We start from the raw sequence: 132,695 nt of genomic DNA, 5'->3' as shown, positions 1-132,695 counted from the left end.
GTCTGCAAGTCACGGGGGAATGTCCGGCAGCCCTCGTTCGTGGAGCAGGACACGAACAACAAGGGGTAGAGACAGGAAAGGAGCCGCGAGAGGCAGAGAGGCTGGAGGTCCGAGAGGATGCTGGGCGCCCAGGAAGGGAGAACCGCAGATTACAAGTGCACCGCAACACGGTTTGTCCCTGTCGGACGAGCTGCCTCCCCGCGTTTGACGGCCCCCCCGCCCCCCCCCCCGTGGGGAAACGCCTGGACGTCATCCGTGGGTGTTCAGCAAGGTACGAGCCCCAGTGGCGGGGCCCTGCCGTCCTGCAACGTCAGAGATGCCTCGCCCCCTGCCCCGGACTCCTGCTTCCGGGAGCCTGTGCCGGACAGACCAGCGAGCGGAGCCTGGAGAGGCCGTCCCTCGTCCCCGTCCCTCGTCCCCGTCCCTCGTCCCTGTCCCTCGTCCCTCGCGGCGCGGGGCCAGCACAGCCCGGAACCCGCTCAGGGGGCGCCCGAGGGCCCTGCGTGCGAGATGCCTGCCGTCCACACCGCAGGGCACCAGGAAGTCGCACAAAGGAAGGCGGGATAAGCCCTGACGCTCAGGCTTTGCTCGGGCAGATGGTCACCCGACAGGGAGCGCGGGTGCCTCCAGGCTGCACGGCTCCCAGCAGCTGTTCTTCGCAAATGGAAGGAAGAGCGTTAAAGTGGCCTTAAGGTAAAGGATTAGCCACAGGGAGCAGGTGGGGGGCCTGCGGAGACTGGACTAGAGGTCGGACTTCTACATACAGGGATGAACCTTGCTTTGCAGATCGGGCTTTAGAGCCACATGAACACGTGGCTCGGGGGTGGCAGAGCGCTGTCCTGCGCGTGTGTTTGTTTTCTCAACCTTTATCTTTCATTCACGCTGACATTTTGATGATGATGTGATGTCTGGCACTTGCCCCGAGATATTCCAAGCTGGTAGAGGGAGCGCAGGGGAATCGGTGCCGGTCATCGTGGGCACGTGGGGGTCATCCCCGTCCTATTTCTGTTTGAAAATGCCCCAAATAAAAAGGGTTTAAAAAGGGATGGCCACACGCCCCATAAAAAGTAAGGAAAGGCCATCTGGGGCTTTTCTTTCAAGCCCACGGTAGTGGAGGAGCAGGGCGTCCTCGGGTCCTGGGGCAGGAGAAATCCCTGAGAGACGGGCGGGCGGCGGGGAAGCCCAGCAGGGGCCCCCAGGAGAGGCTCCCGATGGAGGGTGGCCCCGACACGCACACGTTCACGCACGATGCCGCGGACCTGCATTAAGGACGGCCCTTTCAGAACGGGGCTGGCATCGGGCAGGGACCCCACGGCCGTAGGCAGACCCCACGGGTGGGGAGAAGGGTCCCGGCCCACAGCCCGGCAGCGAGAGGCGGCCCAGCCGTGGGTCGCGTTGGCGGTTTCCTTCTAGACGCGGACGTTCTTTTTTTTTTTTTTTTTTTTTAATTTATGATAGTCACACAGAGAGAGAGAGAGAGAGGCAGAGACACAGGCAGAGGGAGAAGCAGGCTCCATGCACTGGGAGCCCGACGTGGGACTCGATCCCGGGTCTCCAGGATCGCGCCCTGGGCCAAAGGCAGGCGCTAAACCACTGCGCCACCCAGGGATCCCCTAGACGCGGACGTTCTTGTGGTTTGCACCACAGCTGGTCTGCGGCCCACGGCGCCCACGTTGTAGCCCTGCGTGTGGAGGGGGCGCCCGAGGGAAGACGCCCGGCCCGTGGGGTGCCCATCGGCGCCCCTACCCCTGCACCCCCGCCTGTGTGCCGGCCCGGAATCCTTTCAGCTTCCACAAGGTGTAAGACGCAGGACCGTGCATGCACTGGGCGTTCTCCTCCCTGTTTCCCGTCCTAACCTGGGCCCAACTAAAATTCTTCTAGAAGCTCCGAAGTTCATCTTGCATTTCCCCCCACGTGCTCCGCGGCCCTGCCCTCCTCTCCGAGCTCTGCAGCCTGTCTCTCCGCCACCCACACAGCCCGTGCCCCCCAGCCCCCCAGCCGTCCTGCGGGGGCGCCCCACTGCACCCCAACCCCGGCAGCCGGGCCGCACCGCACCCCCGCCAGGCCCGGCCTCCTCTGGGGGTCAGGGCTGCACCTCACGGGGTCGCACTACAGGGTCGTGGAGACCCCCACGGCCTGGCAGCCAGAGGCACGGCCCGAGTGGGGGACGCCCCTCCCCCGTGGTCCCCGCCGTGTGCGGAGCCTGCTGGAGTCCGCGAAGGCTCAGGCCTCAGATCCTCCTGAAGGAGGGGTCTTCGCGGAGTCCAGTTCCTCAAGCCCCCCTAGTGCTCAGCCACTGAGGGCTGGGTCCCCCCACGGTCAGACCACAGACCCCAGCAGGCACCTAACGGGCAGCATTTTACTGGACCCCCAGCGGCATTCGGGACAGTTCTTCATTTTTAAGTGTTTTAATAAAATATTAGATCAAAATGTACAGCCATGGACACATCCACAAGTAAGGAGTGGGGCTCCCAGTGGCCCCCGCATCCGCCCAAGTTCTGAAACCCTCTCACAGCGACCTCCCGGTGCTGGCACCCAGCCACGGGCTTTTTGGGCTCCAAGGGGCACACTTGCCCCATCCTCCATGGCCCCTCCCTCCACACCTGTTTCCTCCACTTGGGTCCCTAAATTGGGGTTTGTGGGACTTGGCTCTAGACCCTTTTCTTGCCCCAACACACACTCTCCATAAGCAGGTCCACCCACTCCTGCCTGTTCAACAATCGCCGTTACGCCCACGACCCCACCTGCCAGCTCCAGCCAGGCCTCCGGACCACGCGTGGCGCTGCCTCGGGGCATCCTCTCTTGGCGCCCTCCAAGAGCCCCAAGTGCCGCGCGTCCAAAGCTGACAACATCCCCCTTCGGCCAACACCCCGGTCTAACTCTACTCTTCCTCTGGAGTTCCCCATGTCAGGCAATCATCCTCCTTGCTCCCCGACCGGATACCTGGCTGCCGCTCCTGACGCTCAGTCTCTCCTCCCCTTCTTTCCCCCTCCCCCTTTCCAATCAGGCATCAGTAAGTTAGATACAAATATTGTAAACCCAATAGCAACCACTGGAAAAATGAAAGAGTCACAAAAAATAAGCCAATAGAAGAGACAAATGGAATACAGAACAAGACATGCAGTCCAAAAGAGGGAGAAAAGGGTACAAAGAATAGAGGAGATAAATAGAAGACAAATGCGAGATGGTAGGTTTAACCCAACCATACCCACACTTACATTAAATTGGTCTAATGCTCCTACTAAAAGGCAAAAATTTTTCAAACTGGTTCAAAAAAGCAAAAAGCAACGATCTATTGTCAAATGACACATACTTTAAATATAAAGGTAGGTTAAAAAAAGTAAACAAAATGAAAACATGGAAAAATAAAATGCAAACACTAATCTCAAGGAAGCTGGAATGAGTGCATTAATATCAAACTTTTTTTTTTAAGATTTTACTTATTTATTCATGAGAGAGAGGCAGAGACACAGGCAGAGGGAGAAGCAGGCTCCCTGCAGGAGGCCTGATGTGGGACTCGATCCCTGGACCCGGGGTCACGCCCTGAGCCGAAGGCAGATGCTCAACCGCTGAGCTCCCCGGGTGTCCCCGGGTGTTAACTTCGATATAGGGAATATAAAGGAACATTTCATAACAATAAAAGGATCAAATTGTCAAGAGTGTCTAACAGTTCTAAATGTGTATTACCTCATAACAGAGATTCAAAATATGTGAAGTAAGTTCATAGAACTAGCAGGATAGGGAAACCCACAGCAACGATGGAAAAAAAAAACAACAAAAAACAACGATGGGTTATTTTGACCATCTCTCAGTAACTACGAGAAAACCGATAAGGATAAAACTGACTTGAACATCAATCAACTTATCCAAGCTGATGCTTAGAGACCAGTTGCCCAACAACAGCAGAATACATATTTTTTTCAAGTACATGTGCAAACATTCTCCAAAATAGGCCATATGCTAGGCCACAAAATATGTCTCAAGACAATTAAAGGAATTAAATCATACGGAATATGTTTTCTAAATACAACACAATTAAATTAGAAATAACAAAAATATATCTAAAGAGTGCCCAAATATTTGGAACTTAAACAACATAATTATAATTAACTCAAGGGTCAAATACATAATCAAAGGGAAACTAGCAAATATTTTGAATTAAATGATAATGAGAGCACAACGTATCATTATTTGTGAGATTAAAGCTAATGGAATGTTTCATGGAAATTTTGTAGCTTTGAGTGTTTATATTGGACAGAAAAAAGGCCTAAAATCATTGATCTAAGATTCCACTTGGGGAACCTAGGAGAAAAACAACAACAAATTAAACCCAAGTAGGTAGAAGGAAGAAAATAAGGAAAAGTGGAAATTTAATATAATGCAAAAATAACATAGATAAAACCAATAAAATGAAAGTTCTTTTTTAAAAAAGATTTTATTTATTTATTCATGAGACACAGAGCGAGAGAGAGAGAGAGAGAGAGAGAGAGAGAGAGAGGCAGAGACACAGGCAGAGGGAGAAGCAGGCTCCATGCAGGGAGCCCGAAGCGGGACTCGATCCCGGGTCTCCAGGATCACGCCCTGGGCTGAAGGCGGCGCTAAACCGCTGGGCCACCCAGGCGTCCCCCAAATTTGTTGAATTCTTAATTTAAAACCTTTCCAGGGATCCCTGGGTGGCGCAGCGGTTTGGCGCCCGCCTTTGGCCCAGGGCGCGATCCTGGAGACCCGGGATCGAATCCCACATCGGGCTCCCGGTGCATGGAGCCTGCTTCTCCCTCTGCCTATGTCTCTGCCTCTCTCTCTCTCTCTTTCACTGTGTGCCTATCATAAATAAATAAAATTAAATAAAAAAAAAACTGTTTAAAACCTTTCCAGAAAGAAAATTTATGACCAGATGGTGTCACTGGTGAATCCTATCAAACATTTAAGAATAAAATAATATCAACCCTAAACACTCAGAAAATATAGAAGGAGAACGCTTCTCAACTCCTTTTCAAAGGCAAGCTTTACCTTCACTCCAAAACTAGACAGAGCTTTACAAGAAAGGAAAAATAAAGGTCAGTATGAACATAGATACAGAAATCCTTAATAGGATATTAACCAACAGAATCGAGCGATCTACAAAACAAATAATACATCACAAACAAGTAGCCCAAGAATGTAAGATTTTTAACATTAAAACGTCAGCCAATAGAACTGACTACCTTAATAAAACAAAGGGAGTCTTTATATAATCCTCTCAATAGATGCCAAAAAAATAAATTCATTGATAAAAATTCAGCATCTGTGTATGATAGAAACTCTCAGCAAACTAGGAATAGAAGGAAGTTGCCTCAGTCTGACAAAGGGCATCTACAGAAAAAGATCATACCTGATGGTGAAAGACTGAATGCTTTCCCGCTGTGATCGGGGACAAGGACAGTGGCTCTCACCACTTTTATTCAAAATGGTACTGGAGGTCCTAACCAGCAGAAATAAGGTGAGAAAAAAAATGCATTCTGATGAGGTAGAAACAGAACTTTCTATTTTCACGTATGACATAATTGTGTATGTAGAAAATCCTAAGGAATTTACCAAAAACCCAAACAAAAACAAAAACCCGATCCCAAAACTAATAAACTAATAAGTAGCAAGGTTATAGAACACAAAATTAATATACAAAAAAATGTGTTTCTATATACTGGCAACAAACTGGAAGAATGAAACAAAATATAGTATCATTTTCCAAGTGTCAACAACCAAAGTAGTTAAGAATAAGTGTAGGGGCCAGGTGGGGGGCTCAGCGGTTGAGCGCCTGCCTTTGGCCCAGGGCGTGATCCTGGAGACCTGGGATCGAGTCCTGCGACGGGCTCCCTGCGTGGAGCCTGCTTCTCCCTCTGCCTGTGTCTCTTGTGAATAAATAAATAAAATCTTAAAAAGAAAAAAAAAAGAATAAGTGCAAAATGTCTATGCTCAAAGCTACAAACTATTGCTGGGAGAAATTAAAGACCTCAAAAAAAAAAAAAAAAAAAAAAAAGGACAGGAATACCACCCACGTTCATGGTTCACGGACTGGAGGGCATCCAGTGGATCTACCTGGTCGATCTGATGATGCGTCAAGCATCACGTTCTGCTCGTCGTGCCCGCCAACTATACCTCGACCCTGACCCCGTCTCTCCACCTCTACCACCTTCCGTCTGGCCGGGACGCCGTCATCTCTCCCTTGATGTCTGCATCCGCCTTCTGCGTGGTCCCCTCCGCAACCGGAGACTGACCAGAGAGAGAGGTCACATATGCACACATCGGACTGCTTAAAGCCGTGCCGGGGCTCCCTACCTCCCGGCCCTAATACCCAAGCTCCTCAATGGACCTCAAGGCCCTCACCGACCTGCCCAGCCTCAGCTCCTGCCACACCTTCTGAGCCTACTCCTCACACTGTAGGCGCGGAGAGCTTCTTTCCATTCCCTGAGTGTGCGCGGCTCCTCTGCCAGCCCCTGCCCTGCGCTGCCGACCCCAGGCTGGTCAAGGACCACCCCCACGTGTCATCTATCCGTCACCATCGGGACTATCCAGGTGACCTGTGTGCAGACAGTCCTCCCTAATGGGTCGTGTGTGCTTCGAGGGCAGGGGTGCCGGGCCTCTTGGCCACATCCATCGCACCCCACGCACACTCCCGGAGGAGCTTCAGAACGAACAGGGGGAGCAGGGCAGAGCGCGATGTGTCGATGCTGATGGGTCTTCACAATGGGGCGTGGTGGATGAGGGATGAGAGCACATCAATGGGATCGCAGACACACAGTCACAGCACCCCAACATCACATTTGTCCAGGCCCTAGGAACCCACTGGGGACCAGCGCTGACCCCTAATAGAACAGCCAGCCCAGCCAAAGCCAGGGCTGTCTCCTTGTCCGTCAGCCTCCCCTCCTGGGTGATTTGTGAGGGGACAGGCAGCTGAGGTCCTGTGGGGGGCAGGGAAGGAGAGCATGGGGTGAGAGGGGTAACTGTGCACAGCGTGGTGACAAAACCTCCGTGCCCGGTGTTCCCAGGACCCTGGAGGAGCAGGCTCCCAGCCCAGACTCGACCACACCGTCTGCCGGGATCAGAGGGTCCCAGCGAGGACCCTGCATCTCAGGTCCCCTGGACCGGGACTGGGCCTCAGAGCTGCAGAGCCGAGTACTCCTGGGGGCTGGGACACCCAGCCTCATCCTCAAAACCAGCAAAGACCATCTCCTTGATGGAGGCACCATGTTCAAGGCCTTGCACTGGGGTCCCCCAAACCCCAAAGTGTCCCCAGGAAAAAAAGTGACTCCTGTATTCATTTCAAAAGGCGGCACATCTAGCTTCAATCTATTAAGTATCAGAGAAGAAAAAAAACAAAAAAAAGGCTAGTCAAACCAAAGATGCAGGCATGGGGCGCTGGGCGAGCAATGATTAGCGGAGAGACAGAGAGGAAGCGGCCTGGAGCATCCAAGAACCCACTTGAGGCCCACTGGGCCCTGCCCCGGCCAGGCCCCCTCCCTACCGCGCTCAGGGCTCCAGGATCTTGATACTCACCCCGGAACCCCTGCCACCCCGAGGCTGACCCAGGCCCGGGGGAGGGGGCAGGCGAAGCTGAGAGCAGACCTGGGCCCAGGGCTGGGCAGGACGCGGCTCCCGAGGGGAGGGCACAGGCCACCTGCCTGAGCAGGAAGTGGTAACGAGAAGGAACCTGAACAGTGGCACAGGGCAAAGTCTGCCGGGAAGGCTGGAAAGGTGCTGCTCCCAGCGGCGCACACCCGAGCCTGCCCACGTGGGTCAGCCGGGGCCGGCCGGCACAGGACGGCGGCCCTCCGCCTACAGTCCCCGCCGGCAGGTGCACAGAGCCGGACGCCCCTGGTGTGGCCACCACTGCTGCGGGGGGCCCTGGAGCCTCCAGTCCGTGCGGGTCAGCAGGGGGGAGGGGGGAGGCTGCCGTGGGCCGGCCCAGAGCCCGTGGGCTCCGTGGTCTGCAGCCCCCACTGGGCCCGGCGGATCCTGCACGGGGCTGGGGGGCACCACGCCACACCTGAGAATAGGGGCGGCGGCTGGGGGCCTCTGAGGTGCGGGGGGCCTGCTGCAGGTGGGAGGCGGCACAGGTCGGTTTCCCGTCGCTCCCCCTCCGCAGGGCGAGCCGGGCTGTGCCAGGACAAGGACTCCAGGGCAGAGCCAGCGCCCGGACACTGAGGCCCAGGGAACACGAGCTGCCTGGAGGTCGCTGCGCCCCGAGGTGGTGCTGCCTGCGGGGGGGTGGGGGGGCAGCCTGCCGTGCCTGAGCATGCCCGGGGCAGCATGTGCTTCAGCTGGGCCCCCTCCTGCCGGGGCCCCGGGGGCCTCAGGGGAAGGAACCTCGCCGCTGGGTAGTGGCGTGGACCAGGGGGCTGCGGCCAGGAGGGTGCAGGCGGGGGCCACGGCCTGCGCCCCGCTGCCCCAGCCCAGTCCTGGAAGCCCCGCTGGTGGCCGGCTGCCTCCCCGTCCCCGAGGCCCTCCCCCATCCTCTACTCCACCCCAGAGCAGTCACAGCCAGGCCACTCCTGCAGCAGCTCCAGCTTGTCCCCGCCCTTTGCCCCGGAGGCCACCCTGGCTTCTGGAGTTCCAGGGGAAGGGGGTGGGGCAGCGAGCCAGTGAGCGAGCAATCAGGGCAGTGGCCTGGTGACCCCGAGATGCGGAGGTGGCGGAGATGAGCGCCTAGTGCGTGCATCCAGCTGGTTGGGGGCCCAGAGGCCTGCAGGGATGCGTCCTCCCACGTTAGGAGCAAAGGACTGCACCTGGACCTCCAGGGGTCTCCCGGGCACCCAGGGGGGCGGGGCGCCAGCGTGGCCAGGGAGGGTCATGACCCGCGCCAGCTGGCCCGCCTGGGCCCTTCCTCCTGCTCCTGCACCGGGGCACGCGCCACCCCAAACCTCTCGGCCCCGCTGCCTCCTCCCCACACGGGTCCACCTACCTTGCAGGCCTGGTGGGCCCATCCCAGAGGCCACGGTCACCCTCTGTGCCCAAGCAGCCAGGCGGCCCCCGGGAGAGGCAGGCCCGGGCCTTCCCCTGCGGCTCCCCGCGAGTGGACTCGGCCACCAGCTTCCTGAGACGACACTCATCTGTAAACCTCTCAGTATTCAAGTTTATTTATAAAGTTACTTCCTAAAAACGTTGCACATAAATATCTAAACGAGGTTTGTCCTGCTACACGCTCGTCTGCCGCAGATCGCTCTCGGAGCAGGGGGTGGTGGGGCAGGCGCCCCGGAGGGTCCCAGCCGCGGAGAACACACCCTCCCGCGGCACCTGCTCCCCACGGCCACCTCCTGGCAGGACGGGGCTCTTGGCCTGGACTCGTGAACACGTGCAGCTGTCGCCACGCTGGGGCGGGTGGCACCTCGCAAGGGTGCCCCTGGAACCCCAAGTCGCCAGGGCTGATGCAGAGGCTCATCCAGTTAGGTTTTCATAACTGCCAGGAAGGAAGACTGCAGGAGGAAGGAGGGCGAGGCTGGGCAGCGGCCGTCCTGGGGTGGCAATGCCGGGCCCGCCAGCCCCCCCCGGCCTTCAGGGTGCCTGTGTCCCCGGGCACGGCCTTGCCCGCGGCAGCCGTGGCCCTGGGAGGAGCGGGGGAGGCAGCCCCGGGGGAGCACTGGGCCCTCCCCGACCCAATCCCGCACTCACCTCCTGCAGCAGCTGTCCCAGCCTCTCCCGGCTGTGGATGGAGCGCCTGCAGGACAGAGGACACGGGAGGACACGGTAGGACACGGTAGCGGGGGCTCCCGGGGGGGCAGCGGGGGCCAGGAGGCGGCTCTCCCGGGTGCTCCTCTCCCGCTGCTGCCCCGCCCGGGCAGGGGGACGGGGAGGGGGACACCAAGACCCTGTGGGCGCCCCCGGCCCGGGCCCCACCTGTCTATCCTGGTGGCGATGGTCACGGTGAAGGCCCCCTCTGTGTCTGGCAGGTAGGTGGAGGGCACAATCCTGTAGGTCCCCGCCGACAGGTGGCACAGCCGGCTCACTTCCTGGGCGTAGCAGTGCGGCACGCAGCTCAGCAGAGGCTCCTGGAGCAGCAGGCAGGGCGCGCCCGGGCCACCCCCGTCCACCGGAACCTGGGGGACACACGGGCTGACGGGGAGGCCTGTGCGGGGCTGCTGTGACCACCCGGACCGCTCTCCTCCTCGGTCGGGGGCTTCACTCCCCTCCTGAGGCTGGGATGTTGGGGTCGGGAGGAGCCGCGGCCGTCGGCCCAGATCTCCCAGGGCTCCATGCCTGGGCCGCCCTCGTCACACACCTGACCCTGACCTCCCCAGGGGGACACCTGCCACCCTGCCAAGCCAGGCTCACACGGCCTCCGACTCCTGTCAAGGGCGCAGGAGGCCCCAGAATCACCACTGCCCGGGGCTCCTTCCAGGAGTCCTGACTGGCTCCGGGCAGGTTTATCAAAGCTCCCAGACGCCCCCCAGACGCACGATGAGCCCTCCGCTCGCAGAGCACAGCGGGTCCCCCGCGGGTTCAGAAGCTTCTCGGGGACGTTCCTACCCTTCCCTCTGTCATCTGCACCCCAGCCCTCCTCAGGCGCCCACCAGGTCACGGAGCTCATTGCCCAGGGGCCCCGAGGAGGAGCACAGCGGGGCTGGAGCCACTTCCGTGCGTGCAATCTGAGCGCCTGACCTCTGCCCCCGGCACCGTGCCCGGCCCCCGCCCTGCCCCGGCTATGTGCGTCCTGCATCACCGCCGGGAGAGCAGCCGAGGCAGAGGAAGGCCTGGGGCGCCCGTGTGACGTACTGGCCGCACGTCAGCAGGGACGCACCTCCTCTCCACCCACGACAACTTTCGGTCTGAGGATCCTCGGGGCAGCTGCTCGCCGCTGTGTTGGCGGCTGGGCCCCTCCCCCTTCCTGCTCTTCCGGGGGAGCTGGTGCCGCCGCAGCCTGGTGCCCCCGCTGGTGCCCGCTGCCCGGAGGAGCAGCCCAGGGGTGGGGGGCACGGGGCACGCAGGGGGCACCTTCTGGGGGCAGAACTGACCTCGTGACACTTGTGGGCCGGGGGGGGGGGGTAGGCGGGGGACGTCGCTGACCTAGGACCCCAGCGAGTCACAGACTTCGTGAGACCAAGAACCGGATCCTGCAGGCGACCGGCCAGCCCGGCTGGGCCCCACGACCGAGTCCGCGCCTCTCTGGGGAGCCCGGGCGCCCGTGTGGACGCACCCCCACCGGGAGCGGGAGGAGCTTGCCTGGAAGACGTGGAAGCCGATGGGGCGGCACTGGCTGTCCTGGCAGTGCTGGCGCAGGGTGATCCGGACGCAGCGGGGGCCTGCGCCGTCAGGGACGGCGAGGGGGAAGCAGGGGTTGGTGGGGTAGGAGGCGAAGTTCCTGCTGCCCCCTGCTGTCCGGCCGATCCTCCAGGAGCCGCGCAGCTGCACAGTCTCCCACTCGCCCGCGGGCAGGGCCTCCCCAGGGCCCGGGCTCTTGGCCGCCGGCTTGATGGCGCTGCGGGAAGGACACAGCAGGGGCGCTGGCAGCGCGCTCCCTGCACCGGCCATGGACACACCCCGCCCTCCAGGAAGCCGCCCGGGCCGCGTGCCCCTTCGCTCGGCCTGGAGCCCGGCCCTGCCCCTCACCTGAGGGAGACTCTCCCACTGGAGAAGACCCGCAGCAGAAACTGCCCCGGCACGTCCTTCAGGAAGGTGCTGGGCACGGCCAGGTAGTAGCCGGGACCGAGTTCGCAGCGGACGTGCACCTCCCGGTCGTAGGCGTGGCACACGGTGCCGGCCACGGGGGGCGTGGACAGGACCCGGGGCAGGCTGACCCGCCGCTTCTCCACCTGCACAGAGCAGCACCGTGTGCCGGGCCTCTCCGACGAGTTAACAGAGGCAAGCACCCAGACCTGGGGCCCCCGTGCGGCAGGGGCAGGGGCCGGCTCCGGCTCCAAGTGGCCACCAGCCCAGGGCTCTCCCACCACCCTGGAGGCAGCGGCCGTCCCACATGTGCGCCCGCAAATCCTTCTGCTTTGGGAGAGACGAGACCCCCTAGATGGGGCCGTGTCCTGTGCCTCCGGCCAGTCGGCCAACGGCTGCCTTTGTCCCGTCTCCCTCTGCCCGACAGACCCGGCTGGGCCAGGCGGAGCTGGGTCTGTGGGAGCTGCAGTGGGTCTGTGACCCCAGAGCACCAGATGGGCCGGTGGGAGGCCCGCGAGGCTCCCGGGGGTCGCTGGTGTCCCAGCACCCAGACCCTGAGCAGGGAGCCGGGAGCCGGGGAGGGGTTACCTTCCAGATATGCAGGCCCACGGCCTGGTAGTCCTCGCCAAGGAGGCTGGCCGGGCTCCACACAGCACGCTCGTCCCCCGCCAGAGCCCGGGCCCGGCCTGCACCGGCCGCTGTGCGCACCCGGGGCCTCTGCAGGACAGCAGCAAACACCTCGCTGGGTTCCGACACCCGCAGCCAGAATTTGGGGTTGCTGGGAAAGCCGCTGTTGTTCCGACAGCCTCCTGCCGACTGCCCCCTGACCCAGGCCCCGGGCAGCTCCTGAGTGTGGCACAGCGCCTTGTCTAGGGGACCAGCGGGCATCAGCGTCAGGAAAGGGCCTTCCCGCCACGCTCACCTCCACCGGCCACGGCAGCCTATGGGGGCCACGGTCTCCCGCCACCTCCGGCTGCCTGGGACCGGAGTGCATGAAGCCACCTCTGCACGTGCACAGAAGCCAAGGAGCCCAGGGCCTGGGGGTCGTGCCGGGAGCCCCAGCCCGCGCGGGGCCTCACCTGAGTAGAGACTCTGCAGGTGGCCGGCCTCCGTGATGGGGAAGCCAACGGTGACCTCGTCGAACTCCCGGAGGAACTCCTCCTCCTCCACCCAGAACTCTCCTTCCTGCAGCTGCGACAGCAACTCAGACCCGTCAGTGGGGTCCACCCGGCTCCAGCCTTCGCCCCTGGAAGGCAGCTCGGGTCAGTGGCGGCCCTCGTCCCTGAGCGCGGACCGCGGGGCCCTTCCTCGGGGCGGTCACCCCTCCTTCCCCGAGGCTCCTGCCCGTGGACAGGTCTGCCCAGGCTGTGCCCGTCAGCGGGCCAACAGATGTGCCCGATCGTGTCAGACGGAGCTGCCACCGGCCTCCCGGCTCAGGAGTGACAGTCGGATATGTGGACCTGCTGCGGTCAGCCAAGGGGCGCAGACCCCGTGCCCTCCTTCGAACCTGGTGCCCAGCGTCAGGAAGACCTGAAGGCAGAGCTGAGCACCGTAACCTGGGCACCGCTGGTCACTCGCAGGCTGACCGGGGAGCCACCATTCCGTGGCGCCCTCCAGACGGGAGCCCAGGGCCTGGGGTTGCCTCGGTCCCAGCCCCGAGCACTAGTGCAGCCTCCTCAGGCTCCTGGGGCCGAGCGCAGGCCCAGGGGCTCACCAGCATGTGCCGGGGGCCTTGCGGAGACCAGCCACGCGCTGTCCTGCCAGCCGCAAACCTCCGCGGGCGCTGCAGCCCAGGCACACAGTCCGCTGCACGCGGGCCCCACACCCCCCCTCCCCCCCTCCCCGCCAGCAGCACAGCCCCGGGCCTCGCCCACACTCACCCTTCTCTCCAGGGCCCCTGCCAGCAGCGCCGGCCCCAGGGGTTCTGGATCCGCAGCAGCAGGATGCTCTGGCCGGCCCGCCCGGGCAGCTCCCGCACATCCGAGACCACGAAGGCATGGAACTCCCCCAGCTCCCTGGCCCCTGGGTGAGGAACAGCGTGCTTGTCGGCAGGAGGGTCCCCGAAGCGAGCGCACGCGCAGCTGTGTCTCCTGCCCCGTGGGATGCACTAGCCCCCCGGCTTGGCCATGCCGGCGCCCAGTACCGACGGACCCCTGGGGCCCTCCTCCCGACAGCTGCGCTCAAGTGAGCTCAGAGCCACAGCACGGGACCTGGGTTGGGACCGTGGCTCAGCTGCCACAGGCCCGGTAGCTCATTCCCCAGTCAGGGCCTCGGTCCTCGCCCGGGTGGTGAGAGGCCGGCCGGTGGGCCGACCAGGCGCCAGGGCCCCGGTGCAGGCCAGTTCTCAAACATGCGGCTACAAGCAGCGTCGCCAGCAGCTCCGTGACGGGCTGGCGACCACCGAGAGCATCTCCTGGCGAGGCCGGCCGGAGGGAAGGCTGGAGGCCCCAGAGGAGAATCAACTGCACCTGCCCAGGCCCTGGGACAAACCATGCGGAAGCAGAGGGGCCCCACCTGGGGGAGAGTGCGGTCTAGAAAGGAGAAGAACCCGAGGGACGCTGTAGCCACCACCCTGGGTGACTGCCCGGCTCCCCCGCCCCGGGACACCTCAGTGGGATCCAGCTGAGCGCCAGCAACCTCCTCTTGGCCTGGGCGTCTGCAAAGCCCGGGGTGCTGAGAATCAGCCCTGCCCATCCCAGGGGCCACGGACGCTGACCCTCAGGGGAAGCATCGATGCTGCGTCCGGCACGTCAGCACGGCCCTCTGCGGGCGGCCCTCGCCTCCCAAACGGGGTGGTGGACCCAAGCCGCACAGCCTTAGCTGCACACGTGTCCGTTTATCTCCGTGTCTGTGTTCTTGGGCCCTAAGCTCTGTTACGAACGTCATTCTAAATGTGAGCTGTTACGCGTCAAGACGTTCAGTAACGTGAGGAACCGAAAAGACCTTAACTGTCGGACGTTAAGGGAAAGAGCAAGAAAACACGGCAGCTCCACCAGGAACCAGGTGCCGACGGTGTACAGAGCACCTGACCAAGCGGCACGTCGTGCAAGAGGTGACATGCGCACCTGTTCGTGGAAACCCAGAGGTCCACGGAAAGTCAAAACAGCTGTTTGTGTGGCGTTTTTCTTTCGACAAACTCCAACGAGCATGAACATCCCTGAACTGAAAACCTGAGCATTGACTTCGGCAGATAACAGGTGGGGGAGAGGTGCAGCCACCCCGTCTCCTAGAGTCCGTGGGGACGGCTGCTGTGGCACAGGCTCGGCCTCACCCTACTGGTGAGTTGGGGAGAAAGGACAAAAGGTCAAGGGAAAGAGGGAGCCTCCCTCTGGAGGAGGACGGGTGGCAGGGGAAGGTCGCACGCCAGACACCAGCTGCGCAGGACAAGCGTCTTGTTTCCCCCTGGCTATGGGGGGACCCAGAGAACAAGCCCGTGGCCCCGGCCCCCGCCTTACCTGCTCTGGGGCTGAGCACCGAGCAGCTTATCAGGCAGCGGTCCTTGAGGCTGAGCAGCTGCCGGCAAGTCCTGTGCTCCGAGCCGCCAGGCCCAGCCTGTTGGCCACTGGTTCTCGCCAAGTCCTTCAGGTTCCACCTTTCCGCCAGGCCACCGGTGAGGTCCACCAGGGCATCCGCCACCTGCCCTGCCCACAGGTGCTCATAGGACCCATAGACCCTAGGAAGACAACCACAGGAGTGAGCCTCGGGCACTGGGGCACGGCGCCACCTGTCTTCCAGCCCTGCGTCTGCAACACCCCAAATCAGCTCACCCCCTACTTGAGTCGCTCTTTACTCCTGCCTCGTCCTCACCAGGAAGGGACAACACCTGACCCTCAAAGGCCGTATGGCCCAGCGGCCCAGCAACGCCCTGCGGCCTCCAGCACAGACACAAGCGCGAGGCGGTGTGGGGCGCCGGGCTGTGAACACCCGCTTCTCCACCCTGGCCGTGGACGGAGGCGCACCAACGTCGCTGCAGCCCCGCCATCAGCGAGTGCGGTGCGGCCTCCTCGGGAAGGCTGCGCAATGCACTCGAGGAGGGAAGTGTTGAGATTCAGACCCAGGCTGAGGGTCTCGGTCTCAGGCAGGACAATAAACAAGCACTGAGACCCGCGTGGCTTCGCTCCTCCCACGGTTTGCAGTGGTGAGCGATGCACATCCTCTCTCTGGAGGTGACGGCTCCACGCCCAGCTGTGAAGCGAGGGCAGGGAAAGGGGGAGCGGGCGGGGGGAGACGCAACACAGGCCACGTCTCAGACTTCCTGCCTCGGGACCGGTAGCCCCACCCCAGGCCTGGCTGCCAGGTCCCTGGAACGGACGGGGGCGCCGCAGCCCAGGGAGATGGCAGACGTGCTCCCCAGGCCCCCGCCCCCCCCCAGCCTCCGGCACGCGTACTTGGCGTAGACCTTCTCCAGTAAGGGAAGCCAGAACACATCCTCTCTCTGGCACCGGGAGAAGCAGAGTCTCCCTGCAAGACAAGGCAGACGGTCATCTATGGTCACCTCCACCCAGCGTCCAAATTGCCAAACTCGACAGGTAAAGGAGCCGCGGTACGTTTGGTCACACCAGCTCGGCTGTCCTGGAGGAAAGACCTACCACGCACAGGGAGAGGCAAAAGGAGGGCATGAGAGACAACGCACGCGGTGCTTCCCAAGCATCGTCATCGGAGCCGCTGCGCGGTACCCGCTGTTCCACCGGGGGCCCTACTCTGATGGACACCCGGACGTCAGTGTCTGTGCGCAACCCAACTGTCACGCAGGAAACAGACTTTTCAATACAACACGTTGGGACCACGGGAGGGAGCCAAGTGTGTCCAAAAGCTTAAAGCCAACCATGATGTCCTACGGACCCAATAAGGTCTCGACCCGAATCTGAAACAAATGTGACTTCCATAGGCAGTTCTCCACGGGGCGGGCCACACGCGGCGGTCACAGCGCCCCCCAGCTGCAGGCCGGTGCCTCGGGGACTCCGCCAGCACCTGGGTCCCAGGCGGTCACTGCAGGCTCTGGTGTTCTGGCCCCACAGCAAGCAGCGCTGGCTTTGCACCCAGACAGACTATCTGGTCCCGGCCCTGCAGCTGACTAGCTAGGACCACGGTAACAAGGGCTTTAGGGCCCTCGTTTGTAAGCAAAGGGCAAGGCCAGCGAGGCCTGTGAGAGCGAAGGCCAACAACTGTGGTGCTGAGCAGGGCCTGGGGACTTGGGAGTAGCTGTCAACGCTGCCGCCCTCGTCTACCAAGTAGCAGCCAAATGCAAAGTTGTGACTGCTCCTGGGGAAGCGGCCTGAGCAGGCCTTTATACCTGTGCTGGCTGCCTGGCACCTAGCACGGTTTTAATCACCTTTTGCCAACTTAGACTCAAAACTCTTTAAAAAAAAACCAACTAGCTAAGGAAACTTACTCCAACCCAGGGGCATTGGACTCCTCAGCCAACCCTGCCCTACTCTAGGCTGGCGTGCTCCTCTTTGCCTCCCAAATGCTCCACCTGCACCAGAACCCAGGGCTCAGGAGGGCAGAGCAGAGCAGAAAGCACGGGCACTGGAGCCCTGGGGACCCGCGGACAGTGTCTGCACCTCGGAGGCCCTGCGGCCCCGAGCAGAGCTCCCTCTTCCCAGCAGCCACGCCGGGCAACTGCAGCACAACCCACAGAGCAGGAGCTGCAGCTGCCCTGCCTCTTGCTTCCTTCCTGTGTGGTGCAGACAGGAAGGCCGCCCCGCCAGATACCTGGTCCAGGAGGTACTGGCTCTTCTGCAGGGCGGCGCAGGCACACAGGAGCCAGCAGTCTCCCAGCAGCCCTTGCTTCACCTGTCCCTCCTGCGGGTTATCTGCAAACAGCCGCGGCGTGGCACAAATCTCCTGAAACAAAGCACATCACCCAGTTACATCCCGTCTAAAAATAAGAACACAGGATCTAGGTGACAGGCACTGGGGATGAGCCTTTGTGGCCCACGTAGCCTGAGAGGGGAGGGGGAGCAGCTGGCCTCTGGCAGCCACGATGTCAGCCCTCCTGGGGCAAAAGCCCAGCTCTGGATGAATCCCACCACCCCTTTCTCGAAAGAGCTAGCCGTGGCCCTAGACAACAGTTTTGATTTAAATTCATAACACCAAAGCCCAGATGGGTCCTCTGGAGTGCTGGAGATCGGCTCACTCCCCCCACCCCCAGGGTACTTTGTACCTTCCCCTTTCTCCCTCTTCTGCTCACTTCCATGCCCCGCCCCTGCCTGGTCCACACCCCAGGAGCTAGGGACCTTGCTAAGGACCTTGCTGGAAGCTCGCTCAGAAGCGGCCCCACCTGACCCCCTCTCCTGCCTTCAGAGGTTCCCCGACCCCCTCTGTCTCCCACCCCTGCAGGGAGAATTGCATCAGCAGAAGACAGAGCCAGAGCCCCGCGCTCTGTAAGGGACTATCCCCTGCAGTACTTCCTCTGGAGGCTCCCTTTGCTGACAGACTTCTTGAAAGAACAGCCCTTCCTTCCTCCCTCTGTCCTCCCTCCCTCCTGCTCACTCAGCACAGTCACCTGCCAGCATCAGAACAGCGGGTCCTGGTGCAGCCACTCTGGAAAACTGTGTGGAGGTTCCTCAAAGAGTCAAAAATAGACCTGCCCTACGACCCAGCAATTGCACTGTTGGGGATTTACCCCAAAGATACAGATGCAGTGAAACGCCGGGACACCTGCACCCCGATGTTTCTAGCAGCAATGGCCACGATAGCCAAACTGTGGAAGGATCCTCGGTGTCCATCGAAAGATAAATGGATAGAGAAGCTGTAGTTTATGTATACAATGGAATATTCCTCAGCCATTAGAAACGACAAATACCCACCATTGGCTTCGACGTGGATGGAACTGGAGGGTATTATGCTGAGTGAAGTAAGTCAATCGGAGAAGGACAAACATTATATGGTCTCATTCATTTGGGGAATATAAATAATAGCGAAAAAGAATAAAGCGGAAAGGAGAGAAAATGAGTGAGAAATATCAGAAAGGGAGACAGACCAGGAGAGACTCCTAACTCTGGGAAACGAACTAGGGGTGGTGGACGGGGAGGTGGGCGGGGGGTGGGGGTGCCTGGGTGATGGGCACTGAGGGGGGCACTTGCCGGGATGAGCACTGGGTGTTATGCTATATGTTGCCAAATTGAACTCCAATTAAAAAAAAATTAAAAGTTAAAAAAAAAAAAAAAAAGAACAGCGGGCGCCCGTGCACGCCCCACAGGCCGCGTCTTGGCTCCCATGGCTGCACGTGACCCGGGCTGTCCTTCCACCCCCCTGCCTGCGGCTTCTCGCCACCTGCCGGGGCCCCCCTTGAACCCGCTGGTCCCCTCAAGGCTTGCCTCCAGGCCGTCTCTTCTCCAGACCCACGTTCTCCCGGGATACTCGGGGCCCAGGCCCCAAGGCCCCGTTACGGTCCCGGTGCCCAGATGGAGCCTCCAGCCCTGGGCTTCCCGAGTGCCCGACCCTCCTGCCCACCTGTCTGCTGGCAGCTCTGCCTGCACCTGTGAGAGCAAACCCGAGACGACCACCCCCAGCGCCCCAGCGCCCGCCAGTGTCCCCCCAGCTCTTGCAGGCTCAGCTCTGGAACCGTCCCTGACCCTTGCATCATCCCCTCTGCTTGCAACCGGCCACTGAAGCTCGTCAGCTCCGCTCCAAACGGCTCCTGGAGCCCATCCGCGGCTCGGGGCCTGCGCCTTTCCCCGGGGTCAGCCGGGGTCAGCCCGCTCCCGGCCGGCAGGAACGACGAGCTCCGTGGCCGCAGGCCCGCGCACGCCTCCGCCGCTAAACCCTCCGACCGCCCCACACTGCGCCCCGAATGCACGTTCCACGCCCGCTGCACCGGCTCGGCCCCTGCGGGCCTTGCTCGGCGGAGAACGCGCTTCCGGAGACGCCCACGCGCCCCGGGCCGGGGGACCCCTGCGCCGCCGCCTCCCACGTTCACGCGTGAAAGCGCGGGCGCAGGTCCGCGGCAGCCGGGCCCTCCCGGGGCGGCTCCCAGGGACCCCCCACCTGAGGCCGCCTCCACGTGATGTCCTCGCGGAACTGGGCCAGCGGCGTGGAGAAGCTGGACAAGAGCGAGGAGTCCGAGGCGGGGAAGTCGGCGTCCCGGAACAGCTCCCTGGCCGGCGCCCGCATCCCGCGCCCCGGCTCCCATGGGCGGCCCCGGGAGGAGCGCGCCCGCCCGGTCGCCGCGGTAACCGCCGGGCCACGTGACGCAGCGGCGCGCTCGCGCGAGAGCGGCGGAAACGCGAGCTCCCGGGGGGCGTGGCTCCCCAGCCCGGCTCTCGCGAGACCGCGCCGCCGTCGCCCCGGCTGCGCGAGAATGTCCCCGGGCGGCGTCCGGGAAGGGACCGCGGTCGCAGCTCAGCCCGCGCAGGCCGGCGGGACTCGCGTCCTCGTGTCCTCCAGTCCGGCGTCGGGCCGCCCGGACTGGCGGGCTCCCGGGGCTGAAGAGGCCTCCTGGGCCGAGGTCCGGGCGCGGACTACAGGTCCCAGCATGCCGCGCCGCCTCCCAGAATGCGCCGCTGCTTCCGGCGCGCGGCGGCCGCGCAGCCTGTCGGGGGAGGAGCCGGGGAGGCGGCGGCGGCGGCGGCGGCGGCGGCGGCGGCGGGCGGGGCCGAGGGCTGGGCGGCCGGGGACGCTGTCCCGAGGCCGGCGGAGACCGGACGCACCGGACCCTGCGCGGGGCAGGGGGGAGGCTGCGGCGGACGGCGGGGCAGGCAGCGACGTGCTGGACGTGCTGCGGGGGCGACGGCGCGGCTCTGGCCGCCTGCCTGCGTGCTCCCGGGGCCGCCCGAGCCGCCGCTTCCTGCTTCCCGGGGTCGGACGGCGGCCAGCGGAGGCCGGGTGTCTGTCCGCCCCGCCCCCGCCGCAGCCACGCCCCCGCCGCAGCCACGCCCCGCCGCAGCCACGCCCCCGCCGCAGCCACGCCCCCGCCGCAGCCACGCCCCCGCCGCAGCCACGCCCCCGCCGCAGCCACGCCCCCGCCGCAGCCACGCCCCCGCCGCAGCCACGCCCCCGCCGCTGTGGTCTGTCTGCACGGACACCCCTCCCCCTCCTCCCTCTCTCCTCTTCCCCCCTCCCTCCTCCCCCTGCGTCCCCCTCCCCCTCCCCCTCCCTACTCCCTTCCTCACCTTCAGTCCTCCTCCTTCCTCCTTCTCCCCCTCCCCCCTCCCTCCTCCCTCCCACCTCCCCCCTCCCCCTCCCCCTCCCCCTCCCTCCCTCCCCCCTCCCCCCTCCCCCCTCCTCCCTCCCCCTCCTGAGCCGGCCTGCAGCCGGAAGCTCCAGCTGGAGTCACAGGGTCACCCCCCAGCCGTTTGGGGAGCCTGGGGTTCGCCGCCGCCGAGGTTCTAGGAAGGGCCGCGTAGGTCAGCAGCGGTCTCTGGGAGGCCCGGCTCCGCGCCGCTCCACCTTCCGAGGCGGGGCTGCCCTGGGTGCTCGGCACTGCTGGGCCCCGGGGCTGAAGACAGGCCCGGAGAGGCCCGGGCCCTGCTGCAGGTCGGGGTCCTGAAGGCGAGCGCTGAGGTTCCTCCTGCCCTGGATGCCGGGCGGTCCCCTGCGCAACACGCCCAGGTGCTAGCCGCAGGTCGGGCCCTGCCCAGCCACCCCGGCTCTAGGGGCCCTCGCGGGGCCTGGCGGCGTCGGGGGCTGGCCGGGACCCAGGTGTCCCTTCTGCAGCCGCACATCTCTTCCCCGTTCAGCGGGCAGTAAGCAGGCACCGCCTTCTGGTGGGGACGCGGACACGAGACACTGGTGTCCTGCCCACACGTCCCCCAGGCCCCGGGGAGAGCTCAGGGCACCGGGGCTGCGCCCGAGACTGCCCCCTCCGCTAGGCCCCGCGCGCCCCTGACGCTGCCTGGCCAGCCGGAGCCCGACGCAGGGGAGCAGCAGAAGGCATCTGGGGAGCCAGGCCTCGCCCGCGCAGGGCCAGTGTCCACCAGGAGCGAGGGCCCCGTCCGAGCCGAGGGACGCAGGAACAGCCCTCTGGGGGGCCGTGGGACTTCCCCGCCGCCTGCCCGGGGCACGCCGGGCGCCAGCCCTTGGAGGCGGCCTTGGCTGCCAGCGCGTGGGGACGTGGTCATAGGAACTGCTGTGATCAGCTCATGACCACTGGGGAACATGCCGGAGGCCGCGTACGGAGACCCCAGAGTGCAAAGACGAGGACCCCGATGACGTCCCGAGCCCCTGAGCCCGTCCCTCGGATCGTCCGCCTCGGGATTCTGGGTCCTAGGTCGCAAACACAGCCGTGCAGCCCGAGGAAACTTTGACTCCTTCGTGTAAGGATCGTGCGGAGCCCCGTGACTCCACACTGCCGCGTGTCAGGTTGCCCCAGGCCTGGGCCCTGATCACGTCGCGGTTCCCGTGGGCCGGGGATGTGCCTGCAGCGCCCACGGAGGGTCTCGGGATGGCAAGGTGTCGGCCCGGACCCGCTGCAGGGGGGAGCTTCGTGGAGCTGCTTGGTGGCAGCTGGCGTCTCCCAGAGCGAGGGAGGGGAGTGGCAGCCGCCGTGGTTGGGGGTGCACCTGGGGTGTCCTGCTGTCGTTTCCTCGACGGCCCCTTCACTGGGAGGGAGCCCCGGTGCAGCCCCCGCTCCCAGCAGAGAAGCTGCGAGCGCACACTAAGGACCCTGGGGGGGGGCATGTGCAGGGACTGGAGGAGCCGCTTGGGGGCCTGTGGAGGGTGGGGAGGGGGTGGTGGCCCGGGGCTCCCACTACCAGGGGTCCCGTGCTGTGGGGTGGGCCGGGAGGAGGTCTTCGGGCCCATGGTGGGAGGGCGAACCAGAGACCCAGGTTTTGAACCAGCGAAGGACGAAGATTTAGAATCTTTGGAGGTGCTCGGGCACTGGTCACAGGGTCACGGGTCACAGGAGTCGGGGAGGGGGTGCCGCAGGACGGTGGTGCCAAGCGAGGCCGCCCGGGGGAGCTGCGGAACTGGGAGAAGGACTGGCTTAGGTACCCGCGGTTTCGGGAGGTCACGGGACTCCCAGCAAGAGAACCGGCTTTGTTCAGGGACGTGCCTTGACTTGGGCTGGCGGTTCTCAGTTCCGCCGCGGGCCTCAGTCGCAGGCCAGGTTGTGGCCCACGGAGCCGCGCCGGCCCCGGGTCCCCCCCAGCAGCCAGAGGGGGGCCCAGCGTCCTGGTCCCGCGGGCCGCGGGGCACCTGCTCCTGGGCGAGGCCGTGTCCGGGACTCTCCAGAAGTGGGAAGCTGTGGGGGGAGGTCCCGCGGCGGGCAGGACGGGCAGGAGCAGCCTCCCCCGGGGCCACCCCAGCGCTGACGCTGCCCGGGACTCGGAGGGACGGCGGACAGCCAGGCGGCCACCCAGCGGGTCCCTGAGCCCGCAGCACTCTAAGGTCCCCTGAGCGAGGGTGCTCCCGGCTGCTCTTGGCCTCTGCATCAGCCGCCAAGCCCTGGAATGGGGGACCACGCAAAGTGCGTGGCCGGCCCCGCGGGGTGGGGGGGTGGTCGGTGAGGGCCTGGGCCGCGGGGGGCGGTCAGCAAGACACCGTCAGGGAGCACGGACTGCGTGGAGTGGGCGACGGTGGGAAGTCGGGTCTCCCGTTCCCCCGCTGGAAGGTTCCAGCTGAAGGACCTCCCGGCGGGGCTGGGACGGGGCCACGGTCGGTTCCCCTAGAGAAGCGGGTCGCGCTCCTCTGAGACACGGCGTGGAGTCTGCGTGGTCCTCGCACATCCCAGAGGCACGTGTCACTGTCCTGTGTTAGGACCAGGAGCCTGAGCTTCAAAGGGAGGAGGTGGAGGGCTGGGAGGGCCGCCCCGAGGTGGGGGTGGGGGGCACACGGGGGCGCCCCAGGCCCGGGGGGCCCGGGCACTCTGCTCACTGCGGCACAGGCTCGGATCCTTCCCCGGTGATGTAAGTTGATTTTTTTTTCAAATAAAGATCATACCAGCTCCTAATAGGAACGTGCCCCCCAAGTACTGCTCTGGAGCCTTCCTCGTGCCGCGTTCCAGCCCACGAAGCTTCCCCGCGCTGATCTCTCTCCTGAGTTTTCTTTCCTTTTTGAGGGGCAGGGGGTGCCTCTATCCTCGCGATGGCTCCCTAAAACCACTCCCGAGCCGCCGGGCGGTTCTCCCCCGTAGGCCCCGGCGTGCCGCAGGAGCGGGCCCGTTTCACGGCGGACGTCAGGCCCCGGCGGGGCTAAGATCCACGCTCCACGGGCTGTGACGTCCTCTCCGACCACTCGGCTTGTCCCCTCGGGTGCTGACCCTCCCGTCCCCGTGGTGGCCGGTCCAGCATCGTCGTTAGACCTGAGGTTCTGCCCCGAGCACCTGCCTTAGGAGAGGGACCTACCCCGGGGAGTCCCCGAGAGAGTGGAGAGCACCCGGGGACGGGCTGGCCCGCCCAGGACACGGCCCGAGGTACCCGAGGACCTGGAGGGGCTCCCGGCAGCCTGGGGCACCGCACACAAGCCCACGGCCACCCTCCTGCTGTCCTCAAGTGTCCCCTCTCCTCACGGCCCCACCAGAGCCCACGCTCTAGGCCACTGCCGGCCCCTTTCTGGACGTCACTCCACCTGCCCGACTGCTCCCTTCTCTGTCCCCCAAATGCTGCTGTGTCCCAGCGTCTGCCCTCAGCCCCGCGGTGGGTGCGACTGCCACTCGTCACCCCCTTGCGTGCACGTGGTGGGAGAGGCTGTGCGTCCCCAGCGCGTGTCCTTGGCCTGGCCGGCATGAGCCCCTCCACAGCTCTCGCTTATCTCTGGCCAAGTGCCTGGAATGTTCCAGATGTGCCCTCCTTCGTCAGCACAGGTGGGCCCTGAGGAGCCACGGTGACGGGAGCCCCACCCCGCCGCCCGCCCGCAGCACGAATGAGAAACAGCCCTCGTTCAAAACGCGGATCTCACAGGGGTTGTGGCCGGACCGTGACTTAGCCCGTGGCCCGGAAAGCCGCCCCGGGGAGGGTGCCGTGGCCTGGGGCTGGCGGGGCCGGGACCGGAAGCCGGGATGTGGCCACGGTGTCACGCGGTGGCGAGGCCCGGCGGGGGCGGTGACTCACAGGGCAGCTGGTGCGCGAGAGCCCGGGGCTGGCCGGCGCAGGCAGCGTCGAACAAGACGCGACAAGGGGGAGACGGGTCGGGCGGGATCCCGGTGCCACGCTGCGGGGAACGGGGGTCCGAGGCCAGGGATGCGGGGGCTGCAGGGGGGCCAGGCCAGGCTGCCGCCGGGGCAGTGCTGGGGACGTGGCCGTCGCCCCCTCATGGCAGGGGGTGCACCCAGAGGCCCCCCCGGGAGGCCCGTGGCCGCAGAGCTGCGGGCGAGTCTGAGACCAGGGCCCGGGGCCGGAGAGGCCAGGGCAGCTGGGCCCGGGGATGGCCTCCTGAGGCCCGGTGGACCCGCTCTCGCGGGGGCCGTGCAGGGCGCTAGGGCAGGACTGCGGGGCGCCCCGGGTGCCCCCCTCAGGGTTGCTGCTGCAGTGCCCGGGCCTGCTCCCTGCACGGCGGGGCGTGGCCTCCAGGTCACAAGATCCTGGGCTCCGCGGGCCCCGCTTAGCCCTGGCGCCAGCCCCGCCATCCCGGGGACCCTGGCGTCCTGACCGTGTGGGGCCGGGCCGTCTCCCAGGACGAGGGCTCTGGAGCACAGAGCAGCTGACGGGATGTGGGTGACCTGGCGGCGGGGCGTGGGGGCGGGTTCTCCCCCTACCCTCCCGCCCCGGGTACAGTGGGGCTCTGGGCCTGGGCCCAGCCGGCGGCTGAGCGGGCCTGTCCTCTCCTGGCCCCGCGTGAGGCCATGATCCGACCTGGGCGCTGCCCCGTCGGCTGGGTGGTGCGGGATCGTGAGCCTGGACCCAGCCTTGGTCTCAGAGGCTGCCTCACTCCCACTGCCCGCCACCCGTCACCCAGTCGTCCCCTGGGGACCTCCAAGTGGAGGCCCGGCCTCACTCCCTCCTCCGGGCCCCCCATGCCCGTCACCTCTGCTGCACCTGTTGCTAGTGGTTGTTCTCAGCCCCCTGCCCTTGGTCATCCCAAACTGGCCGCCACCACGCACCCCTGCCTTCGCCCCAGCCTGGGATGGGGGCCGCTGCTGAGGAGGGCCCAGAGCGAGCGTGGTGACAAGTGGCCTCCTCTGCTGTGGTGTTCGAGGGTCAGCGGGGAAGGAGCAGAGGGCCCAGGGCCCAGGGAGGGCGGGGCGGCTGCTGCAGGGAAGGACCTGGGGCCTCTGAGGGCAGAGCTGGGAGTGGCCAGAGCGCAGAGGGACGGCCTTCAGCCCCTCGGCACCGGTCGGAGGACAGGCCCTGCACGCTCCAGACCCCAGTGCCGGGGAGCCCAGTGCACGCGGAAGATGCGGGTGAACAGGCCGGGAGGCTGTTTGCAGAGTGGAGGTTTAATGGGACAATCGCGGTGACCCTATTGCAGCGGTCCCCCGGGGTAGCCCAGCTCGGGCTGCCGGGGCCCCCAGGCCTCTCCCCGCACGGTGGGCCTAAAAAGAGCACCAGCACCACCTGCTCTCTTCCCTTGGGGTGTTACAGCCACGAGGCAGACTGTCCTGTCCCACTTCCCCTGGGGCCCGGGACCCCGTGTTCCCTGAGGGGCTAAGGCTTTCCGGGGACCCCTCCCCAGGGAGGTCCGACCTCTCCTCAGTGTCCCCTGACCCTACACTACGGGCGTGTCTGCGTCCTCGTCCTTCTGCCAGGGGCCAACTGAGGCTGCCGACCCCAGGGGCGGGGTGCGGGGCTCCGCGGGGTGGAGGCGCGCTGTGGGGACGGCGCAGCCTGGGCTTCCCGGCAGGTGTAAGGCACAGTGTGGCGGTCGCCGTGGGACTGCAGGGCTGTCACCCCAAGGGCAGTGCCCGGCGGTCAGTGTCGAGACAGGGAGGCATGGCGTGCGCCGGCCGCTCGGGGCCTGCAGTGCAAGAGAGCCGAGGGGACCAGGTCCACGGGCAGCGCCGGCCACGAGGAGGTCCCTGGAGAGCCCGCGGGAGGGTGCGTGGGCCCCGGCGGAGCTCAGGCCCAGGGCCGAGGCACAGTCACGGCGGGCCCGGGCCGCAGAAGGCACAATCGTGGCGTCTGGGAGGTCAGGCCTAGGCCGACACGTTGACGTCCCTGAGAGAAATGGCGCTGCTGGGGGCCTCGTCCCCGAGCAGCAGGGCCGGCGCGTCCGCGTCCACCCCCGAGTCCGCTGCGGCACTGGCCTGCTCCGCGCTGGGCTCGGCGCCGGGACCCAGGCCCTGGGACAGGATCTGCTGGATGGTCCTGCGCAGGTTGGGGTGCAGCCGGCCCTGCGTCTGGTAAAACACCTCCAGGGCAAAGGACTTGAGCGCGCCGGTGCAGAGGTCCTCGTACAGCGGGATGGTGTACATGCGGGACATCTGGGGACGGGGGCACACTGAGGCCCGGCCCCCTCCCGCGCTGCCCCCAGCCCCACCCTAGGGGACTTCTGCAGGGGCGGAGGGGGCCCCAGACAGCCCCGGGCCAGGCCACACCGTGCTCCCAGCCCTCCCAGCCCTGCAAGGACGGGTGGGGTGCAGGCTCGTCAGTGCTGTGCGCCCCCAGGGGCAGCCCAGGCCCCGCCTCTCCCCCGCCCCGTTCTGCTGGATGCCCAGCCCGTGAGGTAGAAGCCCGGCGGCCGTACCTGGCTCTCGAGGAACCGCCGGACCCGGTGGAGGTCGGGGTAGTAGTCGTTGCGGACCACGATCTGCAGCCAGCGGATGCGGATCTCGGCGTTCATCGAGTCCAGCAGGGAGGAGTAGCACTTGGACAGGCTCATCACCACCTCTGCGGGGCCACGGGCAGGTCAGGGCCGGGCAGACACCCCCCCGCAGCCCCCCCGCCCCCGGCCTCGGGACCCACCCTGGGGCAGCGGGGACCCATCCAGGAGCCGGTCCAGGAAGAGCGCCGTCTGGAAGGTCCTCCACTTGGAGATGTCGATGGCACTGGCCGAGGCGGCCGCCTGGTCCAGAGGCTCCGCGGTCCAGAGCTGGAAGAGGGCCTCCACCGGCCGAGTCAGGCTGGATCCCTGAGACAGGTCCGGCTCGGCCAGCGGCGGGCCCGTGGCGTTGAGCCAGCGCTCGAACTCCAGCCCTGCGGGGGAGAGGCCACCTGCGGTGCCCACGCAAGCCGGCTTGCCCGGGAGCCCGCGGGCTGAGGGCGTCCCTGGGTGGGACCGTCCCAGGGCCGGGGAGCCCCAGGGCAGAGGCGGTCAGGGGAGGCCGGGGTCGGCTCCAGCACCTGCCACCTCGAGCCTCAGGAGCGGCTCCGTGGGAGGCCCGGGGACACACTGGTGACGGGGGTTCCCTGCCCGCCGCGCCTCTCGTGGGTACCCGACAGCCGGGCACTCTGAAGCCGACCCCGGCGCCGGGGTGTGGAGGGGGGCTAATGGAAGGAGGGGTGTGGGGGCTGGCCGGCGGCTCGCCGATGAACCCACAATCCTGCTCTAAAGCCCTGGGCCGCTCGGGGGCAGGCGCTGTCTGCTCCCCACCCCAAAAGCGTTTGGTGCATCTACCAAGCCTTCCAAGACAGTCACCCCGCCCAGACTGTCGCCTGCCCCGGCCCCAGCCACACCTCACTGCTCCCTAGCAGGTCTTGGCCTCTCCCCAGACATCAGACCCTTCCAGGCTCCCCTCTGGCCTCAAGCCCTTGGACCCCCCGAAGCGTCTTTACATGCATCGCATGGTGGGGGGGCAGCCGGCCTCAGGCAGCTCTGAGGCACACCTCCCTCTGCCCAAGCCACCCTGCCCCAGGCCCTTCGGACGTCCCGCCCGGCTCAGCCTGTTTACCACCTGCCCCCTCCTCCGGGAAGCCTCCCGGGCCCCGTCAGGACGGGAAGCACCCTCTCCTCCCTGCGCCGTGGCGTCCCAGCCTGAGGCTCGCAGCATCCAGCTAGGGTTGGCTGGAGGACGGAGGGCTGAGCCAGGGGCCTTTCCCGGGGGCAGAAGCGGCCACAGAGCACCCCTCACCCCAATGCACAGCCGCGGCTCCCCCGGGGGCCGAGGGCCAGAGGTCACGGACACGCGGCCGGCGGCGGGCCTCACCTGCCCGGCAGTCCACGCTCTGCTCCTTCAGCTCTGGGAAGAAGCTCAGGAAGGAGTCCAACAGGTCCTGGGCGACCACGCTGGTGAACTTGTACTTCTCCACGTAGGCCTGCGCGGGTCGGGGCGTCAGCAGGCGCGGGGGCTGGGCACACCGCCCCCCACCAGAGCGGCACCCACGGGGCCACGTGGGCCTTGCCGGGCGGCTGAAACCCCGGGAGGGAGCTAGAGGGAGCAGGCGGTGCTGTGCACTGCTGCTCTCAGGGCGCCCGACTCCCCGCCACGCCACCTCCGGGGTGGGGGCGCTCGGGGTGGGCGGAGGGCAGGGCCTGCCCCGGGGAGAGGGGTGCTCACTCGGAGAAAGTCGTCAAAGCGCTGGGGGTCTCCGCAGAGCTGGGACAGGTAGTACACGAAGCAGTAGCCCTTCTCGTAAGTAAACAGGTTCATCAGGTGGCTGGGATTCACTCCTGCAAGGGGGACACGGCTCTGGGCGGCGCCCCTGCCCTCCCGGGCCCGGGGCGGGGCCCCTCACATATCCCGGAGGCCCGGGGGTGCCCGCACATCGTGGTGGCCGGCGCTCAGAGCCCGTGGGAGGCAGGGGCAGGCTGGGGGAGCCTCAGGGAGGCCTTCCGAGGGCTGGGGGCACCCGGCGCTGCCGCGATCCAGCCAGGGGCAGCGAGGGGCGGAGGGGAGGTCCCGCGGGGCGACGTCTGCAGGGCCCAGGGCGGGGCCCGGCGGGAGTGGGTACCTGGCTCCAGCTTGACCTGCAGCTTGCTCACTGGGCTGTCCTCTCCGAGGAGCTTCATCTGCCTGTGTAGGGCATCCAGGCGGAAGGCCGTCTCCAGACAGGTGAAGGCAGCCCCTGGACAGGGGCGGGGCGACGGGGGCGGGAGGGGGCAGGGGCGGCCTGAGCGCCGGGCAGATTCGAGGCTGCCGGCCCGGCCGCCCCCTGCCTGAGCCCTGCGGCGCTGACCCAAGGCCATCCTGCTGGACACACGCGTGGCAGGGGCCCCACCCCGGGCACAGGCTGGGCTCTCGGCCCCTTGGTGGCGCCGCCCGCCCCGTCCGCCCCAGGCCGGCTGCGGGCAGTACCGTAGGTCTCGGTGGTAATACGGCGCTGGGCGTAGGTGGCCAGGCCCTCGCTCAACCACATCTCCTCCCACGTGGCGTTGGTGACGGCGTTGCCGAACCAGCTGTGGGCCACCTCGTGGATGACGTCGATGACCAGGAACTCGTCGCTCTCCAGGATGGAGGAGATGATGAAGGTGAGGCAGGGGTTCTCCATGGCCACGATGGGGAAGGAGGGGGGCAGGAAGACGATGTCGTACCTGCCCGGGGCGCGAAGGCGGGCAGGTGACCGTGAGAGGCCGCCCCAGGTCCTCGGGAGGCTGGGAGTTGCCCTCCGAGCCCCGTGCGGCCAGCCGGGCTCCCGGTGCCCCAGGACCTACCTGCCCCACATGTAGGGCCCGTACAGCCGCTCCGCCGCGCTCAGCCACTGCTCCACTGCGCCCGCCAGCTTGCTGGTAGCCGTGGGCAGGAGGCACGGCTCGGCCCACACGCGGCTCCTAGCACGGGTGGAGAGGGTGGGCAGAGGCCGACGGGCCCCCGCCCCGCGCACCAGTGGGCCTCCCCTCCGCATCTGCCCCCGACGCCGCCCGCACCTCGGGAAGCGCCCAGCCTGCCGCCCGCTGGCCCACCTCCCTCGAGCGCACACCCTTCCCACGGCCATGGCCAAGCCCCAGGCTGAGGGGTTCCACCTGTCGCCAAGTTAAGAAAATGCACACGAGGGGATCCCTGGGTGGCGCAGCGGTTTGGCGCCTGCCTTTGGCCCAGGGCACGATCCTGGAGACCCGGGATCGAATCCCACATCAGGCTCCCGGTGCATGGAGCCTGCTTCTCCCTCTGCCTGTGTCTCTGCCTCTCTCTCTCTCTCTGTGACTATCATAAATAAATAAAAAAATTAAAAAAAAAAAATAAAAAAGAAAATGCACACGAGCCGGCGGGTGCCTGGGGCTGTGGCATGGCCCCCGCAGGAGGTCAAGGGCCCCAGCTTCTGGTCTGGGGGTGGGTGGGGTGCGAGGAGCCCGGCAGGGCCGGTCCCCGCAGTGTGGGGGTCCCCACAGGCCTCACGCCCAGCCCGTGGCGGGACTTCCCCAGGGCCGGGGCCGCGGGCAGCAGTGGCCACAGGGAGCGAGGGGCAGTGGCCCTACCTAGGCCCGATGTCTGCCGGCTGCAGGTCCCCGGCCACGAGGGCCACGAGGTAGGCGGGCACAGGGTGTTCCATGTGGAAGCGGTAGACGCCCTCCTCCTCCACGTAGCTGCTCTGCGTGGCGCTCATCAGCACCTGCACCCCCGACGGGGCCTGCGTGGCAGGAGGCCCACCCGTTAGGGCGGCCGCGTCCTTGATGGGGAACCCCACTCTCTGACCCCCACAGCTGGGGTCAGGGCACCCCACATCCCCCATCAGGGCACCCCACGTCCGTGACGGGAAATCCCGGCCTGCTGTCGGGGCGACCCCTGTCTCCCGTGGCAACTCCACACGGCGGCTCCGCGGAAGGGAGCCCCACGACCTGGGCCCGGGAGCCACATCCCTGGCAGGCCGCCCCCCGCCCCCGCCCTGCACGGGGCTCCCTTCGGAGGAGGCAGGCCGGCCCGGCGCACGCTGACCTTGACGACGGCAGAGTAGGTGCACTTGACCGCGGGCGTGTCGAAGCAGGGGAAGAAGGAGCGGTTGCACACCGAGTGGCCCTGGGTGAAGACGAAGGGCTTGGCGTTGCCGTAGGTCAGCTCGGGGTCCAGCCACCAGATCTGCGGGGGCGGTGGGCAGGGCCGGTCAGCAGCCAGCGCCGGGGGTCGGGCCTGCCCATCCCCATCGCAGCGGGGCCGCGGCCCCTCTCTCCGGCGCGGCACAGAGAGCGGCACGTGGGGACGCCAGGACCCCCTGCCACCCATGCCTTGCTTCCGGGAAGCTGCGCAGGTCTCCTGGAGAGAGCAGGGCCTTAGCAGCGGCCCCAAACCTGTGGTCCCTGGAGCAAACTGGATTGTTCCTTGTCCACTTCAGCGACCCAGCACACAAGGGTCCTCCCAGGGCCGTGACGGAAGGACGCCCCCGCCCCGGCCAGCCTCCGCCAGGGACCGGTCCGTGGAGTCCACGGCTGCTGGCCACGGGCAGCGGCTCATGCCAAGATCACAGGCGTGGTGGGCGCCACACCCGGGGGGCTCCTTCCCCGCAGACCACAGGCCCCAGACCCCCGTGGATTCCCGGGCCTGGCAGGGCGACCCGTCCGGTTCCGGCCAGACTCCTGCCAGGGTTCACAGGCTTCTTTAAAACTTCCTTCTGGCTGCGAGGTCTCCGTCCCCTCACTATGGGAAGCCTGCAGGGGGATGGTCTTTCTCCGCTGACCTCCCGGCTGCCCCCGATGTGCAGAAGGCCCGCCTGGGGAGCCCGTTCAAAACTGCAGCCTCGTGGGCCCCACCCCAGAGCTTCCCGGGGCACGACCCAGGAGTCTGCATTAAGGAGCCTCTGCAGTGGGTCCTTGGTCCATACTGGGGACAGGCCCCCGCAGTCCCCAGACCCTGTCAACCTCACGTTCCCCTCTCACACCTGCTCCCCGACTCCTCCCTTCTCTGGGGCCCTCCCCAGGCTGCGCCCGGCTCAGGCCTCCTGTTCCCACCATCCTTGTCCACCTCTCAGCCCGGCCAGCACTGGTCTGTCTGCCCTTCGCCTAGCAGAGTCCAATGGGGTCCCCAGTCCTCCCTGGGGCACAGTAGCTGGGGGGCTAGTGGAGGATGCCATGGACTCCAGACGCCGCAGAAGAAATCTGTTCTTGCTGGGGTCGGGTTGGGGCGGGGGGGATTCAGGAATGGGATGCAAGAGACGTCCCAGAGTCTGCAGCACCCCAGACTGCCTGTGGAGGTGTGGGGACCCATGCCCAGGCAGCTGCACCCTCGCCTGGCACACGAGCAGGTTTAGGGATCTAGGCCTGAGTTCTAGACAAGCCAGGAAGAGGACAGGACTCCATGCACCAGCCCTGAGCTCTGTGGTGTTCATGCGTGATGGTGGGTGCTTGGGGTCAGATGCCAAACCGTCTGTCATCTGCAAGTGCTCCAGCTGCACCGTCCGTGGGGACCATGACACCCCTCCCTGCTCCAGCCACCCAGGTCATAGAAGGCCCAGGGACTGTGGCCGCTCTTGCTGGCCTCACCCTCTATTCCCAGCAGCCTGCGGGGGGGGGGGGGGGTGGTGGTGTCCTGACCCCACCCACCATCCCGCCGGTCGTGGACTTGAGTGGACCAGACGCAAGGGCTCCAAGTTCACAGATTGAGGTCAGGGAGAAGCACATCTCTCTGTTCTCACAGCCGTGTTGGGAGGCATATATGCCACCTGTCAGAGCCCCAGGTGACCTGAGCAGGAGGCAGGGGCCAACCCAGCAGGCCGGCAGCCACCACACCCGTGGGAGCTCGGGCTAGGAAGTGAGGCGGCGGGGCCTGCCGAGGGTTCCTGGGGATCGGGCAGGAAGCACGGACATGGGTGCGTGTCTGGTCTGGGCTCTTCCCACACAGATGTCACCTAGGTCGACGACCTGGCCCGATGCCACCTACACCCCCCTGTCCACGTGCATGCTCGGGGCAGTGACAGCTGGAACCTCCCAGGGCCTCCCAGGGCCTCCCAGAGCCTCCTAGAGCCGGGGAGAGTCGTGTCACTTGTGTGTGGTCCCCATGGGAACCCAGGGAAGCCCAGGCTGCAGAGATGAAAGGCCCTGCTGCATCCTCAAGGCCTCACGGCGGCGGACGGGGTGCTGCAGCCACGCTGCCTGACCTGAGCCACCTGGGCTTTCCGGGAGAGCCTGGGGGGCAGCGGGTGCGGGATTCGTGCTGGAATTGGGGGGCACCTGCCAGTCCTCACCCGGGGGGGCCCAAGGCACTGGAGCCAACCCGGCCCTCTCTGGCTCCGGCAGGCCCGAGTCCCCTGAAGAGCTGGGCCACGCGCAGGCCGTCCACACCGGGCACCACCCAGCGGCCTGCCCCAGCGCCAGGTGCAGCCGCGCGTGCACCGTGCACCGGCCTGGCCGCGGGGAAGCCCTGAACGACTGGGGGAGGAGCCTCCGCCCCCCTGGGCCGGCACCAGGACGCGGGCGCGGAGGCTCCCGAGGCTCCCGAGGCTCCCCAGGCAGCGGCCGGGACTCCGGGGCGGGGGGGGGGGGGGGGGGCCTCTCCGCAGGTGCTCCCCCCGCGGCCCCCGGACTCACGGCGGGGGCGTCGGTCGAGGTGTAGCGCAGGATGACCTGGAAGGGCTGGTGCGCCTGCAGCTCGGGCGGCAGCGTGACGGTGAGCGACGAGCCGTAGTCGGTGAACGGGTCCACGCGGAAGGCCAGCGGGCGGCAGGCGGGCTCGGCGCCCGGCGCCTCGGGGAAGGCGGGCAGCGGGGGCGGCGGCGCGGGCCCGGGCCCCGGCCCCGGCCCCGGCCCCGGCCCCGGCCCCGCGGCGGCGAAGGCGAAGGCGCAGGGCGGCTCGGCGGCGGCGGCGGGGGCGCGGCGGAAGGCGGCCGAGTGCAGGCGCAGGGCCGGGTGCGCGTCGAGCACGAGCGCGCGGGGCGCGGGCCGCAGCGCGCACAGCTCGAGCACCAGGCAGCCGGCGAGCTCGCGCGCCTCGGGCCGCAGCTCCAGGCCCAGCTGCAGGTGGCGGAGGCGGAAGAGCTGCGCGCTGGAGGCCGAGGCCACGTCCAGGGCGGGCGGCGGCTCGGGCGGCGGGCGGGCGGGCGCGGCCTCGGCCCCGGGCGCCTTGCAGCAGCAGCACTGCGCCGCCATGGCCCCGCGCTAGGTGAAATCCATGGGCGGCGGCCGCGCCGGGCCGCGGGGGGCGGGCGAGGGGCGCCGGGCGGCGGCGGCGGCGGCGGCGGGGCGCGGGCACAACAGGAAGTCGCGCCGGGAGCCGCCCGGCCCGGCCCCGAGCCGCGCACCGCCCCGCTCGGGCTCCGCTCGGCCGCCGCCGGGGGCGCTGTGCGCGGGGCCGGGCCGGGAGCCGGGACGCCGCGCGCTCGGGAGCGGGGCCGCGGGGCGCGGGGGCGGCGGCGAAGGAGCCGGGGCGGGGCTGCCGGGGTCCGGGCGCTCAGGACGCGCCGGGGGCCGAAGGAGCCGTGCGCGGGGCGCGGGGGGCCGGGGCGCGGGCGCTCCACGAGGGGCAGGAGGAGCTGTGCGCGCGGGAGCGGGGGCGCGGGCGTGGGGGACGGTGGCGAAGGAGCCCGAGCCGGGCAGCCGAGGGGCCGGGCGCTCCACAAGGGGCCGGGGGCCTGGGGGCTGTGCGCACGGGGGCGCGGGGACGGGGGGCGAAGTAGCCGTGCGCGGGGGTCTGAGGGCGCGGGGCGCGCTGAGGAAGGAGCCCGAGCCGGGCAGCCAAAGTCCAGGCGCTCCACGAGGGGCCGGGGGCCGGGGGGGCTGTGCGCACGGGAGCGGGAGGCGGGGGGCGAAGGAACCGTGCGCGGGGGGCGGGGGGCGGTGGCGAAGGAGCCCCAGCCGGGCAGCCGAGGGTCCGGGCGCTCCACGAGGGGCCGGGGGCCTGGGGGCTGTGCGCACGGGAGCGGGTGCGCGAGGTGGCGAAGGAGCCATGCGCGGGGGGGACCGGGGGCGCGGGGCGCTCCATGAGGGGCCGGGGGAGCTGTGCGCACGGGAGCGGGGCGCAGGGCGCGGGGGGCGGTGGCGAAGGAGCCGTGCGCAGGGGACCGGAGGTCCGGGGCGCTCCACGAGGGTGTGGGGAGCCCGGGACGCAGTGCGCACTGGACAGGGGGCGCGGGGCGGGGATTGGCGAAGGAGCAGTGCCCGGGGGAGCCGAGGTCCGGGGAGCTCCACGAGGGGCCGTAGAGCGGGGGACGTAGTGCGCGTGTCCGGGGGCAATGCGAGGGGTGGTTAGGTGGGTTTCCGCGCAGGGGAGCTGTAGGCGGGGCGCCGGGTGCAGAGGGGGCACTGGGTTCTGGGGGCACCTGCAGGCCGAGCAGCCTCCCAAGCCCTGTGCTGTTCTCACCTGGCACCTTGGGGTACTGGGGGCTAGGTTCCTGGGCAGGATGCAGCCTTGGCTTCCCCAAAGCCATGAAGTGTATACACCTGCACCCCCCCCCATGAGACCAGTGGTCTGTGTTGTGGGGGCGGGGCCCTTGGGGGCCTTGGAGCTGCCCTTAGGTGAGGGAGTGCTAGTCAGGTGCGGTTCTTTAGATTTCAGTGAAATACAGTTAGGAGTTTAGTTCCTCGCGGGCGTAGCCATATTCAAGGTCTCCCCGAGCGCGGGGTACTGTGTGCTTAGTGGCAACCGTATGGGACAGGGCGGCTGTTCCATCATCACAGAAAGGGCCGTTGGACAGTAGTGCCTTGAGGGCCGGCCGGGCCCTGGAGGCCACATTGTTCAGGGGGTAAGTGCTGGGACACTTCCAGGGATCTGGCCTGCACCCATCCCACCTTGCAGGGGCCTGTCCAGAGGCCTGGGCCCATGGGACAGGGCTGCCCACCAGTGGGGATGCCTAGTGAGCAAGCATCAGGTGGATCTTGAAGTCATGGAACGAGAGGGGCCCCCAAGATGTTGCCGTTACCCTCGTGTAAGAATTCAGGTCTTTGGGGAGAAGGGGCTCTGGGCCGCGGAGAGCATCCGGGAAGCTCACCCGGCTGCGCTCTGCAGGTCATGGTGTGGGGCAGAAGCGGCTGTGGGGTGAGGCATCATCCCGAGTGGTGTTGAATCCTCCTGGACAGTGTCCCGGTCCGTAACCCATGCGGTGGGGCCCACCTTCCTGGACGGGGTGGGAAGGGTGGTTGGCTCCGAGGACCACGTGCACTGAAGCATTGTTTTAATTCTCCCAGGGGTCCTCTCAGCTGGGGTAATGCAGCCTCCCCGGGGGGGGGGGGGGCAGTGGGCCCAAACTCTCCAGGAACCCCAGGGTTCATGTAGGCACCTGGAGAAGGTCAGTCCTATGTCTAAGACTCAAGAGACGAGACTGGTCCTCGCTCAGGTCAGGGGGCCCGCCCAGGTGGCAGGGTCCCAGGGTGCCAAGGGCAGAGGGCTTTAGATTGTACTGCCCGGTTCAGGAGCTTTTCTGAGCGCCTCCCCCAGGCGTGGTTGGGCTGGAAGAACAGGACTGCACATGCCCACACTCGCCCGCCCTAGTCCCCTGACGCAGGCCGACCAGCCACCGTGCCCTCTTGTCTTCCTGGTACCTGGACTTCGGGGGCAGGGGCTGCATCTCCGTCCCTGCTCTGCGGGAGGGCCCTGGGCATCTCCCTCAGGCCGGTTCTGCACGCAGGGGGGTGGAATGGGGCAGCCCCGCTGGCCGCCCGCTCTTACCACCTCTCCTCTCAGGCTGGGGTGCCTACTACCCCACATTTACGTAGGGAGCCAACACGAGCCAGTGTTCGAGCAAGCAGATCTGTTCTGTAGGACTAAAGCCAGCCCACCAGGGCGCCTCGAGAACTGAGGCCCACAGGTGCAGGGCTCTGGTTGTCCTCACCCCACCCCGTCTTGCCCCTCAGAGCCTGAGCCTGCTCCCTGCAGGCCGCCAGCGTCACCCCAGCCTTCCCCAAGACGCCGCCAGGGGATGGAGGCTGGGGCAGCTGCAATGCACTTCGCCCCTCGCCCCGCCCCGCCCCAGGGGAGGAAGGTGGGAGGGGGCTGTCGGGCTGCGGCTTCTCCCACAGGAGTTTTCACACTCCAGCCTTCTGGTGATCAAACCCCGGCTGGCGTGGGTGGGCTGAGGCAGACGCCACTGCCCACGCTGGGCCCTCCCCTAACGCTCATGGGCTGGCACCACCGTTTGACTGTGCTGTGCCAGAGACCGGAGCAGCTCCCTGGCCTCACCTGCTGCGGGGGGGTGGGGGGGGGCAGGCAGAGGTCCTCAGAGAACCGGGCGTCCCGTGAGAGCCACGGTGGGTGGTTCTCAAACAGAGCCGGTGGGATAAAACACTGATGTGACCTCCGGGTGTCTCTGAACCTGGCCCAGCTGTCGCCCGTGCACCTGTTACCCAGAGCCAGGTCGGCCCGTGGGGGTGTCCCATCACAGCTGCTGTGGCGTGCTGCGCAAACGCGTGGACCCAGGGCCTGAAAATGGCTCAGCTCCAAGCCACCGCAGCCTCGCCTGCCGAGTGCAGACAGCGGCACAGCTTCCACACGGGAAGGGGGTGATGGCAAGGTGACTGAGCCCGAGGGGCGTGGAGAGAGCAGACGGCCCTGCACAAGCATGAAGGTTGGCTTGGCTGCAGCGAGCTGCAGGCGGGTCAGCCAGGGGCACGTGGGCCCGGGAGCTGCGGTCTGGTGACGCTGCGGGGCGCTGGGTGCCCACCTACAAGGTGTGGTACATGCTTGCAGCCAGGGGCAGCGGAGGGTGTCATGCCTGTCACAGAACCCAGGTGCAGGTGTAACGGGTGGGCAAGGGGCCCTTTCACGACCATCCTGGTGCCTCACTCACAAAGTGTGAGCTTCCCATCCCTACAACTTGGGCTCCACTGAATCAGAGTTTTGTTTTGTTTCAAAGGTTTTATTTATTTATTCATGAGAAGCATAGAGAGAGGCAGAGATCCAGGCAGAGGGAGAAGCAGGCCCCATGCAGGGAGCCCGAAGCGGGACTTGATCCCAGGCCCTGGGGTCACGCCCTGGGATGAGGGTGGATGCTCAACCGCTGAGCCACCCAGGGGCCACTGGATCAGAGGTTCGGTTCCCAGGTAAGATGCTTCTACCGGGGACACGCGTGTTCCCCTGGACGGCAGGCTGAGACACCCTGACCATGTTGGGCCCCTCGGGCCGCTAAGGCAACAGGCAAGTCGGGGCTGCTGTGCTGGGTGCAGTGAGTGATCCTGACTTTCAAGGAGCCCCGGGGCGTGGCTGCCGATCAGTGGGGCTGAGAGGAGGTGGAGGAGCTGGAGGCCACAGGGCTGCTCAGGGCCCTTCAGGAGGTGGCTCAGGTCACCTCACCAGGAAAGGCCAGGCTCAGCGAGGTGCTGGCTGGAAAGAACGGGAAATATTAAGCACTAATTATGATATTTTATTAATTGCCCTGTTATGTATAGAGTAGTACCTATTAACCAGGGGCTGTACTACCTGTAATTCACAGTATAACCCAGTTTCTCTTTTTTCCCCTCCTGCTACCTTGTTTAAGGGGTGTTGATGGTGATGAATCTAGTACAGTCTCTAGGCCGTAGGATGCAGGGGAGGGGTGTCTGGACCAGGAGAGGAATCAACACGCTCAGACATACAGGGGCCGGTGCATCTCTGACATGACCGGGGCTGCAGGATGCTAAGCCGGGGTGGGTGCTGTTGTTGAGACTGGGAGGGCAGCAAGGCACAGGCGTGGAGAGCCCCAAGGGCACCCATGCCAGGCTGGCATGAGGCAGCCTCACATCCTGGCCTGTGTGTTGCAGTAGTTACAAGTCTGGGTCCCAGGCCCGACTCTAGAAGGGACCACTGTGAGGTTTGGGGAAAGCCCGATGGCTGGAGCAGGAGGCAGGCAGCCAGGATGGGGCGGGGTGGGTCTCCGGGACATCCCCATCTCCTGGCTCCCTGGCCTTGCTCTCCGGATTGAATACTTTCCTGCCTAAAAGTCCTCAAGTGGTTTTGATTTTCCTGACCAAGGCCTGTCTGGTAAACCTGACCAGGGAAGGGATGCTTCCAGTGCCCTCGGGGGACACACTCCTGCAGTCCGTCCATGGAGACAGAAACACTCGAGCTGCATGTCCGGAAGAAGCAGAAAATGAAAACTGTGCAACAGTAAAGAAGCAGAAAACCCCCTCCAGTCAGCGCTGCAACTACCTCCAGCTCCATGCGCCCTGCTCGGGTGGGGTCCTCCGCGAGGGATGAAGGTCTAGGGCTCACTCTGGGGCTCATCTCCGGTTCGGGAGCCCTGTCCTGAGGGCTCCCCAGTCGGCGACGGCCGGGGCAGGGACTGCAGGGACGCCTCGTACTGCTGCAGCTGAGACCAGAAACCCGGGTTGGGCTCGGCCACCGGACGGGCGCTCTTCACCGCCTGCGTACAGAGGCGGAGGCTGAACGCGGCGCCGCAGGGTGCTCCCTCCGCTCCGCTAACGGCAGCCCACCCGGGAGGCCTGGCCCTCACCCCCACCCTGACCCCGATCCCGCTCTGGAGGCCAGGCCCACCTGGGAGATCCTAACACCCGGAGGCGCCTCCACCTGGGGACCCACCCCTCCTGAGGAGCCCGTACCCCAGCCCTGGGAGGCCAGGCCCACCTGCAGATCCTGACACCTGGAGGCTCCTCCCACCCGGGGACCCGGCCCACCTGGGGAGCCCGTCCCCTGCCCCGCCCCCGGAGGCCAGGCCCACCTGCAGATCCCAACACCCGGAGGCCCCCGACCCGGGCACCCGGCGCACCTGGGGAGCCTGTCCCCTGCCCTGCCCTGGGAGGCCAGGCCCACCTGCAGATCCCAACACCTGGAGGCTCCCCCACCCGGGGACCTGGCGCTCCTGGGAAGCCCGTCCCCTCCCCCTCCGGGAGGCCAGGCCCACCTGCAGCCCCTGACACTCGGAGGCCCCCCACCAGGGCACCCGGCACACCTGGGGAGCCTGTCCCCCCCCCCGGAGGCCAGGCCCACCTGCAGCCCCTGACACCCAGAGGCCCCCCACCCAGGCACCCGGCGCACCTGGGGAGCCTGTCCCCCCAACCCGGAGGCCAGGCCCACCTGCAGCCCTTGACACCCGGAGGCCCCCCACCCGGGCACCCAGCGTACCTGTGGAGCCCCTCCCTGCCCCCCCAGGCCAGGCCCACCTGCAGCCCCCAACACCCGGAGGCCCCCCACCCGGGGACCCGGTGTACCTGCGAAGCCCCTCCCCGCCCCCCCCCAGGCCAGGCCTACCTGCAGCCCCTGACACCCGGAGGCCCCCCACCGGGGCACCCGGCGCACCTGGGGAGCCTGCCCCCCACCCTGGAGGCCAGGCCCACCTGCAGCCCCCGACACCCGGAGGCCCCCCGCCCGGGCACCGGCGCACCTGGGGAGCCTGTCCCCCCACCCCGGAGGCCAGGCCCACCTGCAGCCCCCGACACCCGGAGGCCCCCCGCCCGGGCACCGGCGCACCTGGAAGGCCCGCGCCAGGCTGAGGCCGCGGTGCCGCATGAGGTAGGCGGTGCAGACGGCGGCCGAGCGGCTGCGGCCGTTCTTGCAGTAGACCAGGCAGGCGCCGCCCGCGCGCACCGCGGCCTCCATGGCGGCGCAGGTGGGCTCCAGGTGCGCCAGCAGGTCCTCGGCCGGGTCGTCGAGCACGGGCACGCGCAGCTCGGCCACACCGGGCGCGGCCGGGCCGGGCTGCAGGCGCGAGACGTTGACGCACAGGGTGACCCCCGCGCGCGCCAGCAGGGCCGGGGAGGCGGCGGCGCGCGCGCTCCCCAGGAAGAGGGACGGGGCGACGCGCGCGAACGGCGGCGGCGCGGGCGAGGCGGCCCCGGGGAGGTCGCGGCCGGCGGGTCCCGGGCGCATGCTGGGCGGCCGGCCGGGCACCGGGTCCTAAGGGCCGAGGGGCCCTCCGATTGGCCGGGGCGGGCGGCGGCCCGGGGCACGCGGAGGTCGCGGAGCTGCCCGGGCGCGCGGGGGGGGCGGGGGGTGCTGCCGGCTGCGGTGCGCGGCCCTGCGCCTGCGTCTGCGCCTGCGCCCGAGGGCGGGAGGGGGCGCGCGGGGTGCCCCGCGGCACCTGCTTCCTAATACGCTGCCCCACAGTCCCCCCCCTTTTACTGCAAGACACGGTTCATATGAAATAAAGCCATTGGCTGTTGCGTTTTCATCATTTCCTCATAGGCCAGTATTTTTGTTATTCTTCTTAAGTTCTGGTTCATCACTGTAACTTACAAAAACTCACATCCTTTAGGGGTTCCCCGGGTGGCTCAGGTCATGGTCTGGGGTCCTGGGGTCAAGCCCCGAGTTGGAATCCGTGCTCAGCAGGGAGTCTGTTTCTCCCTCCCCTCCTCGCTGGTGCTTTCTTTCTCTCGAAGATAAAATCTTAAAAAACAACAACAACAACAACCCACAAAACACCATTATTATTTAATGTGCATATAGTTGCCACGTATGACTTTAGGAGGTTTTTCTGACGACCGGCGTCATTCAAGGATGTCTTTCCGGGATGCGTTTCGGTGAAAAGTAGCTATCTTGCAGTCCCCTCTACAATGATGCTGCAGTTTCAGTTTTCTTCTAATAATATTCTAATAAAACTTTTTTTTTCTGATTCATCTATAACAAAGCATTACAAACTGGCTTAACACGACAGGGCTTTATTTTTCCCTGTGTGTTTGGGGTCTCCAAATCTCCCTCTTCTTATAAAGACACTAATCATTTAGTTTAAGGCACATCCTAATCCATGACCTCTTGATTATTTGCAAAGACTTTATTTCCATATAAGGTCATTCACAGGTACCAGGGATTAGGATTTAATGTTTTTGGAGGATGCCATTCAACCTACCACAGATGGTATGGTTTACTAAGTTTGTAGGACATTTTGAAGTTGACCATTTTACTTTCTCTTTTCATAGGAAAGGAATTCTATTTCTTTTTTTTTAAAGATTTATTTATTTATGATAGACATAAAGAGAGAGAGAGGCAGAGACACAGGCAGAGGGAGAAGCAGGCCTTATGCCGGGAGCCTGATGCAGGACTCAATCCCGGGACCCCAGGATCGCGCCCTGGGCCAAAGGTAGGCACCAAACCACTGAGCCACCCAGGGATCCCCGATTTTTAAAGATTTTATTTATTTGTTTTAGAGACAGAAGGGAGGGGCAGAGAGAGAAGGAGAAGCCGACGGTGCGCAGAGCCCCATGTAGGGCTGGATCCCATGATCCTGAGACCTTGACCTGAGCCTGAGCCCAAATCAAGACCCAGACCCTTCACCGGTTGAGCCACCCAGGCCCCCCTCAAAGGAATTTTAAAGACAATTTAGGGGATCCCTGGGTGGCGCAGCGGTTTGGAGCCTGCCTTTGGCCCAGGGCGCGATCCTGGAGACCCGGGATCGAATCCCACGTCGGGCTCCCGGTGCATGGAGCCTGTTTCTCCCTCTGCCTGTGTCTCTGCCTCTCTCTCTCTCTCTCTCTGTGACCATCATAAATAAATAAAAATTAAAAAAAAAAAAAGACAATTTAGTATGTACTTCAGTTCCTAAGCTGCAGGGCAGAGAGATGGGACCTGAGCGGGAAGGTAAGAGGTCGAGAGAGAGGGGGGATCCAGGAACCAAGGTGGGGGTGAAGGGAGACGAGAGGTGAGCTGGGAGGTAGAGGGCTGGAGGGAGCACCCCAGAACCCTAGCCACTGGGGAGGGGCCTGGGCCTGGTTGAGGGGCAGCCCGGGTTGAGAGGCCCAGGCCCTGCGCCTGCACAGAGCCCCCCTCTGCGTTGCAGAACCCGCCAGGCCCCCGCGCGTCCTCGTCCCCTCCCGGCCCCCGCGCTCCTGCTGGAGAGCTCCTGCGCATCCTGCGAAACCCCATCCTCAGGACTCCTCCGCCCAGGCTTCCGTAGCGACGCCTGGGTCCACACGGCCTCTGGGTCGCCTCCAGGAGCTCCCGTCCCGTGCCTCCCACGAACTGGAACGGACCCCGCACACCCCGGCTTTGGAGACCCGCGGGGCTCGGGGATCTCGGTGGACACTTTGGCCCGCTGCGCCTCGGCGGCCCGGGGGCGGGGCCGGGCAGTGGGCGGGGCGCGGGGTGGGCGGGGCGTGGCGGGGCCTTGTGGGCGGGGCGCCGGGAGTGGGCGGGGCGCGGGTGTGGGCGTGTCGGGGGCGGGGCCTTGTGGGCGGGGCGCCGGGAGTGGGCGGGCCGAGCAGTGGGCGGGGCGCGGGTGTGGGCGTGTCGGGGGCGGGGCCTTGTGGGCGGGGCGCCGGGAGTGGGCGGGGCCGGCGTGGGCGGGGCGTGAGCGGGGATTGGCGGAGGCCGAGAGCCGCAGCGGTCACGTGGGCGTGGGCCGGTCTCCAGGGAAACCCGACGCTCTGGGCCCCCGAGCTGCGGCCCCCGAGCTGCGCGGGGCTGCTCCGCGCTGGCCGCCGCCCGGGCCGACCGGGAGCGCTGGCTGCGAGCTCTCCGAGCGTCGGTGCGGCCCCGCGGCGGGGGTGCGGTGGGGACCCCGGCGGGAGCGCGGGGAGCCGGGCGGGGGCGCGCCCCGGTGGAGGGTCCTGACGCCCCCCGGGCCGGGGCCAGGCAGGAAGTTTGGGGGCCGGCGGCTCGAGGTGGCGGGGGCGGGCCGCGTGCACCCTGGCGCTGGCTTCAGAGCCCGGGGGCGGAGGGGGCGCCTGCAGCCTGGGGCCCTCCCCGCCGTCAGCAGGCCCGAGAGGCCCTGGGAGGGTGGCTCCAGCCCTACGGGGGGACCGGGACGCCCTCGGGGCGCTGGCGGAGGAGCTTCCAGCAGGAGGGGGCCGTGGGCAGGGTTGGGGGCGTGGGTTTCGGTTCTCTGGGGCGAAGGGGGCTGTGGTTCCCCCCCCCCCGTGCCCGCCCGGAGCTCCCAGGGCGAATGTGGGTCCCTGGCTTTGCTTCCAGGTTCAAAGACGACAAGCATGGAAAATGGTAATTCTTCAGGCTTTTATTACGAAATCCCAAATGTGGGCATCTCCCAAAACCAGCCGGTGGCGAGCAGCTGCACCCCTGCTGCCAGCGAGGACTTGATCCTGGAGAGCTCCAGGACGATGGAGATGTTCTTCAGCAAGAGGTGCGGGCTGGGGGTGGGGGGCTCCCGCAGGGGCTCCCAGGCCCACCCTGGGACCACTCCGCTGCCATCCTGCATTGGGTCCCGGGTTTAAAAACCGCTCAGAGTTATTTTGTGCCTCGAAAACTCGTGTCTGGAGAGAGAGGAGGACTTCCCCTGAGGAACTTACAGCACCGGGGACTGGAGCCCCCCCCAATCCTGCACACTCCCTTCAGCCACCCCAAGCTGCCTTTCTGGGTGGGGAACATTTGCTTTATACCGTGGGCTTCCCCGAGCTCCTTCACCCCGCGATGTTAATTGTCGGCAAGAACTGACACATGAGGCCTCCTCTGGGCCCGGGCTGCCCTCAGCGCCTTTTCTGGGCCTCTTGTGAACTCCACCCCATAACGCTATTGTCTGTGTCCCTGTTAGGGACTGAATTGTGTCCCCCCTGGTCTCTCCCACCCCCAGGATTCATGTGAAAGCCCTAACCCGCAACGTCATGGTGACTTGAGTTCTTTTGTCAGTGGAAGCTCAGCGTGGGCTTCAGCCCCAGCCACCCTGGCCTCTGTGCTGGTGGCAGTAGGTCTGGGGGCCCCTCTGAGCTCCGGCGCATTCCAGGTGGAGGACTGGGCTGGGGACCCCCACCTGCAGCTGCTCCTGGCCGGCTGCCCCCTGCCATCCCCCCACGCTGCGGCCCGAGCCCCTGGTTGGGAGGCTGCCCTGCTGTCCTCAGGCGAGCACAGCACTCCCGTGGCTCAGCCATCCTCCACGCACCCCCCGCTACACCCGGCCCTGGAGATGGGGCTTTTGGGGAGTACTTAGGTATAGATGAGGTTGTGGGGCCCCACGGTAAGATTAGTGCCCATATAAGAAGAGGAAGAAGCTAAAGCTTTCTCTGTCCACCACATGAAGACGCAGCGAGAAGGTGCCATCTGTGAACCGGGAAGGCGGCCGTCAGCAGGAACAGAGTCCGCAGGCCCCCTCATCTCAGGCTCGTCCAGGCTGGCAGAAATAAATGTGTGCAGTGTGTGGGGGCTCTGTCTGTAATAGTCTGAGAGCACCGACATAGTCCCCCCTTTCTAAAAAAAATTTTTTTTTAGGATTTTATTCAGTTATTCATGAGACACACACACACAGAGAGGCAGAGACACAGGCAGAGGGAGAAGCAGGCTCCATGCAGGGAGCCCGATGTGGGACTCGATCCCAGGACCTGGGGTCATGCCCTGAGCCAGAGGCAGGTGCTCAACTGCTGAGCCACCCAGGCGCCCCTAATCCCCCTTTACAGATGAGGAGAGCCACTGGGTCACAAGAAGATAAGGAACCTGTCTGGTGGCAGAACCAGGTGGCCAGGCCCTTGCTCACCTGGCCAGCTGGCCATTCCCACCCTGCCGTGGGCCTTTCAGCTGATTGGTTGTGTTCATGATTTTCTTGCTTGATCTTAGCATCATTTCCATTTATTTTTTTAAGGAAAGTCTCCATTTGTTCCTTTTTTTTTTTTTTTTTTTTTAAGATTAAGCAGGTAAGATCTTTGCCACGTAGCCAAGTGGGAAAATAGGTGGTGTACGAGTTTGTTGGGGCTGCGACAGGATAGCACAGACTGAGTGGCCCGAGATGGACGTGTGTCATCTTCGGTCTGGAGGCTGCAAGTCGGGGGTGGTTTCTTGTGCGGGTGTGAGGGAGAATCTGCTCCAGGCCGCCCTCCCTGGCTTGTAAGGGGCCGTCTTCCCTCCCTGTGTCTGCGCGTCGCCTTCTCTTTGCATGTTTCTCCGTGTCCAAGCTTCCCCTTGGCAGAAGGACAGCAGTCCCCTCAGAGCAGGCCCACCCTAATGACCTCCCCGTAACTGGGTCTCCCGTGTGAAGATCTGTGTCCAAGTGCAGCCTCGCCGTGCGGCGCTGGTATTCAGGCTCCCGTACGGGGCCCTGTGTACGTGTGTGTGTGTGTGTGTGTGCGCGCAGAGGTGGGGCGTGGGGACACAATCAGCCCGTAACCACAGGTGAGCCAAGGAAAAAACGAACCAAATCGGAGCCCCCGGGTTTTTTATCCTCGTGTCTGCTTTTCCTGGCGTCTTTCTACAGACACATAACAGGGCAAACGGAGGTTCCTGTGTTCACAGATTTTGTGTCCCTCCTCCTCTGGGCGGTGCTTCGTGAGGCCTCGGTGGCTCAGGGCTGGCACCAGAGGGCTGGCTGGTGGAGGGGGCTCAAGGTCTGGGGTTTCCGTGCGTTGAGCGGCCAGCTGGGCCATCCGCCTACACTGACACCGGTCGGTAGACCATAGACGCCCCCGAGACGCAGCGGGACCAAGAGCGCTGACGCCTCGAGAGGGGGCAGAGGGAGGGGTCGAGCGATGGGGAGTCAGAGTAGGTCCCCTCTTAGGTCAGGGTTTGTACGTTTAGATGGTGTGAGCAGCAGAGAAGCACACGGACCTTGGCGCACGTCCCCTGCCCCTCGCCGTGCACCCCCTGCAGCCTTCCGCCCACCCGCCCGCTCGGTGCGGCTCCGGGCCCAAGCTCCCTCCCCTTCTTTAGACCCGTCGCTGGTCCACGCGTGTCTGCCCCGTGTCCGCCTCCTGCCCAGCTGTGGGCCGGGCACTCTGGGCGCGTGGGGGACACAAAGCTCACCAGTCAACAGCTGGAGCGGGGCAGCCCTCCGCTTCCGGGCATTAGAGCTGGTGCTGCCTCCCGGGCACCGGCTGCCTCTCAGCCACGTCAGACAGACACGGGCTTGCCCGCCTCCTGTGCGACCTTGGGCCATCGCTGCACCCTTGTGCCTCAGTTTCTCTCTGCAGAATGGGGGTAGCAACACCCTCCAGCTCAGGGGCTTGCTGGGAGGAGGAACTGAGATGGCGTGTGGTTCCCTGCGCCGTCACCCCTCGGGCCTGTGCCGATGTTGGCCTTCTGTCTCCCGCTCTTCGCCCCTCTAGGGACGTCCCAGATGCCCCAGAGGAGGAGGAGGAGGAGTCCCAGGGTCCCCCCAGGGAGCAAGACCTGAAGGAGGCCTACATCCAGCTGGTGCAGGGCATGCAGGAGTGGCCGGACGGCTGTGTGTACCGAGGGGACTTCGGGCTGGACACGAAGCTGGGGCACGGAGAATTCTCTTGGCCCACGGGCGAGGTCAGTGGCTTCCAGGGCTCCCTCCCTCCTGTCTGGGCTCAGCCAGCTGACGCTGGCTCTCTTCCTCCCGCTCCTCCTCCTCCTCTTTTAAGTGAGGGGGGGTCGGTGCAGGGGCAGAGGGAGAGGGGGAGAGGGAATCTTAAGCAGACGCCGAGCCCGACTGGGGGCCGCACCTCGCGACCCCGAGATCCTGAGCCGAGCTGGGCGTCGGATGCGTAACGGACGGAGCCCCCCAGGCGCCCCGGTCTCCCCCTTCTAAGAGGGCCCTGCGGCGGACTTGCAGGCCGCGGCAGGAGGGTGCTGGGCCAGGGTCTTCCCGACCTGGGAAACGTCCGCGGAGAAGCATCCTCAGACTTCCAGGGCCCTGGCCGCGGTTGGCCGGGTGTCCAGGGGGAGGCCTGGGAGCTGTGACCGAAGATACACCCTCGTCCGGGCGACTGTTTTGAAATCTCGAATGACTGTGTCCAAGTTGTATTTCTGTGGGTGAGCGGGCCCTGGAGCCTCAGGGTAAACAGAAGGAAGGGATCTTTTTAGCAATCAAATGACAGCGGTTCTGGAGGCTGCGCAGGGGGCCGGTCCAGGACCCCGGGGGGACGCCGGGAGACGGGCTCTGCAAGCTGCTTCCTGCGGGGCTCCGGGCGGGTGGAGCAGCGGGGCCTGGGGCAGGACCGTGCCAGGCGCCCCGGGCTCCGGCTGCCTCCCCTTCCAGCTGGAGGTTTTCAGAGCGGCTCCTCCTCGTGTGAGGCGGGGCGAGGTCCTCTTAGGGGGCTTTCGCTCAGTAGCTGCAGGGGCAGTGGGCTGGGGGGCCCCGGCTCGGGCCCGTCCCCCACCTGGAACGCACCCCGAGCTCAAGGAGCCCCCAGACCTCCCACGGCCGGGACGGGGCCAGGCTGGCTGGGGCCGAGGCCGGGGCCGAGCTTCCATCAGCAGGTGCACGTCGCCGTGGCGTTGACGGTCAAGCCCCGATCCCTGCGGGGTGTCTGCGGCTTTAGTCCTCCGCTACTTTCTCTCTCTTACCCAACACTGTGGTGTCCCGGGCCCGCTCAGCCCCCGTTCACGGCCTTGGGGTTCGGGTGTGCTGACCTGTCCGGCGGAGCCCCGGGAGGCCACGGCCAGCCTGGTCCCTGCCTGGCGGGGACCTCCAGGTCCACCGAGCAGGTGCTCGTCCAGCAGGACCTGGAGCGGCCGGGGGACCGGAGGGCGTGCCGCTGCAAGCAGTGGCCTTAAAGGCGTTAACTGTGTTCAGAGGACCGGACCGAGCACGTCAGCTCTGGGGGTCAGATGGGGCTCCCGGGCTGGGCGGAGGGCCAGGGAGAGATGCGGCGAGCAAGGGCCAAGTCCCTGTGGTGCTGCCTTATCCTGGGGACTGGACGGAAGGGTTAAATGTCCCCCCTGCAGTCCTACACAATCTGCAAGTTCAGATTTTTTTTAAAGAGGTGGGTGGACTCTGATGTGCCCCGCAAACCACGCAGATTAGGTGGGTGTTGGCGGAAGGCGCAGAGTGTCCTGGGGCTGCACGGGCTCTTCAGAACCGGAACTGAGTCCGCACTCATCCCAGGTGGGACCCAGAAGGGCCTTTGCTGGCTCTTGTACCTGGAGAGTCCATCAGCAGGGGCCATGGGGCCCCAGGTGTGGCCAGGTCCAGGGGCTCCAGTGACCCTGCCGGGCACCTCCTCCCCATCTCCACGTGGGGGGTCGTGACTGACCCTCCACCATCTGGTGAGCCCACAGGAGCCGCATCACACCCGCCTGGAGGAGAGGAAAGGCCGTGGCATGCCCGGTCTGGCTTGGGCATGGGTCCTGTGGCCAAACCCAGGTCAGGGCCGGGGCGGGGGGCCGGGAGCCCTCGGGTTGGCCAGGCTTGGTCCCCTGTGGCTGGGCGCTGCGGTCAGTCCACCACCGACCCTGTGGGGAGTCCTGTCCGCTGCCAGAGGGCAGGGGGGTCGCCAAGCAGGCAGCGGCTGCCATCCCGTTCGTCCTGGGTGGCGTGTAGGCATTGCCCGGCCAGGCTGCTCCTGCCGTGGAAGGAGGCGTGAGCGGTGCCCGAGGCCAGCGCGGTGGTTGGGAAGGGCTCGGCGTGGGCAGCACACTCTTTCTCCACCGTGAGGCCCCAGTAGAGGGGCCAGGCTCAGACGGATGCGCCCCTCACATCCGTGGGCTTGGGAAAGGGCCCGCGGGCCCACATCTGTGGCTCAGTGTAGACGAGTTTTAAATCAAAGCCATGCCGGTGTTCCCAGCCAGGGCCATGGCCTGCTCCTGGGGCCCCACGGGGGGGCCCGAGCTGATGCTCCCCCCACCGCCCGCCCCCCCGCCTGGGCCAGCCTGCCCCCTGTGAGCCCGGGCAGGATGGGGGCTGAGCCTGGGCCAGAGCTCTGAGTGGGGTCGGCCCCCACCCAAACCTGAGCTGGGGGGCGGGCGGGACGGATCTGGCCCCCGGGGGGCTGACCGCCTGGCACCTGCTCCTTGGGATGCACGTGACCATCTCTACAAACTCGGAGGGGGCCTGCGGCCAGGTACCCCGTGCTGCCCTCACTGCCTGCCTGGCGTGCTGCCCCCCCCAGGGGAGGGGGTTCCCGGAGCCGCCTCCCCAGCACCGCCTGGCACCGGCTCTCTCCGCAGTCTTACCGGGGGCAGTTTTACCGGGACCACCGCCACGGGCTGGGCACGTACCTGTGGCCCGACGGCTCCAGTTTCACGGGCATGTTCTACCTGAGCTCCCGAGAAGGCTACGGCACCATGTACCTGAAGACGAGGCTCTTCCAGGTGAGGGGCGGGGCGCCCGCGTGCGGGCGTGCAGGGCTGGGCCGGGCGGACCCTGGGGTTCAGGCCACGGGATAGAAAGACCCCATTTTCCCGAGCAGGGCCGGGGGTCAGCGCGCTGCGTGTCTTCAGGGCCAGCTGTAAACGCACAGAGATGTCGAGGTTTCAGTACGTGGATCGCCCCACATGTATCACCTTGAAACCTGCCTTTTTCCCCCGGAGCTGGCACGCCCTTGTCCCTCGTCCGTCATCTCAGGCCACCCTGCAGCAGGGTTTCCTCTGGGGCAGGACAAGGTTTTTGGAGACTCAGACATGCTCGCGGACGTCGGCAATCTGTCCCTTTTGCTGCGAAGCGGGATTCCATCGTGCGGACGGGATACGGTTTTTACCGGTTCCCCGAAGGCTGCACGTTTGAGTTCTTTCAAGTTTCTGGTTCCTACGACCGAAGCTGCCCAGAGCGTTTGAGCGCCGGTCTTCGTGTGCCCGCGTGTCTGTCTTCTCCTTTGGATGAACACCTGGGCGCGGGGCTGCGGGCCATGGGGCGGGCGTACGGTCAGTCTCACACGACGCCTCCGAGTGGCCTTCCCAGTGGCCCTGCCGTCCGCCGGGTCGGCCCGTCACATGGGAAGGTTCTCGCCGCTCCGTGTCTCCGTCAACATTTGCTGCTTTCATTCTAGTCACTCTGAGGCGGACCAATTTTTCTTTCCTAGTTCTTGCTTAAAAAAAAAATTATTTATTTGTTTATGAGTCAGAGAGAGAGAGAGGCAGAGACCCAGGCAGAGGGAGAAGCAGGCTCCATGCAGGGAGCCCGACGCGGGACTCGATCCCGGGACCCCGGGGTCACGCCCTGGGCCGAAGGCAGACGCTCAACCACTGAGCCCCCCGGGCGCCCCAGTTCTTGCCTGTTTATATCCCAGCTACAAAATCGTAGGTTAACCCGAGGCTACTGGGATTTTCGTCTTCGTTCTGTCCTCCGCGTTAGGGTTTTAGCTCTGACATCGGGGTCCGTGGCGGATTTCGCGTTAGCTTCGGGATTCCACGGGAAGCGAGGCCAGGCCTTCCCCTCCGCCGCCCCCGCCGAGGCTGCCCAGGTGTTGCGTGCCCTTGGCTGAGGAGGCTCTTGCTTCTCCACGGCCGGGCTGCGCATCTCTGTCAGGAGCCACATCCGGAGACACATGTCCGGGGGTCTTTCTTCCTGCGGCATCGGGATTGGTCCGTGGGGGCAGGGTCTGTCCCGATAGTGGTCTCGCCTCCGTTCCCGTGACCTTGGAGAAGATCGAGGACCGTTATTTCGTTAGAGGGCGCGAGACAGCGACTTTCTAAATCTACGACTCCTCCTTCATGTATTAACTTTCATCTACATCGTCCAACCGTCTGGTTACCTGGAGGGAGTTTTACGGGAAAGGCAGCGTGACCCTTGACGCTGCGCCAGTTGTCAGCCAGTGAGGTGACTGCCACTCACGTTCCTCGGGGCTCATCAGGGGGGCCTAGTGGGGTTCTTAAGGATCTTGATAAACTCATGGATTCTTCATATATTTGGCTTATCTCAGCACATCGTTAAGCTTCTCGATGCCCAGTTGTCACTCTTCGGTCGGGGGAGCCTCTGTGGCTCGGGTCTCGCAGTTGACGCCACTCCAGGAGGCTTTGGTGGTTTTCTTGCCTTTTGCCGTGAGGAGGAGACGCCGGCTCGTCCATATGCTTCCTGCCCTGGCCCCAGAACTGGCCGCTTACCCGGCAGGCCTGGTTCCAACAGTGGGACATGGTGTTTAGACACCACAGTTTGGGTGCTTATTACTACTGTGTTGATCTGGTTTTCATTTTTAGGTATTTTTCAGTAGCAGATCTAGAAATTCTTTTTTTTCCCCCCTAAATGAGGAAAGACACCACCAGTTCATACAGACGTCTCCAAATCCAGTTTAGGAGCGTGCAGGGTTTTTACTCAGCAGCCGTGATGCTGTATTTGCATATCTTTTCTCTTGGTCCTAAAAATCATTTCTAAGTATTAACAAAATTTCTTGTTTTATCTCATAAAAGAGTTTCAGAATAATAATACAGCACGAGCACCGCTGTGGCTCCTTCCATCCCGGGCTTGCCCCGCGAGAATGTTGAATCCAATCACGGGACACAAGTCCTCTCTGTGCGTGACCTTCCACCGAGGCTAGAGCTGCGCTCCCTTGTTTTGCTTTCGTTTTTTGGGATTTGACATTTTAAATCTTGCTTTGATTTTGTTTTATGATTGCGTAAGCAGCTGATGTTTTTCTGAAGGCAAATCTAGCAACCAGGGTCAGCCCAGAGTCCGGCGTCCCTCCTTCCTCTCCTGTCACAGGCGATGGTTTCTGGGGCTTTGTCCTCGGGCCTGCACGCAGCAGGGCGTGCTCTCTGCGCCCCTCTGTCGGTCGCCTGACGTCCAGACGTCTCGTGTCCTCGTGGCCGCCTGGGAAGGACTGACCACACGGGCTTTTCTCCGGTCTCTGTTGTGCCATCGGGCGCGGCGGTGACGGCCTGGCTCAGTAGTCACTCTGTGCTGTTGTGGGTGATCTCTGGGACTCGTTCCTAGGAGGGCGTTGTCTGGTCACAAAGTGAGTGTGCAGCGAAGACGATTTCTTGAGCCTGTGGCCTGTTGCACCCTGTTGCACGGCCTCCTTTATTTAGCCACTGTTAGGGTTGTCGTCTGTTAACAGCGTTGTAACAGTGCAACCACGGTATTCCTGGTAAACTGTTGTGAACGTGCGTGTGAGCGTAGCTTTGGTGACGTTGGGATCATCTCATTAGGAGATTCCTAGCAGGGGAGCTCCCAGGTCAGCTCCAGGGGCACGAGCACCCTTGGGCTCCTCATTGATCTGCAGCGGCTGCTTTTCCGACTGCCTGCCTCCCTGCACCCCCTTTTCCTGCTGTGTCCCCAGCTCTCTTTCGGGCCCCTCCGCCTTGTAGTGAACACGGACCCCCGAGCAAGCCACTCTCGCAGACTGCGGTGGCACTTGGTGCCCCCTTGCCACTCGGAGATCCTTCCGGAAGCACCTCTGCCGCCCCCACCCCACTCCTGCACCACGGGGCCATCCTCCCGCGTTTGACTCACCCTTTTCATTCCTTTGGCTGCTCCAGCCAAGCTGCCTGAGGGCGGGCCGGGGTCGGGGCCTTCCCCCCGAGGCGCCCAGCCAGGGCCTGCCCTCGAGCGCCCCGCCCGGCCCACAGACGAGGGCGCAGCTGCACACAGTGTCCGTGCGTGTCAGCCCCCGCACCTTTGTCCGGGCTGTCCCCGGCCCTCCCGGGGACCCCCAGGTGGCTTCGTCGCCAGCGCATGCAGCAGGGGGTTCTCCTGGGAAGCGGGGCCTCTCTCGGAGCTCCCTGTGCACATGCTTCTTTCCAAGTTTCCTGGGGGTGGGGGGCAGATTCGCCTTTCAGTCAAGGCTCTCGCCCTTTCCTCTCCACGCGTCCTCCACCCAGCAGACGCCAGCCTGCCCGGTGGGAGCACCCGGGGAGGCCCAGACATCCCTGCACTCTGCCGGGCTCGCTGCAAGCCAGGATTAGCTCCCCCTCCATCCCCCGCTCCTCCTGCCTTCTCAGTCTGCACCTGCTGGGGTCTCTGTGACCCAGGGCCCGGGTCTGCGAGTGCTGCGAGGGGTCCCCTGAAATGAGCCCACACGTGGTATCCCCGACACGCTTCCACTGGAGACCCTGGGGCATTCCCCACTTTCCCAGGGAGGCCAGCCCGACCACCCCGGGCCTTAAGTCCTGTCTCCGCCACCGTGTTCCCTCTTGACACGTTTGCTTTTGAGCCCCGTCCCTGGTGCGTCCTGAGCCTCCGTAAATATTTGCTAAGTGAGCAAATACATTTCTTAGGGATGTTTTCTTTTCTTGATTTCGAGAACCCGCTGCAGAGCACAGGGCCCTGCTGAACCGTCCCCTCTGCCCCCTGAACTCTGTCTCGCAGGGACTGTACAAAGCAGACCAGCGGTTTGGGCCGGGCGTCGAGACCTACCCCGACGGCAGCCAGGACGTCGGGCTGTGGTTTCGGGAGCACCTCATTAAGCTGTGCACGGAGGTCCCCGGTGGCTTCTCCATACACAGCTACCCAGAGTACTCGGCCTTCCTCACGCGCTCTCCCGCTAGCATCAGTCTCTCCGACGAGGAGCGCGTAGAGCGGGAGCCGCACGAGGGAGAGGACCCCTTTTACTACGACTACAAGCGCTTCCTCCTGGATGATGACCTAACTCTGCCTCCAGAAATGTACATTTACTCCACCGACAACAGCCACCTGCCTGTGACCTGCTCTTTCCGCAAAGAACTAGATGCCCGGGTCTTCCTTAACGACATCCCCCCGTTTGTTGAGGACGGAGAACCCTGGTTCATAAAAAATGAGACCCCTTTGATGGTCAGAATCCAGAAGCAAGCTTACAAGTACAGGTAAGGGTCCCGTCTTTCTTCCCACCTCCGCGTCTGGGAGCCCTGCCCCCCCCCCACCCCAGCACACGGGCTGTGCTGCTTGGCCCCGGCGGCCTCGGCACCAGCGGAGTCACCTGCAGGGCTGTCGGTCAGGTTAATGTAAATGTGCTTCTCCCGTTCGACTGAGGTGAGGCAGCCGCGCGGGGCCGTGAGCTGGGCCGTGCTCCCCACGTTGTGAGGACGGGGGTGGGGCAGGCAGGTACCGGGCCATCGGCGCCTGGAAGGAGTGGTCAGGGGGTGGCTTGGTGTGCGTGGGGCCAGGGCAGTCCCTGGAAGAGCCTAGAGCCTTGGAAGGGGACGTGGGGCAGGGCCAGCTCCTGAGTGGTGGCGCTGGGTTCAAATCCTGGCTCTGGGACCCCGTGTGTGTCTCCAGGTGGGAGCTCGGGCCCAGCCTCTGTAGGTCGTGTGTGTGACCAGGTGTTCGCGGGCATCTGCACAAGGTCCGCGCAGAGAGGAGGGACTGCTATTACCAGACCCCACCCGAGAGCCAAGGGTGGGAGGCCCGGGTAGGCGTAGGCTGGGGGCTGGCTGGCTCCTCCGAAGTGCCTGGGAGACGTGGAGCTGCTCCGCGGGTCTCCCAAGACCGCCTGCCCCCACCCCAGCCCTGGAAAAGTTAGTAGCTACCTGAGGAAACCTGATTTTTTTTAAGTTAAAATTTTATGTTTTTTTTAATCTAAGATTTTATTTATTTATTCATAGAGACAGAGAGAGAGGCAGAGGGAGAAGCAGGCTCCATGCAGGGAGCCTGATGCGGGACTTGATCCCAGGTCCCCAGGATCACACCCCAGGCTACAGGCGGCGCCAAACCGCTGAGCCACCAGGGCTGCCCTAAAGTTAAAATTTTAAAAAAGATATTATTTATTTATTCATGAGGGACACAGAGAGAGAGAGAGGCAGGGACACAGGCGGAGGGAGAAGCAGGCCCCATGCAGACTTGATCCCGGGTCTCCAGGACCACACCCTGGGCTGAAGGCAGATGCTCAACCACTGAGCCGCCCAGACGTCCCTAAAGTTAAAATTTTCAAGAGTATTTTCATTGGTTCACTAAACTTTGTTCTCTGGTATCACTAAACTGTTTTAGAATCCATGCTTTGTGAGCACAGGTGGCTACTTCTGCACTCACGCATCCACCCTCCCATCTACCCACCCATCCCTCCACCCACCCGCCTATCCACCCTCCCCGCCACCTATCCACCTAACCGTCCATCTGTCCATCCATCATACAGACAGCTGAGACAGCCGTTGTTGATAACTGTTGGGTACAGAAGCCTCTCTGAATCCATGATTCTTTTTCTTTTTTAAAAGATTTTATTTATTCATGAGAGACACACATGCACGCACAGAGGCAGAGGCAGAGACACAGGCCGAGGGAGAAGCAGGCTCCATGCGGGGAGCCCGACGTGGGACTCGATCCCGGGTCCCCAGGATCACGCCCCGGGCAGAAGGCGGCGCTGAGCTGCTGAGCCCCCGGGCCGCCCTGAATCCACGATTCTTGGCTGTGTAGGAGGTTATGTGGACACAAGAGGCCTCAGTGTGTGGCGGTGGAGGGGCCATGGGGCTTGCACGATCTCTCCTCAAATAGAAGAGCGAATGGGCAGAGGCGGGATGTGAGTGCTCGGTGCCGAGTGCCAGATCCGCGTGTGTGCCCGGCCGCCTGTGAGAGCCCCTCGCCCGGCCCGCACGGAGGGGCCGCTGAGTCAGGGGCGCGCAGGGTCCCCTCGCAGCCGTTCCTGCCCAGGGCACACGAGCAGCTTGAGCGTCTTCCCCCGTGGGCAGCGCATCGCACCACGGTGCTGCGTCCTCGCTACTGCGACCCGCCGGTGGGCGGCCCCGGGGCTCAGGGTGCCTGGAGAGTGGGCTGTAAGGGAGGAAGAGGCCGGGGCGGGCAGGGTGAGGAACGCAGAGGGGGTGCGGGGGGCCCCGAGTGGGGCCCGGAGCTGGCCCGGCCACCGAAGCCCCCGTTGCCAGGAACAAGAGGGCTCACGGCAGCTGGGGCATGGGCGCCGTGCTGGAAGGGGACCGGAGCGGCTTTGCGCGCTGCGGGCCCAAGGAGCGCTTGGCCGAGGACATGATCCTGAGGGCCCGGGAAGGGAGCTACGACTGGGTCTATGGGATCCTCCGGGACGGGCTCGCCAGCGCCGACGTGGCCGATGCCAAGGGCTACACCGCGCTTGCCGCGGCTGCCGTGAGTCCCCCGCCGGGCGCCCCGGGAGGGCGGAGCGGGCCGGCCTGGGCTCCTCGGCGTCAGGGGCCGCGTCCTCCCAGCCCAGAAGCGGGGGGCGCGGGGTCAGGTGACAGCGAGCGGCCCGGGGCACCTCCACCTTCCCACGCCGCGGCCTCGAGTCGGCGCCCGCGTGGGCCTTGCTCAGGCGCCTGCCGTCCTCACGAGGCCGGCCTCCCGCCTCCAGCTCCACTGTCACAACGACATTGTCAACCTTCTGCTGGACAACGGGGCCGACGTGAACAAGTTCACGGATGAGGGGCTCACGGTGCTCAGCATGTGCTTCCTTCTCTACTACCCGTCCCGGTCCTTCAAACCCAACATCGCCGAGCGCACGGCGCCCAAGCCCCAGGTCAGCCCCGCAGCCCCGCAGCCCGGCCTGGCGTCTGCACCACCCTGTCCCCCGTCCCCCGCCCACCTACCCCACGTCCCCGTCCCTTGTCCCCCATCCCCTGTCCCCTGTGCCCATCCACCTGTCTGTCTCTTCTCGCAACGCCCACCAGTCTCGCCCTGTGTGGATCAGCTTCAGGTGGGGCGAGGGGACATTAAGGCCTGCGGGGCGGGGAGCGGGAGGCAGGGCCGTTGCTGGCACACTCGCTCGGTGTCCCGAGCTCTTGCCTCAACGCCAAGGGGTACGTGTCCCAGAGGAGCCACGTGCACAGTGGTGGGGGCCCCGAGACCCCTCCTGTGGGCCGCAGGGAAGGAGACAGGGAGGGAGGGCGGAGGGGGGCGGAGGGGGGAGGAGGGAGGGAGGAGGGAGGGAGGAGGGGGGGAGGAGGGAGAGAGGAGGGGGGGAGGAGGGAGGGCGGGCTGGCGTCCAGGAGGGAGGCCCACCTTTGCCCACTGTGAATAGTGCTGCCCGGATGGCGCTGAGCAAGCGTTGGCGTGCGCTCCTGCTTCCGTGTGTTTCCCGTGGGATCTGGGGGTCACACGGTGTCCTGTGGTTCATCCAGGCGCCTCTGAGCCCCTGGGCGCTGCAGGGGCACCGCCATCCGCTGGGTTCCTGTGCCCGGTGGGGCCGCCAGCCAGGCGGGCAGTGCCCGAGGTCCTGCTCCCCACAGTCCAGGGCCGCCTCGGTGGCCTGTCCCCTGAGCACCGGCCGGGGGGGGCACGTCTATAGGGGCTGCTCCCATCCCTTGGGGACCCTGGCGCCTGTCAGGGCTGTGAGGCCACCCAGTCTGGGACTCGCGTCCACCCAGCAGGCCTTCGGGGTAAGGGGGCTGCCGCTTTCCCCGCAGTCGGGGCCTCTCCTGGGCCGCTGAGGGAATGGCGCACGGTGGGCCCCTTCTCTCACCTCATCCCTTCTCCTGAACTCCTTCCTTGAGGAGACCACCCTATGAGCCTCGGCCTGTGCCCCACGGCGGGCAGAGCGCCTGTTACCCCAACATGACCCCTCTGCGTCTCCAGCCCCCAGCTTCTGCCTTCAGTTCTCTGAGGTGGGAGCACACCAGCAACCGGGGACCTCAGGGTGGCAGGGCCCACGGGCCTCAGGGCCTGACCGCGTGGGGAGCAGGTGCACGCGGGGAGGAGGCCGGGCCCACAGGGTCCCGCTGCCCCGGGTGGGTGGGGGGAGCAGGTGCACGCGGGGAGGAGGCCTCCCAGGGAGGCAGGCGCTGAGCACCCCACAGGGAGACGGAGGTGGAGGGTTTGTGCGTCCGCGCTCCTTCTTGGCTGGAAGTTGTTCACGTACAGTAACGAAGTTCAAAGGTGATCGTGTGGACACGGTGGGGAGATCATTTCCACCCCTGTCGTCCCCCCTTCGTTGCGAGCTTCCAGGGGCAGGGCCTTCTCCGGGCCCGCGGCGTCCCCCTGGCCGTCGGGGAAGCCTCATCAACTATGGGTGAAGGCAGCCGGAGTCCCCGAGAGCATTTTCTTTGTATACTTAAGGTTCTGGTAAAAATCACTCCTCTACCTTTTAAATTTCTTATTCTGAAAAAACACTGCCCGTACACAAAATAAGAGGAGGCGGCGGCACGTGCAGGAGCACGCGTGGACCGTCGCGCAGACCGAGGCGTCGCCAGCTCGCGGCGCACCCGCCGCGTCCACTCGCCCGCCGGGCCCCAGCCGTGCTCACCTTCAGGCAAGTTCCACGTGTGCGCGCTCGGGCCGCGGGGCCGGCGGCGGAGGACCCGGTCGTCCCTCTGCCTCTCAGCACCCGCAGTGTTGCCAGCGCCCCGGGAGCCCGTGGGGGCAGGTTCCCTGGGTTCCCACAGCGGCACCTCTTTAGAACGGAGGCCCCGCGTCCAGCCGCAGCTGGGCTCACGCACCGCACCGGGAGCCTTCCTTCCCGGCGGCCTCCGCGTGGGCGCGCCCCTGTGACCCCTGCACCCCGCGGAGGCCCTGGGCCCGGGAAGCCTCCCCATCTACGGGGGGCACGGAGAGCTGGCCGCACCCCAGCATCTCTGCCTCAGGGGTCTGGGCTGGGGCCCAAGAGCCTGCCCTCCTGGCCACAGGGACGCTGCTGTCCCGGGACCACCCGGGGGGACAGAGCCTCTGAACGGGGCCCCGGGCGGCCTCCCATGGATGTGGCGCAGCCACGTGGCCATCCTGCCCTGTAAGTGTGTAGGGTTGGGGTGCGGGCGGGGTCCTGGATCGAGCCCCTGCTCATCGGGAGCTGCCTCCCCCTCTGCCCTCCCCCCTGCTCACGCTCTCTCGCTTTCTCTCGAATACACTAAATCTTAAAAGTCTCTAGGAGCCACAGTAAAAAAAGTGGTAAATCAGGGGGAATTGATTCTGAGAAGGTATTTTGTTCAACCCGAGCGTATCCACGGGCGAGCGTCTGTGTGAGGAGCGCGAGGACCGAGGCCATCGGCTGTCTGGGCCCACGCTCGCCGGATGTGGCCGGGCTCGTGCCGCGTGGCTCAGGTTTCGGGGCGCTGCCCCGGAGACGTGCGCTTCCCTCCCCTGGTGTCCGCAAAGTGCTTCGGCGTCGTCGGCCCGGGAGCCCGGAGGCGCCGTGTGCGCCTTGCGCGCCGCTTCTTGCTAAAGAAGTTGGTTTAAGTTGTTTAGGTTCAGGGTTGGCGCTCTGACCTCTCGTTCCTTCTAATGGGACGCGTGCCTCCCCTCCTCCCCCAGGAAGCCCCGAGTGTGCCGGTGAACCCCAGCCGCTCCTCCTCACTCCCCGAAGCCGCCAAGGAGCCCAGTTTGGAGGAGTGGGTGCCCACGCCCGGCAGCCAGGAGCAGAGGTCCGTGGTGTCGGGCAGCGAGGAGGACGGCCTCTCCGCGGGCACGCAGCCGTCTCGAGAGTCCCCCGACCCGGGGGGCAACCCTCAGAAGTGGGAGCCTGTGTCGCCGCGGGGCAGCGTCAGCGACCTGGAGAAGGGGATGGTTGGCGTGGCGGGGAGTCCGGACAGGTGCACGCCGGGCAGCCAGGAGATGGACTTCGAGTCCGACGTCTGCGTGCACAACTACACCATCGAGCTGTCCCAGGACCTGCTGGAGAAGAGCGCCCAGGCCCACAGCACGCTGAAGAGCCAGTCCCTCGGCGCCACCGGCTCGGTGAAGGGCACCATGAGGAGGATGGCCCTGGCCATGATTGAGTAGGTCGCTGGAGCGTGAGCGCGGGGGCCGAGGGCCACGCTCGGGCCGGCGAGCCTGCAGGGACGCGGGGGGCCCGTGCCGGGCGCCGCCACCCGGGGTGTCAGGGTGGCCACTGCCTGTGTGGCCCAGGGCTGGGGGCCCAGCTACGACACCGGGGGACAGCGGCAGTGAGAATCCAGGAGCACCGGGGCCCCCGAGGGGGCGCACACGCACGCCTACCCCACGTGCACCCAGAGCCCGCACACATTCGCTGGCTCGCCCTCCCTAGTCCTGCACATTCATACACGCGCTGGCACACGCTCATCTGCACACGCTCGCCCCCTCACCCCCACTCCCCACACGCTGCCCTGCACGCGGTCCTACACACACGCTCACCCGCCCCCCGCTCCCCTGCAGACCCTCAGCCCCCCGCCTCTCCAAGCGCCCGCGGGGGTCCCAGACTGTCGGGGAGTCTAGGGGGGGAACGATCCTCCTAACGCTCCTCAGACGTCACCTGCCCTTTTGCCCTGTGACACCTGCCCCGCGTCTCCCATGTGTGGGAACGCACGCGATGCAGCAGTGGGGGCTTCTCAGCCATTAAACCTTGACCCCGAGGCCGGGCCTTTCCGCTGCTGTGCAACAAGCTGGGGGTCCCGAGGCTCGCCTGCTCCCACCCGGCGGGACGGTTCTCCCGAGGGAAGAGCGTCTCCAGCGCGGGCGTCGCGGGGGGCGCTGTCGCCGTCCCCCGAGGGACACCCCCTTACTTGCAAGAATGACCGACTGGCACGCAAGGGTCCCTCGTCCTTGTGCACACGCTGAGCCTCGGGCTCTAGGAGACCCCCGAAGGGTGTGTGGCCAGTGGTGACGTCTCGGCTCTCGAGAGGAGACTTGGATTTTGGACGCTGTGCACCTGTCACCGTGTGCACCCCCCGCAGCGTCCGGTGACACCTGTCAGCCTCGGGGAGAGCTCAGTTCTTTCCACACGACCAGGTCCTGATGTCACAGACTCACCCGGGCTTGGGACCCCTCGCAGTGCTGGATTCTGATGCAGCCAAGTGCACGTTTTTTATAAAAGCTTATTTATGGGTTTATAATTTTTTTTAAAGTGTATTAGTATTTAGGCATTTTTCTCATCTCACCTGTACTGCGGTAGACACGGGTGGGTAGAACCTGCACATACAAAGCTCTTTGGGGTCCTCGAGGGACCTTAGGAGTAGAGAGGGTCCCAAGGGCAGGGCGTTTGAGCGCTGCTGCTCTGGGCTGACCCGGCCTGCCCACCGCGCTCTTGCCTGCCCACCTGCGGCTGCGCTGGCGGCGGGGTCAGCGGGCCGGGCCGGACCCCCTCTGGTCCTGCTCCCCTCCCGCCGTACAGCCCGCTTAGCTGCTCAGCACGTGCTCCTCCGTCCCCAGTGGGGCTGTCGTCCCCGCCGGGTCTGGGCAAGGCTGCCCTGCTGCTGCTGGCCCCGCGCTGCTCGTAAGGGAGGTGCAGTGCACGGACGCACGTGTGTGTGGCGTGTGTAGGTGTAGGTGTGTGTGTTGTACACGCGTGTGTGGGACATCACGGTGTGCAGGCTGTGCTGTATATGCACATGCATGTGTGATGTGCACGTGTGTTTGTACCTGTCGTGTGTGTCCGTGTGTGCACGTGGTGTACGTGTGTGAGTGTAGGTATGTCCCATGTGTATGTGTGTGTGGTGTGTGGTGCGTGCATGTATGCACGTCTGGGTGCAGGGTCGTGCCCCACGTGTACTAGGTGCCCATGGCCACCGGGGAGGGAGGGCTGGCCCCCAGCTTGTGCCCCATGTCACAGGTGACGGGAAGGCTGAGCGGCCACCCAGGGCTGACGCAGGCAGGGCCGCGGGGCCTGGAGCCTGGCGGGGGTGGCCAGCTCAGGGTGGCGACAGGGGGCCGCCCTGGGGCAGGGCAGGGGCCAGAGGTCTCGGGAAGGCGGGGCCGCGGGTGTCCTCGGGCCAGGCTGTGCCCGCCGGGGCTCCGAGCACCTCTCGTGACCTGGGCGGGGTGCTGTCCTGTGCCTGTCCTCCGGGCCATGACCGTGTCACACCGATCCTTGCAGACGCCGAAGCCGGTGGCAGACCATCAAGCTCCTCCTGCGCTGGGGCGCGGACCCCAACCTGTGCTGCGTGCCCATGCACGTCCTGTTCCTCGCTGTGAAGGCCGGGGACGTGGCCGGGGTGAGGCTGCTGCTGGAGAACGGCGCTGGGACGGACATCCGGCTCCCCACCGAGGTGGGACCCGCGGGGGGCTGGGGGGCCCGGGGGGAGCGGGGCAGGCTGACGGGGCCCCGGTAGAGAGCTCAGAGCCCTGGTTCTGCAGTGTCCTGGCGGAGCTGGGCTCGGGGGTGCGCTCGGGGGTGTGCTCAGGGGGCTGGCTGGGGGCTGCGGATGGCCCTGGGCTTCGGGGCAGTCGGCTGCGTGCACCTGGCCGGGCTCTCTCGCCTCCGTGTGGCCGGCACGTCCCGACAGCACCCGCAGGGGGCCAAGGGCTGCCGTGGGTGGTGCCGGGCCCGGGCGGGACTGCAGGGGGCAGCCGGGTGGCCGTCCCCGCGGGGGCATCCGGAGTGGGGGCCGGGCAGGACGGCAGGGCGCCTGTCGGAGGGAGGCGGGGCCGCTGGCTAACGTGCAGACAGGCCCCGGGGCTGCGGGCCTGGAGGTGGGGGCCCGCGGGAGCCGACGTGGGAGCGCCTCGTTGTCCCACACGTCGCAATGAGGCCGGGAGCACGTGGCCGTGGGGTGTCTGAGAGGTGGGGCCAGGGGCCGTGTCCTGGGAGCCGGCCTCACCCGTGCCCGTGTCGCCTCTGCAGCTGGGGGCCCTTACCCCGCTGCACATCGCAGCCGCCCTGCCGGGGGAGGAGGGCGTCAAGGTCACGGAGCTGCTGCTGCACGCTGTCACGGACGTGGACGCCAGGGCGGCCGACCAGGACGACGTGTACCAGCCGGGCAAGGTGCGCTGGCCTGGCTGCGGGGCGGGGGTGCTGCGGCCCCAGGGCCCTCCCGTCCGAAGTTCGGTCTCACGCCACTGTCCCCAACGAGCTTGACTAGTGCCCCGTGTGCCCTGCGCGGCCGGGGTCTTGTGCGCGGCTCCCTGGGCAGGAGCCCGGGTGGGCAGGGGACCGGCTCTGAGCCCCTCCGCGTTTCACTCCGGGGACCCGCAGCCGCCGTCTGGGGACGGAGGCCACTGGCTCGTGCTCCGCGCCGAGCTCGCACCTGCCGGCGTCTCCCGGGCCAGCCTCCCGCCGGGGACGGGCGCGGGGCCAGCACGTGTCCCCTCTGCACGCAGCTAGACCTGCTGCCCTCGAGCCTGAAGCTCAGCAACGAGGCAGGCCCCGCCAGCGTCTACCACAGCCAGCGCGCCTCGGCGCCCGACGAGGGGGGCAGGACGGCTCTGCACGTGGCCTGTGAGCGCGAGGACAGCTACAAGGTGCGCGGGGCCCCTGCAGGCGGGCGGCGGCGGGCGGCGGGTGGGGGCCCGTGCGCGCGTGCATGTGTGTTCCGCGGGCGCCTGCCTGTGAGCGTACGGGCACGTCTGTGTGCGCGCCTGTGGGTCGGCGTGGGGGCGTCTGTGCGTCCTGCGTGCGTGGGGTGGTCACTGCAGCCTCGCCGGTCACCGTCACCGACCGTCCCAGGCCGGGACTCCCTGGGCCGTGGCCGGTGCCTCCTGTCAGCCTCGGGGATTTATTGTCAGCAAGCGGGTGCGGGGACCTGTCGGAGGAGGGCCGGGCGGTTGGGGAGGGTGTGGGGGTAACCGGGAACCAAATCTGGGCGTGGTGCGGCCAGCCAGCGCAGCGCGGGCCAGTAAGCCTGGGTGCACTCAGTAGACCGAGCCTCAGTTTACCCCAAATGAAAATGGTAGCCAGCCGCTCGGGTCTGGGGTGTGGGTGGTTTGCCCCCGCACAGGGTGATGATTGTGGGGGTGTGAGGGGGCTGCTTGGGCAGCCTGGAGGTGGCCCAAGCAGCCCCCTGGGTCTGCCCCTGCAGGGGGAGCGGCAGCCTGGAGGAGTCCTTGTGGCGGGGGACCCGCAGCACCCGCGGGAGAGGGGGAGGGAGAGAAGGGCAGGGACGGCAGGGATGGGCCCTTCCCACGGGGTGCACCCCCTTTGCTGGGGCCGGGCTGCTCCTGCGCTCGGTGCCCTACACGACCCCTGAGCCCCGGGGCGAGGCACGTTCCTCTGGCCGGATGGACCCGCGCCAGCCTTGCTTCCAGGGTCACGCGGTCCCGACAAGCTTTCCAGACGTTCGTGCGTCATGTGTCCCTTCCTGTCTTGTGCTGGAGACTCTGTATGTTTAGGAAACATCTTCCCAGTGTGAGGATCCGGGCAGCCTCGCACCCACCGGGCCGCGCGTCCATCCAAAATCCAGGGCGCTCCCTGTGCGCCGGGCAGGGGCCCGTCTGGAGGAAATGGCAATTAAGCGGCAAACTTGATCTTACGGCGTTTGAGTTAATGGTCAGCGTGAGGAGCCCCTGGGAGTCGGGGCCCCTCTAACCTGTGGTCCTGCCTTTCTCCCCACCCAGTGTGCCAGGGACGTAGTCCGGCTCCTCCTCTCCCACAAAGCGAACCCCAACATGCTGTGGAGCGGCCACTCCCCACTCTCCCTGTCCATCGCCAGCGGGAATGACCTGGTGAGCACCTTGCACACCCCCTGATGGCGCTCCTGCAGTCTCTGCCTCACCGTGACCCCCTCCCTAGTCAGTCTTTGGGATTTGCTGCTGTTGGCGGCAGCGGGGCCGCGTGGATCCCTCCCCGGGGGATGGAGCGCCTCAGAGAGAGGAGGGTGTGGAGAGGGAGGGGGGCAGTGAGGATGAGGGTTCAGCTGGGGGACGCTCCTCAGGGTGGGTCACCCCGCCTACCCCAGGCATGGACCCCTCGGGGCCCTGGGAAAGGCACCCTGGCCAACGCCCACCTCTGCCGCTGGCAAGGATGTGTGTTCACCGTCCACCCGTCTGCCTGTCCGTCCACTCATCCACCCGCCCACCCGCATCCACCCACCCACTCACCTAGCCGTCCACTCACCTACCGACCCACACTCACCCCCCAGTGTGTCCTTCATCCCTCCCTCCATCCGTCCATCCGTCCATCCTCTGTCCATCTATCCACCATCCTTCCATCCATCCATCCTTCCATCCCTCCAATCATCTGTCCTTCTGTCCTCCATCCATCCATCCTTCCTTCCATCATGCCACCCGTTCATTCCTCATCCATCATCCATCGTTCTTTGTTCCTCCTTTCCTTTTTCCTGCCATCCATCCGTCTGCGATACGTGCCCCCATTCATCCTTACATTTAACTGTTGTTTTGTGAGACCCACTGTGTGCCAGGGAGGCACCATTGCAGGCATTAGGTGCCAAATAAAGCAAGGTCCCTGCTCTCAAGGATCCTACATTCTTTTTTTAAAGATTTATTTATTTATTTATTTATTTGAGAGAGAGAGGGAGGCAGAGACATAGGCAGAGGGGGAAGCAGGCTCCATGCACTGGGAGCCCGATGTGGGATTCGATCCTGGGTCTCCAGGATCGCGCCCTGGGCCAAAGGCGGTGCTAAACCGCTGCGCCACCCAGGGATCCCCGGATCCTACATTTCTAGTGTGGGGGACACACCATAATCGAGTGTGTCACAAAATTTCCGGCGGTGATAGGTGCTGTGAAGAAGTGACAGCTGGATAAGGAGTAGAGAATGACAGGGACAGGCTGTTTTAGCGGGTGGCCGGGGCTGCTCAGTGAGGTGACATATGGGCGGAGGTCTGAGGAAGATGAAGGCGTGGGGGCTCCTGTGGTCCTTCTGTCCCTCCTCCCTTCCTCTGTACCCAGAGTCATTCACTGAGCACGTCATAGGGGCACCTGCTCTGTGCCCGCTCGGGTGCGGGGGGGGCGAGGCAGGGTCGGGAGCTCCTCGGGGAGAAGGAAGCTCTTGAGAGCCACACGCCAGTGCGTCTCACGTCCAGCCAAGCAGCGGTCACTCCTGGCTTCCTGGTGGCACCGGGGCCGGTGGCTGGGGACACAGCAGGGAACAAGCGAGATGTGCCCCACTCGGCGTCCGGGCAGGTGGTCGCAGCGACTCAGGTGCCTAAGCGGCAAGGGCAGGCTGGTCCCAGGGAGGAGGGCTGAAGGGACCCACCAGGCCGTGTGCTGCCCCCGGGCTGGAAAGCACGACCCGAGCCAGGAGCTCTCTGCAGCCAGCGGACAGCGCGCAGAGGAAGTGCCAGACCTGGGCTGCCGGGGTGCGCGGACCCCGTGCCCCAGCATCGTCCTCTGGGCCGGGCGGCAGTGGCACCTGTGGGTGGCAGGCACGCGAGCCCCGGGTTTGGCGGTCACTGTGCTCGGTGCCGCACAGCCTTGGTCCGGGGGCTCCCTCCGCCGGCGAGGAGGGGGGACCTGGCGGGCGGTGACGAGCCCGTGTGTGTCCAGATTATGAAGGAGCTGCTGTCCCACGGAGCCGACCCCAACCTGCTGCTGACCAAAGGCTTGGGCAGCGCCTTGTGTGTCGCCTGTGACCTCACCTATGAGCACCAGAGGAGCACGGACAGCAAGCTGGCCCTGGTGAGGGGTGAGGCTGGAGGGGGCGGGCGTGCAGGGCAGCGGGCCTGGCGTGTCGGGTCTCGGGGGGGAGCTTGTTGGACCCCCGGCTCCACCCTCACCCTAGCAGGTAGGGCTTCAAGTGACCTTGCTCCATGATGTTCAAACACCTGAGAAAGAACACCAAGTTCTGGCCCTCAGTATTACATGGGCCTAAAACTGCGAAGTTCAAACCCATTCAGGGGGCGGAGGGGCCCATGCGCGGCGCGGGCGGTGCAGCCTGGGTTTCCCCTGCTGGGCCGGGGCTGCGCCGGGCCGGGGTCTGCGGTTGTGCGGAGGCTGCCAGCTAGCTGTGAGGCCGCGGAGCCCCCGGGGAGCCCGGCCTCCCTCCTTGGGGCGGAGGGCGCCTCCCTTGGGTGCCATTTGCCGCGGAATCCGTAATAAGCCACTCGTGCCGCCTCTGAGCACACTCGTGTGTCATCGAGCCTCCGGGACGTGGTGGGGCCGTGGGGCCTGCGAGCGGCCCAGCCTCGACCTACCCCATGTCCACCTAACTTCTCCTCTGTGGGGTCAGCCCGTCTGTCCTGTCTGTCCGACCGCGGACTCCCCGGGTGGCCTCCCTGGGCCGGATGGGCGACTGTGGCCCTTGGGGGCAGTACCTGTCGTCCTGCTGGGCCGCTGTCCTTGGGCTGCCGTCCTGCCTCAGGTGACGTGGGGCACAGCTTCCGAGTCCTGCATCCTGGCGGGGGGGAGTCCACGCGTGTGACACAGGCTCTGCTCTGCTCAGATCGACCAGCTGATTAAGTACGGGGCCGACATCCTGAGGCCGGTGAGGCTGACGCAGGGGGACAAGGTGGCTGTGGGCACGGCCGTCGACTACGGGTATTTCAAGTTCTATCAGGTACGGCTTTGTGCGTCCTGTGGGGGGCGGGCTCGAGGGCCGGGGCCTCGGGGTCTCTCGGCGAGGCTCGGCCACAGGCCCCCCCCGCCCCCGACCGAAGCCCCCCGCCCCCGGGCCTCCTGGGAGGGAAGGCCAGGCCACCCTCTGAGCGTCCTGCCTGCGTCCTGACTGCGGCTCCGCAGGGTCCGCCCCCCAGGGTCCCCCTACGGTGGTGGCCGGGCCCCGCGGTCCCTGGCGGTGACCGGTGCTGTGCTGCAGGACCGGAAGATCGCCCACTGCCCCTTCCACATGCTGACGCCGGCAGAGCGGGAGGTGTTCGTGGCGCGGAAGAGGCTCCTGGAATACATGGGCTTCCAGCTGCGCCGCGCCGTCTTCGCCAAGGAGAGCCAGTGGGACCCGAAGGTGCTGAACCTGAGCAAGAGAGGTGGGTGGCAGCGGGCTCGGGGGCACGTCGTGCGATCCCCGCCTCCTGGGGCAGCATGGGCGTCGGGGCTGTTTGCTGAGGCCGTGGGGGACGCGCCAGGGTGGGACCGGAGAGGCCAGCTGCGGCCCCCTCCCCGGAGGTCAGCAAGAGTCATGGAGGGAGGTGGGGACACGAGCTGGGAACAGAAGCCCAGGGCTCCCTCCCCAGGGGGCACGTTTGCCTGGTGCCAGGGGACACCCGCTCTGACTTGGCACCAACTACCTACCGCCTGTCCTGCTGCCACAGGTGGAGGGCATGACACCTGGGGGACAGGGTCCTGGCTGAGCTGCTCAGGCTGCCGTGGGGCCTCGTGTGGGAAGGAGCAGGGGTGCACGACAGCCCGGCAGCCCCAGGACTTGTGGGGGGCAGGCCCCGCTGCTCCGGAAGGCGGGCAGCTGAGTGTGACTTCAGGACACTCTGGGCCCGGTGGGCTGGTCAGCTCTGGGACCGGAGGAGCAGGGACCTGCCCCGCCCTTTCCTCAGGGAGCCACGTCCTGGGGGCTGGGATGGCGACCGTGCCCCTGCCTGGCGCTGCTGGCTTGGCTTAGGGGGCAGCCCTGGTCCTGAGGGCCCCACGCGGTCTGGCTGGAGGGAAGGGCTGCAGGGTCATTTGACTTGGGAGACAGGCTGACGGATGCGGAGAAGGATCTGGAAAGTACCCAAGTGCACACAGGGAGTGTGCTGCTTCCATGTGGCAGTGACGTGGCTCCTGCTCCCACAGAGCACTGCCCTGGCCACCGGGCCTCTGTGCCCCAACACACCTGGACCTCTGCACCTGGCTGCCCCACCCCTGCACCTGGCTGCCCGACCCCTGCACCCTGGCTGCCCGACCCCTGCACCTGGCTGCCCCACTTCTGCACCCTGGCTGCCCGACCCCTGCATCCTGGCTGCCTGCCCCCCACCCCAGCACCCTGGCTGCTGGCAGCCAGACCTTGGAATGAAAGAATGGTTTAACAATAACAACAAAGTCAACATAACACCATATTATTAGACTGAAGAAGAAAGATCACATAATCATTTCAATTGATATAGAAAAAGCATTTGACAAAACCCAACAGCTTTCATGATAAAAGACATACAGCAAACAAGGAATGGAGGGGCCCTTGCCTACCCGATTAGGGGCACCTACGAAGGGGTCCAGCTGACTCAGACTCCACGGTGGCCGTTTGGGGCCCACCGTGTGCTGCTTTCTCCCTAAGTCAGGGAGACGACAGGAATGGGTTCTCTCTCCATTTGTTGGGCGTTGTGCTGGCGTTGCGTTGCTGGCCAGAGTAACTAGGCAAGAAAAAGAAAGTCATTCAGATTGGAAAGGAAAGACTTAAGCCATCTCTCTTTGCAGAAATTATCTTGCAGATTGAAAATCTGGAGAATCCACTTTTTAAACTGAGACTAATATTAAACTAAATATATAAATATTAAAATATCACTATAAATATAAAAGAGGGATCCCTGGGTGGCGCAGCGGTTTGGCGCCTGCCTTTGGCTCAGGGCGCGATCCTGGAGACCCGGGATCGAGTCCCACATCGGGCTCCCGGTGCATGGAGCCTGCTTCTCCCTCTGCCTGTGTCTCTGCCTCTCTCTCTCTCTCTCTGTGACTATCATAAATAAATAAAAAAATAAATAAAAAATAAATATAAAACAATTACGCTATTAAAACTAAGGAGTGCGTTTAGTAAGGTTGCAGAATATAAGATCAATATGCAAAGATCAACTGCATGACTATAGCATTGCAGCAAGCAAACCAAAAAAGGGATTCTAAAAAGTTTCGTTTACAGTAGCGTCAACAGAAATAACATACTGGTGAATATGTTGAACAAAAGCAGTTCAACTTACTCTCTAAAAACTACGACACAGTGCTGAAGTTAAAGGAGGCCTCAGTACATGGGAGGATATTTCCTTATCAGAATCCCACTGCCGCCTTTGTACAAATTGGGAAGCTGATTTTAAAATCCATATGGAGGGATCCCTGGGTGGCTCAGTGGTTGAGCGTCTGCCTTTGGCTCAGGGCGTGATCCCGGGGTCCCGGGATCTAGTCCCACATCGGGCTCCCTGCATGGAGCCTGCTTCTCCCTCCTCCTGTGTCGCTGCCTCTCTCTCTCTGTGTCTCTCATGAATAAATAAATAAAATCTTAAAAAAAATAAAATCCATATGGAATCACAAAGGTCCCAGAGTGGCTAGCTATAGCAAGCTTGAAAGAAAAAAGCAAAGTGGAAGGACTTGTACTTCCTAAATTCAGACTCACTGCCAAGACAACAATAAAAACAGTGTGGCACTGGCGTGAAGACAGACACACAGGCCAGTGGAATAGAATACAGGTCCCAGAAACAAATACGTGTGGATGTCAGTTGATTTTCAACAAGCCAACGCTTTTTAACAAGGGTAAGAACAGGACTTTCAACAAATGGTACTGGGACAAGTGGTTATCCAGACACAGTAGAATGAGGTCTGACCCTACCTCACACCACATACGTTTAATTCAATTTGGACTGAAGACCTAAATGCAAGAGCTTAAGATATAAATCTCTTCAAAGAAAATGAAGGCACAACTCCTCACAGTCTCATAGTTGGCAGTAAACTCCTAGATATGACACCAAAAGCATAAGCAATGAAAGAAAAAAATGGATAGATTGGCTTTCACCAAAATTAAAAATTTATGTACTCCAAAGGACACAATCAAGAAGATGGAAAGACAGGGCAGCCGCCTGTAGCCCAGGGCGTGATCCTGGAGACCCAGGATCCAGTCCCATGTCGGGCTCCCTGCGTGGAGCCTGCTTCTCCCTCTGCCTGTGTCTCTGCCTCTCTCTCACTCTGTGTCTCTCATGAGTAAATAAAATTTAAAAAAATCTTAAAAAAAAAAAAAAGATAGACAACCCACAGTAGGGGAGATACATCGAAACTCATGTATCTCCTAAGGGACTCGTATGTAGGATAGATTAAAAAATCATACAACTCCCTAATAAAGACAAATAACTGAATTTAAAAATGGGCAGAGAGCATGAATAGAAATTTCTCTGAAGAAAGACCTACAAGTGGCGAACAAGTGCATGCGAAGATGCTCCGTGTTGTTAGCTCCCAGTCATGCACAAAGCGAACTGCACCGAGATACCGCTTCACACCCCCCAGCGCGGCTGTCGTCAGGAAGTCGGTAACAAGTGTTACGGCGACGATGTGGGCAACGCAGAAGCCTCCGACACCGCTGCCGGGAAGGGGAAAGGTGCAGCGTCCTCAGAAGGCGGCCTGGCAGTTCCTTAAATGCTCCTCACAGACTTACACTATGGCCCAGCAATTCCGCTCCCACGTTTAGACCCGAGGGACGTGAGAGCACACGTCCACACAAACCCCGCGCTTGGATGTCTATAGCAGCAGCATTTACAAGAGCCACAGAATGGAAACAAGCCAAACGTCCGTGAGCTGACGAATGGAAAAGCAAATGGTGGCACAGCCACACGATGGGGTGTTACTGATCCACCAAAGGGAGTGGAATACCCGTGGGTGACCCTCAAAAACATTTTAAGCAAAAGAATCTAGGCACCGAGGGCCACACACACACTGACTCCACTCATAGGAAACATCCAGAATCAGCAAACACACGGAGATAGAAAGTGGGTCGTGGTTGCCCAGGACTGGAGCGACGGCGGCTACCAGCCTGGGTTCCGATTTGGACCCGCGAGCGTGTCGTGCAGTTGACACGGTGCGACTCGGCCGGACCCTGAACCGTACAGGTCCACAGAGGTGTCCGGGTCCTGCGCTCCCGCTAACGGTGCCCCCTGCCCTGCCCGGGGCGCGAGGCCGTGGCACCGCCACCTGCACCTCCAGTTCTGCCTCGCAGGAGCCTCGCCCAGAAGTTTGCCCTGGTGCCGCGTGGCCCTCACGACCGCGGCTTTGACTCCACGCACCGTGTCACAGAGCTGGCCTCCTGGGCCCACGCTCTAGCCGCTGGCGCCGCTGCGGTGCAGCCCTGGGTGCTGGTGGGTGCAGGGGGGGATGGAGAGGAACGAGGGGCCCCTGGCTTCTCTGCTCTTGTGGCCAGCAGGGCTTTGTGGGGTTCCTGCCAACTTAGAGGTTAGGTGGCCTTCCTGGGGAGGGTGGGCACTGATGTGCTATTTAAGGAGGGGAAGGGGGACAGTAATTGGAGGGGGCCTCACGCCCTTGGTCCCCAGCCCATGTGTACTCTGCTGCCGGCCCCCAAGAGCAGAGCCAGGAGGCTTCACTCTGGAGAGGACTGTGGGCCGGTCAAGGCCAAAGCCTAGTGGCCCTTTATCTGTGTGGTGACGGGTGCACTGAGCCACCCCAGACGGCAAAGACGCAGGGGGGCCAGGAGGTGCAGCTGCGCGGCCGAGGGTGCGGGGCAGAGGGAAGCCTTGGGGCCAAGCCCCGTCCCCAGAGGCTGTGGACTCCCCCGCGGCCCTGGCCCTGCTCAGACTTGCCAAGGGGCTGTGAAAGGCTTGGGGGACCCCCGCGTCCCCACAGTGCCGGGAACGGGCTCACCGCGGGACAGTGGTTGAGGTGGGCAGCTCGGGGCCCCTGTGCCCGCGGGCGTTGCGGCATGGCCAGGGGACCCACGGAGGCTGACGTGCTTCTCTGCTGGCGCAGCGGAGCTGACCCCCTACCAAAGGATGAAGCGGAAAAGCACCAGCGTGTCCAAAGCCCTGCACTTGGAGGAGCAGGAGCTGTAAGTGGCCGACGGTGGCCGTGCCTGGGCCGCCATGGGGGGCAGAGGGGCACAGCTGCACCCGTGGAGTGGCCCAGTGGGCTTGAACCCAGGCTTGCTGTCCCAGGGGGTGTCCTGCCCTGGGCCCCTGCACCCCTACCGCCCCTCCAGCACCGGCCCCTCCCTGGGACCCTGGCTCTGCACCCACCCTGCTGTTCCAGACCTTGTAATCCCCGAGGGCATCCTGGGAGGTGCCCGCGCCATAAACGCTGGAGGGTGGCAGGGGGTGATGAGCGGGCACAGGCCGGGGGTTGTGTCCGCCCTGGGGCCCACCCGCCCCTGAGACAGAATACGGTGTGCCAGGCTCACCCACAGCGCTGCGGTGTGCCTGCTGGGCCTGCCCCCCCGATGCTGTGGCGCGGGAGGGTCCCGGATGCCCTGCGTGGTCACCCAGCCCCGGCGGCTTCCGGGCTCAGTGTTTCCTGTTCACGGCCTTGTGCCAGCCCCCTGGACAGGGACTTCGTGGGGCTGCCCCTCAGCACCCCCTCGGGGGACGGCGGGGCCCAGGTGGCCGGTACCCCCCGACTTCCCTGCTGCTCCCTGGCAGGGTCCCGTTCTTCAAGTTCTGCTACCAGTGTGGCCGCTCCATCGGGGTGCGCCTGGCGCCCTGCACCCGCTGCTACGGGATCCTGACCTGCAGCAAGTACTGCAAGACCAAAGCCTGGAGCGACTTCCACAAGAGGGACTGTGGCACCCTGTCGGCCATCGGTGAGTCCGGGCGTCAGGCGGGACCCCCGCCTTGGGGTGGCCGAGCGAGGTCTCCCTTGTTCCCCGAAGTCTCGCGGGCTCCGGCGACTCTGCAGACCTCCCAGGTGGGCCTGGGGTGCAGACAGGGAGGGCGCAGCGCCCACTGCTCCTCCCCTGGGCGTCCTGTGCCCGTGGCTCCTTGGAGGTGGGCGCGGCCTGGGCCCCACAGAACCGGGACACCCGACCTGGTGGCTCCCCCGGAGGCGTGGCGGCCCTGGGGAGGCGCTGCTTGCCCCGACCACAGGGTACTTGGCCTGGGCGCTGCATCTGGAAGCTTCCACCTAGCCCGCCCTCCCACCTCCCCTCTTTGGGATGACCTGGGAGGAGCTGTGGGCATGTGGGTGGTGACCCGGTCCCAGGGGAGCTAACGGTGAGCAAAGCTGTCCCCTGGGACTGGGCCAGGCGGGGGGAGGCGCAGGGGTTGCTTTGCGCTCTCCCAGAGCCTGTCCTTGGTGTGGACGGACAGACAGGCGGGGCTGACTGGGCCTGGCGCCCGGGCCCCCGAGGCCTTTCCCCTCCGGGCTCTGACTCTCCGTCCTCTCCACTCCCTTTCCGTAAAATGGGGCTTTAATAACAGGCTCCGCCTGCGGGGTGCACGTGGATCTGCACCAGGCTCCCTGGGCTTGGGGGTCCCAGGCTGGGAGTCCCCCTCTTTGGAGACACTGAGTCATTGCCATGTGCAAGCATGAAGCCAAGCAGGGCAGGGGTGGGGCCCTCGTCGCCGCACGTGCAGCGGGGAGCCCAGGGCTCGGAGAGCTGAGGGGGGTGCCAGGTGACGGCCCGAACGGCTGCAAGCTGCGGGGCCCGCAGGGAGTGCATGCCCGCCGGGGGCTGCGCCCCAGCCCCCCGGGGGCACGGCGCAGGCCCCTCACCTCCGTCCTCCCTGCCAGTTCCTTGTCCAGGGCCCCACCTGGAGGACTTGCCGTGGAGGGTGGAAGAGACTCAGTAAGGAGCCGCACCCGGCGCCCACGGCGTGGGGAGGGCCCGGCGGCAGCCTGTGCCTCGCTGCCTCCCCACCGCGGGCACCCACAGCTCGGGTGCCTCCACGCCGCTGGCCCGGCGTCGTCTGCCTACTGGCCGGAGTGTGCCCCGCGGGGCTGTGTGGCACCGTCTCCCTCGGGACCTCACAATAAAGCGCCCTTGGGTGTGAACCCTCTCTGCCTTGCTCCAGCTCTGCCCCACGAGCCCGGGCTTCCCTGGCCACTGGCACCAGGCGTCCGTGGGCCGCGGGAGGGCAGGTGGATGCGGGTCAGCGCACTCGGGAGCTCCTGCTGAGAGGCCACTCGCGCGCCCCGGGGGCCTGGGGGCTCTCCGTCTGCCTTCCTGCGGGTGCCCAGGGCGCCATCCCCTCCACGTGCACTTCCTGGGTGTCGGTGCAGGTCCGGCAGGCTCTGGGGCGGGCGGTGGGTGTGAGGGTCACCCGTGGTTGAGACCTGGGGTCTGGGCGGGACTGAGTCAGGAGCGCTGCACCGGGGTGATGGTGGGCCGCGGGTGGGCGGAAGGGGGCGGCGGGGACTGGGGACTGAGGCCTGAGGTGTGCGCGGGCCAGTCCTGGCCCCCAGGCTGCCCTCCCCTCTCCTGGGGGCCCTCCCGGGAGGCGGCGGCTCCCACCACACCTGCCAGGGAAGGAAGTGCTGCCAATGAGCACCCCTCAATTTTGAACCGATCCGTGTTGACAACGAGAACCTGGAGAGGACGCAGGTACACGCGCCAACGGTTGGTCGGCGATGATGCCGGACCCGGAAATGGCCACTGGCAGCACCTTGGCGTGTCCTTCCGACGGCGTGTGCCCGCGCTCACATTGCACGTACGTCACACGCGCCGCTCCTCGCACTTCCCACGCCGCCCGCCACACCCGTCTGGACGCGGGAGCGTGATCCGTATGTTCTAAGCTCGACCTCGAATCTCTAGGCCGTTACATGTTTTTATGCAACGTAAGGTCCCCCCAGGGAAAGTTGTATTTATTCCCATTACGCGTGCAACACAGTAAGGAAAAGGCAAACCGCGACAATCGTCCCGGTCTTGCCGCTCAGGACGGGTAAGCTGCACACGCTGGGTTCTAGGCTGTGCACGGGCGCGCACGCAGAGTGCACGCGCGTGTTGCATGCGTCCGACTGGTTTTTCACTAAGTGGCTCACTTTGTCACCCTCCCCGGCCTGCCCGAGGCGCTGGGTGCGTCCCACCACTGTCCTCAAGGCCCGCAGGCACCTGCCCCCCCCTTCCACCTGGTTTTCCTTCTAGAAGAATTCAGAGGTTGCACTTTCAGATTTCAGGAGCCTTCGCATCGTCACCCTGGGACGGGTGCTGCAAGCGTGTCTGCCCCGGGACACCTGGCCGGGGTCCTGAGCACTGCCTCAACCTCCCGCCTCCCGGGGATTCACGCGGGACATGAGCGTCCCCCCACGCACCCAGGCGGGGCCGCGGCGTTCAGGCTCCTCCTCGGCTCCGGCTCCCCTTACCATAGAGGCCCGCCGACCCCCGCCGACCCCCACCGACCCCCTCCGGCCTCCGAGCGAGCGCTCCCTCCCGACCCCACGCCCTCCCTGCTGCCTCTTGCGGCGGGTGGCAGGGACCCTCTCTCGGTTTGAACTTTGCTCTGTGGAGTTTCTCACTCTGTTGTCAGGTGCATGTGTCCTGTCCTGCAGGGCCCGGTTCGCTGGCCGATTAGTGCCCAGACCCAGGTCACACAAGGCTCGCCCACACTCAAGAACACTCCGCACGCACCTGCATTTTACTGATTTTATGATCGGCTGGAATTCCTGCGTAAGAGCGAGAGCCAGCCCGCGGGGACGGTCCCCCACGGCTCGCGGCGACGGAGTCCTCCGTCTGCCGGGCGCAGGGGCAGGTGTCGGGCGGTGCCCCCTCCCCGGACACCCCTGCCCACGCTGCGCGCCCCCTCCCGCCGGCGTTGCCCGCGAGCTCAGATGAACCGCGGACTTGGCCCGCCCGGTTCAGGCGTGTGGTGGTGCAACCGTCCTGCTCGTCAGCGTGACAGGGAGGCGTCTGGCATCCTTGGTGGCTTCAGGCTTCCGGGCGAGGCTGTGCCGTCGGGGTCCAGGTGGACAGGTTCCCGAGCAGAGAGCCCCCCGAGGCGGCCCTCGGGGTCCCCGCTCACCCGCAGCCCTGCCTTCAGCGTCTGGCCCAACCAGGCACGTCCAGAACTCCTGCCACCGCCGCTGCGTCCTCTCCGTCCCTGCGGCCCCGGGCACCTGCAGCGGAGGCCAGCCCCTGTTGCTCCTGCACCCACCTGCGTCCTGCCAAGTCCTTTGCGGCGCCGTCTCCCTGCACCCATTGCTCAAGGTCCCCTTCCGACGGCTCTAGACCCCCGTCGCTCCCACCGGGCCGTGCCCGCCTCCCACATGCCTGTGCCCCCTCCTGCTCCCAGGAGGCTGCTGCGGAGTCCTCTCCCGCTTCTGGGTCGTGTGCATCGAGCGCTCCCGGCCCAGCGCTGACCGCCGGGCTCTGGGCGCCTGCGCCCCGTCCACAAGATAACCGGCCCCTTCCCCGCTGGCTGTCCCCGGAGAGCCGCCCTGTGGGGAGATGCCCCCATTGCCAGGCTCCAGCGGTGCTGTTCCCGCCGCACCTCAGCCGCTGGGAGGACCCGGCTAGTGCAGGGCCCTTGGCTGGTCCCGGCAGGACCGTGCGACCCGCCTTCCTGCGCCTCTGGGGGGACAGGCCCTGCCTCCCCGTGCCCTGGGGCGGCTCCCTGATTCCCATAGGGCCTGGCACCGGGGCTCCCGTGCTGGTGGCCGGCGCTGCGGATGCCCACGGGGTGCAGTGAGCCAGAGGCCAGCCCCCCAGGTCCTGAGAGCCACGGGCAGCTGGACGGGTCTTCCGACTGTGGGGGCAGCGCGGGCCTCAGCTGTCCCTGCACTTGGTCCCCTCCGCAGACCAGGTGGTGGTTCCACTTGGCGAGTGGGCCGAGGGGCTCCTGCCTGGCACCTGCAGAGCACAGCCCCCTCCTCAGGAGGTTCGGTGATGCCGGGCCTCGGGGTGCTTCTGCTTCTGCTCTCGGGGTGTGGGGTTCCCGGCTGCTATGGGGGACCCGCCTCCCTTCTCCTTGGCTCCCTGTGAACCTGGGAGCCCTGGTCGCTTAGCCCCTGCTCCACAGTGGGGGTCCCAGCAGTGGGGGTCCCAGCAGGACGAGGAGGCTGTGCCCACCCAGGCCCCACGCCAAGCTGCCACCCGTGTCCCCGCTGGTCTGCGCCCCAGGAGCCTGCAGGCCGCTGCTGTGTGGGCTCCCCCGTCATCGGGTGTGGGAGCAAGGTGGTGGGGGTGTGTGGCCCGGGGCGGAGCGCAGACCCTGGGGGAGGGGAAGGGCCGGCACAGAGGTGGGCAGGGGTGCGGGACGGAGGGGCGCTCGGGGGAGAGCCCGCTGCTGAGAATGCACTCGCGGCCCAAGGAGGACGGACGGAGCCCTGGGGTGGATGCATCCATTGGTGGGGAGGCTGCGCTGGCCGTGCCCTCCCGGTCGGTGGGTCTGTGCGTACGTGTGCGTACGTGCGTGTGCAGAGCGGTAGTTGGTGCGGAGCGGAGGGCTGGGTTGGGCAGGGAGGGGGCTTACCAGGCAGCCTGTGGGGGGCAGCTTGCTGAGGGGGGGCGGAGACCAGCCCACCCACCTCCCTCCCTGCCGCTGCCCCGGCCGCTGGCTCGTGAGCGTGCCCAGACCCTGCTCAGCGTCCCCTGGGCCTCTGGGCTCCGCTCGGCCACCTGCCTGGACTCGGGGTCCTCCTCTCTCGGGCTGGGAAGGGGAGGCCGCCTACCTCCCGATCGGAGAGCGGGGTGCCGCCGGGTGAGCGAGCTCCGACGTGCCACGGCCCTCGAGGGAGCTGCACTCCGGCAGAGTCCGGGTCAGATGAGGGGCAGCGTCAGGTGAGGGGGCCTGGGGACGAAGGAGCAGGCGGCGGGTGAGGGAGGGAGGCTGAGGCCGAGGAGCCAGGCGGCAGGACGGGCGAGGGGCGCTCGGGAGGAGGCCAGGTCTGGGGGTGGGGCGAGGGGAGCCGTCAGAGGGGCTGCCGGGCTTCCCTTAGGTCGGGGAGCCCCCTGGGCCGGCACCGCTGATGCCTTTGAGGGGAAGCCCCGTCCTCAGGGGCAGTGGGGCCGGGTCTCGGGGGACCAGGCTGGCTGCTGCTACCCCTCCCGGGCCCCGCACCTGGGCTCTCGGAGAGTGGGCAGCGGCTCGCGGGCTGGCCAGGGGAGCTCAGGGAGCCGGGGGGGGGGGGGCAGATGCCCGGGGGTGGGGACAGGGCAGCCTCAGGGGCCCGAGGGGACCAGCCAGGTGAGCCGGGACAGAGAGGGGTTGTCAGTCTGGAACGCTGGTGACCACACAGAGGGCCTGGAACCCACGGTTGTCAGGGTTCCCCCGGAATCCAGCCTTCCGCGGCCTCTGGGGAGACGGGCCGTGGGGTGGCTGGGCGGTCCCGGGAAGGCCGCAGAAGGCACAGGCCTGGGGCTGCGGGTCCCCCATCCTGCCCCGTCTCCTTCCTCTGGCCACCGCCCCGCACCGACCACAGGCCAGGGCGTCCAGCTTGGCTTCGTTTGTGGTGTGCGCTCTTTTATTTTAAAGGACCGCCGCCCCCCCCCCCCACCCCAGCCCCAGTTCCCTTTAGCAGCTTCAAGGCCCTCAACCCTGAACATTTAAAAAAGTGAACACGAGACAAGGAGCCCCTGAGGCAGCAGCACTCGGGGGACACGTGTCCTGCGAATCGTGGGACGAGACGCCACGGCCTGCGCGCTTACCCCGCCCCCGGTCTCCCTTTCCGTTCCTGTGTCCCTAAGGGACGCGAGGGACTGTCCCACCGTGGCACCGCCCGCGGCCCCGTGCTTGGGAAAGCCCCTCTCCGCCTTCCCTGACGGCGAGATGAGCACGTTTCCATAAGTAACCAATAACCATCCGGTTTATTAGTTAAAGACCTGTTTATGTATTTGAGAGAGGGCGAGGGCGAGGGCGAGGGCGAGGGCGAGGGCGAGGGCGAGGGCGGCGCGTACCCAGGGGCTGGGGCAGAGGGCGAATCCCGCTGAGCGGAGCCCACTCGGGGCTGGAGCCCACGCCCCTGAGCCCAGGGCCTGAGCAGAAAGCAAGAGCGGACGTTCCCGACCGCGCCACAAGGCGCCCGCTCCTGGCGTTGTTCGCGGGGCACTTGGCCCGCGTGTCTGGGCCCGGCCGCCGCGGGGTGCGATTGCTGCCGTCCTCACCGCAGGAGCCTCCGCTGTGCCCGCCGCCCTGCGTCTGGCCCTTGTCGGGAGGACGCGTATCGGAGCCGGGCTCCGGCGAGCTGGCTGTGCCCTGGGTCCCGGGTCCCCGCGGCCTCCGGGTGGGGAGCGGGCGTGCACACCTGGTTCTCACTCGTCCCCAGCGCACTAGCTGTCGCGAGGGTGCGGCGGCCGCAGGGCCCGGTTGACCCTCCTGCGCGGCTCGGCCAGGGCACAGCGGGTGATGCCGTGTGCTCCCCGGGTGGCTCCCCTCTGCGCCCTTCTCCAGAATGTCCTCCACACGGACTCAAAGGGCCTGGTCGTCTGCAGCCGGGGCCGCACTCAGGCTTTCTGGGGGGGGGGGGGGCTCCAGTCCACCTCCCAACTCCCGGCCGGACCTGCTTCCCCCGCCCACTGGCCTGGGGGCACCGACCTCCTGCCAACCTGCTTCCTGGGGGGTCCTCACCTCCTGTGGGGGATCCCCTCAATCCATGGGGTCCTTGCCTCCCGTGGGGGATCCCCTCCTCCCGGGAGGTCCTCACATCCTGTGGGTGATCCCCTCCTCCCAGGGGGTCCTTGCCTCCCGTGGGGGATCCCCTCTTCCTGGAGGTCCACCCCTCTGTGGGGGGATCTCCTCCTCCTGGGGGGTACCCTCCTCCTGGGGGTCCTCGCCTCCCGTGGGGGTCCCCTCCTCCCGGGGGGCCTCCTCGCCTCAGCTCCAGGTGGTACGGTCCCCAGCCTCCTGTTTTCTCCTAAGCAGCGGGCTTGTTCCAACCCGCGGCCCCCGTGTCCGACCCCACACCACACTCCGCGCTGTCTGCCCAGAGCCTGCGGGGCTCGGCCTCCGGGCAGGGGTGTCTTTGGCCAGTTGTAAGCTGTGAGCTCTCATCCGGGGGTGTCCCTCCCCGTCCCCAAAGGTGTCTCACCCTGGCTGCGGGGAGCCCCCCCGGTACCTGCTGGGGGCCACGGGAACCCCTGCTCCGGGAGCCGCTGTTTCTGGGCTGGGCCCTGGCAGCAAAGCTTTCCCCCCCCACCCCCCGCCGGCAGGGCGAGGTTCCCTTCCTCCCGGAGTCCACGCTGCCCTGGCAGCCCCCCACCCCGGCCTGCAGGGCCCCCCGCCCCGTCCGGTGCCCACAGGCGGCTACTGACTGTCCTGTGTGCGGCTGCGGTGTGGGGCCAATGTCCTCCACACCGGGCGCTGCCTGCGCTTTCCTCCCGCTGGGGGGAGGTGGCTGGACCCCGGGGGCTGCTGCCAACCCCCTTCCCTGCGCCCAGGTGGGGCCCCGGGCTGACCCAACGCCTCCTGCTGGTCTGTCCAGGCCGCGAAGGAGGGAGGGAAGTGTGGGGTGTGTGAGGTTGGCCCTCGCCGGGTCCCGTCACCTGCCCAGACGCCGCCCCTCGAGGCTCGACCCCCAACTTGCCCCCCGTCGTTCCCGGCCAGAGCGCCAGCCCCCGACCCGGGCTCCCCGTGTTCACTAGGGTTTCAGGGCAGGGGTCTGCTCCCCACCCTGAGCGGAGCTGGGGCTTCCATTACCAACGCGATCTCTGGGCAGAGGGTTTATCTCCAGGGAGAGCCCTCGGGGCCTGCCCGCGGCCCCCCGGATGCCCGAGGCCCGGATGGGAGGGAGAGCCAGGGAGGGGCCTCCCCATGACCAGCCCCGGGTCCGCCGTGGGCAGGGTGGGCCCGTCCCCGCCACCCCACCCCGTCCCGCGCTGGCCCACCTCACTGGGGGCCCTTCTCACCCGCAGGGAATATGAACTCGGCTCCGTTTACACAGAACTTCCAGAAGCCCTCCAGGCTCGTGGCCGAGAAGGTGGGCCAGAAGCCCAAGCCCCGGAAGCCGTCGAGCCGGTGAAGCTTCACGTACAACCACGAATGAGCACCCAGCGCCCCACCTGTTCTGTGGACTCCGAGCGGGGCTGCCCAGCACCCCAGGGACAGAGGCCTTCACCCCCACCTGCCTCCCCGGGAGCAGCGGGGCCGCCCAGCCCACCCAGGACCCCCGGCAGGGGAGGCGGGGGAGCCCACAGCCGCCGCTCTTTGGGGGAGGCCACTGCTTGGGCCAGGCCAGGGGCCACCAAGGGGCTGCAGCCCCAGAGGAGCCGCGTCTTCCCTGCCAGGGCGGGCTGCCCGGACCCCTGTGCTGGCCGGGGGCGGGGGGCGTGGGGGGGCTCCTGGCCGCTGCCTCCGAGCACTCCAGGCCCGAGGGGACAGAGAGGCTTTGTCAAATGTCCGCCGGGCAGACCAGCGTGGCTGCAATTCCCAAATAAAGTGACCCTGCAGCAGCTCTTGCTTCCGGGCTGGCCTCTGGGCCCCACCCTGGGGATGTTGCTGAGGCCGGTGCCCTGGAGGGGCTGAAGGGCGCCCGCGGCGGGGGGGAGAGGCTGGCAGCTTGCCCCAGTTATGATGCAGGACTCCAGGCGGCCGGGCAGCCGGTGGGGCAGGAGGTGGCTGCCCTGGCGAGGCAGCAGGGCTCCACGGCCCATCGGGACGTCCAGCCGGGACAATGCCGGTCCCCAGGCGCTGGCCTCCTGGGCACCTGAGGCTGCTTGGCGGGAACCGGAACCTTCCAGGCCATGCATCGGGACGGGAGTGCAGAGCAGGGCAGTGGACAGCGGGCGGGCCTGGCCTTCTGCTTCCCCGGGCAGTGCGTGGGCCCAGGAGGGAAGTGGAGACGCCGACCACAGGTCCCCACCCACCTCCCCGCGAGCCGAGTCGCGTCCTCTGCGCACAGCCCGCCGGCACGTGCTCACCCGAGCTGGGCAGGATGGGTCACGGCGGCCACACAAGCTCTCCAACCTTTTATTCGTACAAGGACTCAAGAGCAAATGACGCCAGTCGACACCGTGCAGCAGGACACAGCAGGCCTGGCTACCGCCCGGCCGGCGACTGTGCCGGGGCCGCCCCCTCAGGCAGGTACAGCGCGGGCCCCCGGGGGGAGGTCCACGTGCGGCCAAATGCTGGCGTCCGGGTGCACGGGCGGCCGCCCCCGAGCCCCTGAGAGTCCAGCAGGCCGTCACCTACGGGGAAGGAGGCCCCAGGCCCGGGCCCTGGTCTGGCATGAGCAGGGTTATGACGGGGTGGGGGTGCCCGTGGGGCTGCGCGGCCTGGTGGGGCACAGCGGGGGGCCCTGAGCAGCGTGAGAGGCAAGGCAAAGCAGTGCTAAGTGGCCTCGTCGGGCCCGGGTGCTGGTTAGGACTGCGTCTCTGGCCACGGGGGCTCAGCACCCCCCGGCCCTCGAGGGTCCCCTTGCCCGAGCCCCTCTCTGGCCGGGTCCAGCAGCAAGGGCCTGGGAGGGAGGGAGCTCCGGGGCCGGGGGGCTCGACAGCCTGAGTGAGCAGGGGCGCCCCAGGTGTGGGGAGCCCCAGCCTTCCCCAGCTCCGGGTGAACAAGTAGAACACGGGTGTGAACGTATGTACGTTTGGAAAAGCCCTTAACTGTCAAAGCGCCGCCCCCCCCCACCCCCCCCGCCCCACTGCAGCCGCCGGCCAGGAGGGACCCAGGCGGGCCTCTGGTCGGCAGGGCCAGGTGTCCCCTCCAGCCCCGCCCGCGTCAGCCCGGGCTGTGGGGACGAGAGGCAGCGGCGTGGGCGGGCGGCACCTGCGCACAGCGGCCGTCACCTAGGGTGCAGGCGTGGGGCCCGCGTTTGAAGGGGGTGCCCACAGCCACACGGGGCCGGCCTGCTCTCCTGGGACGGCCAGGGTGGGCACCCCCATCCTCACACGAAGGTCCGCCAAGTGCCCTGATGCGCCAGGGCGTGACCACCGCGGCCACCTGCGCGCCCCGGGGCCCTGGCGGCTGGTCCTGGGGAGGAACGAGGTCCACCCGCGCTGGTGGGCGAGGCTGCCTTCCTGTTGGCACTCGCCCAGCGCAGAGGCCTCTGGGGCGCGGCGTCGCGGGGCCCTGGTGAGTCTGGAGGCGTCATGCATAATCTCAAGGGCCCTGCTGCACCCCGGAGGCCAGAACCCCGAGGCCCCCCCGGGATGCCGAGGCTCCGAGGGGTGGGCCTTGGTTCCCGACCGTGGAGCCTGGCAGTTCCCGCGGGAGGAGGCAGGAGAGGAAGGCACAGGCTCGCGCTCTCCAGCGGGACGCTGCTCGGGGAGCTGGGGCAGGCGCAGGCGGGCAGGCGGGACGTGGCCCCCGGCAGCCCCCGGGTCCCTGAAATACATGGCTTTTGGGGACATTGTTCCTGGCTGACCTGAGGGCCTCATACAAAATTAAAAGCCAGGGTGGCGGGCGGAGCCAGGCCGGGGCGGGGGTGGGGGGAGCGGCACCCCCGCCCCACCCCCGCGCAGTCACGGGGCTGGGGGGCCCCCGCCCCGCCCTGTCCTGCCCCGGGGCCTCTAGGCCGAGGAGAATTAAATATCATCTGTTCTGCGTTTTGGCAAAGTCAGTTCTTGGCCTCGGTCCCTGGGGCCTGGGGCAGTTACCGCCACGTGGGCCTGGCGGCCGAGAGGACCAGGGACAGGAGCAGCAGCGGCAGGGACGCGCAGGGCTGGGGGCAGCTGGCGGCCGACGTCTTCTGGCCCTCCCGCTCCGACAGGCCAGGGAGGGCGTGCGTCAGGGTCGTCCGCGAGCTGGAGCTCTTCTTGCTGACCCTCCGGTCACAGAGGTCGTCCGGGCAGCTGTCCCCGCTGCCCGAGCCGCTGCTGTCGTCGCCTGGGGAGGAGAGGAGGCTCCAGCAGGCTGGCCCCGCTGTGGACCCCGCGCCCCGCACCCCGCCCCGGGGGCCTCCCGTGCCAGGCGATGCCGGCCCCACCCCGAGCACAGCTGCCCGACCCGCCCGGGGCCTGCCAGGGCCGGATGCACACCCTGGGGACTGGGGTGCGTGTGGAGCGGGGTGCTCGGCGTCCACGCCTGGGCAGCGGCAGCAGCCCAAGGCTGGGGAGGGTCCCTCCTCTGTGCCCGAGCCCGCCCGCCCGCGCCTCCCGGTCCCGGGGGCCCTGCCCGCACTGGCGTCCTGGAAGTCCACGTCATTGCCGCTGTAGGCGCCGCGAAGCCGGTTGGTCATGACCTTCAGCTGCATGATCTGCTGGCGGACGGTCATGTCGGGCTTGGTGATGTCCACCTCCACCTCGGGGTTGTTGATCTGATTGGCCAGGCCGTCGCCCATCACCTCTGGGAGGTACCTGGGGGCCGAGGACAGGCCCTGGGTCACCGCCCGCTCCCTGCAGAGGGGCACTTCCCCGGCATGCCTGAGACCCCCGTGGCCTTTGGGGGCCTGCCAGGAGCCCAGAGTGGGGAGCGGATGCACTGAGCGTGGTGCTTGCTGCAGGGAGCTGGGTCCTGCTGCGTGTCCGGGGTCGGGCATGGCCCTGTGCATGCAGCACCTGGTGCCACGGGCCAGGCTGGGGACCCGGGTGAGGCCACAGGGCCGGCCAGCCTGCGGTCAGCCAGGCGGCACCCACCTGCCTTTGGCCATGCCGTTCCAGCAGCGGTCATCGCTGGCGCTGCTCATGGCCATCTTCTCGCTACACAGCATGCCGGGGAGGCTGATCCAGAAGTCCTGGGCATCGCGGAGCTGCGTCTTGGCCTCCGAGACCTGCAGGGCAGCGGTCAGGCCATGGGGCGCCCCGCTCGGCCCGCCCGCCCCGTCCACCCAGGGCCCGGTGGCTGAGGGCCGCTCACCAGCTTCTCCAGCGTGCCCGTGGGAGGCTTCTCTTGTAGCACCAGCTTGCCCTGGCGCCGCTTCTCCTCGGGTCCGGAGCCCTGAGGGTTCACCTTGGGGTTCCCACAGCCCTGGATGACCTGGGGGCAGAGCACAGGGGTCCTGGAGCGGCACGAGGCCACACGTGGATGCCCCTCCACGCCCACGGTCCCCGCCTGCCCGCACCTTGGCGGTGAGGATGTCCCTGTTGTCCTGGAGGGCGTTGATGGCTTCGGCCAGCCACAAATGCACGCCGCCGATGACGCTCTCTGCTCCGGAAGGGCCCCAGAACTTGTCGGTGATGAGCACCATGGAGTCTGGCACAAATACGAACACGCGCACGCACATTTTGTGAACACACACATTAGCCACCCGCTGTCGACACGTGTGCTCAGGCGGGGGTTGACGTGCACACTCGCGGCCCGCCAGGGGTCCGGGCGTGACGTGTCAGCTCCTACGTGCGTTGGCGTGTATCTATGTTGAACGCACGTGTACGGAAGCTTAGGCGCGTGCTGGCACGTACGGAGTTGGCCCACCGTGGGCGTGTGCGAGCTCACACGTGCTGGCTCGACTCCCATCGTGACGTGTCCACGTTACATGTACATTGATGTGGTCAGGGGCGGCCCACTACGTGCCAGCAGGCGTCCACGCCGGCGGCCCGCACAGGTGCTGCGTGTCCGCGCAGTGGGGCGCCTGCCCCGGGGGGGCCCAGGAGCCACGACCCCACGGGGCTGCATACCAGGCTCTGCTCGCCGCAGCCTCCCCATCCCTCGACCCCGGGCCCACTCCCCTCCCGCGGTCCGGCCTGGCTCTGTCCCCTCCACCCCCCCGTGGGCCCCGGGCCGCTCAGGCGCAGCTCAGTGACGGCTCACCCAGAAGATTCCTCCACTCGGCGTCGAGGTCGGCCTGGTTGGCCAAGCAACCCTTGAGCACGTTGCGGCAGTAGTCGGGGCAGGGCCGGGCGCCGGGGACCCCCAGGCAGTGGGCGCAGTAGGCCAGCTTCATGACGGCCCTGGAGCACTCAGGGCCCAGGGGCACCTGGGGAGGGAGGCAGCCTGAGCCCCGCCTTGCGGGTGTGCGCGCCCCCCACGGAGCCCCGGGGTGGGAGGGGGCAGGGGCTCTGGGCAGAGGTCAGGAGGCCGCAGCTCCGCCCCAAGCACCGTGCGCCCTCCGCCGGGCCCCAGCCCTCCTCGGGGACCCTGTCTGTCCTCAGATGGTCACGCAGGCCTCCCAGTTGTGGGGTCACTCGTCCTCATCACTGCTGCCATCGCGGCACGTGATTCCCCAGGATACGGCTGTGACCGAGCCTCCAGGGTAACGGGAGTACCCCCCTGCCACGCAGATGGGGGGACTGTGGCGGCAGCCGGAGGTGGAGGTGGCTCCCGTGGGCCCCGGCGGGGAGGTCGCCTGCTGGTCCTCAAAGACGCGGGCCCCACCCAGCCTGCTCTGGCCTCTGAGCATGTCACCCTCGGCTCCAGTCCCCCCGCCCCTGCAGTCCTCTGGGCATCTCGCCCCCCGCCCGTCTCCCTCCCCGTCCTGCGTGGGCCCTGCCCGCCGAAGATGGGACGGACGGCTGCCCCCATCAGAGCTCAGCCCTGCGGCGTGCTGTCTGCACCCCGGGGCCGCGGCAGGTTGACGGCCAGAAGGCCCCAGGGCCCAGGGGGCGGCGGGGGCGGGGGCAAGGTCGCGGGGGCATCCCGGGAGCCCGGGCCGCTGCGCGCACCTGGGCCACCTTGCGGACCACGTCGCCGGCCACGCCCAGGCCCTGCACGAAGGCTCGCGCCGCCACGAAGGCGCGGGTGGCCCGCAGGCGCAGCTCCCGCGGAGCCTCCCCGAAGGGCCGCAGCGCGTCGGCCTGCTTGCCCAGGCAGTCCAGGTAGTCGTCGGGGAGCAGCAGCTGCGGGTGCAGCTGCCTGAAGAGGCGCTCCAGCAGGCGGGCCCAGAACTCGGCCAGCGTGTCCTCCAGGTGCAGGTTGGCGCCGCGGTAGTAGAGGCGCAGCTCGGCGTACAGGTCCCGGAAGGCCTTGGCGCCCTGCGTGTACAGCTCCCCGAAGGCGCCGGGGAAGGCGTCCTGCAGCGCCCGCTCCGACTCGTTCAGCAGCTGCTGGAAGTGATCTGGGGCCCGGGGAGGTGGGCGTGAGGCCTCGGGGCCTCCTGCCCCCCCGTGAGGCCACGAGGGGGACTCGGGGCTCTTCCTGGGACCCCTGCTGCTCCGGGAGATTCAGAGCCCAGGCTGCAGAGGCTGCGAGGGCCCCAGGCGCCCCCAGGGCGCTCGAGACCTCCCCCGCCCCCGAGGCCTAAGGTGCAAAAGCCCTCCTGGGTCTCAGGGCCTCCCGCTGACATTTCTGAGCTGGGGACGGACACAGGGCGTCAGTGACCTACTGGGATCACCTGGAAGGGGGCCAGGAGGATCCTCGGAGCCGGGGGGCAGGTGCGGAACCCACCGCCTTCCTGCTCTCTCCTCCTACCCCCGAGTGTCTGGCCCCGTCTGGCCCCCTCTCTCCGTCTTTCTCTTAGATGCTCTCCCTCTGGTTCCGGAAGCCTCAGCTCTCATTGTGTCCCCCAGAAGCTGGGCTGCCTGAGGGCCTGGGGAGGATCCCCTGAGTCTTTGGGATGTGCACAGGGACCACCGGGGCGTGAAGCCTTCCAGCAGGGCAGGAACAGGTGCAGCAGACCTCTGGGGCTTTGGGGACATGCCCCTGTACCCTCTGTGCCCAGCACGGGGCCCCCGAACAGTGCCCACCCCCTCTGGCAGCGAGACTGCAGTCTGTGGCCACACAGGCCCTCCACTCAGACCCGTCCCCAAGAGCTACGGCCACCCTCCCTGCGTAGGCCGCAGGACCCCGGTGGCCAGGGGGTGGGGGCTCCCCTCCATCTACCCCAGCCAAGGCCTGAGGCTGTCGCACTGGCTGGGAGCCCGGTCGTGCAACGGTGAGCCCGAGTCGGGGGCTGAGGTCACGGGCCTGTCGGCTGCAGACGCACCCTCTCCCTCCGGTTAGACTTCCGGCTCCGATCTCAGCTCAGAGGTCACTTCCCGGGGGCCCCACCCCAGCGCCCCCGCCATTCCCTGGACGTGATCGCGGTGGACGTGACTACGCCAACCCACTCTGTGCTGTCCAGGGCACTGGCTGTCTGCCCGGACCTGGTGCGAGAGCGGGTGAGAGTCAGGCACTGAGGGGCGCCCCCGGCAGCTGCCCTGGAGACAGGACGGCCGCCCCCGGGGCCCCAGACTCCTGCTCCCACAGCCGGGTGGGCCCATCCTCAGGCCGCTGCCCCCATGGTGGCCAGGGCAGGGCCCGTCCCTGTCTGCCACTGACAAGGAGGCACCTCTAGAGCAAGAGGGTCCCCTCCGAGGGGCCGATGGAGGGATGGTCCTGATCTCCGCCTACGGGCCCAGCACGGGGGGACGAGGGTGCCCGCAGTCGGCTCCTGGCCCCGTGGGTCCCTACGTGGGCCTCGCCGCGGGCAGCCTCCTGCTCCTGCCTGGCCAGGGGAGGTGTCCCTGCCTGTGGTCCCCAAGCCCGGTGCCTGCTCACCATCGAAGCTCTGCAGCTGGGTGGCGAGGGTGGCCTGCAGGGCGTGGGCGCTGTCCAGGAGGGCCGTCTCCAGCTCGGCCCGGCTGCGGTTGGCCAGGTTCTCCTCCATCTCACTGGTACAGCAGGTATAGCCCTGGGGGCAGATCCGCAGGTGCTCTCCTGTGGGGAGGGGCTGTTGTGAGGAACGGGGGCGCCCCGGAGGCTGGTGGGGCCTGGGCAGGGTGGGGATGGACGGCGACGCTGGGAGGGGGCACGGCTCCGGCAGGGGGCGGGCCTGGGCAGGACACGGGGGTGGGCATAAGGCAGGGGTGTGGAGGGCTGAGCCCCAGCGCAGGGATGTTCCAGGTCAGCCCCCCTTGGCTCCTCCCAGCCCCCCCCCCCACCAGGCAGTGAGGAGGGCCATCGGGGGGCCCTGCCCAGCAGAACTGCCCCAGGGCCCCGGGTGTGCGCAGAGGGCGGCGCTGCCAGACTCTGGGCCCCTGGGGTAAGCTCCCCGGCCTGCAGGGCGCCCCTTGCCGGGGCCCAGGCTGAGAATGGGGAGGGAGGAAGGGCCCCCCGAGGGGCATGCCAGGACACCCAGAGCCTCCTTCCCTCCATGCCAGGCCAGAGCCGCAGCTCCCAGGGAGAACGGCTGGCCCGGGTGGGGCTACCGACGAGGTGCGCCCTGCATGTGGGGGGGCAGCCTAACCCGGTCAGGACGGGGCCTGGACGCACCTCCGCGCCCTAAAGCCCTCCCCAGCCCTCCTGCTGCAGCCCCGGGCACTGGCTCCCGGGCAGCACCGCTCACAGCACCGCACCACCCACGTTTCCACCCGGGGCTGCAGACAGGTGCTGAGGCCACACAGCCCAGCGGACTCGGGGCTGCCCGCGCAGGGGGGCGGGTGCGGGACGGGAGGGAGCTCCTCCAGGAACGCACAGGTGCTGCTTTCACAACTGCGGTTCTGAGGAGGATGCTGGGATCCATTCTACAGACCGGGAAACTGAGGCCCGCAGAGACTGGGTTCCCTGTCCGGCGCACAGGACGCAGGGAGGAGCCGAGCTGCTCCCTCAGGTCCCACACCCAAGGCGCCACCTGCACGGGGGTGCCCCTCCCCCCTTCCCTGCCCCCGGGCCCCACCCCCGGCGACCCCAGTGGGAGTGGAGGCGGGTCTGCTGCGCACAGGGGCGGGTGGAGGGCTCACAGGGCCCAGCGGCCTGGGCGGAGCTCTGAGGCAGGGGAGGGTCAGAGCCTGGAGGGCACGGGCCGCCCGGGTAGACGCTGGGTGGGGGGCACGACAAAGGCCTAATTATCCTGAGGCTGAACTGGCCCAAAGGGCCCGTGGGAACCGGGGGTCAGACGGGGTGGGGTGTCTCTCCGGCCCCCGCAGGTGAGAGAGCGGAAGCCATGTGTGGGCTCCGTGCCCGCCAGTGACCGGGAGGCGCGGGGCGGCCCGCAGGCCACTGCACCGGGTGGCATGTGGCGGGTGAGGGGAGGTGTGGGGGGCACGGGAGGGGGCAGAGGCAAGAAGACCAGCCTCTTCTTCCCCTTCCCAGATGTGCCTGAGGCTCCCCCAGGGCCCCAGGTGCCCGGGGCTCGGACACCTGCGCCCTGCACCTGGCCCGGGCACCACCACCGCTTCTCCCGGCGCCTGGAAGTGATGCTGGCGGGGCCGCCTGAGGGACGCTCTGATCCCCCCACTGTGGGACACGCCCGACCTCGGGGTAGACAGGCCACTGTGCCCATCTCCGGGAGGGCCTGAGGTCCGTGCGGGTGTGACAGCGGGGCTCTGAGACCTGCCCCCTGCGTGAATCGGGACTCCCAGGGCCTGCGGGGGTCGGCTGGGGTCAAGGGTCAGGGCCTGGCTCCCGGGGGCCTCATGCAGAGGAGGCACCTGCCAACATCGCTGTGCCCTTTCTCTTGGGTGGGGGCAGGTGCTTCCAGGCAGGAAGGGCTGGGCCTGAGGACACCTGCCATCCTTCTCTGCCAGGGGCCTCTGCCGACTGACGTGTGGCCCTGAACCAGCAGGAGGCAGGACACCCGCAGGATGAGGGTCCCCTCCACGGGGTCCCTGTGCACCCAACCAGGAGGAACCTGAGCTCCCTCCCCCAACACAGGCCGGGAGGGGAGAGCATCCTCTGCCTGCCGGGCTCCCAGGGGTGCTGGGGGGTGGGGTGGGAGGTGAACCGGGGGGTGTGGCCTGGGGCAGGGGGCAGGTGCCTGCCTGGAGCTTCTGCGGGGCACCCGGGGCTCTGCCGTGATGGGCACCGGGGCCAGGCTGGCCGGGCGGGCACGGGCTGCCAAAGCGTAGGTACTCGGAGGCCACGGGGGACAGCATCTGTGACCTGCTGCCCCCGAACCCTCGGGCCCGGGAGGGGAACACACCCCCGCCCCGAACCTGCCGCTCACGCAGACAGCAGACGGCCGAGCCCCGGAGGTGAGGACGAAACCCGGGGGGACACGGGGGCTCCCTGGCGCTGGCAGCAGGCCGCCACCCCCCAGCGGCCGCCCCGGGGCCCCCCGCCCCGCCCGGCCCCCTCGTCCAGCCGCCCGGAGGCCTGCGCTGTTCCGGCTGCCCCAGCACAGCCCCCGTCCCTCCCTCCCTCCTCGGACACACGGGAGTGAAGACACGGAGCCAGAGCCCGGGCGCCGGCCTGAGGCCCCGGGCGGGCTGGGCCGAGCGGCCCCCAAGGCGGCTGCGGGCAGACGCGGCGCCTCGTGCTCCCTTCCTGCCCGCCCCGGCCCGCTCGGCCTGGGTCCGCACGCCATCCGATGGCCGGGGGCGGGGGGCTGCGCGGGGCACCCCCTGCGCCCCCTGGCCGGAGCCAGCTGGGGTGGGGGCCGCCGGGCGCGACAGCGAGCTCCCAGCCCCCGGCAGCGTGGGATCCACCCCGACGGATCCCGGTACTGGCATCCCAGACCCCCCGGCCCCCAAACGCCCACCTCTCCCCTCTGCTCGGTGCCTGCAGGGGAGCGACGCCTTGCCAGGAGGGGGAATGCTCCCCCGGCACCCCGAGGCCTCCGCGGGTCCCCTCTTCCCACTGAGCCCCCCCCCCAAGCTGGCCAGCGACCACCCCTTCTTTCTCCCTGGTTTTGCCACAGCTGGCCACATCCACATCCTTCCAGAACTCTCCCTTCCTTAGCCGGTGGGACACTTCCTCCCACCGGCAATCCAGGTGTTTTGGGGGGGAAAAGGGAGGACGGCTCACTCCCACCCCAGTCCCTGCAACACCTCTCCCCCAGGCCCTGCGCCCAGAGTCCCAGATGCCCTCTGCCCCTGCTCCTCAGGTTAAATTCCCTGCCCCCACATCCTAACCCCAGCAGCAGCTGCCTCTCCTCCTGGGCGGCAGACCACATGTCTGTCCTCTCCCCTGGGGTCACCTCAGATCCCCGACTTCTCTTCACCAGCCCCAACGGTCCGGGGCTTAACATCTTTGAGGTTCCCGCCCTCCTGCCACCTGCTGAGCCTCTGCCCCCAGCTGTCCGGTCTTAGCAGCCTCCCGACAGCGTCCCCACCCAGCAGCCACCATCACCAGCACTGTCACCCCCGTGCTTTAGCCCAAGACCCCCGCCCCGGCAGTGGTCGCACCTCCAACGCCGGACACAGACCTCAAGTGTCCAGGCCCAGCCTGGCAGCCACCTGTGACTGGTGGCGCTGGAGCCCTCCCAAGGAGACTGCAGAGGGAAGATGGCGCCACGCCAAGCCCATCTCTCCAGAAGCTTCCAGGCTCACACCAGAGGATGCAGACCGTCGGCTCAACCCGTCTCCACAGCCACATCCCCGATGCTCTGCACCGACCGACCCAGCCACCCCCGAGCGCTAACTCGCTGTAGACAATCAGCCCGCGCTGGGCTGCGTGTACAGCTCCAGGCGCCAACGCCACCAGGTGAGAGGCCCAGGTCTGGAAGAGCAGGGGGGGCCGCTTGCCCACCTCCCCTGCCCTCGGTCCTGGACCTTCCGGGTCTTGCTGGTGGACTGGGGGTGGGCAGGCGCGGATGGCTGTCCCCAAGCAATCCTCTTCTCTGGACAACTGCCCCCTCCTGCCCCCGGACCCCGTGCAGCTGCAGTGGCCACAGGATCCCCCTGGCACGTCCAGCAGCTGCCCAGGGTGGGAGGCACGGAGCACAGGAAGGTCCTGGGGTGCTGTCCACACCCGCGCTCCACACCCTCCTGTCACCTCTCCCCACGGAGGCGTCTGCCCCCGACCGGCCCCGTCAGAGGATGGCCCAGGCTCCTTGCAGAGGGCTGGCCGCAGACCCACCTTGCAGAGGACGTTCCAGCCACCATCTCCTACCCGCTCCCTGCGGGCACGTCACCAGCACCCAAACCCCTCCTGCCTCCCACCCAGCCGGCCTCCCTGCCCGGGACTCGCCACCCAGAGCCCCCACCACCACTGCAGGCGAATGACGGTGTCACCAAGGAGCCCCCGCGCGCGCTGGGACCCAAAGCCGAGGGGCACCGCCGGGCGCCTCCTCCGCGGGTGGGTGCACGGGTGGGCCCGGGCCGCGAGGGGCTGCTGGCGGGCGGGGAACAAAGGCCGGGCCGCCGGGCGGGAGCGGAGCCGGAGCAGAGCCGGGGCCGGGGCCGGAGCTCGGTCGGTGCTGCAGGCGCGCGGGCCGGCGCTGGTGCAGTGGGCGCGGCGGGCGCCGGGCGCGGGGGCGCGGGGGCGCGGGGGGGCGCGCGGGCGGGGCGCAGGGGAGGCGGGCGGCGATTGGCGGGGAAGGGGCTGCCGCAGTGGGCGCGGCAGCGCGGGGAGGGGTGGCGGCGGCGGGATCGCGGGGGCTGCGGCAGCCCGAGGGGAGGGGAGGGGAGGGGAGGGGAGGGGGGCTGCGGCGGGGCGGGGAGCGGCGGGCGGCCGCGGGGATGCGGGGATGCGGGGATGCGGGCGGCGCGCGGGGAAGGGCGCGGGCGTGGGCGGTGCGGGGCGCGCGGCGGGGATGGGGAGCGCACGGGCCTGGCGAGGGCGCAGCGGCCGGCGGGGGCTGGGGGCGCCCGGGGCGCGGAGGGCAGGGCCCGGGGTGGGAGGGCTCGAGCGGAAGCCTGGCGGGAGCCGGGGCTGCGGAGGCGGAGGCGAGGCGGAGGCGGGGGGCGGCGCGCACTCGGGCCGGGCGCTGCGGGGCGGGAGCCGGGGAGGAGCTGCGCTGGCGCGCACGGCGAGGGCGCGGCTCCCGGCTCCCGGCTCCGGCTCGCGGCTCTGCTCCTGCGCGCGGACGCGCCTCCCCGGCCCGGGAACCGCGCCCCCAGCCCGGCCCCTCCCGGAGCGGCTCCCCATCTGCGCCCGGGCCCTCCCAGGATGTTGACGGGGTCGGGGTGCGCAGGCCCAGGTTCCCCCCGGGGACCCCTGGACGCAGAGCCACCACCAGGGAGCCCACAGGCCCAAGCCCAGCCTCTGACCTCCGCGACCTGGGCCTCCCCCTGGGGCACAGCGAGCGACCTGACCCCTCAGGCCCTGCGCCCAGCCCGTCCCCCCCCCCCCCCCACGGTCCCACACTGTGCCTCACCCTTCCCTCCCACGGCACCAATAGCCCCTACTCCCTGGAGCCCTGGGCCTGGCCTCGCCTCCAGCTGGCCGCCACCCCACGGGACACCACCACCCTCACCGCTCGGGCCACCCGCCCTCAGCCAGCCTGCACACGGAGAGCCTGGCCTGGCGGGCCGCTGTCCACCCAGACCCCAGAAGCGGCGGCTTCACAGCTAAGCCCTGGTTCCCGCTCGGAACCTCCCAGTGGGCACCAGGCTTGGGGAGGGTTGGTGAGGCAGTGGGGCCCTCGCCCCGGCCTCCCCAGGGCTGCTTCAAGGTTCACAGCTCCTGCCATGGCCTCAGAATGAATCGGGACGAAGGGGTTTGTGCCACCTGTGACCTCAGGTCTTGGCTCTCCTGGGGCCCAGGGCCGAGTGCCCCCTGGAGCCTCACCCCTCCGGCCAAGGCTGGGCCTGAAACGCTGCCATGGGCACGTGCACACGCCAGTCCCCGCTGGGAGCTGGGCGGCGGTGGCTCCGCACAGCCCTGCTATCCCGCCGGAGTGCCCGCCCTCCCCTGGGGCCCGGGGCAGCCGGGGGCGCCCTGTGACAAGTCCGCAGGGAACGACACGGAACAGCAGAGGGGCGGCTGCAGCGCCGAGAGCCTCTCGGATGTGTCCCCCGTGGATACCCTGCAGACGCCTTGAATGCCCCACAGGCGGAGGTGGCACAGACTCCTCTGGGCGGGGACACCGAGCAGACCCTCCAGCGGACGGCCTGTGGGCACACGGCGACCTGGGCCTGCTCTCAGCTCAGGCCCCATAAATACGGGGGCTGCCAAGACGGCCGGGGAGGGGCAGGGGGCTTGGCCGATCCCCTCGGACCCAGCCACTGCCCACGAAGCCTGATAGCCACGTCCACAGGCACGGCCAGCCTCGGCCTGGCATCCCAGCCCGTCGCTCCCGGGCACCTTGTGACCTGCCATTGCCCTAACTCTGGATGTCGGCTCCTCCCCCTGCCCGGCCCTCTCAATGCCCCCCTCAGCCTTCCCTCCAGGAAGCCTCCCCAGGTCCCTCGGGGCCACAGCACCTGCTCAGTACCGGGACCCCCCCCCCCGCCGCCAGGGCCTTCCCCAAGTCCCAACTGGCCACCCTCCCTGGCAGCAGGAGGGCCACTCCACGTGCTGCTGGGAGCCCCCACCTCCCTTCTCTTGCCCCCCTGCCCAGCACCCAGGCCAGACCTGGGTCAATAAACAAATGCGTACGAAGAAACTGCACAGAGACTCTTTGTCCGTGGTGGCATCCAAGGCTGACCACGGCGGCCCCAGCGTGGCAGCTCCAGACCTCCGTGACCTGACCCCTCCCCAGAGGCAGCAGGAGGGCCAGTGGCACGCGGGTGCCACGGGGGGCGGTTCTCGGGGTGCGTTTGCTCCCCACAAGGGCTCCCTTGTTCGTCCGGAGAGCCCGGCACCTCGCAGGAGATGGAGGAGCCGCTGCGTGCTGTGCAGGGTATCAGGATCGGCCCCCTCTTTCCCACCTGGGGCGATGCCCAGCCCTCGGGGGGGGGGCCCCCCACCGTGCCGCTGAGCACTGTTGGCCTCCCCCAGCTCTCCAGCCGCAAGACCTCCCCTGATCCCAGGCCCAGGGGACTCCTCCCAGGCGGGCGGAGCTGAGGCAGGAGCGGGCTCGCTCTGCAGAACGGCCTGTGCCTGGGGGGTCCTGGGGGGTCCGGTCTCCTCCCTGTGACTGGGAGGCTGCCAGCACCTCCGCCCGCCCCTGCCCTCTCACCACCCCAGCGAGGGGCTGCACGTACAGACACAGGTACATTTAGAATTTTAGATAAACTGCCTAATTTTTAAGTGTATAAGGATCTGGCCCCAAAGACCTGAACGCAGGGACTCGAACAGACCCTGCACAGTCCCGTTGAGAGCTGCGTCCCCACGACGGCCAAAGGGTAGAAAAACCCGAGTGTGCGTGTGTGGGGGGCCGGGTGGCGCTCACGACGTGGCGCGTCCATGAGACGGGACCCGGCGTGGCCCTCACGGCGCACACGAACCCCGACCTTGGAAGGTTACGCCGGTGACGGCGGCCGGACCCGGCACAGCAAACCCCGCTCGCCTCTGCTTACGTGGGGTCCCCACAGCGGGCAGGGACGGCAGCGGGGCAGGCGCAGGGGCGGGGGCACGGTTTCAGTTGGGGGACGTGGGACGGCTCCGCTCTGACGGCGCTGGTGGCCGTGGGGTGCACTGACGGCCCTCGGCCCGGAAGGAAGTGGCTAAGGTGAGGACTCTTCACGCATATTTTAGCACCAAAAAAGCAAGCACTCCGCCCCCCCCAAACCTGCAACACCCTCACACTCAATCCGGGGGACACACCTTCCCCAAGATTTATCATTTGCTTCAAATCATTCGGGACAGAACCGCACGGTAAGATCGTAAGTGACCCGGACGCCAGTGTAACCGGAGAACCCACAGTTCCACCTGCGGACCCCGGCAGGCCTTACACGGGGTGGGGCCTCCCTGCACGTCCCCCGCGGGGGTCCTCAGACCCACAACCCCAATGTCCTCAGAGAAGGCAGGACCTAGTATCTCCACCAACAAGAAGGAACGCTGGTCCCCATCTGCCGATGGGGAAACTGAGGCCGGGAGACGTTACGTGACATGCTCGACGTCTCGGACCTGCTGCCGGATGCCGCGGGCCCATGTGCCCCTTGCCCTCACGGAGGTGGAGGAAACGGCAGCTTGGGAGTCCCAGGTAGGTCAGGGGGCCTCTCCCGGGGCACTTGCCAGAGCCAGGCCGGGCCAGCGCTGCTGGGGGGGGGGGGACGCCTGCGAGGACGCTCCTGCCAGGAGCACGAACCCACCACCGGAGACGCCCCATCAGCCCTGCTGAGCACACATGGGGCTCCCGGACCTGGGCCAGGCGGCCTCAGCGTTTGCCCGCCGGCTCGGCTCCCCAGAGGTGCAACCTCGACCTCGTGCGGGTCCTGGGAGCAGGGGGATGTTGGGGGGCGTCCTATGCCCCGGCTCCTCCAGCTCAGTTTCTCAGGGACGCTCCAGCTGCAGGCATCAGCGAAGGGCCAGGCCCCTCTAGACACGGGGACACCTGCTCCCCAGGTGCCCAGTGCCCCGGCCCCTGCCCCTGCCCCAGCCAGTGGGCGGACGGCACTGACCACAGCTCTGCACACGGGCGGGATGGCCCTGCCCAGGGAGTCCCGGAGCGGACGGCCGAGGGGACGGGCCAGCTCCACCTCAGAGGGGGGCCGCAGGGATGCTGGTAAGGGCCCCGCGCCCCCCGTGAGGAGAGGCCCCCCAGTGCAGGCCGCCAGACTGCAGGTGGACGGTGTGCGGGGTCCTGCCCCCACCATCTCCTACCCCCTGCAACCTCTACGCGGGGTCTGTGCTGCTCTCTGCAGCCTCCCCACCCATGGGTCTCTGCACAAAACCAGCTGCCCCCTGCCGAGCCCCCCCAGTCACGGGCTGTCCTCCGGGATGACCCCTCACCGGCTCTCCCCGCAGGGCTCATTACCCACGAGCAGGGCAGGCCAGGCAGGGAGCTGAGCCCCCCTCCCCCCAGGGTGTGAAGGAAGCGGCAGTGGGTCCTGACCAAGGCCAGCGTCCTCCTCTCCGTCCCGGGTCCTCACTCCCCGCCGGGCCTCCTCCCCCATGGCCCCCTCCGGAAGCCTGGACTTGGCGACAGAAGGCCTGTCCCCGTGGTGGGCGCCCGCAGCACGGCCCGGGTGGGCACACGGGTGCACTGACCCCACCAGGCCCCTCGCAGCGGGCCCTGCCTCCAGCCCGTTACAGACAGCGCCCCACGGCGCAGAGGGTGATTCACCGGCTCGGGGTCCCCCCGTAAGTGACTGCGGAGCCGGCCCTCGATCCCCAGCGGGCCGGGTGTTGGGCTTTCCTAACGTGATGGCCACCGAGGATGGGCACTGGGTTCAAGGGACAGCGGCCCTGGGCCGGGGGAGGGGCCTTGCCTGTCAGGCCAGCAGGCCGCCCCTGCAGGGCCCGGGTCCCTGCGCCCCCCTCCTTCCGGCAGCCCCTCCCCTCGCGGCCTTCCTGCCGTCCTCCCCCCACCCCCCCAGGCCGCCAGCACCGAGTGTCCGGGACCTCTGCCGCCAAGTCTCAGTCCCAGAGAAAGTGGGGCCGGGGCACAGCCTGGGGCAGGGGTCCCGGGCGCCCCACGCGGGGAGGGGTCTCGGCTCTGCAGCCCGGGCTCAGGGCCGCGACTGTGAACCTCATGCAGTGTCTGAACTCACACGCCGCCTGACTCCCGACTCACGAAACACCACGCGTGGGTGCGGCCTGCAAAGCCACAGCTCGCACAAGGCTGGGACCCTCGGCCCGCGCCAGCCGTCTCCCCGCAGGGACCCAGACCCTGGCGAGCAGCAGGGGCTCAGCTCCCCGGGCCGCGTGGACGGACCCAGGTCTGGGCAACCCCGTCGCCCGCAGCTGCCCGCCCCCCCGCGCCCAGCCCCTGCAGGCCCTCCTGGGGCACACGCTGCCCATCCTCCTCCCGGCGCCCCGTGCCCGGGCACTGAGCCTGCCGGCCCCTCCTCGGGGTGTCTAGGGAGTCGAGGGTCACGCAGAGGACCACGAAGGATGCCAGGTGAAGCGTGATGGTTCGCAGACAAGGAGAGAAATCTGCGGCGTGGGGACGTCCACCACCCCATTATCTCCAGGTTGCGATGCGCCCCACAGGTATTCGGAGCCGCACCTGCCGCAGGTAACGCGTCCCGGGCGCAGCAGCAGCTCCCACGGGCGCCCGCGTGCCGGACACTGGGAACCCATCGTGGCCGCGTTCGCAGCCCCAGAACATGCCACACGTTGGCAGGAGGTGGGCACGACCACAGGCGTCCTCTCCTCCTCGGCCGCGGTCGCCTTTCCCTGGGCCTCCCCGCACCCGTGGCCAACGCCAGCCGTGGGCAACCTGCCCTCCCGCCGGGGTCCGTGCACCACTAGGCGCTCCTTCCAGAGCCGCCCCCCGCCCCCCACAAGGCTGCGGGGCCGCAGAGCCGACGGTGCGCCCTCCCCTGTGCCCCGCAAGCCCCCCCGCCTCGCCCAGAGCCCGGCATCAAGCGCTTCCCGAGAGGAGCTCCTGGCATTCCCGGAAGCCGCCTCCTAGCTGCCCAGGGCGTCCCGCTCCTCACAGGGTCCCTGGCCACCCCAGCACGCCCCAGGGTAACTGCTCCTGGTTGGAACAGCCCCGATCTAGGCCCGCGGCTCTAGCTGCGCGTGTCTGAGCTGCGGCGGCCCCCCCGGCCCCCCGGATGCACCGTGACAGCAAGGTGCCCGTCCCCGGGTCCTTCGTCTGCAGTGTCGGGAGTGTCGAGGCCCCACGTGGCCCTGCCTGGCGCCGGGCACTGAGGACACGCGCGGACGGCCACACGCAGGCTCAGGAGGCGGGTGCCCAGCGCTGGGGACGTTGCCTACAGGTCGATGCTCAGGCCTCCGACCTGCGCCAATTCGGGTGCTGACGGGGAGGGAGCCCGGGGGGGCGCCCCGCGCAGGGCCCGGCTGCCCACAGGGAGGGAGTCACGCTGGCCCGTCCCCCCGGCGTTGGCAGCACCGCCGCCGTCCCAGGAGGAGCAGCCGGGGTGCAGACGAGGCTCAGTCTCGGCCAGTGGCCTGCCGGGTGTGGGACGGTCTGGAGGCCCCGAGCTTCTCACCAGCCCCTGACCCTCTGGGAGGCTGAGCCCACGGCTCCTCCCCTCCGTGTTCCAGGGAGCGGGAGAGATGAGCACATGGTGGGGACGGATGGAAGGGGGAGGGCCTCGCCCCCCGGGACAGCCTTCTGCATCCCTCACAGGCTCGGCACCACCAGCGCTGACCTCGGGAGGCCCTGCTGCCGTCCGCGCTCACGAGGGCCGTCACGGGGCCTCACGTGGCCTGCGGGCTCCCCGGCCCCTGCCAGCTGGAACCCCTCAGCCTTGGGGCCTCGGCCCCCGGCTCTGTCCTCGGCTGAGCAGAGCCTCGCACCGCGTCCTACGGGACAGCGCCCCGTGCCCCCCATCGAGGCAGGTGCGCATGGCCTGCCCCATCCCCGCTCCGCCCAGGGCACCCCTCTCAGGTACCCAGCACCCACGCCGGACAGCACTTGGGGGACAGGACTCGGGGACCCCTTTCTGGGGTGCAGTTTTCTCACCCACACACGAAGCCCTCCGGCCGCCCTGCAGACACCCCTGGAAGGACGGTGCGTCAGCAGGTGGGAAGGACGGCCCAGCAGGTGGGAAGGACGGCCCAGCCGGGCTCCAGCTCCAGCGCTTCCTCCGGCCTGGTCCTCAGGTCCACTGCGGGTGCCCGGGCGCACTCACAGCACCCCCAGGCCCCCCGGCCCTCGCCCTGCACCACTCCACGGTGCGAGTCTGGTTTGTCCTCCCACCCTCAGCCCCCACCCGGGGGTCCGCAACACCCTGGTGCCTCCTGCGAGATGCAGCGGGGAGGCGGGGTCTGGCAGGCTCTGGGCCCCTGGGGGCGCCGAGGTCGGGGCAGATGGCAAGGGAGCAGCATTGACGGAGCCCCACGGGGCCGCCCTGTCACCCGGCCAAGCCTCCGGAACCCAGGGAGCACCTCGCACAAATGAGCAGCGCCTCCTCAGTGGGGCCTCCGTGCCAGGAGCCAGCTGTGCGTCCTGGGCCTCCTCTCCAAGCCCGGTGCCGCTTCCGGGCTCCCCGACCCCTCCCTCCCCCCGAAATTCCACCCGGGGGCTCGGCGCCTGCCAGGGTGGGGCTTCCGCTTGCAGGGAACCCTGAGCCCGTCCACGGAACAGCGGCGTCGCTGAGTCACGACCACATCAGCCAGGCCCCCTGACCCCACGGGCCCTTCAGGCCGGCCCCCTCAGTGCCCACCGGGCCCCAGGTGCTGGCAGGTCAGCAGCGAGCAGGCGCTGGGCGCTGCAGCCCTGGCCTCCCACCCTGACCAGGAAAAGTCGAGGCTCATGGGGTCCGGAGACGAGAAAGACCCAGCGGCAGCCGGGCCCGGGCCTGCGGTCCCTAAGCCCACCCACACCAGGGATGAGCCCCGAGAAGCCTGCGGGGGGCGGGGCGAGGAGCGGGCCAGGCTGCGGGGCTGTCGTGGGCCGGCTCCGGCTCCTCCCTGCTGGGCCCCTGAGCCTGCGCCAGACGTCGGGGGGCGCCACGGTCACGGAACAGCCAGCGCCCAGGTCGCCGTCGCCAGACGGAGAGCGCCCAAGAGCCCGGAGCAGACGGGCCGGGCCACCTGCTGCCACGGGCCAGACGGCGGCCCTGACCCACGAGCCGCAGGCCTAACCCCCAGGGGACTCTGCGGACGGCACTGGGGAGGCCGGGTCCCACGGAGCTGGGTGGGCCCCTGACGAGGAGGAGAACCCACGCGAAGACGCAGAGACAGAGGACGCCCGGGGCGGGCAGCAGCCGGAGGCGTGGGGAGGCCCGGGGCACACTCTGCTCGGCCCACACCGGGACCCCGAGCTTCCAGATGAGAACCTTCTGGTGTATGCGCGGCCCGGGCCTGCCGTGGGGACGCTGGTGCCCTCCCGACCCCCGGCACCCGGCCAGGCCTGGCCTGCGGGAGGCGCCTGGAGTCACGTACCGCTGAGGCCTGCCCAGGCTTGGGGGGAGCCCCGGAGCGTGGGTGGCTGGGGGATGCCCGGGGACGCGGGGCGGCACGGCCACGGCCCCAGGGAGGCGGGTGACCCACCCCCATGCTGTGGGTGGGCATAGGGAGACCTACTTGGTGGGAGGGGGTGTGTGTGCCAGGAAGGCGAGCCAGCCAGGAGCTAGGGGGTGACCCCGAGGCCAGGGGCAGAGGAGGGGATGGGGCTGAGCTGGCCCCGCAGGGCTCCTAGACCCCCCCACGGGATTCCTGCGGGGAGAGCCCGCGTGCGCCCCACCGCAGCCTCCCCAGCACCACAGCCCAGGCCCTGCGCCCCCTTGCAGAGGACACAGGGGAGGCCGTGCCCGCCCTGGCTCACACCTGCCTGCCGCGGCTTCCCACCTGGGAAGGTGGTGGGGTACGGCCTGGGGCGGGAGGAAGCACCCCCCGCCCCCGCCCCCCGGAGACTTCCGGCAGCTCGGGGCCCCTGCCCAGGCCTGTTCACAAACTCGGCAGGAAAGGCCGCCAGCCGCCGCGGCAGCCAGGAGCGGCTTCTAGGGTGGGTGGCCTCGGGCTGCAGCCCTCCCGCCCTCAGCCTGGCTCTTCTCCCAAACGTGGGCACGGCCTGACCCCCCGGCTGTGCCGACGGCTGGGCGTGAGCCGGGGGGCGCCCGGCGAGGGGGGCTGGACGGGGCCGCGGGGTCCGGTGAAATCACGCAGCGCCGAGCCGGGCCCGGGAGAGGAGCCCGTCCTCCTGATGCCTGGGCATGTCCAGGCCCGGGGAAGGCGGAGGCTCGCCCCACGGCCCTCCCGGCTCGCGGCGGCCTGGGGGAGTCCCTCTCCTGGCTGCAGCCAGGCTCACACCCGTGCCTGTGGGCGTGGATGTCCTCGCACGAGCGTGGGCACCCACACCGCAACCGTGCTCTGCTGCTGGCTCTGAAGCCCAGCCCGCTGCCCGGCCCGTGTGTCCCAGGCCCCTCCCCGGAGGCCCGTGTGACCCCGAAGGCCTGTCAACCTCCGGCGTCCGCGGTTCCTTAACTGGCGCCAGCCCGGAGCCCGATGGACGTCCCCCGCCGCCCAGGCTCACTCGCCCCTGATTTGTCCGTGGGTCCCGGGGGACGGGGCCGGCGTGGCGCTGCCGCGGACCTGCTGGCCAGCGACGCACAGCCGGGCCGTCCCGCGTACGCCCGGGGCCACCTGACCCAGGCCCCGAGGCCCGAGGAGCTGGCCTCCACCGACGGGAATCGGGACGAGGCGGAGGACGAGGCCCAGCTACCGGAGGGCTGATTCACCCAGAGCGCAGCCCCGATGGAGGCCGGGAGGCCGGATCAGAGGCCGCGGGGGGTGCCCGTCAGCACGTGTTCCGAGCGGGGCGCAGAGACGGAGCCGGGCCCCGAGAGGCAGCAGGAGGAGGCAGCGGGGGTCTCCCAGGGCCTGGGCCTCCAGGACACTCAAAGCCCAGGACTGGGCGGCGGCGAACGGCACAGGCTTTGGGGTCAACAGGGGGCTACGTGGCGTCCCGGGGCGTCCTCCTCGTCAGTCAGGTCCACGAAGACCTTCTCTCGTCTGACCCCACAGGCAAATGTGCGGTGAGTGTGGGTCAGAACGAGGCCTGTCAAGAGCCGGACGCCACTGACCGACGGGTCTGCACGGCCTGCAAAGACCTCAGGGCAGGGCCAAGGGGGGTTACCCGTGGGGCCAGCCGCACAGTGCGTGGGGCCAGCGCCCCTCCTGGGGACCTTCGGGGGCTTGTGACTAGTCCCCTTGGGGCGTGCGAGGAAGCAGAGGCACAGAGAGGCCAAGTGCGGCGGGCGGCTTGCACAGCAGGACTGTCACGTGAACCAAGGCCCAGGGAGGAGGCCCCTCATCTCGCAGGAGCGTGGCAACGTGTCCAGCAAGGTGCTCAGACCGTTGCATCATGCAGGTGGCCCCGTCAAATCCTGGCTCCCCTGGGCTTCCCCCCGCCTCAAAGCCGGGGATGATGAAACCACAGGTCCTCGAGCGGCGGGGGGACAGAGCAGCGGTGCGGTTGGGGGCCAAGGACCGCCTGGGGACCCGAGCCGGGCACACGGGGTGCTTCCTGCTTCTGAACAGGACGGGGTACACAGAACTTCGTGGTCTGGGACCAGGCCACGTGCCCGGTGGCTTGTGAGAGCCTCGCAGACCACAGCCCCAGACAGAGTCCAGGTGGGTTCCTTTGGGTGAAGCCAGGATGGCCCTTTCTGGGACCCTCCCCCAGACCCCACCCCACCTGAGGTCAGAGCCAGCGCACCCAGAGGTGGTCCTGCTGTGGGGTCCACGGGACCCTGGGACCCACTCTTGCTGGCAGGTAGGCCTCAGCCCCAGGGCAGAAGGGCAGCCAAGCGGTTCTCACGGCACCAAGCCCCGGGGCTGGACCTCTAGACCCCTCCTCTGTCCAGGCCTTCCTCCTCCCCCCATGCTGACCCTGCGTGGCCCGGCAGAGCGTGGTACCTGCGTGGGTCCCCAGCTGCTCACTGAGACCCTCCCTGGCGCCGGTCACTGCACCAGCCCCCGTGGCTACAGCAGAGAAGCCTGCGGCCAGGGGTGGTCCCCGTCCCCAGCGCCCCCGCGGAGGGTCAGAGCCGTATGAGGCCGGTCACTGAGTGTCGGGAGGCCGGGCTGGGGCTGAGGAGGCGTCTGGAAACCAGGAGCAAGCTGGCGGGCGGGGTGCCAGTGGGCGTGTGATTCAGCAGGGGCCCTGCGCTTGCCCGGCGCCCGGCACAGGGACCCCGGTGACCCTCACTTTCTCTGAAGCACGGGCACCCGAGGGAGGGAGCCCCCCGGCCTTTGGCTGCTGCCCCCCAGGCCTGCTTGCTGCTCCCTCACCTGTACAACGACAGCCGTCAGCACCAAGTGCCAGGCACGGCCGTCCAAGGAAACCACACGGGCTCTCGGACGGGAGCCCCAGGCACCCTGACGCCCCACTCACACGCCCACCGTTGCTTCTGGTCCCCGGACGGACACAGGCTGTAAGCACCGCCCGCAGAGCCAACGCCACCTCCTCGCCTCCCGGCGGCTCCTCGGGGCCTGGGCCAGCTGAGTCAGCGGGGGTTGGCACCAGGGGGGTGACCCCAGGCCCCACGCGGGAGGAGTTGGGGGGGCAGGCCCCTGGGAGAGGAGACCCAGGCGGGGCTCCCCGGAGGCGCGTGCCGCACGGGGCCAGCAGAGGGCGCCTGGCCCACGGACGCGGGGCCCAGTTGCAACAGGAGGGGACTCGGGCTTGCTGCTGCCCCGCGAGGTCACCCTGTATCCTCTGCTCCACGTGGCGCTGGCACTCATCTCGGCGCCTGGGCCCCGGGGGGGCTCTGGAGCTCCAGGCCCACGGGGGCTCTGGCCACAGGAGTCGGGGAGAGTAGCTCCTGGGATGGAGGAGCCCTGGGGCTCGGGGAGAGGGGGCGCAGGCAGGGAGGGCGGTAGCCCTGCGGGGGGCACAGTCCCTGGCCTTCCAGGTCCCGAGGAGGGCGGCAGCCGAGGCCCCGGCCAGTACGATGCTGGGACAGCTGCTGGGTGACCTACTCCCCCAGCTGCACACGCAGCACCCCATCTCTACCCGTCACACTCAGACCACCATGCACTCTGACGGGGCCCCTAATCCACTGCACCCCACCCCAATGTGGACGAGACCCATCTCCCAGCTCAGCCTCCCCCCGCGCCCTGTTTGCCCCACTCTCTCCCAGCCCTTGGCAGCTGCCCAGACGCTGCCACCCTGCTGCCACCCTGCTCTCGGCCTAGCCAGGACAGAGGCCTGTGGACTCGAGTAAGTTCAGGATGGTCGGTAAAGACCCAGCGGCCAAGTGGGAGTGGATACAAGAAGGAGACGCAGGGGGAAGGCTTCCACCCGAGATCCGGGGCTGGGCGGGGGGCAGCTGGGGCAGGGCCCAGCGAGAAGGCCAGGGACACCCAGGAGAAAGTTCCTGTGCCCGTGTGGGAGCGGAGCACACACCAAGCTGTGCACAAGGCCCCGTGCTGGCCCCGGCGCCCAGCATGCCCACCAGGCTGTCCCGGCAGAGAGGCGGTCCTACACAGGAACTCTCAGCGGAGACCAGACACAGAAGGACTGCTTGGGGTCCACCGGAGGGGGCCTCTCCTGAACCCTGAGGGCCCTTGGAGTCAAAGATCTCTCAAGGCAGCCCTCAGGGTGCCCCACCTTCCGGAGCCTGGGCCAGGACCAGGCTGGCTTCCTCCCCCTCCCCAGCAAGGCGTGGTCAGCGACCCCACGGGGTCTGTAGCGGGGTCACCCCCGGCCCCCCTGCACCCCCTGCCCCGGCCGCGGGTCTCCATCCCAGCAGAGCAGAGCAGAGCCCTTCCCTGCAGCTTCCCCCACTTGGGAGCCACCTCTCCTGGAGGAATCTGGCTCTGCTCTTGTCCACCGCGCCCGGGCACCCGCGCCTTCCCACTGCGAGGAGCCGGGGGTCTGGGTGGTCCCTGGGACGCTGCATCCACCCCCCACCCGCACACCCGCACACAGGCTGGCGGCAAAGCTCCTCCGAGGCTGCAGGGAGGGGGCGGGCGGGCCCCGCGGGCAGCTGCAGGGCTGAGGATGCCTGGGAGGGTCGACGCTCGTACAAAGAAAAGACGCGGCCCCTGGGCGGGATCCAAGGCGCGACCACCTGCAGCTCGACTCCCCGCCGGAGGCAGCGCGAGGGCCAGGCCGGCGGCGCGCACAAGTTCCGCGGGCAGGAGCGCGGGGCCGAGGTCGCGGCGCCCCCGCCCCCGCCCCCGCGCGCAGCTCGCGCCGCACCCCGCGGGGGCCCCGCGCCGCCCAGGACCTGGGGGGGGGCCCGGCTGCGCGCACGCGGGGGCCCCGCGGAAAGCCTCGGGCCGGGCCGGGGCGGCTCCCCGAGAGGCCCGAGGGCCGCCTGGGGGGTCCGGGGCGCCGCCTCCCTCCGGGTCCCCGCGGGGCGCGGGGCGCAGGGTGCAGGGCGCAGGGTGCAGGGCGCAGGGCGCGGGGTCCAGGCGCAGGGGGCGCCGCGCCCTCACTCACCCGAGATCTCCGCCTGGGGCACGTCGCTCAGGCTGAAGCCCTTGGCGCCGTAGACCTGGCGGACTTCGCTGCAGCTGCGGCCCTTGCTGGCGGGGTCCCCGCGGGCGCAGGCGGCCAGCGCGGCGGCCGCGCACAGCAGCCACCAGCCTCGGGCCGCGGCTCCATGGCGGGGCCGCCCGCCCGCCCGCCCGCCCGCGCGCCGCCCTCGGATCCCGCCCGGGGCCGCGCAGCCCCCGCCCGCGAAGGGCAGAGCCAAGGTCCCGGCGCGGCCCGCGGCCCAGGAGCCGCCACAACAAAAGCCGGCGGCGGCGCGGGGCGCGGGGCGCGGGGCGCGGGGCGCGGGGCGCGAGGTCCGGCCGCTCGGTCGGCGGCACACGGCGCGGGCGGGGCGAGCGCGCAGTCCCGGCTCGGCGCCTCCCCTGCCGGGGCCCGGCCCCTCGCGGCCGGAGGGGGCGGGGCGGGGCGCGCAGGGGCGGGGCGGGGCGGGGCGGGGCGGGGCGCGCAGGGGCGGGGCGCGGCGGGCGAGCTGCAGCCTGGCCGGGCCGCCCGGGGAGGGGGGGGGGGGGCGGGGCTGCGCGGAGGGGGCGGCGCGGGCCGGGCCGGGGTCCCCGGGGACGCGCCCCCCACGCCCGGGGCCCGGGGCGGCGGCTGCACCTGAGGGGGCGGGGCGGGGGCGGGGAGCCGAGGCAGGGCTTCCCCCGCCGGACGTGACGTCACGCGCGCCGCGCGCCTATCAGGGGCTCCCCCGGCCAGGCCCCGCCCCCGGCCCCGCCCCCGGCCCCGCCCCGGCCCCGCCCCCGGCCTCCCCGCACCCTGGCAGCGCGCCCCGCCCGCCGCTCCCGCAGCGCCGCCTCCCCCGCGCCCCCTCCCCGCGCCCTGGGTGCCCCCCGGGCGCCCCTCCCGCGGCCCCGGCTCGCACCTGACACTCGCAGGCTCACTCTGACGCCGCAGCCGAGCGGGGACCCCGGGCCCCACCTTTCCCGCCCGGGACGAGGCCCCGACCACTTGGTGGTTGCCGCCGGCCCGCGGGCCCGGGTCCCCTCCGCGGGGAGACACAAGTGCGACCGACGTGGGCCGTGTCTGCCCGCTCGGGTCGCGGGGCGGGGCGGGCCGCCCTGGGAGGGGATGAGGCCGGGGCCAGCGACAGGTCAGGGAGCGGGGGAGGCCGGGTGCAGGCCCGAGGGCCGGGGGCCCCGCGGAGGCAGGGGGCAGTGGGGACGCGGTCGGGGCGGGGGTGAGGAGCTGAGGCCGCGTCTTCTCTGCCCCTCTCCTCCCCAGCCTTCCCCAGCCGTGCACCCCCGCCCTGGCCTCCTGCCGCCCCCCCTGCCATGTGGGCAAAGGCCGCAGAGACCGCCAGGCCGCCAGGCCAGATGCCTCGCTGGCACAAACGGAGCAACGCAATAAGTGGGCACCCCCGGTGGAGGACCCAGAGATGCCCGCTGCGTGGCACGGGGCGCCCGGCCTCACGTCCTGCCAGGAGCAGCCCCCCACCCCGGTGCTCCCCACACACATCAGCGGTGTGGGCCGCGTGCAGGGAGGGGGCTCCGGCCCTCCGCAGCCCCAGGAGGGGCCTGGGGTCTCCTGCCTGCCTCCCGCGCAGGCTGCTCCCTTCACCCAGAGACACTGAGTCATTGTATGGAGGCTGTGGGGACCCAACCCAGGGTACAGACCTCCTGCCCTCCCCACGCACCTGCTGCCTCATCGTGTCAGTGACTCACAGACCCCTGTAGAGCGCGTGCGTGTGCGAGCTTACACACACACACACACACACACACACGCGCGCACACGGGCCTGCTCCTTCTTGCCTAGGCCTGGCTCAACCACCTGGACACCTCCCCCCTCCACACCACGTGCCTGCCTGGCTCGGGCCACCCGGGGAGGGGTAGGAACACTGGTCCAGGCCCTGTCCAGGGGCTCACCCCCGGCCACGTGCCTCCCGGTCCCGCGGGGGCCTGGACTGGGGCTTAACCCGCCCCGAGGCGCTCTCTGTCCTGTTGTTATGGTGATCGCTGTTGCCACCGCTTAATCCAGCGAGCCTGGGAAATTCCTCAGGGCGGGGTCGGTGTCCAGCGCATTTCCGGGTCTTCAGACAGCAGCGTGGCCAGAGTGTCCACGGCCACGCTTACATGGCAGGTTGCCAGGACGGCCCCGCCGGGGCACCTCCTCGGTGTAGCGGGGCTCCATCCCCCGGAGAGATCCTCTCACTACCTGCAAGGTCTCCTCCGAGTCACTTCAGTGTGAGTCGGGGGCAAGGAGAGGAGCTGGGACCAGAGCCTCTCCGCGGGGCTGGTACATGGCCAGGGAGCGGGGGGCAGCCAGTGGGGGGATCCCCCAGCTCTGATGGGGCTGCACCTGGCAAAGAGCCTTGTTGACAAGCAGCAAGGAGGCCAAGTGCAGGGGGCAGCTGGCGAGACAGTGGCAGACTCGTGGCCGCTAGGCGGTCACTGCTGCAGGTGGCTCTGCTGAAGGCGGCCAGGTGTGGGGACCCCGCCGCGGGCACACGGGGAGGAAGTGTTGGCTGCAATGCAGAATCCGTGTCCATCCTTTTTGTCCGGTTGCCTGGCCCACAGAGCCTTCCTTGCTCCCCCACCCGAGGGGCGTTCTGCTTTACAGACATGAGCGGTGGTCCCCGAGCAGCTGCCCCAGGTGCCGCAGAGCCCTCCTGCTCCTGGCACCCCGACTCTGTCGGCGCCCTGCCTGCCCCCGCGGGCCTGGACGTTCAGGTTTCGTGCCCGTCTAGGATGGCCCTGGATGAGGGGTGCCTGGTGGCCAGGCCTGGACACAGTGTGGCCCAAGCGGCTGGGGCATCGGGAGCCGGGCTGGGTCACACTGGGGAGGTTAGTTCCCCAACCCCCCATGCTGTCACCCACGACCTCCATCAGCTGCGCAGGAGCAGCTGTGGGAGTGGGGTGGGTTCACCGTGGGGAGCCCTGGGGTGGGATGGGACCACCCCTGCCTGCTTTGGGGTGCCGGCCTGTCCACTGTGCGGACACAAACATATGACAGCTCAGACACAAGGCACGACGGAGCCGGTTGTTTGCACGCTCATAGGAAAGGGAAATTCTCTGGTCCCTGAGCAAGCGGCGTGTGACACACACTGGACTTGCCCTTCTGCTGACACCAAGGGAGAGCTGGGAAGAAAGGGGCCATTTAGAGTCACCGCGGAGGGGGGCGTGTGGGCTCCCCCACATTTCCTCCTCTGGAGGAGCGACCTGAGGGCCAGACGGCATGTGGTCCCGCTGCCCTCCCTTTCTGCCTCCGGCCAGGAGGAGTCCGGGGATGCGGGTCCCGCTGCTCAGGAGAGGGCGGATCTGGGGGCCTGTCCGCCTCCACTTGATCCGCAGAGATGGGAGGTGGGGCTACTGGGGAGCAGCAGCAGGGTTCTTTTCGTGTTGGGCCTCAGGGGGACGTGTGGCAGCCCCAAAAGCAAGTCTCCAAATAGATTGAACAGTTAAGTCACTTCCACCCACGTGTGGCTGCTCAGAGCGACACTGCCGACTGTGTCCCCTGACATGGGCTGGGTCCTGCTGGCAATTAGATGCGCCCCGGGGCGCCACTGGGCGCGGCTGATGGACAGGGGGTCATGCTGGGCCTGGCGGAGGCCCACCAGGCAGGCCTCACGGCGGCACTCAGAGCTGCTCCTGGGCAGACGCTCAGGCTGGCGGCCTCTGGGTCGCTGGGCAGGGCCGTGGGGACAGAGGGCAGCCGCCCCTTGAGGGTGACCCTGCGGAGAAACGCATTCGGTCTCTCACATCAGCGCCATGAACTGCTCTCTTGTCCTTCCGAAGGCTCCGGGCCGAGGATCACCCCCGGGGGCCGCTCCTCGGTCTGGCTCTGCCGGACACTCGGTGGGACTCTGGAATCTCACCCCGTCTACACCGCCCACCCCGCTCGCCACAAGCCTAGGCCTGGTTCCCAATCCAGAGGAGCCTGGCTGAGTCTTCGCAGCACCGGGCCCTTGCTCCCGAGCTCGCCGGCTGCCCTGGGGGCAGGGGCCGGGTGGAGTTGGCAGGACGCAGAAAGTCTGGGTGCCGCTCCTCGGCAAAGCGGGTCCCGCCCGTACCCAAGCCCACCTCTCTCCCAGCCCCCCTGCGGGCAGCGGACCTCAAAGCGAGGCTCCTTGGCGGCGGGCTGGGCGCAGCAGGCCCTTTGATCAGCCGGGAGTCTGGGCATGCCTCTCTCATCCGCGGCCAGGGCGGGGGAGGCCGAGGCAGCGCGAGGCTGGGTCACCCACACGGGGCGGCCGGGCCGCACCCCGAGGCGGAGCTGCTGGGGGCGGTTGCCCGGGTCTGAGCACAGAGCCAGCTGGAGGACGGAGCCCACACACTCAGCTCTGGCCTGGGGCCGGGTGCCGTCTTCCCCGGGCGCCTTCCGCTCCCTGGCTCCTTGGCCTGGCTCCTGGAGGCAGGGGGAGGCCCGGCCACGGGGCACCCAGGCACAGCCTGACGTGTTGGGACGAAGCGCCCATGTGCCCGGCCCCCTCGGGTACCCGCGCCCCGGAATCGAGCTGCTTTCCTGCTGGGCTGCTGCCTCTCCCTGCACGCGTGGCTGCCCCTCCCTGCGCCTCTGCCATCCGTCCGTCTGTCCGTCCGTCCACCCGGGGCCCCTGCAGCTTCTTGTCCGCACGGCCAGGCCGGTGCGCCCAAGCCGGCTTCAGTGGAAAGGCCGCCTGGACTCTGGCCGCGGGGCACAGCAGGAGCGCTCCCAGGGGCTGTGCGTCCGGCCCGCTCCCGGCCTCACGGCTGACCCGACTGGTCCGGGAAACCAAACCGGACGCTTCCCTGCTCCCCAGATGTCTCTGGTTTACTACCAGAACCTTCCCCTGCTCCTAGGGCAGGTTTGGAGCTGAGAGGCTTAGTGTCCAGGAGCTGTGGCTCCGGGGACCTGGCGGGGAAGTCACTCCTGCCCTGGGGGGCCTTCCACTGACCCTGCATCCCCCTGCCCAGGGTCCGACAGGCCTGTCCTTAGGGCTTGCTCAGTCCCTAAGACAAAGAGCAGTTTCCAGGGCGCAGATGAGCTCAAGGTGTCCTCAGAGAGCCCGAGGGGGAACTGACCTTCCTCCAGCCGGCCGAGGACAGGTGTGGCGACCAGGGGAGGCCGGAGGAGAACCTGGCTTCCATTTGTCATTTTGAAAAAGGAACATCGGCATCTAAAACCAGCTGCCACCTTGCCGTTTGGAAGCCGTACTGTTGCTTAAAACTGCGTAGGCTGGTCTGGCCGGATGCCCCCCAGGTGCTGCGCTCGTGGCAGGTGTCTGCGGCAGCCATCCCTCCCTGCCTCTGGCCTGGGTCCCCTGGGAAACCCGCCCCCTTGGCATCTCTACCCCAGCTCTCTCCGCTGCATCCACAGACGTGACCTCACGCACTCACCCCCGTGTGCTTTGTGAGATCCCGTGGGGGTGGGACCTGCGCTCCCCTCGTGGGCCAAGATGCCGAAATACAGGACACGCGGCGACTCCCCCAGACCACACGGCCACGCCACGGAGCTGTCCTCAAGGAACAGACCTCCCTTCCCCACGTTGGCCCGGGAGGAGCCGAGAGCAGTGAGGCTCAGGCCCGTCCGCCCGTCCTGAGCAAGGGCCGGGGTCTGCCCACCTGGCTGAGGAGGACCCAGGCCCATCTCAGGCCCGCATGATGCTCAGACCAGCCTCCCTGCGGGAAGCTGGCCGGCTCAGGGCAGGGCCGGGTGAGGGGAGGAAACCTGGGGGCTCCCCGGGAAGGCCCACGTTCTGAGAGGGGCCCTTCCAGAGCCTGGGGCCAGGGTTTGCCCCCTTCGTGGGCTATGTCCCACGGGGGCCTGTGGAGGGCCCTGACGGGTGAGGCTGAGACGGGTCAGCTGATGGAAAGAGCCGGGTCTGCCTGTGTGATTCTCAGGGCGGAGGGAAAATCCTGCTGGCTGGGAGGGGACATCTGAGGCTGACCCAGCGGCCCTCCCCAGGGAAACAGGGTCCTTTCGGGACAGGAGCAGGCTGCTGGTCCCGGAGGTGGGGAGGGGGCGGGGATGGTCGGGCCGCGTGGCTGCGAGCGGAGGCCAGGGAAGGTTCAGGCTCCCCGTGCGGGTCCCGGGCAGCTGCAGCCCCCAGAGCGCAGCAGGGACACGCCGGGGACGAAGGGGCCGCAGAGCCGGGACCCTGCCGCAGAGGCTGCTGAGCACAGCCCGCCGCTGTGGGGAGGCCCCTGGGTCAGCGCCGTGCGAGCAGGCGGGCCCACGCCGGCCACTGTCGGGACCCACCCGCAGAGAGCGTCCTGGGAGGTGAAGGGGACAGACACGGCCTCGCGGACAGTCCCCCGCCAGGCTGAGCTGGGTTTGCTGGGGAGGAGGGTAAGTGGAGCGCGGAGCTGCGGGTGCTGCCTGTGCCCTCGGCCTTGGCCCGGGAGCTCCCAGGATGCTGGCCTTGCCGGGACACGGGGTGGCGGTCTGGCAGGTGCAGGGCTTCCAGAGCAGGCCCCGGGGGTGTCAGCCAGGTGGGGGTGGAGCCAGGGTGAGGCAGCGCCTCCAGGTGCTCCCGACCCCGCGGACGTGGTGCCCTCAGCCCCCCTGGGAGCCCAGTCCTGCCATGCCCCCCAGCACGCTGGACCCCGCTGAGCCGCCCTACAGCGCTCTGGCTCTGGCTGCAGCTGCCTCCATGTTCTGAGAGGAAGAATGGGCACAAGACAAGGCTGCTCCCTGATTTGCCAAATGGTCTTATAAAAACACCCAACAAGGGACGTCTTGGGACTCAACCGTTGAGCGTCTGCCTTTGGCCCAGAGCGTGACCCCGGGGTTCTGGGATCGAGTCCCACTTCGGGCTCCTTGCAGGGGGGCCTGCTTCTCCCTCTGCCTATGTCTCTGCCTCTCTCTCATGAATAAATAAATAAAATCTTAAAAAAAAGAAAAAGACACCCAACAAGGCCAAGGCGCTCACTCTTTCCCATTTGAAAGCTTCCTGCGGAACCACAAGACGAGCCCCAACAGCATGACACTGGTCCACAGGCAAACCTATAGACCAAGGGGGTAGAACGGGGAGTCGGAAATAAGCCCGGATACATTACGGCCAACTGATTTTTGACGAAGGAGAAGGAGCCACGGCCATTCAACAAAAGCAAGAGAAGAGTAGTCCTTCCAGCCGATGGCGCGGGGCCCTACCTCACACCACACACAAACGTGAACTCGAAACGGATGAAGACCTCAGCGGAAGAGCCCAGACTATAAAACTCGCCGAGGAAAGCCCTGGGCGGAATCTTCGCGGCCTTGGACTCGGTGGCGGGGTCCTACCTACGACACCAGAGCACAGACATCCCCCCCAAAAAACCAAAAAACCCCCCAAAAATACCCAGATCAATTGGACCATGAACATTGAAAACTTCTGGGCGTGGAGAGAATGAAGACAGCCCGCGCGGGAGGAAACGTCCGCAGGCCGCCTCCCCGGGAGGGACCTCGTATTCAGGATGCAGGATGGACTCAGGGCTCGGCCACGGAGGTCAAAGAGCCCTATGGAAAAATGGGCGGAGGACTTGAACAGACTTTTTTCTGAGAGTAAAGTGATTGTGGCCGGAAGCACATGGGAAGCGGCTCCTCCTCGTGCTGGGGCATCAGGGAAGCGCAGGCGAGGCCACCGCGGCTGGAATGCACCGCGACGGTGTGGGGCTTGGGGACAGAGGCCAGACCCGGGAGCCGCCTTGCGTGATTCCACTCACGGGGAGCGTCCGGCGCTGCGCGAGCCGCAGACATGGGGGCGCCGAGGGCGGCCCGGAGCCGGGCCACGCGGAAGCAAGGAGCGGCCGCTAACGGGTCGGGGCTGCTCTCGTGGAGGGTGAAAATGTTTCGCGGCCAGACGGAGGCGGAGATGGCACAGCACCGCGGAGGCGCCGGGTGCCCTGGCGCACGGTTCAGAGTCGTTAGTTGTACGATGCGTGGATTTTAGCTCAAAACCAAGCAAGATGCAACTGGGTTGTCCTGGGTGTGAACTGGATTGGTCCCCGAAGCCGGGCGGGGCGGGGCGGGAGGGGCCTGACATTCTTGCGAGGACGCGAGCCCCGATGGGTGCCTTCCGGAGGGCGGGCAGCCGGGGCCTGGGAGTTCCAGGGGAGAGAGTGAGGGGTCCTCGCTGTACTTTCAGGCCCTGGGCGGACGGCTCTTGTCACTGTGAGGCTGGAGTTTGTCCCTGGGAAGCCTGGGGTCGCGGGCAGGGCCGCAGTGGGTGCGGCTGCACCCCGCCAAGCCCCTTCCCTGTCCCCACCTCTGGCTCCCGAGCCCAGGAACTCCCAGTGGGGGACGGACGGGTGGGGCGGAGGGGGAGTGGGCGACAGTCACCTTTGCCTGGGCTTGACTCAGCACCCGAGTGTCTGCGCCCGGACGTTGCCACCCGCCCTGGTCCAGGCGGACAGACGGGCCCCGGGGCTGGTTCCTACCACGAGGGCCGCTATCGACCGACCCCCAGAGCCCTCCTCTGTGGGTGAGGCGCACAGCCCGGGCTCAGAACGAGGCTCGAACGTGTGCAGCGTCCAGCAGACGGGCGGGTCACCAGCCAGCGCGCTCTCTGCTCCTCTCGTGGCCTCAGGAAGACCCCCAGCGCCCGGCCCCGCCTCCCCCGGCCTCCGGCTCCTTCCCAGCCCGCCTGCAGATTTTCCAGAAGGAGCTTTCCTCCACGAATGCCCAATTCGACAGCTGCACCTTCGAGCCATCTGGAACTGGGCGTTGCGATTTAGACTGTGGTGTGGAAAACACAGAGGCCTCGCCTGCTGGCCGTGACCCCGTCCGGGGCCCAGAAACACCCAGGGGGACGTGCGGTGGCTGCGCTGCGCCGACACCCGGCGCCTTAGCAAGAGGGCCTGCAGCGCTGGGGCTCACGTGTCCACACACCGGATCGGAACCCGCGAAGGGCCGCCCCATCAGGAGGGTCAGCTCGCAGGGCGACGGGGACGGGGAGCTCTGGCCGCCGCCCCCGTCAGAGAGGGCGCAGGTGCGGGGGGAGGGGGAGGCCACGGTGGCCCAACACTGTTGCTCTCGGCCACATCTGGTTTGTGTGTGACCAACAAACTAGAATTTAACGTTTTCAAAAACCTTAAAAAAAAAACAAACCATAACAAAACCCCAAACTCTACTAACGCACGTCTATGTGATCGTTAAAACAAAATTCCAGGGGATCCCCGGGTGGCTCAGCAGTATAGCACCTGCCTTCAGCCCAGGCCGTGATCCTGGGGTCCCAGGATCGAGCCCCGCATCGGGCTCCCTGCAGGGAGCCTGCTTCTTCTGCCTGTGTCTCTGCCTCTCTCTCTGCATCTCTCTGTGCCTCTCATGGATAAATGAATAAAATCTTAGAAAAAAAAAAAACAAAAAAAAAATTCCAAATTCCGAAGTATATGAATAATAAAAACAGAAAGTCCCCTCTCACCCTCTCAGATCACAGGCTCCATCCAGGGTGATTGAGGCAACACTGCGGGCATGCCCTTCCAGAACCTTCTCCCGGCTCTGACGTGGGTACATTTGTTCAGGTTGATCAGGTGTATTGTTGTGCAGCTTTTCTTGTTTTTTGTTTTTAACTAAGCCGAAAGTCCCAGCGGTCTTTCCGCATTTGTGTCTGCAGATATCCTTGGTATTGGCAGTGCGCTGCCCGCACTCTGCTACTCGGCTGCGTCTCCCCGCAGGGAACCCAGGCCTTGCCCCGGAGTGTCGTGATTTCAGGCAGGGTGACATTACGGGTGCACTTTGTGGGAGCACGGCCCCGTGTTTCTGTAGGAGGGTCGCCGAGCTCTGGGACGTGCATCTGGATGTTTTCAAGAGACGCGGCCCAGCGGTCCCCCAAGGGGCGGCACCTGTGCACGTGGGTGCTTGCTGGGTGCCACCCGCAGCCGAGAGGGCCCGTGTGGGGCGGTGCCTGCCCTGAGGGGGGCCGTGGGGAGTGTTTCCTCGAACTTGCGGCCTGTCGGCTCGGCCTGCCGTCCTCTCTCCTTCATCCTTGCTGCTCATCGTCCTGATTTTAGAGGAGCCCTTCGTGGACTCGGGGTCGGGCCCTCGCCGGGCACCTACGCCGCACACGTCCCTCCGCCCGCCTGCCCGGCACTGAAGCCCTGGGCCCCCCGGGCTGCCCCCCAACTAGTTCCTTTATTTTTGTTCTAAATCGGCTCCGTGCCGACCGCGGGGCCCGAACTCGTGGCCCTGAGATCAGGAGGCCCGAGCCCCGCGGACTCAGCCAGCTGGGCGCCCCAATTATCTGGTGAGTTCCGACAGGATTTCGGGTGCCCGTCTCCTGATTTCTTGTAGCACCTACAATTAGCCAAATCGTTTCATTTCCAAATGTTTATGTCCTTTCTTCCTTTTTAAACATGTTATCATCTCGACTGGGATCTCCAGTAAAATATTGGTGGCTGATGAAACGTTTTAAAATATCAGCAATTGTCAAGAACGCTCGTTTTTTGTTTTTTTGTTTTTTTTGTTTGTTTGTTTTTCCCCCCTGCTGACTTCTTTTGAAAGTTTGACCACTCATCATGGTGTTGGCTGAAGGTTTCTAGAAGAAATCTTTATCAAGTTGGGGAAGTTTTCTCCTATTCTTTCCTTGCTGAGAGGTGGTATTTATTTATTTATTTGTTTGTTTATTTATTTACTTACTTGTTTATGTGTTTGTTTATGTGTTTGTTTATGTGTTTATTTATTTATTGATGTTAATGTTGGTAGGGAGGGACATGGAGCTTTCCGGCATCTGTTTGGATGACCCTGTCGTTTCTCCTGTCTCTTCTCACCGCCGTGACCTCTCTCCCTAGTCACTCACGCTGAACCTTCCCTGCAGCCTCGGATTGAACCGACGTGAGACGGGAGCGTCTTCAACGCGGTCCAGGCTGCGTTGGCTCCGTCACCCCCAGCCCTTCGGTTCTGACTCTGCGCGGGGAGGGGCTTCCCCCAGGCTGGAGCAGGTGCCCGCGGGTGGCAGGGACCGGCGGGCATCACCGTCCCCGTCTCACTGCTGCTCAACCAGCGTGTGCCCCACGGCCTGTCGGCCTGGCCCCCGCGGCCGGCTTCTGCTGCCGTGGCCCGCAGGCGGGCAGGCTCTCCACGGATCCGTGACACATGGATGTGGGGCCCGTTGGCAGGTGGCGTGGGGCCCTGCAAGGCCCAGTCCCATCCTCCACGGAGGCCACAGGAAACACACCTGTGCAGGACGTGGGACCTCAGGGAGGAGCCTTGTGAGCTCCCGGCCAGGGGTCTGCATCTCGGGCACCCGCCTGCCCGTCCTGAGGGCCCAGCCAGAGCCCCGCCCCGTGCCTGGCACCTGCTCACGTGGGAGACTGTCCTCTGTCCTTCATCTGTCGCCCTATTTTCCAGGGAGCTCTCCCGAGGCAGGACTCAGGTCCAGCATTGGCCGTGACCTCCAGGCCTTCCTCATGCTCCATCCTCAGCCCCCACGGCAGTAGGACAGCCCCTCCCTACGTGTCTGAGAACCCCGAGTGGAGCCGGTCTGGGCCTTTCGGATGTGTGGGTGGTGCTTGCTGGTCCCCGTCCGTCCCGGCACACCAGGGGGCACACCAGGGGGTCAGGCGAGTGGCTGGGGGACCCCTGGGCTCTGCAGTGGATGGTGGGGTGGGGGGCAGGCCTCAGAGCCCAGGAGCCCTGCGCAGGCTGGGGTCGGGCCCGGCCTCTGGGTCACCAGCCCTGGGGAGGGGGTCTCGGCAAGCCCCACCTGGCCGCCTGCACCCTGGCCTGGCTCCTGACCCTCTGCAGGGGCAGCACCTCATTGACAGATGAAATCAGATAAAATAAAATAAAATAAAGTAAAGTAAAATAAAATAATGTGAAATAAAATAAAATAAAATAAATATAAAATAAAATAAAATAAAATAAAATAAAATAAAATAAAATAACGCAGGAAATCCCCTGGCTGGGGAGGAGTTTCCATGAGGCTGTGTGACACCGAGTAGCTTCTCCAAAGCGTGAGTTTGAGGACGGTGGCAGGACCGGCGGCGTGCAGACCGAGCTTCCCTTGAAATGTACAGTGGTTTTGTTTTTTGTTTTTTTTCCTTCCTTAAATTATAGGAGGAAGGAGCGCTTGGCACAGTGCAGCTTGGGATTTGCCAAGCCCAAACTATTTGAAAAAAAAAAAAAATCACAAGATTTTTTTGCCCAAACTCTAAAAAGCCCTTGATTCTGCTTGAAATCCAAGGTCTCTGTGGAGGGGTGGAGCCGTGGGCCGGCCCCCGTGTGACCGCAGGGTGGCCCTGGGCGGTGGCCGCGGTAGGACCCCACCCCCCACCCCCGCCCCCTGACCGAGAACACCGTTGGAGGAACCAGTGGATGATCCCAGCCCCCACATGTTTGGGGCTCTCCCGGGTGGGGCCCCGGGGACGGGCAAGGCCCAGCCTCACCTGACACGAGTTCGAGGGCACAGTGCACACGAGACGTGCTCGCTCCAACACCAGCGACCGGCGTTGGCCCCCAAGACCCCCTGCAAGGCCTCTGACTCGCAGGGAAGGCGCACAGGCCCACGGAGGCTGTGACGCCCTGGGTTACGGCGTCCCCGGGGCCACAGTGGCCGTGGGGGGTGCAGGGCAGGCCCAGGACACGCTCTGCCCTGGAGCTTCCCGTCCCCTCCTGGGTCAGCCCTCCCGCGGCGACACGTTACCCGGAGCACGGCCAGCAGGCAGCCCGGCCCTGTCCTCACGGGGCGCCAGCGCTCAGGCACAGGCACCAGGCGTCAGCTGACCCCAGGCTCCAGGCCTTCAGTGGTCGGCTGGTACCACGTGACCCGAAGCCCCCCGCCCCCCATAGGGCACTGCACCTAACTGGTGTCCCCGAGGCCCCCAGGGGAACAAGGCGCCCCTACCAGGCTGGACGTTCTGAGGGTTCAGAGGGCACCTCCCAGAGGCTGGGGGCAGACCTCGGTTAGGGCAAGGTGTTCCCCGCTATGTAGGCCTGCCCTGGGGCGCCTGGGGGGGCTGGGGGAGACCTGCCTGCTCTGGGGCACCTGGTGGGGGGCTGGGGGAGACCTGCATGCTCTGGGGCGCCTGGGGGGGCTGGGGGAGACCCGCCTGCCCTGGGGGCACCTGTGGGGTGCTGGGGAAATGAGCTTGCCCTGGGGCGCCTGGTGGGGGGCTGGGGGAGACCAGCCCAGCTTCTTTGGCAGCCCCCAAGCTGCACAGTTCCTGGGCTCGCCCTGTGTCACCCAAGACAGGTCTGGGGGCCGCCGTGCACCGGATTCCCTGAAAACGAGGGCAGACCCCAGGGCGGCATGCTGGGGGCTCTGGGGGCCTGGGGTCTCAGGTGTGGGGTTGGCCTGACTTCCAGCGCTGCCCACAGAGTCCCCCGTTCTGCAGCACACCGGCCGCATCCCCCGGGTCACCCCAGGGTCACTGAGGGACCCGCATGCATGGCTGGGGGTGAGGCCCCTGCCTCAGGAGAATGACCTGGAGCCAAGCCCGAGTCACTGCAGGTCAGAGAAACAGGAGGCCACTGGCCCCCGGAGGCCCCCCGCCCCCACTTGGTGGCAAGGGAAGGGAACCGTGGAAGCCAACCATTCTGGAATCTTCCAGGGGCGAGGCTCCGTCCAGCCTGCGTGATGGATGACAGCGCTGGGGCTGGCTGCCAGGCATGGCTGCGGGGGGCTCCCTGCCAAGGCTGCGTCCCAGCCCTGCCCGCGGCGCCGGCAGCTCCACCCCACGTGGTCCACGGGACCGGGCCGGGCTGAGCCGCGTCCACACGGCGCGGAGGGCTGGAGCCTGGCATCCTTCGGCCGCAGTGCCTCCTCCTGGGCGCTGATGGGGCCCGGCTCCTCCACCAGCGGTTTGCAAGCGTGATTTTTAGCAGGAAATCCCCCATTAAAGAATGGCTTACACAGACGCCACCCCGGGGTGGGCACTGGACGAGCCCGAGGCCGCGGCACCAGGAGGGTCATCTCGTAGGGCGTCTGCTGCCTCTGGGCGCCCACCCACCCGTAACAGGCCCCTCCAGCAGAGCGTCCTGAGTGGACACGTAACACTGACCGTTGTCCCGGGGACATACAGACTCCAGGACCCCGGGACCCCGGGACCCATCGGTAGGTGCCTCTGCCTCCCTGGACGTGCAGGGCTCGGCCCAGCTGTGGACCGGGACCCTCGCCCCACCCGGCGCTGGGAGCAGCTGCCCCGATGAGCACACGGGGATGGGGCTGAGCAGAGAGGGAGGGACAGGCGGGGTGGCCCAAGGCCCGGCACGTGTCCGCGGGACCCCTCCCTGGTGCAGGGGACCTGCCCGCTGGACGCCAGGGCCTGTGGCCGCAGCCGCTGTCCCGGGGTCGGGGGCGGGGGCGAGACAGGCTGCAGAGGCCTGGGGGCGCTCCCCCTCCGCGTGAGCACATTCATTCATTCATTGATTCTGCATTAGTGACACCTGCTCTGCGCCACCTGCTGCCGAGCCGCCGCCGATTCCAGAAGGCTTACGGCTAGCTGAGGTTCCTGAGCCTGAAGCCCGTCCCCGCTCCGAGTCCAGAGCCGCTGAGGGCTGCTCGGAGAGCGCGGCCTCCTGCCCGGGCAGCCCCGGGGCTCGCAGGGAGGCAGGGCGGGCGTCGCAGGTGCAGAGCCCGGCGACGGACAGCGGCTCGCCCTGCGTACACGCGTGCGCCCGTCTCTCCTACCCCCTGCTCCACACTTAACGCACCCTGTGCTTTCCTCCCGCGCGGCGTGTCCACGTGCCCTACATCTCCCCGCGTGTCCACGTGCGCTCCGCTCGCCTTCTCGGGATCACGGGCACCCGCAGGTTTCCCAGGCTCGTCCTCTAGTCATTGCTCCGGCGCGGAGGCCGGCGGAAGGCTCCTTCCCGGCAAACACGGTGTAATTTTTGTCTAAGGGTTAAATTGTCCACCCCGGGGTGGGGGTTCAGCAATGGACACCCACTCACCAAGGCGGGCAGTCCCTGCCTCCCCGGATCCTCGCCTATGCGTTTCGTCCACAGGGCGGTTCACCGGGGTGGACGCGGGGCAGGCAGTTTCGTCCAGGGCCAGGGTGCTTCCCGTCGCGGGCGCCCCAGGGCCTCTCTGCGCGCAGGAGCTGCACCTGCTGGGTGCCTGCCCTCTGAGCTGAGATGCCCGCGCCCTCCGTGGTGACCAGTCCCTGCGTGTTCCTACTGCGGAGGTCAAGGCCAAGCGGCAGGGGACTGTGTGCGGGGCCACGTGCCGTCCCCTCCCCACGCGGGAAGATGGGCAAAGGAAACGGCTGCGTAAGCCGCTCCTCACCCCTGTTGGTTTTTAAAGACTCTTTATTTTCGAAAGACCTATAGACCTGCAGGAAGTTCCCACAGACCCTGGGTCCCCCTGCCTCGAGGTCCCCCTGCCCTGTAGCCATTGCCTTCACCCGGGTGCAGCCCTGTTCACTAAACCCCAGACACAAGACGGGCCATGCTGGGCCTCCTGCCGCCCGGCCCAGGGTCCCCGGTGCCGGGCCTACATGCACCCCCTACTCCGCACATCCCAAATGCAGGGGGGTCCTTGTGGCCGCCACAGAGACACCTGCCTGGCATCACACAGAACCAGGGGTGTGGGGGTTTGTCCTGGTCGCCCACTCGCGCAGCCCCCAGCCTCTGCGTGCCCTGAGCTACCCGGAGGCTCCCCCGAGCCCCCTGCTTTGCCCCCGATGCAGCCAGGCCCGGGGCGAGCGGGGCCTCCAAGGACGTGCTCCCTGTGTCTGGTCCCCCAGGGCCCCCACACTGTCACGCCAGCCCCCTCCGGGCCCGAGGGACTTTGTAGAAACATCAGTCGTCTCTGCGCCTGGCCTTGCTGCCTGTGGGGCCGTGGGGCTAGGGTGGGGGTTGCTCAGCTCACCTGCGTCCCCAGCTCAGGACCCAGCGGCTCCAAAATCACGATTTTGATGGCTTGTCTCGTGGGGGGCAGGTGCGGTGTCCCCTGGATCCTTCTTTCATCCCAGAGTCTGGAGTCTCCCAAACTACTTGACGTACCACGTTGTTCGCTCCCAATTTCAGGGCTTCCGGACGCGGTCACCTGCGCGAAGGCCGAGGCACAGGCGGGCGCCTCCCCCCGCGGGTTCTCCGATGCGTTCCCGGTTTCCTCGCTTCTGCTCATACTGTTGACTCTGGCGTCACAGGCGAGGTCCTCGAACCCTCCCCGCGGCCAGCTCTAGCTGTCCCAGCGTCACCGGCCGAGTCGCTGTCCCGGGTGGGGTCCCGGGTGGACCCGTTTGCCCATGGGACGGCGCCGCGCGGTTGTAACTGTGATGCTTCGTAGTATGTTCTGATTTAATTGGATTTAGTTTTCTATTTAAAACGTCTTGGAGGAGGGTGGCTGGGTGGCTCAGTGGCTGAGCGTCCGCCTTGGGCTCAGAGTGTGACCCTGGGGTCCCGGGTTCGAGTCCCGCATCGGGCTCCCTGCACGGAGCCTGCTTCTCCCTCCGCCTGGGTCTCTGCCTCTCTCTGTGTCTCATGAATAAATGAATAAAATCTTTAAAAAAATAAAGTCTTCCAGGCGTTTTCATTGGAATCACATTAATGTTTCAGATGAGGCTGCAGGGAATTGACATCTCTGTGACGTTGGGTCTGTCCACCCAGATACATGCGGACCTTTTCGTTCGTTCAAAAGTCATCTGTGACTCAAAGATGCATTTAAAAAATGTTCATCACGTCGAATTTTTGTATGTCTTGTTAAGTCCATTCCTTGGGGTTTTGTCAGTTTTGTTACTATGTTAACTGAGATCCCCTCCGTCCTGTCCTCCTATGATTTATTAGGATTTATATTTATACGAGCTATAGGTTTCTACGCTATTTTATTTATTTATTTTTTAGGATTTTATTTATTTATTCATGAGAGACACAGAAAGAGGCAGAGACCCAGGCAGAGGGAGAAGCAGGCTCCAGGCAGGACCCATCATTTCGGGTCCACGCGGCTGGCGGGGGCCTGAGGGAGCGTGCCCTGGAAGGGTCCGGGCTCCGGGTGCCTGGAGAGGTCCCCCGGGGGCGCGGCTGGAGCCCTGAGCCTGGACAGGGGCTCCTCGCTGGGCAGAAAGGCTCCCGTGTCTTGAGGCCGGCTCCCCTGGGCCAGACGGCAGTGCCCTGAGCCCGGGAGGTGGGGTCCAGCCCCCTGGACTCAGCCTGAGCAGGGGACAGGCAGGACCGTCCGGATGGACGCAGGGGGACACGCGGCTCAGACCGTCCCTGGGGCGGCGGGTGGAGGGAACGGGGCTGGCCCGCGGCTGGCAGGTGGGCACCGGCCTTATCCGGGACCCGGGAGGGGAGGGGCCTTATCCTCGGGGACTCCGTCCTCTCCAGCCTCGGCCTCCCTGCCCGGCCCTTGGGGGCTTCAGGGCCTGCCAGAGCCCTGGGCTCCTCTGAGGGGCCCCCACCCGCTACCGGCCATGGTTAAGTGCCTGGGCCGGGGGTGGCCTCTGGGAGGCAGCTGGGGACCCCGGCCGTCCCCGGGGAGCCGCGTGGAGCTGGTTGGTGCACACGCAGGGGGCGATCCCATGCCCGCCCTTGGGTCTCCCCGCTGCCTGCCGGTGCCCCAACTTCAAGCGGGTGGTCAGGAGCCCCGCTGCCCCCTCCGCGGCTTCCCGCCCACCGCCCTCTCTGGCCTCCCCGCATCTCCCTCGTTTTCACTACAGTGTGAACTGCAGCCGCAGAGGGGCAGGGGTGGCTTGTCCCACGGGGTGAGTCAGCACCCCTGAAACCTGCACCCAGAACACAACGGGGCCCCTTCCTGGGCTGTGGTGCCCGGCCCCGGAGAGGCGGGCGCCGGTGGGTGGTGCTCACCCGTGTCTCCTCCGCGGCACCCGGCGGGGGCTCCGTTGGGGCCGAGGGCGCCCGGGTAAGCCAGCCCCGAATCAATGGCTTATGCGGGTTCGTTCCCTTGACTCCGGAGGTCGGGCACCCCAGCGCCAGGGGTCAGCCGGGCGGGCTCCTTCCAGACGCTCCGAGGGGACCCCTCCCCCCGCCTCCCCACCCCTGGAGGCCCTGCGCCTCGTGGCCCTGCCCCCCTCTGCCTTGCCGGCCCCCCGGCCTCCCCCTTGTGACACGCGCCCCCAGGAAGCCCAGGGTGATTGCCCACCTTGGGATCCTCCACCTGCGTGAGGGGCTGTGTTGCAGGTTCTGGGGCTCACGGTGTGGGCGTGTCGGGGGCGTGATTCTGTGGCCAGGGGCTGTCACCAGTACCGCAGCTGAGGACACCCTCACCCCTGCAGGGGACACGTGAGCTGCTGTCTACTGGGGACGCTCTGGGCCAATGGCGGGTGTACGCTCGGCTGCCTGGCCGGGGCCTCTGGGGGGCTTGGGGCTGGGGCTTCGGGGCCAGGCTGCGTGCTGCCCCTCCAGTGTCTCCCCGACCCCGAGCCGCCAGGGGAGCCTCTGTCCTGCCTGCCAGGGGCGACACGGGACGTCCAGATTGCAGGGGATGGCCCTGGCCTGGGCAGAGTCAGCCAGAGGCCGAAGGACTCCCCGGCCCGGAGACCCGGCCCAGCGTCAGGTCCCGTCTCCACGGGGAGGGGCCGTGGGCAGGGCTCTCAGTCAGCCTCGGGGGCTGCAGTCTGTCCGTGTGTGTCACCCCAGCACGGCCAGGCCTGTGCTTTCACATCTGCACGCACCGGCCACCTCCGAAGCAGGTGCACGGTCCCCACCCCTGGCCACTCCCACAGCAGGTGCTTTTGGACTCGAGTGGGCTCCTGAGAGCGTGTCCAGGAGCCAGGCCGGCCACCCCCCCCCGCCCCCAGGAGAGGGTCCGGGTGCCTCCTCTGGGCCCAGGCGGGGCTCTGCCCAGGGTGTGGAGCCGGGGAGGGGGGCTCTGGGGGGCAGGCCACCCCCTCTCAGGGCAGGCGCTGCAGCAGCAGGCACAGCTTCGGAAGGAGGGGGGAGGGGGAAGGAGGGGGAAGGAGGGGGAAGGAGGGGGAAGGAGGGGGAAGGAGGGGGAAGGAGGGGGCCGCCCACTGCAGCCTGCCTGCCTCTGCCCGGGCCTGGCTCCTTTGATGTGCACATCCCGGTCCAGGCGCGGCCCTGTCTGGGCAGGCAGGACAGCCCCACCTGCTGGGCCGTGGAGCCCGAGGGCAGGGGCGTGGGTGCAGCAGCTGCAGGGAGCAGGGCAGGGCCTCCCACTGCCTCCCCGCCCCAGGCTCCCCCTCCAGTTCACACACTTCAGTTCTTTGATCTTGAACCCTCCGAGGCTGTCCTCAGAGGAGGGGCTGGGCCAGACGGGCAGGGGCCTGGTCCGGGGCTCGGGCTGCTGCCCTCCTGGCCTCGCCTGATGGGACCGACCCCCGGGTGAGCCACCGCGCCCGGGGCCACACAGCCTGACTCGTACCTGGGGCCTGGGCGGGGAGGGTGCCCGGCCTTCCGCGGGGAAGGTGCTGCAGGTTCCTCATGAATTAGAGACGTCACGGATACTCCCAGCCGTACTGACGGTCATGTCTGCCTTTAGACTTCTTTTTTGCAGTTTCTAAATTTTCTTTTTTTTTAAAAAAAGGATGTATTTATTTATTTTAGAGAGAGAGAGAGAGAGAGAGCAGGGGGAGATGCAGAGGGAGAGGGAGAGGGAATCTCCAAGCAGACCCCCCTCACACCCCCCCCACCGCCCGCTGAGTGCGGAGCCTGACGCGGGACTCGATCTCACGACCCTGAGGTGAGGTCACGAGGTAAGCCGAAACCAAGAGTCGGACACTTAACCAACCGAGCCACCCAGGCACCCCTTCCGGTGTTTTATTTATAACCAGAAAAGGGAGGTGTGACCCGCACGTGGCGAGGCGTGTCCACCTGTCCCCCCCACGGGCTGAAGCCCCTCAAGGGCGGGCAAGCGCGTGGGGAGCACCGCGTGGATACCAGCTGCGCTCAGCGTGTGGACGGTGGTTTGGGAGCCGGGCCTCTGCAGCTGGGGTCCCGCGTCACAGGCCTCCAGCCCCCGCCCCGCCCGGCCCCGCCCTGCAGAGGCGAGCCCCCCCCCCCCCCCGCCCCCGACCCGGGCACCAGGCTGCACACGTGCCTCACGCTGGCTGTCGGGCGCAGCACCTTGATGCCTCTCACGCGTGGGGGCCCTCGGCCAGGGGGGAGCCCGGGGTCCTCGGACTGGGTTCACCCTGGCGCCCCTCCCGGCCGTGGCTCTCGGGCAGGTGGCTGACCCTCCTTGACCTCATTCTCCTCACTGGACAGAGGTTGGCGGGATCCACTTTCTAGGCTGCCTGTGGCACGTGGATGACAGACACGCACAAGTGGCAAGTGGGGGCGAGTGCCTGGCCTTGGGTCTGCGCTTCTCAGCAGATGCAGCCCCACCGGGACGGCCAGGGACCGAGCCCCGACTTGCTGGGCTTGAAAATATGCGGGGCTGGTTCCCTTCAGCAGAAGTTGGGGGCCGCGTGGCAGCTCCGAGTTCTCATCAGGGACCCGGGCTCCTCTTCTCTGCTCCTCCACGGTGCTCGGCACAGCATGCTCATGGCTGCCTCATGGTTAAAGACGGCTGCCGGGGCTCCCTCCTTCATGTCTGCATTCCAGGTTGGAGGAAGGGGACAGGCCCAGGGCGGTGGGGACGCTCTGAGCTGACCTGGCCTGCTCTCGGGAGCTGCCCTAAGCCCTAGAGCACGGCTTCTGCTTCCCTCCGGTGGGTCCCTGGAGCTGCAGGGAGGCTGGGGAAAGAGTGCGTCGGTGCAGCTGGCCCAGGAGGGGTGTGGGGGAGGCCCCGGTGGCTGGTGGGGGACGGGGCCTTTGCACGGATGGCCCCCCTGGGAGATCCTTCCTGAGGGCCAGCGGGCCTGGTCGGCTGCATCCACGGATGAGGTTCAGAGAGGTGGAGCGGCCGCCCCGCATGACTCAGTGGCTGCGCGACGAGCAGGGGTGACTGCAGCTGGCCCGCCGGCAGGCCCCACCCTTACACCCCTGCCTGCCCCCTCTGCCCACGGCTGACCGCCCGTCGGCCCAGCCCCCAGCCCCCAGCCCCCAGCCCTGGGAGGGGCCGCTGGGCACAGCCGCATCCTGACCCAACCCCCCCACCCTCCAGCCAGGGCCCGGCCTCCTGTTGCCCCCCTTGTCCTGGGTGGGCATCGGGAAGGAGGCTGGTGCCAGGACCCGAGCGCTGACCCTGGCTTCTCCCCACATGTTCCCCGGAACCCCTTCCCTCTGGATCCCCAGGTGAGGGGGCGTTGGCAGGAGGAAGGGCCCCCGAGCCCTCTGGGGACTGGCGAAGACGTGAACTTCGGGGCAGGAGGCACGGCAGGTGGACGCTAGGACACAGTGGAGGGGTGGTGGCTGCCGGCCTGCTTGTCCCAGGCCTCCCGGGGTGCCCCCCCAGGCCCCTAGCCCCCATTCTCCCGCCCCCCTATGCCAGGCATCGGCCCGCAGTGCCTACTGCCCCCGCGGCCCCGCAGGTGCCTCTGTTCACGTCTCTGTACTTGGGTCCCCTGTAAAGGGGACTCGGACGTGCTTCGGGACATTTGGAGCCGAGAGCAGGGGAAGGCTGCAGCCCGACGCAGGCGGGGCGGGGTTTGGGGTGCCCACTGCGGTTCGGCCTCTGTGGGTCACAGACGCGAGCTCCCTTCCAAGCCCGGGCCGCCCAGCGCCAAGGGCCCCGCATCCAGCCGGTCACACCCTATTTTTAGACGCTCCTCGGAGCTGGGGCTGAATGTAGGCCACCGGGCTGGACCCGCCCCAGGGCCTCGTGCTGTGCGGACGGGGACAGGGACGGGGAGGCCGCGGGGCCGCCTTTCCCGGGCTCGCTTTGAAGTGACAACAATGCCCAGGCCGTGGGCAGAGGGCCGGTGGGCCTTTCGGGCCACTGAGGACGGGCTGGCGGGGCCTGCGAGGAGCCCTCACCCAGGACGGCCGGGAGGGGGGCCGCAGGGGGCACAGCTGGGGTCCTCTGGGCCTTCTGGGGGACCCCACTCTGGCTGCAGGGGGAGGCCACTCTCGGGGTCCCCCCGGGGCCTTCTGGCTGCGTCTCCCCAGGGACATCCCTTTCCCCAGATGTCCCTTTCCTGGCGACCCCGGGGCGAGGCGGGGAGGGCTTTGCTGGCCCTGGGACACTTGCTGGGGCCTCCGTTAAGGAACAGACCTTTCCAGAGCGGAGGTGGGGAGGGGCTGCCCCCAGTTCTCCCGCAGCTCAGCCACTGGCCTTGCCTGGCTCCGCAGGTCACCGAGGGTCACGGGAGGGGGGGCGGGGGGCACCCTCCAGGTAGGTAGGACCTCAGGGCTGGGAGGGCTGGGGAGTGGAGGGTGCTGGGGAGGGGGGCGGGGGAGGGGGCGCCCCAGGGCAGGGGGCGGTGCCCTTCCTCGCAGGCTGGGTCTGCGGGACCTCGGCCTGCCTGATTGGCCTCCCCGGCCCCGCCCCCGGCCCCGCCCCCGGCCCCGCCCCCGGCCCCGCCCCTCCGCCCGGAGCCGCTGGCAGTGGCAGGTGGCCGCGCAGGTGGGCAGGTGGGCAGGTGGGTAGGAGGGAGGACCCGGTGGAAGCTCTCAGCTCCCTGGGCGGGCGGGAGACGCAGCAGACGGAGAAACGACACAGAAAACCCACTTCTTCCCGAAATCTGCCCCCAGCGCAGGCCTGCGGCCCTGCCCCGACCTGCAGGAGTTCCAGGGGATGCCTCACCCCACCTCAGCGTTCCCTGGAGGGGCCCTTGGGGTGGGGGCACCTGCGGAGCGGGGGCACCCGTCCTGGAGGTTGGGGGCAGCCCTGGGGGGCAGGGGGCGCCCAGCCTGAGCCCCGGCCGACCGCCTCCCTCCGTGCTGGGCCCTGAGAGTGCTCATTCCTGGGGCAGCGCTGCCTCCAGAGCTGCAGGACTTGGGGCGGGGGGGTGGGGGGGCGCCTGCATGGCCCGGGGTGGGGGGCCTGGAGCCACACACGACTCTCCCCTGAGATCTTGGGAGGCTCTGGGCGACGAGGTCGAGCACGCCGTGTCCAAAGGCCAGAGAGGCCCCACCCTGCTCTTGGAGCCCCCGGGGAGGGCCCCACCATTCAGCTGGGTGGGGTGTGCTCTGCTCATTTCCTGGGGTGGGGCCGGGGCAGGGGTCCTGAGTCCTGGGGCCGGAGACAGCAAGTTCTAGGACCCCCAGAGCCCAGGCTGGCTGCGTGGGTGCTGACGCCCAGGGCAGGCGTGTTTGTGCGTCGTCTCCGACCAGTTTCCGTACCCCCGGCCTTGATCGTCGGACCCCACTGAGGACCCCCTCATGCCCCCTGTTGCTTCAGGATGAAATCAAACTCCCTGCATCGGTGAACTCGCCGCCAACCCACTGCCCGGAGTCTCGGCACATTTGGCCTCAGGCCTCGCGAGGGCAGTGGCACCCCCGCCTTGCCTGTGGGCGTGGGCCTGGGTGGCCCCCCCCCCCCCCCCGCCGTCCTGTACAGCCCTGTGTCTGCTGGGCTGGCCTCTGCATCGTCAGGACAAAGGATCTTGCTGGAATGACAGAAATCCAGCTCACAGATTGAGAATTCACTGTCACCGCCTGCTCCCCAGGCCCTGGTAGGTGTGTGACCTCAGGGCGGTGGGGGGCAGAGAGAAGGTCCCAGGGCCACTAGAGAGGGAGGCTGGGGGACCGCACCGTCCCTGGAACCCTGCTTCACGGGGAGGGGTGGCTCCCCGGGGGCACACTGCGTCCCAGGCCCCGGCCAGAATCCCGAGGTCAGCATCTGGGCGGCGGGAGCCCGGGGAGGCCTGCGGCAGGGGGAGCTGTGGGAGAGGCAGGGGCGTGGTGAGGGGCCGGGGCGCGGGGGTGGGGGGGAGAGCGGGCGTGGCGGCTGTGCAGCTGGGAAGGTTGGCCGGGACTGGCGTGGGAGGCAGATGAAAGGGCCTGAGCCGGGGTTGGGGGGGGAGCTCTGTGGGCGAGACCGATGGAGGTGTCGGGGCCCAGATCCCCTGGCGTCCGGTTCCTGCCGCCTGCAGGGTGCTGCGCCCACCTGCCCTGTGGCCGCACCTGCTGGTCCCTGGGGCCGGGGCTCCCCACCCTCGCCTGCCCCAGTCCCTGGGTTACGGCCTTCGAATGCTCCTTCCCCACAGGCAGCCCGGCCCCCGGCCCAGCTACTGGAGGGGGAGCCCCAGGGGAGCAGGTGCATTCTGCGTGCCCAGCCCTGGGACCCGGGCGCCTCGAGGTCCACACCCTCCCCTGGAATCCTGCTTTGGTGGGTGTGAGCCCCCCCCAGGAGCAGATGGGGTCGAGGTGCTGGAATCCAGGGCCTTGGCTGGAGGGAGATGGGAGGCGGCCTGGTGGGAGCGGAGGGGAGGGGAGGGGGCGTGGGGGAGGGCAGGGGAGGGGGCGCGGTGTGTGGGGGGCCGCCCGGGTCCTCTGCGGTTCCGTGGCCTCCAGGACAGGCGTGGGTGGGTGGGGACAGGGATGGGGCTGCGGGGAGCAGCTGTGCCTCTCCCAGGGACACCGACCTGCTGGGAAGGGCGACCTGCGGAACCCCCAGTGCCCTCTGTGGGGGCCCCGGGCCTGGGGCCTTCCCTTCCCCCTCGACACCCCTGCCGCCGCTGCTCCTGGAGGGGCCCGGGCAGCACATGCAGTGGCCCTGCCTTGGGGGCTCAGCGGCTCCGAACCCTGAGGTCTGTGCCGCCCTCACAGCCTGCCCACTGCCCGAGTCCCCAGGGGGACTGGATGGCATGATCACGCAGCGGGTCCCCACGGTGGTGCCGAGGCTCAGAAGGCCCCACACCGGGTGGGGGTCCCTCGGGGGGCAGATCCCAGTCTCCGTGGCTGCAGAAGCCGGTGTCTGGGGGAGAAGTGCAGCCCCAGCTCCGCAGCCCCTCGGTCCCGCTGTGGATTCTAGGGCCCGCCGGACACTCTGGAAGTCCCAGTGCCTGTCCCGGGTCCGGTGGGGGCCCCGTGCCACAGCCCCGGCCGCCGGGCCCCAGCTCCTGATGTCAAGGACAGCGGCCGTGCGACGGGACGTCGCCGTCTTGGCTCCTCCTGCGGCAGTTTCTAATCGTGCTGATGCCGCGCTGGGGGCCTCTGTCCTGATGCCCGGGTCCTGCGGCCCCTGATCCGGGGGGGCCATGAGCAAACACCTGGGCACTCTGTGCGCTCCCCGGGATGGCCGCGGGCGGACAGGAGGCTCCGGAGCGTCGCCCAGGGGCTCAGGCCCGTCCAGGACCCTGGGGTGGGCTTGCTTCGCCTTCCCCGACTTGTCTCCCGGAGCTCGATGTTCCTGGCCCGAGGGCTCCTTCCTCCTGTGTCCAGGCTCCGGGGACGTGGGGGCCGTTCGCTCCTCGAGGCCTGGGGGGGCTCCTCCCTGAGCATCCCGTCCAGCCACACTGAGGCCTCCCAGCCTCCTGCCCCCTGTCCTGGGCAGGCCCACCCCACCCCCGTGGCCTCCAGGGGGACCCCGTGTCCCTCCCGCCCACACATCTGTCTGGTGGCTTCTGGGGTCTCTGCCCAGATGCTGGTGCTGCGGGTCCCCGACCCAGTGGAGCCCTCCTCCCATCCGGACGCAGCTCCCACCCTCCGCAGGCCGCTGACCTCCGTCGCTGCCCGCCCCGGGCTTTCTCCGCACCGCAGCCAAACGCATCTCCCCGAGTGCAGCGGGCTGTCCCGCCCCTGGTCTCCCGACAAGCCCCCCAACGGGGGCTCTGTGGGCCACTCGGGGCCCCAAGGGGCCTGCCTTGCCCCTGCCCAGGGCTTGATGAGCGCCCACATTGCTTGTTGGAGGCTCGGTCACTCCCACCCTTCTGGATGCCTCACTCGGGCTGAGCTGGCCTGCGGGACGCTTGCTTCCAAGTCCCAGCTCTGCGGTCCCCGCCAGCGCTCCCTCGGCCACCGC

At 67.2% G+C, this 132,695-nt stretch overlaps 7 protein-coding genes across 20 annotated transcripts in view; 2 read left to right on the top strand and 5 right to left on the bottom strand.

Moving 5' to 3' along the window:
• Positions 1 to 8,194, bottom strand: part of GPR35 (G protein-coupled receptor 35) — a 15,135-nt gene extending 6,941 nt beyond the window's left edge. The window contains exon 1 of one of the 3 annotated variants that reach the window (XM_077869513.1): positions 7,534 to 8,194. Coding sequence is in view for 1 of the 3 variants with exons in the window: in XM_077869512.1 (XP_077725638.1) it covers positions 1 to 253 (253 nt within the window). In the remaining 2 variants the exon portion in view is untranslated. Of the gene's footprint in view, positions 1,465 to 7,533 lie in introns of those variants that run through there. The other 2 variants (XM_077869514.1, XM_077869512.1) reach the window with 2 other exon arrangements.
• Positions 8,195 to 9,087: 893 nt separating this feature from the next.
• Positions 9,088 to 19,840, bottom strand: CAPN10 (calpain 10). 4 transcript variants are annotated; one of them, XM_077869509.1, is made up of 13 exons: positions 18,146 to 18,314; positions 17,353 to 17,484; positions 16,026 to 16,098; positions 15,405 to 15,822; positions 15,093 to 15,310; positions 13,518 to 13,659; positions 12,717 to 12,883; positions 12,226 to 12,506; positions 11,581 to 11,783; positions 11,194 to 11,449; positions 9,871 to 10,070; positions 9,646 to 9,691; positions 9,088 to 9,449 (listed from the first exon to the last, which is right to left on the bottom strand). In XM_077869509.1, the coding sequence occupies exons 4-13, from the start codon at positions 15,617 to 15,619 to the stop codon at positions 9,420 to 9,422; spliced, it is 1,758 nt and encodes a 585-aa protein (XP_077725635.1). In that variant the 5' UTR covers positions 15,620 to 15,822; positions 16,026 to 16,098; positions 17,353 to 17,484; positions 18,146 to 18,314; the 3' UTR covers positions 9,088 to 9,419. The 4 variants fall into 4 exon arrangements, with proteins under 4 accessions (XP_077725635.1, XP_077725634.1, XP_077725637.1 ...); XM_077869508.1 differs by lacking the exons at positions 15,405 to 15,822; positions 18,146 to 18,314 and adding an exon at positions 19,630 to 19,839 and having other exon boundaries at positions 16,026 to 16,222; XM_077869511.1 differs by lacking the exons at positions 12,226 to 12,506; positions 15,405 to 15,822; positions 18,146 to 18,314 and adding an exon at positions 19,630 to 19,840 and having other exon boundaries at positions 12,717 to 12,828; positions 16,026 to 16,222.
• Positions 19,841 to 25,939: 6,099 nt separating this feature from the next.
• RNPEPL1 (arginyl aminopeptidase like 1) lies at positions 25,940 to 34,422 on the bottom strand. Its single transcript, XM_077869505.1, has 11 exons — positions 33,850 to 34,422; positions 31,268 to 31,408; positions 30,811 to 30,962; positions 30,049 to 30,165; positions 29,693 to 29,928; positions 29,349 to 29,462; positions 28,955 to 29,067; positions 28,604 to 28,712; positions 27,423 to 27,653; positions 27,205 to 27,347; positions 25,940 to 26,941 (listed from the first exon to the last, which is right to left on the bottom strand). Exons 1-11 carry the CDS (start codon positions 34,405 to 34,407, stop codon positions 26,654 to 26,656), a joined length of 2,202 nt encoding a protein of 733 aa, XP_077725631.1. The 5' UTR covers positions 34,408 to 34,422; the 3' UTR covers positions 25,940 to 26,653.
• Positions 33,782 to 82,118, top strand: ANKMY1 (ankyrin repeat and MYND domain containing 1). 7 transcript variants are annotated; one of them, XM_077869499.1, is made up of 19 exons: positions 33,782 to 33,928; positions 44,087 to 44,255; positions 47,158 to 47,347; positions 49,967 to 50,110; positions 54,039 to 54,511; positions 56,519 to 56,735; positions 56,959 to 57,123; positions 58,732 to 58,851; positions 59,847 to 60,310; positions 62,365 to 62,536; positions 63,112 to 63,252; positions 63,588 to 63,728; positions 64,821 to 64,928; positions 66,710 to 66,841; positions 67,605 to 67,718; positions 67,977 to 68,142; positions 72,776 to 72,854; positions 73,441 to 73,601; positions 81,582 to 82,118. In XM_077869499.1, exons 2-19 carry the CDS (start codon positions 44,104 to 44,106, stop codon positions 81,686 to 81,688), a joined length of 3,246 nt encoding a protein of 1,081 aa, XP_077725625.1. In that variant the 5' UTR covers positions 33,782 to 33,928; positions 44,087 to 44,103; the 3' UTR covers positions 81,689 to 82,118. The 7 variants fall into 7 exon arrangements, with proteins under 7 accessions (XP_077725625.1, XP_077725623.1, XP_077725626.1 ...); XM_077869497.1 differs by lacking the exon at positions 33,782 to 33,928 and adding an exon at positions 43,512 to 43,643; XM_077869500.1 differs by lacking the exons at positions 33,782 to 33,928; positions 81,582 to 82,118 and adding exons at positions 43,512 to 43,643; positions 74,531 to 74,791.
• DUSP28 (dual specificity phosphatase 28) lies at positions 38,088 to 41,150 on the bottom strand. 3 transcript variants are annotated; one of them, XR_013363517.1, is made up of 3 exons: positions 40,655 to 41,150; positions 39,377 to 39,536; positions 38,088 to 38,572 (listed from the first exon to the last, which is right to left on the bottom strand). XR_013363517.1 is itself a non-coding variant. In XM_077869507.1 (2 exons), exons 1-2 carry the CDS (start codon positions 41,051 to 41,053, stop codon positions 39,429 to 39,431), a joined length of 561 nt encoding a protein of 186 aa, XP_077725633.1. In that variant the 5' UTR covers positions 41,054 to 41,139; the 3' UTR covers positions 38,088 to 39,428. The 3 variants fall into 3 exon arrangements, 1 of the variants encoding a protein (XP_077725633.1); XR_013363516.1 differs by having other exon boundaries at positions 39,377 to 39,590; positions 40,655 to 41,126; XM_077869507.1 differs by having other exon boundaries at positions 38,088 to 39,590; positions 40,655 to 41,139.
• A 501-nt stretch (positions 82,119 to 82,619) lies between the features above and the next one.
• GPC1 (glypican 1) lies at positions 82,620 to 109,219 on the bottom strand. Its single transcript, XM_077869638.1, has 11 exons — positions 109,162 to 109,219; positions 107,974 to 108,150; positions 107,036 to 107,239; positions 89,017 to 89,175; positions 87,204 to 87,595; positions 86,353 to 86,518; positions 85,667 to 85,797; positions 85,462 to 85,581; positions 85,242 to 85,375; positions 84,787 to 84,962; positions 82,620 to 84,492 (listed from the first exon to the last, which is right to left on the bottom strand). Exons 1-11 carry the CDS (start codon positions 109,217 to 109,219, stop codon positions 84,260 to 84,262), a joined length of 1,950 nt encoding a protein of 649 aa, XP_077725764.1. The 3' UTR covers positions 82,620 to 84,259.
• LOC144296359 (uncharacterized) lies at positions 91,844 to 95,730 on the top strand. The gene is made up of 3 exons (XM_077869506.1): positions 91,844 to 92,880; positions 93,056 to 93,474; positions 95,173 to 95,730. The coding sequence occupies exons 1-3, from the start codon at positions 92,682 to 92,684 to the stop codon at positions 95,704 to 95,706; spliced, it is 1,152 nt and encodes a 383-aa protein (XP_077725632.1). The 5' UTR covers positions 91,844 to 92,681; the 3' UTR covers positions 95,707 to 95,730.
• Positions 109,220 to 132,695: the final 23,476 nt, after the last annotated feature.

Source organism: Canis aureus, chromosome 24 (genome assembly GCF_053574225.1).
Source record: "Canis aureus isolate CA01 chromosome 24, VMU_Caureus_v.1.0, whole genome shotgun sequence".
Taxonomy (NCBI): domain Eukaryota; kingdom Metazoa; phylum Chordata; class Mammalia; order Carnivora; family Canidae; genus Canis; species Canis aureus.
Note: the sequence above shows the minus strand (reverse complement) of the source record. Positions and strands in the feature narration are given on the sequence as shown.

Coding starts and splice junctions, on each gene's coding strand:
- ANKMY1 (XM_077869499.1), top strand. CDS start 44,104: ATGGAAAATGGTAATTCTTCAGGCTTTTATTACGAAATCCCAAATGTG. Junction 63,729..64,820: donor AGCGCGAGGACAGCTACAAG/GTGCGCGGGGCC, acceptor CTCCCCACCCAG/TGTGCCAGGGACGTAGTCCG. Junction 73,602..81,581: donor TGGCACCCTGTCGGCCATCG/GTGAGTCCGGGC, acceptor TCTCACCCGCAG/GGAATATGAACTCGGCTCCG.
- DUSP28 (XM_077869507.1), bottom strand. CDS start 41,053: ATGCGCCCGGGACCCGCCGGCCGCGACCTCCCCGGGGCCGCCTCGCCC. Junction 39,591..40,654: donor GCCTGGCGCGGGCCTTCCAG/GTGCGCCGGTGC, acceptor CTCTGTACGCAG/GCGGTGAAGAGCGCCCGTCC.
- LOC144296359 (XM_077869506.1), top strand. CDS start 92,682: ATGGCGCCACGCCAAGCCCATCTCTCCAGAAGCTTCCAGGCTCACACC. Junction 92,881..93,055: donor CCAGGCGCCAACGCCACCAG/GTGAGAGGCCCA, acceptor GACCCCGTGCAG/CTGCAGTGGCCACAGGATCC. Junction 93,475..95,172: donor GCCGGGCGCCTCCTCCGCGG/GTGGGTGCACGG, acceptor AATGCCCCACAG/GCGGAGGTGGCACAGACTCC.
- CAPN10 (XM_077869508.1), bottom strand. CDS start 19,755: ATGCGGGCGCCGGCCAGGGAGCTGTTCCGGGACGCCGACTTCCCCGCC. Junction 15,311..16,025: donor CTGGAGAAGGTCTACGCCAA/GTACGCGTGCCG, acceptor TTGTCTTCCTAG/GGTCTATGGGTCCTATGAGC. Junction 9,450..9,645: donor TGGGACAGCTGCTGCAGGAG/GTGAGTGCGGGA, acceptor TTCCTCCTGCAG/TCTTCCTTCCTGGCAGTTAT.
- GPC1 (XM_077869638.1), bottom strand. CDS start 109,219: ATGGAGCCCCGCTACACCGAGGAGGTGCCCCGGCGGGGCCGTCCTGGC. Junction 87,596..89,016: donor CCAGCTGCAGAGCTTCGATG/GTGAGCAGGCAC, acceptor CCCGGGCCCCAG/ATCACTTCCAGCAGCTGCTG. Junction 85,376..85,461: donor CGGGCACGCTGGAGAAGCTG/GTGAGCGGCCCT, acceptor GCTGCCCTGCAG/GTCTCGGAGGCCAAGACGCA.
- RNPEPL1 (XM_077869505.1), bottom strand. CDS start 34,407: ATGGCGGCGCAGTGCTGCTGCTGCAAGGCGCCCGGGGCCGAGGCCGCG. Junction 29,463..29,692: donor TATTACCACCGAGACCTACG/GTACTGCCCGCA, acceptor GCCCCTGTCCAG/GGGCTGCCTTCACCTGTCTG. Junction 27,348..27,422: donor TGGGTCCCCGCTGCCCCAGG/GTGGGTCCCGAG, acceptor GTGGCCCCGCAG/AGGTGGTGATGAGCCTGTCC.